We start from the raw sequence: 144,179 nt of genomic DNA on the forward strand, positions 1-144,179 counted from the left end.
CAATTGTGTCCCTTTGAGCCACCTCTCCTTCATCCTCAGATCCCATCCAGGATCACCCTTGGCATTTAATTGTCATTATCTATTTAAACTGTCTTTTTTTTTTTTTTCACTTGTGGAAACATATATACAGCCTAAATCTTCCCATTCCAGCCCCTCCCTAGCATTCCATTACTGGGATTAATCACATTTAGAATGTTACCACCATCCATTACTAGAAATTTCCCTTTAGCCCAAGCAGAAACCCTACACACATTTCTTAACCCCCCATTGCCCCTCCCCCCACTTCTCATAACCCATATTCTACTTTTCATTTCTATGGTCATATTCTCTGATACTTTCTTTGTGTTTACCGTGGGGCTTAAATCTAACCTCTTAAATCTATAACAATCTTGTTTTTCTTTGATACCAACTTAACTTCAATAGGACATGTAAACCATGTTCCTATACTCCTCCATTCTTCCACCTTTATGTAGTTCTTGTCAAAAATTACATATTTTACATTGAGTCCAAAGCCACTGATTTGTCATTACAGTTTACGTATTTTAGATCCTGTAGGAAGTAAATAGTGGAGTTACAAATAAAAATACAGTAATATTGGTATTTATATTTACCATGTGATCTTTACTGGAAATCTTTATTTCTTCATGTGGTTTCAGTCAATTGTTTGGTGTCCCTTCCTTTCAGCCTGCACAATTCCCTTTAGCCTTTCTCATAGGACTAATCTACTGGTGATGAAGTCCCTCAGCTTTTGATTATCCGGGAATGTTTTCATCTCCCTCTCATTTTTAACCTCCACTTGTTTGTGAATTTTCTAAGTTTCTGATGGTTGTTGACTTCTATTTTTATTCCATTGTGGTCAGGGAATGTGCTTTGAATAAATTCAGTTTTTTTTTCAATTTATTGAGGCTTGTTTTTTGTCCCAGCCTGAGGTCTATTCTGGAGAAAGATCCGTGATCACTACAGAAGAATGTGTGTCCTGGTGATTTGGGATGTAATGTTCTACATATGTCTGTTAAATTTCACTATATCTCTCTCTCCTTTCTTTGTTTCTCTGTCGGTAGGGCTCCCTTTAGTATCTGAAGTAGGGAAGGTCCTTTGTTAGCAAAATCTCTCAGCATTTGTTTGTCTGTGAAAAATTTAAGCTGTCCCTCAAATTTGAAGGAAAGTTTTGCTGGATAAAGTATTCTTGGTTGGAAATTTTTCTCTCTCAGAATTTTAAATATGTCATGCCACTGCCTTCTCATCTCCATGGTGGCCACTGAGTAGTCACTACTTAGTCTTATGTTGTTTCCTTTGTATGTGGTGAATAGCTTTTCTCTTGCTGCTTTCAGAACTTGCTCCTTCTCTTCAGTATTTGACAACCTGATCAGAATATATCTTGGAGTGGGTTTATTTGGATGTATTCTATTTGGAGTTTGCTGGGCATTTATGCTTTGTGTATTTGTATTGTGTAGAAGGTTTGGAAAGTTTTCCCCAACAATTTCTTTGAATACTCTTTCTAGACCTTTAACCTTCTCTTCCCCTTCTGGGATTCCAATGAGTCTTAAATTTGGACATTTTATTTTATCTATCATATCCCTGGGATCCATTTCAATTTTTTCAAATTTTTCCCCATTGTTTCTTTTGTTCTTTCATTTTCTGTTCTGTGGTCCTCAAGGACACTGAGTCTTTGTTCAACTTGCTCTAATCTTGTATTATGAGCATCCAGAGTCTTTTTAATTTGGCCAACAGTTTCTTTTATTTCCATAAGATCTTCTATTTTTTTATTTACTCTTGCAATTTCTTCTTTATGCTCTTCTAGGGTCTTCTTTATGTCCTTTATATCCTGTGCCATGCTCTTCTTCATGTCCTTTATATCCTGTGCCATGCTCTGGTTGTTTGTAGTTCTTTGATTCATTGCACCAAATACTGTGTCTCTTCTGATATTTTGATTTGGGTATTTGGGTTTGGGTTCTCCATATTGTCTGGTTTTATCATATGCTTTAAGATTTTCTTTTCTTTTTGGTCTCTTGGCATTTGCTTTACTTATAGGATTCTTTCAGGATGTAAAGAATACCGATCTCTGGTTTGTCAGATCTACAGCTTGGTGGTGTACACTTTCTCTAACTAACCACCAGATGGCATCTGTGAGTCACCTATTCTCCTCAAGTCAGTTCTCCCCAACTTTGTCTTTGTGGTGTGTGGGGATCTGATTCTTGTGGGGTTCAACTGGTGCACTAAGTTTAGGTGTGTTGTTGGTGCTGTCTGCCCTGAATGTGGGGCGTGTGTCTGGGTGGTTAGGGAGACAGGGCAGCTTTAATAGTCAAACCTCCCAAGGTTTTTAGCATAGGGTCCCTGGGATTTCGGAGAGGGTCTCCCTTCTCAGCCGTGCTCTTCCAGGACCTCTGCTGGGGGAAGGTTGTGCCATGTCACAAGTTCACGCCAGCCTCCAGGGAAGCCCTGGGCTGCTGGGCCTTGCAGGGGTGTTCCCAGCCTGCTTTAAAGATGGTTGAATGGGGGATGTTAATTTCCCCCTTTTTGCACAGCTCCGCCTTCCCAGCTCTGGAACAATTAGCTGTGGGTGCACTATAGTCTGCTGACCATGACGAACATTGTGGCACATGCGTGGTGCTTCAGGAATCACTCCCTGTCACACTGGGACCCTTGGTCCGGCTCTGGGCTATAGCTCTGGCCTGGATAGGAACGTCTCCAGCTTGCCAGGAAGATGGCTGCAAGGGGCGCGGTTTCTTTCTCTTTTTGGGTCCTCTCTGCTCCCCTGACCCCAGGTCAATCAGCAGCTGGCTATCCTCCACACCAGACACCAAGACTTGACCCAGCCCACTCCTGCCATGCTTCACTGTGCGGTTCTCACCGCCGTAACCACAGCCACTCCTGGTTTTTTTGTTTTTTTTTTTTTAAAGAACTATTCCATCTCCAAACACCAACCCATGGTTTCCTCACACCACAGCACAGCTGCAGGACTTTCAGCTGGCTCACTCACTTGTTTCATAATGCAGACTCGCAGTTTCACCAAATGTATGGTCCCTGTTGATTTAGCAGAGCTTGTCTGGCTGGTGCTATGCTGGAAGTGGTGTTCTGGGTCACTTTCTGGCTTTTATCTAGTATTTTTCATGGAGGTGTTTTCTGCCTTGTCTCACCTAGCCGCCATCTTAGGTTCCTCCTCCAGATTGGCTTTTATAAAGGGGATTTATTATGTTACAAATTTACAGTTCTAAGGCCATGAAACTGTCCAAGCTAAGGCATCAACAAGAGGATACCTTCACTGAAGAAAAGCTGATGGCGTCCAGAACGCCTCTGTCAGCTGGGAAGGATCTGCTGGTCCTTTGCTCCCAGGTTCTGTTTTCAAAATGGCTTTCTCCAAAATGTCTCTGGGCTTCTGTCTTTCTTAGGTTCTCTCTCTCAGTCCTGTGTATCCTTGATTGTTCTCCCAGGGTGCTTCTTTCTAAGCATCTGGGAGTTCTTAATTTCTCTGGGGCAAACAATGGGCTTCATCCCTTACTTAGCATCTTCAAACATCTTTCTGTCTGCATCTACAAACATCTGGCATCTGCATCAGCCCCTGAGCTCTCTTAAGGACTCCAGAAAACTAATCAAGACCCCAATGAGTGGGCGGATCACACCCCCATGGAAATAATCTAATCAAAAGGTCTCACCCACAGTTGGATGGGTTATATCTCCATGGAAACAACCTAATCAAAAAATCTCACCCATAATAAGTCTGCATCCACTGGATTGGATTAAAAGAGCATGGCTTTTGTGGAGGACACAATAGATTCAAACCAGACAAACAGTAATAAAAAATTATATATAATTAAGTGGCAAATGTCAGTAGATTCACTTTACAGGAAATTTTTCCTCTTTCCTTTTGCCTTTTACAACTCTATCCTTAAGCCTTCCCTCTCTCTTACTTCCTTACTGTGTAGATTGTTTTATCATCTAGCAAAATTCATCAGCTGCTCTCAGATTTTGTGTCCAAAGTCTAAGAGATAATCCAGGTTTGAGGAGTCTATAAAAGAATGGATTCTTTTTGGTAGTCTGGGAGAAGAGGGGAGACATTTGTAAAGGTTAATACAATCACACCAATAAATTATATCCTGTATAATTAACAATTGCAGTAAGAACTATGAAAGAAAAAAACATGTTGCTTTAAGAGACAATATAGATGAGGGAAAGAAATCAGAGAATCCTCTGTGTAAGCTACATTTGAGCTCAGCTGAAACCTGAAGTTTAATTTAATTTCTGTCTTCAAGATCTTCATCATTCAGTTGGAACAACAGACCAGTAAACAAGGTAATTCAATATGCTATGAATTGGCTAAGAAAATGATCCTCAATATTTTATATTCAGCTTGTCACATTTTTGTTCAGAGAGCCTCTTTTTAATAGAACAATACCTAACATACTGTTCACAAAGTCCTAGGCAGGCTATATGAATTTGCTGATAATGAAATACTTTTACCTGTAGCAACCTAAAGTAGGGACACAAGGACAGTTCAGAGGTTTGTGAAGCTCCCTGGCAAGCCATTTCCAAACCTTTTGTTCCCACAGTGACAGTGATTGTAACACCAGGTCAGTCTGTGGAAATTCTCTGCCTTGTGCAATCTCAGATTAAAAGATGCCAACTTGTCCCACTGACAAAGGCATATGGTGTTAAACTGTGATCTAAATCCTGGACAGAGTTCACAATTTCCAAAGCCACTTAATTCTCCCACCTGGAAGAGAAATTACATATTGTTGCCCACTTAAAATTCAGAATAGTAACTAACACTCAGAATATCTGAAAAAGTAGAAATGCTACCTCCAATAATTTTTGTTACCTCTAATAATTATTGCTATTTCTTGTTCCTCCCCACCTCCACCAAAACTTTTTCTCTCCTTCAGTGTTCAAGGTAGGCAGGTTGTAAATGCATCATTTAAACCATACAATGTGACAATTCTAAAATTAAGACTATTAGCTATTGATCCTTTCTTTCCTATTTTGTTGCTTTTGGAGAGCTGTAGCAATGAAAATAGAAATAGTCACTGATAAGAATTCTCCTTAAAGATATATTAGCAAGTATAACCTACTAAATAGACACAAATGAATATAAAAATGCAAAGACATGAGTGGAAAAGTATAGATCTCTAATGCAATGTTTACCTCGAAGCCTCAACATTGCAGGTAATTTTGAAAATATTTACTTGGATGCACAGAAGGATTGGGGGCTAGCTTAATAACTTCTTAATGCTGCTTGCATTCTCTACCATGTCTTGTTTTATATGGCTGAAAACTGGTCACTGACAATTAGAATGGTAATTAGCTAGTATGGACCATTTCTGGAGTAATGTTTGACAGAGCCATCCCCTAGACCAGTGTGCATATAAATTAAATAAGGACTAAAATCACTTCCTGGAGACACTAAATATATGACAGAAAAGATAGAATGAATGAAAGAGTAAAAACTTTTTTTAAAAAGCCTGAAATCGGTATATCTTCAGGACTTACACTGTGATAGTTTTCTTTGTCTCAAAGCACTTTATAAGCAAGAACCAGTGTAATGTTTCTTTGAAGAAAGTAATGTTTATTATCCCCATTTATTACAAATTCTCTCCAGGAAGTGTTTCCAGTTTCCAAAAGTCTTTGTTCATCTTCTACCAAGTGCAAATGACCAAGTGCAATCAGAAATGGGAAAAGAAATATAACTAATGACCCTGCAGAAATTAAGGAGATAATCAGAAGATACTATGAACAACTATATGCTAATAAACTAGACAACTTAGATGAAATGGACAACTTCCTAGAAAAGCATAAACAACCAACATTAACTCAAGAAGAAATAGATGACCTCAACAAACCAATCACAAGTAAAGAGATTGAGTCAGTCATCAAAAAGCTCCCAAAAAGGAAAAGCCCAGGACCAGATGGTTTCACATGTGAATTCTACCAAGCATTCAAGAACGAATTAGTACCAATCCTGCTCAATCTCTTCAAAAAAATTGAAGAAGAGGGAAAGCTACCTAACTCTTTCTATGAAGCCATTATCACCCTAATACCAAAACCAGGCAAAGATACTACAAAAAAAGAAAATTATAGACCAATTTCTTTAATGAATATAGATGCAAAAATCCTCAACAAAATACTCGCAAATCGAATCCAGCAGCACATTAAAAGAATTATACACCACGACCAGGTGGGATTTATTCCAGGTATGCAAGGCTGGTTCAACAAAAGAAAATCAATTAATGTAATACACCACATCAATAAATCAAAGCAGAAGAACCACATGATCATCTCAATCGATGCAGAAAAGGCATTTGACAAAATTCAACATCCTTTCCTGATGAAAACACTTCAAAGGATAGGAATAGAAGGCAACTTTTTTAATATGATAAAGGCAATGTATGAAAAACCCACAGCTAACATCACACTCAATGGGGAGAGACTGAAAGCTTTTCCTCTAAGATCAGGAACAAGACAGGGATGCCCACTATCACCATTGTTATTCAACATTGTGCTGGAAGTTCTAGCTAGAGCAATTAGGCAAGAAAAAGAAATAAGAGGCATCCAAATTGGACAGGAAGAAGTAAAACTTTGACTATTTGAAAATGACATGATTCTATATGTAGGAAATCCAGAAAAATCTACAGCAAAGCTACTAGAACTAGTCAATGAATACAGCACAGTAGCAGGCTACAAGATCAACATGCAAAAATCTGTACTGTTCCTATACACAAGTAATGTGCAACAAGAGGAGGAAATCAAGAAAAAAATCCCATTTACAATAGCAACCAAAAGAATCAAGTATTTAGGAATAAACTTAACCAAGGACACAAAAGACCTTTACATAGAAAACTATAAGAAACTGCCAAAAGAAATTGAACAAGACCTGAAAAAATGGAAGAACATACAATGTTCATGGATTGGAAGACTAAATATAGTTAAGATAACAATTTTACCTAAACTGATTTACAGATTCAATGCAATACCAATTCAAATCCCAAAAACTTACTTTACAGAAATAGAAAAACCAAAAACTAAATTTATTTGGATCGGTAAAGTGCCCCGAATAGCCAAAAATATCTTGAGAAAGAGGAATGAAGTGGGAGGTCTCACACTACCTGACTTTGAAGCATATTACAAAGCTACAGTGCGCAAAACAGCATGGTACTGGCATAAGGACAGATATACTGATCAATGGAATCGAACTGAGTGTTCAGAAGTAGACCCTTGCATCTACGGACAACTGATCTTTGATAAGGCAGTGAAGCCGAAGCAACTGGGAAAGAGCAGCCTGTTCAATAAATGGTGTTTGGAGAACTGGATATCCATTTCCAAAAGAATGAAAGAGGATGTCCGTCTCACACCTTACACAAAAATTAACTCAAAGTGGATCAAAGACCTAAGCATTAGCACCAAGACCATAAAACTCTTAGAAGAAAATGTAGGGCAATATCTTAAAGATCTTGCGATAGGAGGTGGTTTCTTAGACCTCACACCCAAGGCACGAGCAACCAAAGAACAAATAGACAAATGCGATCTCCTCAAAATTAAACACTTTTGTACATCAAAGGACTTTGTCAGAAAAGTAAAAAGGCAACCTACACAATGGGAGATGATATTTGGAAACCACATAACAGATAAGGGTTTAATATCCCGAATATATAAAGGAATCCTGCATCTCAATAACAGAAAGACAAACAATCCAATTAAAAAATGGGCAAAAGACATGAACAGACATTTTTCTGAAGAAGAAATACAAATGGCTCAAAAGCATATGTAAAAATGCTCAACTTCACTGGCTATTAAGGAAATGCAAATCAAAACCACAATGAGATATCATCTCACACCTACCAGAATGGCCATTATCCAAAAAACAGAAAATGACAAGTGCTGGAGAGGATGTGGAGAAAGAGGCACACTTATTCATTGTTGGTGGGAATGTAGAATGGTGCAACCACTCTGGAAGACAGTATGGAGGTTCCTCAGGAAGCTAAATATAGATCTGCCATATGATGCAGCTATTCCATTGCTAGGTATATACTCAGAGGAACTGAAACTTAAGACACAAACAGACATTTGTAAACCGATGTTTATTGCAGCATTATTCACAATTGCCAAGAGATGGAAACAGCCCAAATGGCCATCAAAGGACGAGTGGATAAACAAACTGTGGTATATACACATGATGGAATATTATGCAGCTGTAAGACAGAACAAAGACATGGATCATGTAATAATGTGGGTGAACCTTGAGGACATTATGTTGAGTGAAGTTAGCCAGAAACAAAAGGACAGATTCTGTATGGTCTCACTAATATGAACAGACATTAATGAACAAACTTTGGGAGTTAAAAGCTGACAACACAGGCGACCAGGAGGTAGAAAGCAGGCAGAGATCAGCCATTTGATGCTGAAGGACTACAGAATGTTTAGGATTCATTGCATAGATCCAGAAATAGATAGCATAATACTGTGTGATGGTAGCACGGTATTGTAAGTACACTGAACAAAGATGTCTGTGAGTAAAACTGAAAGAGGTGGGATAGGAGAATGTATGACACCAGAGGTAAAGATAGATGATAAAGACTGGGACTGTATAATGTGGCAAAAACTGGAGTGGCCAATGACTGTTACTAAATATACAAATATAAAAATGTTTTTGCATGTGGGAAAGCAAATGAATGTCAACCATGTAGAAATTTGAAAAGGGGATGGTATTCAGGAAAAAACATAAACCAAACTGGAGTCTATGGTCAACAGTAACATTGTAATACACCTCCATTAAATGTAACAAAGGCAATATGCCAATCCTAAATGTATATGAGAGGGGGATATAGGGGAAGAACATGGGATCCTTGGTAGTGGTGTTATTTGCTGTCCTTACTAGTATATTGTATTATATAACATGTTATTTTTCTGTTTATCATTTTTTTCTTATTGCTAAAAAAAAACAAACAATTTTTCTTGTAGTGATCAGTATGTTCAAGTGCTGATTGTGGTGATAAATGTACAATTTTATGATGATACCATGAACAACTGATTGTACACTGTGGATAAATGTATGGTATGTGAATATAACTGTATAAAATTGTAGGAAAATATATATATAGGAGTAAAAGTGTTGGAGAAAAGATGGTGAGAGGGATGATGCCTCACCAATATGGACTAACTACAATGTGTAAACTCAGAACTGAATCTTGGAACATAGCCTAATGTGGACATAATAATTGTAACAGTCCCTAGATTGTAAGCTCTTACAGCAGTTAACTCTATCCCTGAATTGTAAGGCCTATCTCTAAACTTTGAGATGCTGATCTCCCAGCGTATAACCTGATTGGTCTCTGGAACAATGCATATCTCTGAGACACCTGAAACTCAGAGCTAGAGCTCAGCAGATATGAATGTCAGTATTAGTGCATACAGCCACTGTCAAAAAAAAAAAAAAAAAAAAAAAAAGCTGAAAAGAGCCCAGACTTCAATTAGTGATATGAATGAAGCAGGTCTGTTTAAGACCAGGGCAAGCCAGGCCAAAGGGTAAAGATTGAAACTGATTGTGCTTTAAAACTTCAACTACCATATGAGACCAAGGGAATAGATATCTATTTGGTACAGGATCTAAATTTTCTAAATGGTACAACTCTACAGTCGATTTGTTCAAACACCACAATTGCATGGAACTTTGAATAGGAAGTGAGATATGGTAGGTTAGTATAGGCTGAAGTGAAATAGTGACACATCCCAGAGTAATTTGGGCAGATAATAAAAAGTATATTTACAGCCTCCCCCTCCCCAGCCCCGAGGATCTGGGGGAAGGTGCGGATGTGTTGGACATCCTCACCTGGACTGGTGTTGATGTTGTCACAAACATTGGGACTGGAGGTTTGATGTGCTGAGCCCTCGAGCATGGGACTTGCCCTTATGAAGCTCATTACCACAAAGGAGAGTCTAAACTTGCATGTAATTGTGCCTAAGAGTCTCCCCCTGAGTACCTCTTTGTTGCTCAGATGTGACCCTCTCTCTCTAACTGAGCCATCTCGACATGTGAACTCGCTGCCCTCCCCCCTACATGGGACCCGACTCCCAGGGGTGTAAGTCTCCCTGGCAACACAGAGTATGACTCCCGGGGATGAATGTGGACCTGGCATCGTGGAACTGAGAGTATCTTCTTGACCAAAAGGGGGATGCAAAATGAGACGAAATAGTTTCAGTGGCTGAGAGATTCCAAATGGAGTCGAGAGGTCACTCTGGAGGACATTCTTATGCACTATATAGATAACACCTCTTAGGCTTTAATGTATTGGAATAGCTAGAAGTAAATACCTGAAACTACCAAACTCCAACCCAGCAGTCTGGACTCCTGAAGACAATTATAGAATAATGTAGATTACAAGGGATGACAGTGTGATTGTGAAGACCTTGTGGATCACACCCGCTTTATCTAGTGTATGGATGAGTAGAAAAATGGGGAAAAAACTAAAGGACAAATGGGGTGGGATGGGGGGATGATTTGGGTGTTCTTTTTTTCACTTTTATTTTTTATTCTTGTTCTGGTTCTTTCTGATGTAAGGAAAATGTTCAGATTTAGATTGTGGTGATGAACGCATAACTATGTTATCATACTGTGGACAGTGGATTGCATACCATGGATGATTGTATGGTGTGTGAATGTATTTCAATAAAACTGAATTTAATAAAAAAAAAAAAGCCTGAAATCGGTATATCTTCAGGACTTACAGTGTGATAGTTTTCTTTGTCTCAAAGCACTTTATAAGCAAGAGCCAGTGTAATGTTTCTTTGAAGAGAGTAATGTTTATTATCCCCATTTATTACAAATTCTCTCCAGGAAGTGTTTCCAGTTTCCAAGTCTTTGTTCTTCTTCTACCAAGTGCAAATGATCAGAGTTTTCTCTACAGTATTGCCACCAGACAAAAAAAAAAAGAATTTCGCTCTAGGGAAATTAACTTTAGAGATAAAAAGCTGAGGCAAACAATGCTGAATGATATTACCATTCATTGTTATGGTTACTATTATGTTAATAATTATAATTAAAGCTGCCATTATTTGGAATTAACAATGTGCCAGGTCATATGCTAAGAATGTTATCTACATTACCTTATTTCATTTCTCATAGAGGTCTCCAAATTTGATGTTATTGCTCCCATTTTACAAACGAAGGAAAAATTTTAAGAAATGAATGATTTAATCACAAAGCTAGTAAATAATAAAGTAAGGACATAGAACCACTCTGCTTTAGTTTGCCAGGGCTTCTATGACAAATACCACACATTGGTTGGCTTGCACAACACAAAGTTATTGGCTCACAGTTTTGGAAGCTTGAAGTCCAAAATCAAGGTGGTAGTAATGCCATGTTTTCTCCAAAATCTGTAGCATTCTGGTGGTGGTTTTCCAGGAATCTTTTGTCACATGCAGATCTATGTCTTCCTGTCTCCACTTCTGGTTCCTACTTTCATGTTCAATGTCCTTTACTCATAAGGACTTCAGCCCTATTGGATTAGGACCCACATTCATTCAGTTTGACCTCACCTTAACAAATAACATCTTCAAAGTTCCTACATAGAAATGGGCTCACACCTATAGGACAGTGGGTTAGGACTTGAACATGTCTTTGTGGGAGACATGATTCAATCTATCACACACTCTATTATAATGCCTCTTAAATAATATATGCCACTTATTCAGCAAATGCTATGTGTCAGTCACTTCTAGTTTGCTAATTCTGTCATTATGCAAAATACCAGAAATGGATTGGCTTTTATAAAGGGGATTTATTTGGTTACAAAGTTACAGTCTTAAGGCCATAAAAGTGTCCAAGCTAAGGCATCAACAATAGGGTACCTTCACTGAAGAACATTGATGGCGTCTAGAAAACCTCTGTTAGCTGGGAAGGCATGTGGCTGGCGTCTGCTTGCTCCCAGGTTGCATTTCAAAATGGCATTCTCCAAAACGTCTCTCTAAGCTGCAGCACTCTTTCTGTCTGTGAATACTTTTATTCAATTAAGACCCACCCAAAATGGGTGGGGTAACACCTCCATGGAAATTATCCAATCAAAGGTCTCAGCCACAGTTGATGAAGTCACATCTCCATGGAAACACTCAACCAAAGGATTCCAAGCTAATCAACACTAACATGTCTGCCCCCACAAGATTGCATCAAAGAACATGGCGTTTGGGGGGACGTAAAACATCCAAACTGGCCCAGTTACTCTATTGTATCTTTTAATACTGGTCACACAAAATATGTTTTTATAACCCCATTTTATAGCTGTGGCAATTGAGATTAAGATGGTCGGTGATTTGCCAAAGTTCTCACAGCAAGAAAGCAAAATGGCAGAATCTTGATTTGAATTGAGGTCTACATATCCCCAAAGCTTCTGCCATTTCTTCTATGCCACAGTGTCTCTGAAAGTTGCAGAGGAGCCTATATTTTAAGTTCATGGGACTTGGATTTTAACAGCCCTCCTCATCAAAAATTCTCATTCATCCATCAGTCATTAGCACATTTAATTTTATCCTCAATCCTTTAAATATAATTATTTGTTCCCTGTGATCATTGCAAATAGCCCTAGTATACAATTACCTATGTTTTGGACTGTTTTAATCTATTAAAATGTCTCAAAATGCCCTGGGACTTAAGTTCTCACTTTTAACTATCACATCATTAACAATTATTAATGTGAGAACCAGAGTGGGCATTTCAACATAAACAGCCCCAGTGATTGTAAAATTACCAGAGCAACAGCTCATAGATTCCAGCTACCAGAGCAGACACAGGCTCTGCTAAGAATAGCTCTGATCGTGGCCAAAGAGAATCCCTGGAGAGTTTTCTTATTTGATATGTGACAGGGCAGTTTTAATACACTGCATTTTTAAGCATTAACTTATTTCTCTCTTTCATGTTCCAAATTTAATTTCTGGTATTAATTTAAAATCATCATAAACTATTTATAACTTATCAGTAAAATGTACATTTACAGAAAGTCAATTCTACGTCATAGAACTATTCTTTGGTTTTGTTTTAGAAGGAGGAAAATGAGTCCAGAACATCAATATAAAAGGCTGTTAAATATGTGCATGCAGCCCCCTCCCCATCCCTGAGTCCCAAAATGGAGTGATTTTTCATTTTCCCCTGGTTTGTTTATTGTGTAGTAGACTCAAATTTGAACTAACTTTTCATTGAGATTTATTGGCTTTAACATAGATTCTCTGCCTAGTGGTCAGGGTCCCTTCTTATTGGAACTTGATGTGAGTCACTTCCCCTCATGCCCAGCAGTCAATCTCTTTCTTGGATAAAGTTATATGAAGTAGTAAAATTTCAAACCTGAACTCAGTAATTAACTAGTTGTGAAATGGTTTTCTGATCATTTTTGTTAAGCCTGAAATTGACAGACAAGTGTGCATTGTTCTTCCAGAGGCTTGCAATAAGCTAAAAAAAATAGTCTTATGTGCATTTCGCCAACACAACTAAATCTTGTGTAGCTGCTCTCAATGCTAAAGTCCAGTACTACTTTTGAATCACAGAACTTTGGTTTTTAAATTCAAAAATGAATTAAGATTGGAGGCAAAATCATAAGGAGCAGAGTACAATGTAGCTCAAAACCTAAAATACAAAAAAAAAAAATTTTTTTTAGCTAGAGATAAGGATGTAAAAATTTTGGTAGACTACCTGTTTGGATGTTTTCAGTGGGATAGAATAAGGAATATGTTATTTTGTTATATAAGGAAAACTTTTGAGAGTCATATGGGCCAATCATTGAGCCAGGAGATGGAGACATTTGTGATGAACATGGCAAAAACTATTTCTAGCCCTGATGGAGCATGTTAAGGAAGGTAGACATTAATAAACAACAACAAAATAAATCTTTAAATATGACTGAGACAATTGCAAGAAAAATGCAGGGAACCATGAAAAGATATAATGGGAGAACCTGATCTAGTGAGGTGGGGGAGATGGGGTTGGCTTCCCTGAGAAAGTCATAACGTGAAGACAGTGGGGTAGGCAGCCAGATAAAAAGGCATTGGAGAGGAGGCGGGGCAAGATGGTGGACTGGTGAGCTGTATGTTTTAGTTACTCCTCCAGGAAAGTAGGTAGAAAGCCAGGAACTGCGTGGACTGGACACCACAGAGCAATCTGACTTTGGGCATACTTCAAACAACACTCAAGAAAAGGTGGAACTGCTGAGATCAGCGAAATCTGTAAATTTTTGCGGCCAGGGGACCCGCGCCCCTCCCTGCCAGGCTCAGTCCCGGGGGAGGAGGGGCTGTCAGCTCCGGGAAGGAGAAGGGAGAACTGCAGTGGCAGCCCTTATCAGAAACTCATTCTACTGATCCAAACTCCAACCATAGATAGACTGAGACCAGACACCAGAGAATCTGAGAGCAGCCAGCCCAGGAGACAGGAGACAGGCATAGAAAAAAAACAACACAAAAAACTCCAAAATAAAAGTGGAGGATTCTTGGAGTTCTGGTGAACATAGAAAGGGGAAGGGCAGAGCTCAGGCCCTGAGGCGCATATGCAAATCCCGAAGAAAAGCTGATCTCTCTGCCCTGTGGACCTTTCCTTAATGGCCCTGGTTGCTTTGTCTTTTAGCATTTCAATAACCCATTAGATCTCTGAGGAGGGACCTTTTTTTTTTTTTTTTTTTTTTTTTAATCCTTTTCTCTTTTTCTAAAACAATTACTCTAAGAAGCCCAATACAGAAAGCCTCAAAGACTTGCTATTTGGGCAGGTCAAGTCAAGAGCAGAACTAGGAGAGCTCTGAGACAAAACGCAATAATCCAGTGGCTGAGAAAATTCACTAAACACCACAACTTCCCAAGAAAAGGGGGGTGTCCGCTCACAGCCATCATCCTGGTGGACAGGAAACACTCCTGCCCATCGCCAGCCCCATAGCCCAGAACTGCCCCAGACAACCCAGTGTGACGGAAGTGCTTCAAATAACAGGCACACACCACAAAACTGGGCGTGGACATTAGCCTTCCCTGCAACCTCAGCTGATTGTCCCAGAGTTGGGAAGGTAGAGCAGTGTGAATTAACAAAGCCCCATTCAGCCATCATTTCAGCAGACTGGGAGCCTCCCTACACAGCCCAGCAGCCCAGAACTGCCCTGGGGGGACGGCACTCACCTGTGACATAGCACAGTCATCCCTCAACAGAGGACCCGGGGTGCACGGCCTGGAAGAGGGGCCCACTTGAAAGTCTCAGGAGCCATACGCCAATACCAAGGACTTGTGGGTCAGTGGCAGAGACAAACTGTGGCAGGGCTGAACTGAAGGATTAGACTATTGCAGCAGCTTTAAAAATCTAGGATCACCAGGGAGATTTGATTGTTAAAGCCACCCCCCCTCCCTGACTGCCCAGAAACACGCCCCATATACAGGGCAGGCAACACCAACTACACACGCAAGCTTGGTACACCAATTGGACCCCACAAGACTCACTCCCCCACTCACCAAAAAGGCTAAGCAGGGGAGAACTGGCTTGTGGAGAACAGGTGGCTCGTGGATACCACCTGCTGGTTAGTTAGAGAAAGTGTACTCCACGAAGGTGTAGATCTGATAAATTAGAGATAAGGACTTCAATTGGTCTACAAATCCTAAAAGAACCCTATCAATTTCAGCAAATGCCACGAGGCCAAAAACAACAGAAAATTATAAAACATATGAAAAAACCAGATGATATGGATAACCCAAGCCCAAGCACCCAAATCAAAAGACCAGAAGAGACCCAGCACCTAGAGCAGGTACTCAAAGAACTAAAGATGAACAATGAGACCATAGTACGGGAGACAAAGGAAATCAAGAAGACCCTAGAAGAGCATAAAGAAGACATTGCAAGACTAAATAAAAAAATGGATGATCTTATGGAAATTAAAGAAACTGTTGACCAAATTAAAAAGATTCTGGACACTCATAGTACAAGACTAGAGGAAGTTGAACAGCGAATCAGTGACCTGGAAGATGACAGAATGGAAAATGAAAGCATAAAAGAAAGAATGGGGAAAAAAAATTGAAAAAATCGAAATGGACCTCAGAGATATGATAGATAATATGAAACGTCCGAATATAAGACTCATTGGTGTCCCAGAAGGGGAAGAAAAGGGTAAAGGTCTAGGAAGAGTATTCAAAGAAATTGTTGGGGAAAACTTCCCAAATCTTCTAAACAACATAAATACACAAAGCATAAATGCTCAGCAAACTCCAAATAGAATAAATCCAAATAAACCCACTCCGAGACATATACTGATCACACTGTCAAACACAGAAGAGAAGGAGCAAGATCTGAAAGCAGCAAGAGAAAAGCAATTCACCACATACAAAGGAAACAGCATAAGACTAAATAGTGACTACTCAGCAGCCACCATGGAGGTGAGAAGGCAGTGGCACGATATATTTAAAATTCTGAGTGAGAAAAATTTCCAGCCAAGAATACTTTATCCAGCAAAGCTCTCCTTCAAATTTGAGGGAGAGCTTAAATTTTTCACAGACAAAGAAATGCTGAGAGAATTTGCTAACAAGAGACCTGCCCTACTGGAGATACTAAAGGGAGCCCTACACACAGAGAAACAAAGAAAGGACAGAGAGACTTGGAGAAAGGTTCAGTACTAAAGAGATTCAGTATGGGTACAATAAAGGATATTAATAGAGAGAGGGAAAAATATGACAAACATAAACCAAAGGATAAGATGGCTGATTCAAGAAATGCCTTTACGGTTATAACGTTGAATGTAAATGGATTAAACCCCCCAATTAAAAGATATAGATTCGCAGAATGGATCAAAAAAAATGAACCATCAATATGTTGCATACAAGAGACTCATCTTAGACACAGGGACACAAAGAAACTGAAAGTGAAAGGATGGAAAAAAATATTTCATGCAAGCTACAGCCAAAAGAAAGCAGGTGTAGCAATATTAATCTCAGATAAAATAGACTTCAAATGCAGGGATGTTTTGAGAGACAAAGAAGGCCACTACATACTAATAAAAGGGGCAATTCAACAAGAAGAAATAACAATCGTAAATGTCTATGCACCCAATCAAGGTGCCACAAAATACATGAGAGAAACACTGGCAAAACTAAAGGAAGCAATTGATGTTTCCACGATAATTGTGGGAGACTTCAACACATCACTCTCTCCTATAGATAGATCAACCAGACAGAAGACCAATAAGGAAATCGAAAACCTAAACAATCTGATACATGAATTAGATTTAACAGACATATACAGGACATTACATCCCAAATCACCAGGATACACATACTTTTCTAGTGCTCACGGAACTTTCTCCAGAATAGATCGTATGCTGGGACATAAAACAAGCCTCAACAAATTTAAAAAGATTGAAATTATTCAAAGCACATTCTCTGACCACAAGAATACAATTAGAAGTCAATAACCATCAGAGACTTAGAAAATTCACAAATACCTGGAGGTTAAACAACACACTCCTAAACAATCAGTGGGTTAAAGAAGAAATAGCAAGAGAAATTGCTAAATATAGAGAGACAAATGAAAATGAGAACACAACATACCAAAACCTATGGGATGCAGGAAAAGCAGTGCTAAGGGGGAAATTTATAGCATTAAACGCATATATTAAAAAGGAAGAAAGAGCCAAAATCAAAGAACTACTGGATCAACTGAAGAAGCTAGAAAATGAACAGCAAACCAATCCTAAACCAAGTAGAAGAAAAGAAATAACAAGGATTAAAGCAGAAATAAATGACATAGAGAACAAAAAAACAATAGAGAGGATAAATATCACCAAAAGTTGGTTCTTTGAGAAGATCAACAAGATTGACAAGCCCCTAGCTAGACTGACAAAATCAAAAAGAGAGAAGACCCATATAAACAAAATAATGAATGAAAAAGGTGACATAACTGCAGATCCTGAAGAAATTTAAAAAATTATAAGAGGACAATATGAACAACTGTATGGCAACAAACCGGATAATGTAGAAGAAATGGACAATTTCCTGGAAACATATGAACAACCTAGACTGAGCAGAGAAGAAACAGAAGACCTTAACCAACCCATCACAAGCAAAGAGATCCAATCAGTCATCAAAAATCTTCCCACAAATAAATGCCCAGGGCCAGATGGCTTCACAGGGGAATTCTACCAAACTTTCCAGAAAGAAGTGACACCAATCTTACTCAAACTCTTTCAAAACATTGAAGGAAATGGAACACTACCTAACTCATTTTATGAAGCTAACATCAATCTAATACCAAAACCAAGCAAAGATGCTACAAAAAAGGAAAACTACCGGCCAATCTCCCTAATGAATATAGATGCAAAAATCCTCAACAAAATACTTGCAAATCAAATCCAAAGACACATTAAAAAAATCATACACCATGACCAAGTGGGGTTCATTCCAGGCATGCAAGGATGGTTCAACATAAGAAAATCAATCAGTGTATTACAACACATTAACAAGTCAAAAGGGAAAAATCAATTGATCATCTCAGTAGATGCTGAAAAAGCATTTGACAAAATCCAACATCCCTTTTTGATAAAAACACTTCTAAAGGTAGGAATTGAAGGAAACTTCCTCAACATGATAAAGAGCATATATGAAAAACCCACAGCCAGCATAGTACTCAATGGTGAGAGACTGAAAGCCTTCCCTCTAAGGTCAGGAACAAGACAAGGATGCCCACTGTCACCAATGTTATTCAACATTGTGCTGGAAGTGCTAGCCAGGGCAATCCGGCAAGACAAAGAAATAAAAGGCATCCAAATTGGAAAAGAAGAAGTAAAACTGTCATTGTTTGCAGATGATATGATCTTATATCTAGAAAACCCTGAGAAATCGACGATACAGCTACTAGAGCTAATAAACAAATTTAGCAAAGTAGCGGGATACAAGATTAATGCACATAAGTCAGTAATGTTTCTATATGCTAGAAATGAACAAACTGAAGAGACACTCAAGAAAAAGATACCATTTTCAATAGCAACTAAAAAAATCAAGTACCTAGGAATAAACTTAACCAAAGATGTAAAAGACCTATACAAAGAAAAGTACATAACTCTACTAAAAGAAATAGAAGGGGACCTTAAAAGATGGAAAAATATTCAATGTTCATGGATAGGAAGACTAAATGTCATTAAGATGTCAATTCTACCCAAACTCATCTACAGATTCAATGCAATCCCAATCAAAATTCCAACAACCTACTTTGCAGACTTGGAAAAGCTAGTTATCAAATTTATTTGGAAAGGGAAGATGCCTTGAATTGCTAAAGACACTCTAAAAAAGAAAAACGAAGTGGGAGGACTTACACTCCCTGACTTTGAAGCTTATTATAAAGCCACAGTTGCCAAAACAGCATGGTACTGGCACAAAGATAGACATATAGATCAATGGAATCGAATTGAGAATCCAGAGATAGACCCTCAGATCTTTGGCTGACTGATCTTTGATAAGGCCCCCAAAGTCACTGAACTGAGTCATAATGGTCTTTTCAACAAATGGGTCTGGGAGAGTTGGATATCCATATCCAAAAGAATGAAAGAGGACCCCTACCTCACCCCCTACACAAAAATTAACTCAAAATGGACCAAAGATCTCAATAGAAAAGAAAGTACCATAAAACTCCTAGAAGAAAATGTAGGAAAACATCTTCAAGACCTTGTATTAGGCGGCCACTTCCTAGACTTTACACCCAAAGCACAAGCAACAAAAGAAAAAATAGATAAATGGGAACTTCTCAAGCTTAGAAGTTTCTGCACCTCAAAGGAATTTCTCAAAAAGGTAAAGAGGCAGCCAACTCAATGGGGAAAAAAATTTTGGAAACCATGTATCTGACAAAAGACTGATATCTTGCATATATAAAGAAATCCTACAACTCAATGACAATAGTACAGTCGGCCAAATTATAAAATGGGCAAAAGATATGAAAAGACAGTTCTCTGAAGAGGAAATACAAATGGCCAAGAAACACATGAAAAAATGTTCAGCTTCACTAGCTATTAGAGAGATGCAAATTAAGACCACAATGAGATACCATCTAACACCGGTTAGAATGGCTGCCATTAAACAAACAGGAAACTACAAATGCTGGAGGGGATGTGGAGAAATTGGAACTCTTATTCACTGTTGGTGGGACTGTATAATGGTTCAGCCACTCTGGAAGTCAGTCTGGCAGTTCCTTAGAAAACTAGATATAGAGTTACCATTCGATCCAGCGATTGCACTTCTCAGTATATACCCGGAAGATCGGAAAGCAGTGACACGAACAGATATCTGCACGCCAATGTTCATAGCAGCATTATTCACAATTGCCAAGAGATGGAAACAACCCAAATGTCCTTCAACAGATGAGTGGATAAATAAAATGTGATATATACACATGATGGAATACTACACGGCAGTAAGAAGGAACGATGTCGTGAAACATATGACAATATGAATGAACCTTGAAGACATAATGCTGAGCGAAATAAGCCAGGCACAAAAAGAGAAATATTATATGGTACCACTAATGTGAACTTTGAAAAATGTAAAACAAATGGCTTATAATGTAGAATGTAGGGGAACTAGCAATAGACAGCAATTAAGGAAGGGGGAACAATAATCCAAGAAGAACAGATAAGCTATTTAACATTCTGGGGATGACCAGGAATGACTATGGTCTGTTGATTTCTGATGGATATAGTAGGAACAAGTTCACAGAAATGTTGCTATATTATGTAACTTTCTTGGGGTAAAGTAAGAACATGTTGGAAGTTAAGCAGTTATCTTAGGTTAGTTGTCTTTTTCTTACTCCCTTGTTATGGTCTCTTTGAAATGTTCTTTTATTGTATGTTTGTTTTCTTTTTAACTTTTTTTTTCATACAGTTGATTTAAAAAAGAAGGAAAAGTTAAAAAAAAAAAAAGAAAAACAAGGAAAAAAAAAAATGTAGTGCCCCCTTGAGGAGCCTGTGGAGAATGCAGGGGTATTCGTCTACCCCACCTCCATGGATGCTAACATGACCACAGACATAGGGGACTGGTGGTTTGATGGGTTGAGCCCTCTACCATAGGTTTTACCCTTGGGAAGACGGTTGCTGTAAAGGAGAGGCTAGGCCTCCCTATGGTTGTGCCTAAGAGCCTCCTCCCGAATGTCTTTTTGTTGCTCAGATGTGGCCCTCTCTCTCTAGCTAAGCCAACTTGAAAGGTGAAATCACTGCCCTCCCCCCTACATGGGATCAGACACCCAGGGGAGTGAATCTCCCTGGCAACGTGGAATATGACTCCCGGGGAGGAATGTAGACCTGGCATCGTGGGACAGAGAACATCTTCTTGACCAAAAGGGGGATGTGAAAGGAAATGAAATAAGCTTCAGTGGCAGAGAGATTCCAAAAGGAGCCAAGAGGTCACTCTGGTGGGCACTCTTACGCACAGTTTAGACAACCCTTTTTAGGTTCTAAAGAATTGGGGTAGCTGGTGGTGGATACCTGAAACTATCAAACTACAACCCAGAACCCATGAATCTCAAAGACAATTGTATAAAAATGTAGCTTATGAGGGGTGACAATGGGATTGGGAAAGCCATAAGGACCACACTCCACTTTGTCTAGTTTATGGATGGATGAGTAGAAAAATAGGGGAAGGAAACAAACAGACAAAGGTACCCAGTGTTCTTTTTTACTTCAATTGCTCTTTTTCACTCTAATTATTATTCTTGTTATCTTTGTGTGTGTGCTAATGAAGGTGTCAGGGATTGATTTAGGTGATGAATGTACAACTATGTAATGGTACTGTAAACAATCGAAAGTACGATTTGTTTTGTATGACTGTGTGGTATGTGAATATATTTCAATAAAATGAAGATTTAAAAAAAAAGTATTAAAAAAAAAAAAAGGCATTGGAAGGGAGGGAGTATATTCTCCAGTGATTTGTGATATGCTGGCAAAGGAATGATCTAAATTGCATTCCCTTATCTGGGACCTATTTTGGATGAAAAGTGAAAATACATATTCAAAAATCATGAGCATGGAAAAACAAACAACTATTCTCTTAATTTCACCAGCACATCTTACCACTGGTCACTTATTTTAATTAAAAATATTAAGCAGTTCAATCTTTATTATTTGTGTCACAGAGGCTAATTTATCTAGGAAGATTTTGGTTAAATCATGAAACTGTCTTCTTCTACCTCAGATGGGCACAGTTCATTTCCTCACCCACATTGTTCTTACCATCTTTCCATCACATGGAGTCCAACTCCCTGGGATGATTGCTAAATCATCCCTGTGGTGATCATAATAATCCAATGCAAAAGAGCCTTCTTTTCCTCTCACATGTGAACTTTTTGCTGCCCACTCACAATAAAGAGCATAAAACCCAAAAAGGAACAAGTTGCCTTTGTGAAATAGGTCATTCCTATCACATTTCATGTTCCAGGGCAATTAATTGAGTTGGAGTTTTCCAACGTAAATATATATTTTATTAACTGGAAAAAGAACTTTGATAATGATACTTGGGCTCCAACATGGACTAAGGATTTTATGTTCCTGTCAGTGAAAGAAATAAAAATGATAAAAAATATAAACATCGCAAACATTCTTTTGGCTTGTAATAGGAACTCAAATAATGATGAATTATTTGGGATTATTTCAATCTGCACATTCAATATTTATTTGTATATTCATCTTAATAAGCATGTGAGAAAGAGCGGAAAATGCAGATGACTTGTTGCTAAATGCCTCCACTTGTTGCCTAACTAGGAGCATTAATAGCAAATTTTATTTTCTTTCTGGTACTGTGGAGAATTCATGGTTCTTGACTCAATGATATTTTATTGTCTTTATTTAAAATTGGTATAAAGTAGATACATAGAAAATTATATCTCTATAATTTTTAAATGACAAAAAAGATGGAGGCACATTATTTTATAGATGTTCAGTCCACTGAGAATTACCAAATCATTGAAAATGGCTTTTATCATTTCCCTCTAGATCATCCCCCAGTCTCCAATAAAAAGCACTACTCTTTCTCATGTTTCCCTGAAATTCCATTCAAGGTTACAAACTTCAATTTAAGGAGCTTGATCACATTTACGTGTTTTGCTTCTCTCCCACAGTATTTTGCCCGTCAAGGCCCTAGCACTAATCAACTCCTTAAAACAATTCAAAAAGACACTTTATGCAAGATTTATAGAACTCATCAAGGTACTCAAAGATCAAGAACCAGGAAGATACCCTTGGTATAGCAATCCTTTGGCAAACTTATGGCAGCTGATTGTAATTCAGATTTAATAGAATTAAAAGACTTTGGCTGTTTCTTTAATCTTGAAATGAATCAAACATCACTGAAGATTGATCATTTTTCATATGGAATCATTTACAGTTATTCATATTTCACATGTATTGTTTTCCCTGGAACTAGAATGAGATAAGTGAAAATGCCACAACAAACATTTTCATTTGTGATATTTCCAGTCTGGTTGGCAGAAGGAAGTAAAGACATCACAGGAAAATCTATTCTTATGAGATTTCCAGCACAGTTTTGCATCCTCCAAAAAACCTGGAAAAACATTCAAACTGGAGCCTCTGAACCTCTGCCATTCATCCATCACTAAAGGACTGTGTCCTCTGTCACTTTTGTACACATTTGATTGTTTAACAGGAAGATGGATATTACACAAGAATCATTCCAACAAAAAAAAAATTGGATAAAAAAATTTCCGTACAGCTCCAGGCCAATTTTATCAACTCAAGTTAAAAGGTTTTGAAACTCAGGAAGAGCATGTTTTAGAATGCAAAACACAGTAAGACGATGGCTTTTATCCATTGCTGAAAATAATCGCTGCTGCCCCTAACAATAGTTCAAGTAACTTATACTCAAGTTTTCCAACAATCAAGTTTAGGATGAGACTTAAAAATCAAAAGTTGAGGGAACACAAATGGAGTATTGGGCGGCTGCAAGAAAAAAATGAAGTTGTGAGGTATGCAACTAGGTAAATGGTTCTTGAGGACCGTATGTTGCATGAAATAGCCAGAATTGAAAAGACAGACATTATAACACCTCACTAATATGGACTAACTATAATGTGCAAACTCTGAGACTTGAAACTGAGAGCACAGGTTATCAGGTCATCAGTGGTTCCTAGATTGTAAGCTCTTACAGCAGTTACATCTATTCATGAGTTGTAATGGTTATTTCTAGATTCTGAGATGCTGGGCTCTTGTGTATAACCTTGTCAGTCCCTGGAACTTTAGGTGTTTGTGTGACACCTGGGACTCAGAGCTAGAGTTCAGTAGCTTTGAATGTCAACATTACCCCATATAGCAAATGTTAAAGAAGCTGAAAAAGAGGTCAGACTTCAATTAGAGATGTGAATGAGATGGCTTTGGTTGGGACTAAGGCAAATCAGACTAAAAGGTAAAGGATGATACTGACTATGTTTTAAAACTTCAACTTCTGTGTGAGACCAAAGGTAGAGATGTGTATTTGGTGGAATATCTTTATTTTCTGTAGCATAATATATAATTTAACTTATATGGTCAGTTTATTCAAACACCATAATTACACGGAAACTTGAATAGGGAATGAGATCTGGTTGGTTTGTACAAGTTAGTGTGAAGCCCCAATAAATCCCAGAGTAATTTTGACAGAGGGTTAAAAAGTATTTGAGAAGCCCCCTTGAGGGACTGGAGAAAAATATGGAAATATTAAATTTACCCACCTGGGGAAATCCTTATATTCTCACAAATATTGGAGACTACCAATTTAGTAGGCTGAGCCCTTGATCTTGGGGCTTGCCCTTATGAAGCTTGTTACTGCAAAGGAGAGGCTAAGCCTACCTATAATTGTTGCTCAGGTATGGCCTCTCTCTCTAAGCCCACTCGGCAGGTAAACTCACTGCCCTCTCCCCAATGTGGGACATGACTCCCAGGGGTATAAATCTCCCTGGCAACATGGGACATGACTCCCAGGGATGAGTCTGGATCCAGCATCACGTGATTGAGAATGCCTCCTTGACCAAAAGGGGGAAGAGAAATGAAACAAAGTAGTTTCAGAGACTGAGAGATTTCAAATGGAGTCAAGAGGTCATTCTGGAGGTTATTCTTATGCTTTATATAGATATTCCTTTTTAGTTTTTAGTGTATTAGAATAGCTAGAAGGAAATGCCTAAAACTGTTGAACTGCAACCCAGTAGCCTTGATTTTTGAAGACAACTATATAACTATGTAGCTTATATGTCATGACTGCGTGATTGTGAAAACCTTGTGACTCACACTCCCTTTATCCAATATATGGACAGATGAGTAGAGAAATGCAGACAAAAAAGTAAATGAATAATAAGGAGTGTGCCAGTTCAATGTATTATGTCCCCCAAAATGCCATTATCTTTGATGCAATCTTGTGTGGGCAGACATATTAGTGTTGATGAGATTTTGGAATCCTTTGGGTGTTTCCATGGAGATTGCCCCACCCAACTCTGGGTGATGACTCTGATTGGATAATTTCCATGGAGGTATTGCCCCACCCATTAAATTGCTGGAGCACTATATAAGCTCAGACAGAAGGAGCAAACTTGCTATAGCCAAGAGGGACACTTTGAAGAAAGCACAGATGCTGAGAGAGGAACCGCAGTTTACAGAGACATTTTGGAGATGGCCTTTGAAAGCAGACTTTTTCTTCGGAGAAGCTAAGAGAGGACAAATGCCCCAAGAGCAACTGAGAGTGACATTATGGAGAGAGGTGAAGCCTAGAGAAGAATGTCCAGGGAGAAAGCTGTTTTGAAACCAGAACTTTGGAGCAGACACCAGTCACATACCTTCCCAGCTAACAGAGGTTTTCCAGACACCATTGGCCATCCTCCAGTGAAGGTACCCGATTGCTGATGTGTTACCTTGGACACTTTATGGCCTTAAGACTGCAACTGTGTAACCAAATAAATCCCCTTTTATAAAAGCCAATCCATTTCTGGTGTTTTGCATCCCAGGAGCATTAGCAAACTAGAACAAGGGGGATTGGAGATGGGTTGCTTTGCATGTTCTTTTTTACCTTTGTTTTTATTCTTATCATATTCTTAATTTTTATTTTTATTACTTTTTTGGAGTAATGAAAATGTTAAAAAAATTGATTGAGGTGATGAATGCACAACTATATGATGATACTGTGAACTGATTGTACACTTCGGATGATAGTAATGTACGTGACTATATCTCAATAAAATTTCAAGAAAAAGAAAAGTAAAGGGATAGAGAAAGATGCACCATGAAACACTAATAAAAGAAAGGTGAAGCAGCTATATAATTTCAAAACAGAAGCTGAGGGAAGACAAAAGTGTGCTTTTACAAATTTTATATCTTCTTTCTAATGTAAACTAACATAATGATTACATCTGTATTTAAGGACCTTGCACTGAATTAGCCTGCAACAACTGAACAAATCTTACCTCCAGCTCATAGTCAAAATGAAGCCAAAGCTACAGTTATACCAAAGCTACGATGGGCTTTTTGTCCTAGAATCAGTCATAGTAGCAGTGATTGAATTGGGAGAACCGTAATGCATATATCCATTTATTCATCCAGCATACATTTACTGAGTGCCTGCTTTGTGCCAGGCATTGTGCTATAGCCTTAAAATTTGCAAATCTTTACAAAGTTTTTATTCATATCATCTTGTTATCCAAGAAATGCTAGCTACTATTAAATATCTCCACTGACACCATCCAACTCCAAACTATCATATCGTTCCTGAAACTAATCTATTTCCACTTGTTACTCTTTACACTCCGTTTTCTACAAATTGACCACAGTTATATTTTTTTCAATGTAAATCAGATCACATTATTCCCTGTTGAAAATATTCTAAATCAGTGGTTCTCTACTGTAGGCAATTTTGATCTCCAGGGACATCCCGGCCATGTCTGGAGACATTTTTGCTCATCATTACTGAGAGTGTGGGGGTGATGCACCTGGCAATTAATGAGTAGAGACTAAGGATGCTGCTGAATTATCCTACAATGCACAGGACAGTCCTCGACAATGAAAAATTATCTGGTATAAAATATTAATAGTGCTGCTATTGAGAAACTTTGCTCTAAATCCAAATGCCTTACCCTGATTTGAAGCTCACTGACTTTGGGCCCTCTCTCTTTAGCCTGATCTCTGACCACTCTCTGCATTGCTTATTATGCTCCAGCCATGCTGGCTGCACTTTGTATTCCCTGAACAGAACAAGCCAGTCTGTGTCTCAGGACTCTTCAGCTTACGAATCCTTGCTTCATCTCCTAGGAATGCTCTTCTACTGCAATCTTTGCATTTCCACCTCCTCAAGGTTAGATCTCTAGTCACAGGTCACCTCCTCAGAGAGAGCTTCTGTGACCGCCTCATGTGAAGTAAAAGCATCCATCTCACCCTAGGGAATCTCCATTGCATCACTGTTTTGTTTCCATCTATGTGCTTGACTCTGAATTTACCTTCCTCATTTATGTTGTGTGTGTTCCCCTAAGAATGCAAGCTCCATGCAGACAGACCAGCCAGTCTCAGTCACTATTTAATTTGCTAGACCTGGAACTCCATCAAGCTCACTCTTCACCTGCTGCTGGCCCCAGTTATAAAGTCAAAACACAGGGAAAAGATGGTGCAAAAAGTGAAATTGCAAAGCTTTAAAAAAATAAAAGGAGCATGGGTGCAAATAGACCATTCGAAACAGAGACTTACAGAAAGTAGTAGGAGGAAATTTTAGTGCCTGTTACATGCAGGGCACTGTTCTAGCACTGTCCTAAGCGTTCAAAGACGATTAATTGATTTAATCCTTATGCACACACTACTATGTTAGTACTGTTATTATCTTCACTTTACACAAGGAATGGCAGCACAGAGAGGTTAAGTAACTCGCTCAAGATCACATACGGTTGAGTGTAGCCCTGGGATTTAATTACAGGCACTTGGCCTTCACAGCCTTACTCTCTGAGCAACTATACCTTGTGTAAGGCAGGAAACTGTCTAGTTAGTAACACAAAAATGCAGTGAGTCCTCTTTCTCTTTTTTCCTCCTTTATTTTTTCATATTATTTCATGTTTTCTTTGAAGTTACTGAAGCTATGGGAATAAAGAAGAAAGAAAGAACTGGCAAAAATAGTTGGCTTAAAGGAAAGAGTGGATTCAAAGATTTGGTTACAGAAAGTTGCACTAGTTTATGGCCTATATCAGTTCATGCTTAAAATATACATGAAAGGACAACTTCCAACAAATATGAAAAATACTGAATGATGCAAACAATGATGCCTATGCTTTGGCAGTAACTTCTTTTGAAAGTGCTTTATGATGAGATTCTAATGGGGCATCACTAAATAATCCTTTTTAATAGGATAAAAATAGATCTACTTTATGCTTATTGCCTTTGAAGAAAAGAGTACAACAAAGAGTCTACACCATATTTTGAAAAGAGACTATAAATCCACCACCAGCACAGTGGCAAATGAATAAATTGAGTATCTTCCTTTTTCCAAACTTTTAAAACAAAGAAATAGTATTAGGATGTCCCTTTTCCAAAGCTCCAACATGCTATATTTAAAGCAGGTGGGTTTATTTGTCAGAATTCTTCACATCCTCCCTTCATATTAACAGGAAGCAGGGCTCAAAATCTCTGATCCCTGTAATATTATTATGGCTAGAGGAGAAAACCCGGGGTAATAGTTCCTCTCCTGTGATTGTCGGGCCACATATTTTATCTTGCAAACGTTGGCAGTGACCAGTCACAGATAATGTGTATTGAACTTACATTAATGATGAGTAGACACTGCTTCCTCCTTACACAAACAGCTCCACAATTACTGAAGGGATTTGTTCCCAGAAGCCCGATGTTACCTAACCTTTGCTATTTTAGCCTTGCAGTTCCCTTAACCCCCTCCTACCAACATCCCCAAATCTGAGAACAATGTTTTATCTCTAAGATGAACTATCCAACCACCAACCCTCTCAAAAAGTGGTTGGGCAGTTCATTTTTAGTTTGTTGATGTGTTTGTGCATGTAATAATCAGTATTAATTTTTGAACTATTGAGTAAACTCATCTCAGCTCATCCTCCATCCCTTCAAACTGAGGTTACCCCTGGAATCCAGTAAATAATAGCTCCAAAGAGATACCAGACAGAGGAGACAGTTAGCAAGCACTATCTCACTGCTAAATGAAATGCTTGCAATTCACTACTCCTGTTGTTTTTCAGTTAGGTACCTTATAAGTGTTACAAATGCCACTTTTGCAAGTAGAGTACTACTGAAGCTGGAAAGCTTATAAAAATTTTTAAATAGTTAATATATAAAATGGCTCTTATGCTATAGAGGTAGTTATAGAAGACTCTACTCTGTCACAAACTTTTATCCAGAGGTTTCTATGCCAAGATATAAATACATGTTAGTATATGCATTAAATGGTAGTATATGTATACACATACACACACATATATATGCAAAACAAATACATATAGTCTCATGATTTACTTTTTCAGCACTGTGATGTTGATGAAATTAGCCTAATATTTTTAAATATTAAACTAAAATATTTTCATTACTGTTAATCTCTATTTCCAGGGAAGAGTGGAACCCAACCTCAAATAAAGATGCTAACTTCAAGCCTTAATTAGCTCTTTTATTTTCTTCAAAAATACTACTTTTACAAAGTTAGCCAGGCTTATGGACTCAGATAATAATCTCTGCCAGACATGAGAAAGCCTTCTAGAAAGGGAAGAAAACAAGAGTAAGAGAGGCAAAGGGGAAGAAAGTCAAAAGCAGTGACCTTGTTTGCCCGTTCCCAGCCACAGCACGGGAAAGTGTAGTCGAAGGACCCAAACACACCTCTTGGAAAACCAGAGGTGAACAGCCCATTCTTGGCTTCTCCAGAGGCAGCCTAGGGAGGCCGGCACCTGTCTGAGGAGCCCAGCACCCGCACAGCGCCACGTTACAATGGATCCTGAGCAGCAGAATGAAAGTGGCCCCTTCGGATGCCTGGGCAACCAATTCCAAATTCCCAAAAGCTCTGAAAACCAAAAGTGCTTTTTTATAATTCATTGAAGGCAAAATTTGACCTAAACTGGCGTTAAACTATCTAAAATTTTAATTTATCCCACTTACCGTGATGCATTTGATTATACTGTGTTGGCTCTGGATAAGGTAAATTCAGTGCATTTTATTGCCTTTCTAAAATCTACAAAAAATATTTAAATTTCATAATATACCAAGCCCCACTGGTATCAGGTAAGTGACGATGGAATTGTACTTAAAATTGGGCATGATTTGACAGGCTTTTCTTCTATAGTATCTGATGCATTCCTGAGAAAACTTCCATCCTGTGAAATTGCTCACTAAAAATAATAGGATTATGGCAGGGAAACAGACTATGCAAGTTTGTGAACAGAAGACAAACAAAACTAAGCATTGTTACTCTGGTGATTAATTTCATGTGTTCCTTGGCTAGCTTATAGTGTCCAATTGTTTGGTCAGGCAAGAACTGGCATGATTGCTATTGTGAGGGTATTTCATAGATGGATTAGCATCTATAGTCAGTTGATTGCTTCTACAGCTGGTTGCATCTAGAATCAACAAAGGAGATGGCCTTCAGCAATGAGGGGAGTCTCCTCACCCAATCAGTTAGAGATCTTAAAACAGAACTGAGGATTTCAGCAACGAGAAGGAATTTCTGCCTCTTTTTCAGCCAGCTAGCTTCTCCTGGGGAAAACAACTTCATCTTCATTGGAGTTCCCAATTTGCAGCCTGCCCCACAGAATGTGGATATGCCAGATTTCAGAATCACCTTTTTTGAAGTTTCGAGCTTGCACCCTGCTCAACGGAATTCAGAATTGCCCATCTCCACTGTTGCATGAGCCAATTCCTATAATAAATCTGTTAATATATATATAAATTTCCTGTCAGTACTGTTTCTCTGGAGAACCCTGACTAATACAGTTACCTTGTGAAATAACTAACAAAAATAACAAATAACAATAAAGTTAAATAATTATGCATTCAGCATGGCCTCAGGCTGCCTCAGGGATATGAAAAATGCACAAAACCTGTAGAGTGGGGATGCTGGCTTGTAGTCCCTGAAGCATGAAACCTGCCTTGAGCTCAGAGCCCTGCAAGACTAGGGATGCCTCATCTCTGAGGAGTCTGGAGTATAAGCACTCATTTTTAATTTTCACAAAATAGAGCTGGAAGGGTTCTTATCTATGAAGCAGCCAAGCTCAGGGATTTTCCTTTTCTGCTGAAGATTATAATTCCATTTCCATTGTTCTGGCAATTCTTGCATAGGTAAACTGCATATGAACCAACACAACTTTCCCTGTAATCTGGCATTATTCTGTTATCTATAAAAATCACATATGTGGTAGTAGAACAGACTCAACCATGGTCAAGATCACAGACTTTGGAGTCAGGCTGACTGAGATTGAGTCCCAGCTGAACACTATAAAGGACAAAGAAGTTATAAAACCTGCACATGATCCTGACATCCAGGAGCTTACAGCCCAGTCAGAATCAAGAGTCTGATACTGTGCTCCAACTAGCCTGATGGCAACTGACATCCATGAAGAATGAATGAGAACATCTCTTTAACACTTGACAGGAAAAGTGAAGTTTTAGGTAGACTTAAAAGAATCAGCAAATCATCATTTTCAATCCCTTTATGAATTTGTTGTGGCATAAAGGAAAGAACCCTGGTTATGCATTTAATCAGTGTCTCCTCCTTAGACGAACCATTTAACTTCACTGATTCTTTATTAGCAAAACCATCTAACAACATTTTGTGGTGAATATTATATATCAAATGAAATAACAGATATGAGAGTGCATTGAGTAAAGGGCGTCTCAAATGCAACCTCAAGGCTGACATTTATTGAGTGTGCTCTCAAGCCAAGTACTTGTCAAAGCATTTTAAATTTATATTTCATTTAATGGTCCATTATATATGTACAAATACAAATCTGCATTTTACAGATGAAAAGCTGAGGGAGAAGGAGGTTAAGAAGTTAAATAAATTGGCCAAACTCAAACAGTAAATGGTAAAATCCAGATTGCAGCTCAGGACGAGTATTGTGTTAAGAGGCTAGACTCTTCACAGTTATATAGTGGTGGTAGTAGATACTACATTCACTTGGAAATAGCAAAGCTCCATTTTAAAAAATATTCTCTAATTCAAACTGTTTTTATTTTTCAAAAGTCTTTCTCCTTTAAAGATGTTAATGTTTTCTAATCTGTGCACCATTAATTTCTGCAGCAACCATTCTTTCCTGGATTGCTGTACTTGCCTTAAGTAAATCAAAAATTAAATATAACTTTGTCAAAATCCTGAAAGCCAAATGAGAGATGCTAAATGTAGGCAGCCCATGACTTCCATGCTTCATATTTTGTACAGTGTACCCTTTTGTACGTAAAAGTTGAAACTGTAACCCACCTTACATACTAGAAGTGGCTCTTTCCAAACTACCTGCTAAAGGATGGCACCAAGGTACCAAGTGACAGTGGCTGCAGGTCCATTAGCTCTGGCAGGAGGAGGATGTGCATGGGGACCCAGCAAAACTGAGGACAAACACTCCCCAGATCTTTATGTCTTCCTCACAATGCTTTGTCAACCTGAAGGGACTGTTCCAGTCTTCTAGGCTGCCAAAATGCAATATACCAGAAATGGGCTGGTTTTTAACAATGGGAATTTATTAGTTTACAGGCTAACAGTTCTGAGGCCATGAAATTCTCTAAATCAAGGCATCACCAGGACAATACCTTCTTCCCAAAGACAAGCTGTAGATGATCTTGCACTCGTCTGACAGATGGCCAGGCACATGGCGGTGTCTGCCAGTCTCTCCCTTCCCTTCCGGGTTTCGTTGCTTCCAGCTTCTGGCTTCAGTGGCTTCATCTCTGTTTCTGTGGCTTTCTCTCTCAGATTCTGTGCCTTTTTCTCTGAGCTTCTGTCTTTCTTCTCAATTTCATCCTCTTATAAAGGACTTCGTAAGAGGATTAAGACCCACCCTGAATGAGGTGGGTCACATTTCAACTTAAAATCCTACTCACTAAAAGATCCTACTTACAATGGGTCCACACATATGGGAATGGATTAGCTTTAAGAACTTTTCTGGGGTCCATAAAGCCTCCAAACCATCAGAAGGACCTCCTGAAAATTTGCATCTACCCCTCCCTTGGTTAGGGATCTTCAGTGTAGACATCCTCTCTGTCATCAATCTCATCATATGGAGCATAACCTTCTGTTTATTATCTGTCACATTGGAAGGTGAATTTCTTGGGAGCAAGGGCTATGCATTAGTTGCCTTTGCATCCCCAGCACCAGCACAGTGCCTGGCATGAAGTATACACTGGACTGTTGAATACATGAACATATATTATCTGCAATTAAAATATTTATTTTAATATTTATAGTATTTCCTTATGCTATATGATCATTAATCACTTATAGTAATAATAATAACCAAATAGCAGCATGAGTAAACTGAGCATTTTCATAGATCAATAATCTTGAAAGGACATGGAAGATCATTCAATACAGATGAAGCCTAGAGATGTTAGGTGATTTACTCAATAGTAAGAAGTCTAGATAGATCTCAAAATTTCCCACCCAGCATTTCATTTTCCCACTACATCCTAAAAAACAAAGTTTGTAAGTCATTTTGACTAAAGAAGAGCTTTGAAATAAAGTCAGATTAAAGAATTTATTATCACTAGAAATGTTCAGAACTCAGAAGTAGACATATATTATTATGCTTGGTGGACAAATGCAAGGGGAAATCTGGTATAAGAAAGAAGTTTGGGAAATGTAGAAAAGAGTCACACATTTGTGGGAAGCCCTATATATATGACCCTTCACCTCCATTTTAGTTTTCTTGGCTGCTCAAGCAAATACCATGCAATGGGTTGGCTTAAACTATAGGAATTAATTAGCTCATGGTTTTGAGGCTAAAAGATAGTCCAAATCAAGGTATTATCAAGGTGATGCTTACTTCCCAAAGACTGACATTCTGGAGCTGGTTGTCAGTGATCCTTGGTCCTGGGCTCCTCTGTCACATGTCAGTATACATGGCGGCCTCACCTGGCCTCTCCCTTCTCTTCCAAGTTCTGTTGAATTTCAGTTTCTTGCTTCTGTGGCTTTCACTCTGTCTCAATTTCTTTCTGCTTATAAAGGACTCCATTAATAGGATTAAGATCCATGCTGGGCCACACCTTAACTGAAATAACCTCATCAAAAGGTCCCATTTACAATGGGTTTACACACACAGGAACGGATGAAGTTTAAGGACATGTTTTTTTCTAGGGTACATACAGCTCCAAAGCACTACAATCTCTCTTCATACATTTCAGGGCATCAATGTGATCTAGAAGCATTACAGAAAAGAAAGAGTAGTGCTTCCTAAACTTGCATGTGGTACAGTATGCATACATGATAATGGTTGTTTGGCCAACATTGAGGTAAATGACATGTCATCTCAGGCCCAATGCAACTGTCCTAGGGGCTCCAGCTGTCCCAGATCCCACCTTGAGGGCTAAGACCAACAATATCTCACATACCTGTAACCCATTCTTTCCAATTTGTATATTCCGGAGTAGAGAGAAATAGAGCTTTTTATAGCTGAGGCTTGAATTCAAAATCCAAGAAAACAAAGGGAAACTTCTGGATAATAACATATTTTTAAAAACTGGCTGCTTAAACCCTCATGAAAGTAAAGTAATCCCACCTCTCATCTGTCATTTATACACACTGCTAACCAAAACTTTCATTCAAACTCATGAGCTGTTTCCTTATCATTGTAGCACTAAATCTTTCACCTCATAAAATAGGCTGTATTCTTCATGAGATTTTTTGGTCACACAGAAGAGTTTCTGAACAAGGACATTCCTGGATCAGGCTTAACCCACAGGTAACAATGAGTGATGAATTTCCTTGGCATGAATATCACATATCCCATTGCAAGCTTTTTATTTTGCAAGCTGTCCATGTTGCAGTGTGAAAATTTCTATTAGATTCCCCAGAGTCAAGAGGCAGGTAGATTTTAGCAGCCCTGAACACAAGGCAGCCAACAGAAATATGGATTCAACTACAGGAAATAATAGACAGTCACCACTGTAAACTATTTTATGCCTGGAGCCAACCCACAAAACAAATGCAATAATGGAGATTCTAAGTTAGAGCTGGAAATTACTACCTAGGTCAGGCTGTTCCCTGGGGCCTGGCTAGGATTACTTTGGGTGCATTCTGGAACACCACAGCTGGTCTAAGTTTTCATTGTCTCATATAATGAACTTTCACTATTTCCTTTAATAATCCTTTCCTCTGCCTCCACTGTCCCCCCTCCCACCCCACCTTGTATAGTCAGTCTGAATTTATTCTTTCCCAATTTCAGTTTTTTCATTCCTTCCCATACCTATTTCAGACAAAGTTTTTAAAAATCCCCATATCCCTGCAGAATTATATATATTTTTTTTCTTATTTAGTTCTTAACTTTCTGCAGAGCTCTTGCTTCTTTAATAAACTGGTCACTTTTCTCCGAAACTCTGCCAACTTGTCAAATTTCCTCAAGTAATTCTGAGACCTGAAATAGATATATTGTAATAGAAAGAACAGTTGATTGGTCAGGGTGCTGGAGTATAAAACCTGGTCCCTGGTTCATTAATTCACATATTTAATAAAGGAAAGAAATTACTTTGGTGCTATATGTCTTGGTTTTCCTATCCATAAAATCTAAAATAATACTTTTTTGGCTTCTACCTGCCTTCTGAAACACTGGATTTCCCCTCAAATAAAAATAATCCTTATAAATCTTGTTTGGGGGGGATTCAAATTAATTTCTTGTTTGTCGCATAGAATTACACATTTCATAACAAATGAAGCATATGGTACAGTTAGTAGCATATTTTCACCCTTACATAGTCTTTTAACCCCACTACCCCACATTCCCCTGCACCACCTTAGAGAGTTTATCAATAGCAGGAATTGCTCTGAAACATTTGTTTGAGCTATTAATATGAAACAAATCCACTTATTTGCAGAAAGAAAAGGTAGAAGTACTTAAAAACATGTTACTGACCCACCTTAACCAAGGAAATGATACTCCTTCCTATTGTGGTTTCAGTTTGAGTTCCACTTTATTGTAGCCAGTTATGGAAAAATAATCTAATACCTTTTAATGCATAAGTAATCCTTCCTTTCTAGTGTTAGTAGAATGAAGTGTCTACTAAAAGTTGCAGTTACTGAGGAATGAAACATTATGTAGTAAATGTGACAGAATGTCACATCTCATACACACACAAAAAATCTATTTTATATCCCCATTCTCCAGACATATTAAACAGGAAAAAAAAGTTTTATTTTTAATGAGAGATTATTCCCTTGGTAGAATCAAATGCCCTTGTAAATGTTTGCTGTTTTTAGAGAAGATGTGTTAGTGTGAGTCCTCTAAGAGGAAAAAACCAAGATGGCATTAGATATATATGGTGGGTAGACCCTAAAATGGTCCCCAATGGTCCCTGCTTCCTGGTATTCATGCCTTGTATAATCCCCTCCCCATGTGGGCCAGCCAAGTGGCTTGCTTTTAACCAACAGAATATGGCAAAGGTAATGGGATATCAATATGTTATTAATCTACAAAATATTGTGACTTCTGTCTTGCTAGCAGACTCTCTCTTACTGGTTTTGATGAAACAAGTCATCATGGTGGAAAGGTCCAAGTGGCAAAGAACTAAGGGAAACCTCTAGCTAACAGCCAGCAAGGACTGAGGCCCTCAACAACCACAAGAAAGTGGATCCAGTATATCCTTCTGCATTCAAGGCTCAGATGAGAATCAAGCACTGACCGATACCTTGATTTCAGCCTTGTGAGGGACCCTGAAACAGAGGACACAGCTAAGCCATGCCCATATTTCTGAGCCACAGTATTTGTGAGATAATAAATGTGTGTTAAGACTCTAAATCCTGGGATAATATCTTATACAGCAATAGATAACTAATACAAAGTGCAAGAAATGTATTGGGGAAGGTAGCAGGAAAAGGCAGAAAGAGTCTTGAAACTGTGATACAGGTGTGACACCTGCCAGAGGAGAGACAGAAGAAAGGAGAATGGGGCAGGAACAGTCTTGGACTTCATTGTGGTGCTGGGTAAAGCCATTTGGTGGAAGAGTTCCACATATTGCCAGAATGACCCTGCCTTGGTACCCTCACCATGCGCGGTCACTGGTTATTAGCAGTCTGAAGGAATTATGGTCTTGGCATGAATGTGATAGTGAATCCAAAGGGGCAGCAGCTAGAGCCCCACAGCAGGAGCTCTGAGTAGTGCATTTCCATGTTACAGAAGAGAAGCAAATTGACATTAAAATATTGGAAAGAAAAGAGAATATATAGTGTTTTTAAAAAAAATTATATCACTTAAGATCCTCTCATATCTTATTCCACTTTCTACACAAGCAAGAGTTGTGTTGCCCAGGGTGGACAAAGAAATTCTGCTTCAGACAAGGGATAGATAAGACTACCAACACTCGTCTCTACATCACCCTTACTGATATCTTGCCCTTTGAGTCGAAGACACTGGCATTCTGGCTTAGAAACATCTTATGCTACTGGGTGTGGAATATGGGCTTATTTATTTGAGAAAATCTTTGTTTTTTGTTTTTTGTTTTTTTTTTTTTAAGAAAAAAATGAGACTAAAGGAATAGAAAGCAAAACTTGTGTGAAGGAACAATAAGACAAAAAAGGAGTGTGCCGGTTTGAATGTATTATGTCCCCCAGAAAAAGCCATGTTCTTTGATGCGATCTTGTGGGGCAGACGTTTTAGTGCTGCTTAGATTGGAATCCTTTGAGTGTTTCCATGGAGATGTGACCCACCAACTGTAGATGATAACTCTGATGAAATCATTTCCATGGAGGTGTGTCCCCACCCATTCAGGGTGGGCCTTGATTACTGAAGCAGTATATAAGCTCAGACAGAAGGAGCGAGCTTGCTACAACCAAGAGGGACACTGAAGAAAGCACAGGAGCTGCAGATGAGAGACAGTTTGAAGACAGCCGTTGAAAGCAGACTCTTGCTCCGGAGAAGCTAAGGGAGGACAAATACCCCAAGTGCAACTAAGAGTGACATTTTTGAGGAACAGCAGTGTAGAGAGGAACATCCTGGGAGAAAGCCATTTTGAAACCAGAGCTTTGGAGCAGATGCCAGCCACGTACTTTCCCAGCTAACAGAGGTTTTCCAGACACCACTGGCCATCCTCCAGTGAAGGTACCTGATTGCTGATGTGTTACCTTGGATGCTTTATGGTCTTAAGACTGTAACTGTGTAACCAAATAAATCCCCTTTTATAAAAGCCAATCCATCTCTGGTGTTTTGCATTCCAGCAGCATTAGCAAACTAGAACAAGGAGGCAAAGGAAAAATACCAACATGTCTTTTATGTCTTTCAATAATTATTGAACGTATTTCCACAAAGACAGGACTGTCTTCTATTTCATGACAGGACAAAAATAAATTATGTTTGGAAGGGAGCCAAATCACTTCCAAATTAAGTTTTCAATTAATTTGGAAGTGATTACATGGGAAGAACAGAATCCAAATTTTTTTAAAAACTGACCCAGTTCACAATCAAAGTTTTAGACCCATTGCACCAGACTTCCCAGAATATTGACTAAAGGGCCAGGAATTTCAAAGTGGAAAGGTGGGCATGGATTTATTATATGAGACCAAAGAACTTGCCAGCTGTGTTCCTTAGGAAGGACTAAAAGACTTTGCTGAATCAATAAGGAATACACTGTCAGTAGCATTGAGAATCTCAAGGGAGGCTATTCTCTGTCGGTCTGGAATGATGGTTAGAGATACTACCACAGGGACCAAACTCCCTAGTGTCAAGTGTCGATATGGATGACAGGATTTCAAAATAGCAAAGGTGAGGAGACAGCACTTAATAAGTTAGAGACAAGGTAGATATATTAATTACTGTAATGGGCAAAAGCCAGAGTGACAATCAAGGTCCCTTGACTCATGGGAATCTTGGCAATGACTAATAGACCAATCCTGTTCCTAGGGGCAAGAAAGATGAGAATCAGTGAATGTGCTGTTCAACTTATGTAAACAGGAAAAGGTCAAGAGCTGGTGAGCAGAAAGCTTACGACCACCTCACTGGAAAATCATAATTTCTTGCTCAAGAATGGTTCTGAGCAGTTCTCTGATCCAGAGCCAGTCAACTGAAAGGAAGCCAGGTTCCCTTGAGAAAGGACCCTGCAGGGCATAATCATGCCGCAGAGTAACTACACAGGAAAAAAGAGAATACCCAGATCACTTTAGAGTTATTAGATATAGTATCAGAGCTAACACTGATGCCAGGGGATGCAAAATGCCCAATGGCCCCACTCTTAAGGTGAGAGTGTAATTGGTTTAAAGAAACTGTGGATTCACTCTTGGTGATCTGCCCAGTCCCTGAGTGCATAATCAGAATGTGTATATTTAGCAACAGGCAGAACTCTCACACTGGTTCCCTGACTGGTGGAATAATAGCCACCAGGGTGGAAGGAACCAAGTGAAGCCCCTGATACTATCCCCAATAGACAATATAGTAAGTCAAAAGCTATACCACATTTTGTTTGAAATTACAGATATTACTGCAACCCTAAGAGTCTGAATAGATGCAGGGATGTTGTGCTCTCTCATGTTCCCATTCAAATAACCAGTGTAGCCCTTCTAAGAGAGAGACAGAGAGAGAGAGACAGAGACAGAGACAAAGAGAGAGAGAGAGAGAGAGAGGATGGATCATTGTAGACCATCAGAGGATGAAAGGCAAGGATATCTGAGGTGTGTTTCATACCACCCAGCAGAATTAAGCCCCACCACAGAAGTAATCTACTAATTAAGTATCCTGTATTGTGGTTTCTCTACCTTCCTGCCTCACTTCCATACTCCTTTACATGTGCCTCCTGGAATCACTTCCCAAAAGACCTAATTGCACTCAAAATGCAGTATCTACTTCTTAAATAGCCTTACCTAAGATAGACTTAGATCTGGAAACTAGTGGAGGACCTCAGCCTTATTGCAACAGCTATTATCAACTTTTTACTAACCAGTTCTCTTTATTTTTTTTACTTTATTATAAAAGTTCATCAACACCCTAGTAAAGTTCCATCTAGTTTGTCCCACTGGAACACCATAATTCTTGTAGATAAAGACTCCCTGATGGTTACTTGCTTCAAGCAGTTAAGTGCCACCATATGGCTTCTGTCACTTTGAAATCCCATAGTTCATTGGGGAGCCAAGATCCATGGAAGCATCTCTCATCATCAGCCACAGACTCTAAAGGATAACAGTCCTTAAATTTTCAAAGAAATTTGTTCCTCCCAAAACATTCTTTATTGCCTCAGTAAAATAAAATGTCCTCTGGGCACTGCCAAGGGATATAACCAGTCGGTAAAGTCTCAGGTTTTATAAAGCAAATCTACTCCAACATATCACTTCTTTAAGCCTTCCTCAAGGTCATTCCAAGAAGTTTCTAACATCTTTAAGGTGAAAGGAACCTGCCCAAGAAACTCATAAGACCATTCCCAGATCGTCTTGCCAGAACATTGAATCTGAGTCATGGGTGAACACCCCTATGTCAAAAATTTCTCCCCTCTCCAGCCTTGTATTCTGCCCTCACCATATCACCCTCAAAATGCATTCCCACATGCATCCCTTTGATTCATACTCATTAGGCAAGCCATGCAACTGCTTCAGCATGTAAACTATTTCTTCAGAGAGGAAGGATGTTATTTCCCCACTCAGGCTGCCATGGGAACTGACCCTGGTTTTCAGCCTGGAGGTACTGAGGATCAGCAGAGGCAACTTTTGAGGAGAACTTCATCTACTCTAGCAAGGGCAGAGAGCTGCTTGAGCCAGAATAACACTCAAAAGAATCTGTATGTATAGGATTCCCAAGTTCCTCTGTGCAGATGTTTTCATCCCAGATCTCAGTGTCCCACTATTTTTCTTTCAGAGCTCTGACTTTAACATAGAAGATCCATCACTGTGCTTTCAGTTAGATCCTGGACCTAATTTTCAGCACAATCTACCCTGTAGCTATACAAGATGAGACTCTCCTGAACTGCCAAAGAGGCCCTTTGGCTTTCACAGTATGCCTTGAGTTAGCTTTTGGCTACATTCAGCCTATTATTTTCTTTTATCAAGACTTCAAATGTGGTTAACAGAAACCTGTTCATTCCATAATCCTTATAATCACCATTCAAGTGCCTTAGCCACAACACATCCAAAAGCCTTAAGTTCCTTATTCCAATTAATCTTAGATGAAGGCCTTGGTAATTGTAATGCCACTCTATGCCAATGGTTATAGTCTTCCCTAATGCCATCATGGGTACTTGCCAGCTGCAAAATCCCAATCTGAGGGTCTTCTTTTTAAGGCCACTCCTCATACCAACTTTTTTAGCCTGATTTCCCCAGAAAGCGGAGACTGAGGCAAGCTCATGTGCTACCACTTCATTAGGGAATGCAGCCTCAGGGAGCAGGAGTGAGAGACAAATGGAGTGAGGCACAATTTGTGTAACTGCTTGGTCCTGGGGGGCCAACCTTCAAGAAGTCTCATTGACTTTTGTCTCAGGACAGTCCATCTAGGGTGAGAAAGGAGGAATAATTTGTCTACCTACTCCCATCTCCCATTGGTTAAAGTTCAACCCGCAGGGCATTAACTACCCATACTGCCATATTGTGCATACATGACCGCTGAACAGAGTTCAGCAGTGTTCCACACCTTTTTGCCAACAGAGAAACTAAAGTTGGTGTATACATAAAACAGATTCCAGATGCATTAAAGAGTTTAATATGCAAAAACTATAAAATAATTAGAAGAAAATATTAGACCATCTTTTTGTACTCTTAAAGCAGGGCAGGGTCTTCTAAAATAACAAATGTCATAAAGGAAATGAGACAGATTTAACTATGTAAAACCTTAAAGTTTTGCTTAAAGGGACCATAAGCAAAGTTGAAAGGCAATAGACTAAGAGAAAATAATTGCAAGACAGATAACAAAGACTTAACAACCCCTAATTTTCAAAGCTCCACCAGAGCAATAAAAAAGACCAATCAATTTTGAAATAGACAAGTGCCCTGAACAGGAACTAAAATTTCTAAAATGATAGATGTATCGTTAAAGCAATTAAAAATTCTACCAATGTATCTTTCAGCAGAGAGATACTTTGATGTAGAAAATGATTTAAAATTTTTCAAAATATTATCAGCAAGACAAAAAAAATTGAGATCTGTTTTTTAGAAAAAAGTAAAAGCAGTAAAGTTTAATATTTTGTTATGTATATTAAAATTTTAAACATGAAAATATTAATGTTAAAATGTGAAATGAACAATAAATATCTATAGCAGTCTTTTAGGTACTTTTCACCCACTGAGAGACAAAAAATTAATACTTGTCCAAATTTACATATTTTTAAATATACAAATCAAAAAAATGTCTGATTTAGTTTTAATGAAAAATGTTTTGTGATTAATAAATGCAGTAATAAATATTTAATAATTAAATAATAAATAAATGCACTACTAACAAATGCAGTAATAAAAATTTAAGGAAAGGAGCTCAAAGATGACAGAAGATTCTTTGCATTTCAATGTGTCAGATATTCTTTAGCAAAGGAAAAGGCACAGTAATAGAGACAGAAACAGAGGGACTCCCTTCCCTAAGATCATCCTTCAGAATTTGGGATCTTTAGGATGCTGCTATGAAGGTTTAAAATGTCAGAAACTCTATTCCAATTCTCATATAACATGTTCCTAGAAAATAACACATTTTTATCTTTTTTCTTATCTGATTTCCCTATAAAAGCAGTTTTCTTAATATAAAAATATTAAGAGGGTTTCAGGAAAAGTCTGTTCAAAAGAGCTGATCAAAAGGCTCAGAGACATTTATAGTTATGAGCATAAGTCATTTTACTATGCCAAACCCCAATGAAACAATTTAAATCATTAGAGGGGAAAAAATCCAAGCATGCTAATGTTTCCAGTTTCTTGGGAAATGTCATTCTAGTTACTAAAGCACTATAATTTTTTAAAGGATACTTACAAAAAAGCCCGAGCTTGAAATGTGTGTGTGTTGTGGGCCTCTGTAATTTTCAACCAGCTTTGTCTTGTCTTTTTACCCTATAAAATTTTGAACACAATTATGATCCTTCCCAAATTCAAAATAATTTTAGACAATCTTATAAATAATCTTACTAGGTGTGTGCTGGCTGTTTCTAAGAATTAACTTTAAGAAAAGAAATATTTAAGCAGGGGTCTGGAAAAGGAGTGAGAGACATGGCAGCAAGAGGAACAATCAATTATGCTTCCCTCAACCAATCTTTATCATGTGTATTCTATGATCCCGTGTGTGACACAGAAAATATAGGTTCAACCTTTTCTTCCCCACAGACCTGACATTCTCACTGATGAGACAATCTTACCACATTCATTTTGTTATTAAATAAATAATTACTAAATACTTACTATACTCCTAGTATTATGCTACTTGCAGGAGATTTTATGATGATAAGATCACAAGGTCCTATTAATCTGGAACTTAAATTTTAGAGGGTAGTCAGACCAAATAAACAAGTAAGCAGAAAAAAATAAAATGACAGCAACAGCATATATTTCAGATATTTCAATAAGGTAATCTCTCTTAGTACAGGTACTAACAGATAATAAACACTTGAACTTATTAGCTTCCAGTTTTCTTTTAAAATGTTTCTCGTTAATATTATGTGGTGTGCAAGCCCCCTTGCAGTCAAGCTAAAATGAAACATGCTTATTGAAAGTCTACAAAACCTGTCACAAGGAAAGAGGGAATGTGCATTCATACTTATAGACAGGGCTTCCCTGAAAGGACACTGTTCTAGTTTGCTAATGCTGCTGGAATGCGAAACACCAGAGACGGGTTGGCTTTTATAAAAGGGGGTTTATTTGGTTACACAGTTACAGTCTTAAGGCCATAAAGTGTCCAAGGTAACACATCAGCAATTGGGTACCTTCCCTGGAGGATGGCCAATGGTGTCCGGAAAACCTCTGTTAGCTGGGAATGCACATGGCTGGCATCTGCTCCAAAGCTCTGGTTTCAAAATGGCTTTCTCTCAGGACATTCCTCTCTAGGCTGCAGTTCCTCAAAAATGTCACTCTTAGTTGCTCTTGGGGCATTTTTCCTCTCTTGGCTTCTCCAGAGCAAAAGTCTACTTTCAATGGCCGTCTTCAAACTGTCTCTCATCTGCAGCTACTCTCTCAGCTTCTGTGCATTCTTCAAAGTGTCCCTCTTAGCTGTAGCTCATCTTCAGAATGTCACTCTCAGCTGCACTGAGTTCCTTCTGTTTGTCAGCTCATTTAAATGGCTCCAGTGATGTAATTTAGACCCACCCTGAATGGGTGGGGTAACACTCCCAAAGAAATTATCCAATCAGAGTCATCACCCATGGTTGAGTGGGGTGTATCTCCATGGAAACACTCAAAGAATTACAATCTAATCAACACTGATATGTCTGCCCACACAAGATTACATCAAAGATAACAGTGTTTTGGGGGACATAATACATTCAAACCAGCACAGATACTTCGAGGGCTTTTCCATCTGCTTTGTTCTAGTATCGTCAGATATCACCAACACCCTCCACGATGCTTTACAAGCAGTTGATACATAATGAAAGTTGGTTGAATTGAATTATACTACACTTACTTGAAGACAAGGCTCAATTAGGTTAGGTTCCGTGAAGTGGAAAGGGTAGTAACTCTTCTGATTGGTTAAAGAGTAAAAAGAAGTTTTGAATTAGGCTTATTTGCTGATGGAATGATCCAACAGAAAGAGAGAGATTGATGATGCAGAAGAAATGGAGGATAGCCAAAGGATTAAACAAACAGTGTCAGGAAATACAGAATTGCTGATCTTTCAGTCAATCCATCAGCCTTGGCATCCTTCTTGCCTCATCTGCCCCATCCAGTGTCCTCATATGCATATTCCTATATGCCATGTAACTGTGTCTCCCCAAGGTCACAGAATGACCTGAACAAAACTCAGTCAATTCAGTTCTTCTCCTATAATTTCAGAATTCAGATGCTGATATGACTGAGCCAGTTAGCTATGGGGAGCTGAGTTAAAATGTCACAGAGGACCAGAGCCAAAGCTAGCACCAACATCAGCAAAAACACCTTGCAACCTGGAATTATGAAGGAAGAGAATCCACGAACAAATTTGTCCATACAGTGGAACATGGAGTAGATTTGCAGAGAGAGGTAGAGATGAAAAACTGTAATGTGAGAGAGGGAAAGAAAAAAGCTGCCTGGATCCTTAATGTTTTCCCAGTTTAGCTTCTGTTCTCATAAGACCTGATTATGATACATTGTTAAGACATCTTCATATTTTCACAAAAATCTCTTATTTTAGCATGACAAAAAGGTGAGCAGTTTCTGTTACTTGTAAAATAAGAATCCTGACTCCTGACCAGAAAATAACTAAATGGTAAACTGTTTATTTCAGACACTAAGTGCTCCAGAACAGCACCACACAATAGGAGTAAAATGCAAGCCATCTATATAATTTTAAATTATATAGTAATAATATTTTTAAAAACTAAGAAGAAATAGGTGGAATGAATTAGAAAGTATTTTATTTAAGCCAACAGATCCAAAATATCATCACTTCAACATGCAATCAATATTTGCATGTAAAAAAATATATTTAATGAGATGTTTTGCTTTCTTTTTTGTACTAAGTCTTCAAAATCCATTGTGTATTTACCATGCAGCATATCACAATTTGAACACACCATATTTCAAAAGCTCAGTAACCATATGCGGTTAGTGGCTGCTATATTGGGCAGCACAGTTCTAGAAAAGGGAGAGATCAATGGGTATAGAATAAAAGGAACTCAGAGAGTGGGGGGCTTTGGTTGTCTTTGTGGAAGCAGTGTGGGGAGATGCAGAAAGAGCATGTTAGTGAGAGAGATGACAAGAGGGAAGAGATGGAGGCTAGAATTAGGATAGACTAGTGAGAATAGTGAGGCTACCCCCAATACCTTCCAAATCCTTAACCATTATTCAGAAAAAAAAAAGCAATTCTGGATAAATTTTGAAATGTGTAGATATGCGTCTTTTTCTGAAGTGAATCTCAATTCTAAACGGGGATTAATATTCCAGTCAGAGCATTTAGAGCCTCTCAAAACCTGTCATTTTGCTATGTTTGTGGGGCTTTCATGACCTTTCCAGTTCAAAGACCAGTGATCTCTTCCAAGGAATTAATCAAGAACCCTCGGGAAAAGAGAACAGAGTTATTCCCAATGCTACCATCTTCCTGGAAAAAGCAGCTGTGTCTAGGTCTCAAAATCAGAAGCTCCTCCAACTGGGACCTACTCCCTCAACAGATTCCTTCCTGTGAATCCTCTGAAAATTTCTGAAGACCTGAATTTGTTTTGTGGAAACTGGTGGGTTTTCTGAACTAGCACTCTTAAGGCCATAGTTCCTCACCTTTAGTTTTTCAGGAAATAGAGTCTATGATGGAGCGAGAGATACATAGGAAAACTGTAGCATCTGGAGAAGGTTTGTGCTGCCCAGACCTGAAGGAAAGAACTGTGAGTGCATCTCAGTATACCAGTGGCCAAGCAAGCTCAGATTTCCACTGGATGGTGAGTACATTAAGGGAAGGAATGTGTCTTAGCTGTCTTATCCTCCCAACATCTGATTTACTGCCTTCACTATTTTATTAAATGATCAGTAAAAGTGGAATGAATGAATTGATGAATGAATGCAACTCTTCCCCCAAAAGAACATAAGCTGAAAGCTAGTATCGCATTGGGGATGATTGTGAGATAGAAGCACACATCTGCAACAATTCACTCTTCTTATCAGGCTTTATTATCTATCACCTAGGGCACTAGAGAAATTTCGGAGGCCTGGAACTCCCTTACTTCCTTCCAGATTGAGGTGGGTGGGCAGATAACTCTGGCACTCAGCACCTCTTCTGCCTGCCAGATGGAATCCAGCATCCACTTAGGCATGAAAATCTGGGCTCATGCTTGCCCTGTCTCCTTTCCTCCAGCAACCCCAAATCATTCTTTCGGTTGTTAGTTTTGAATATTGGTCCTCCAAGATCAGGCATCTAAGGATTCTTCAAATTAAAGTAATTCAATGCAGCTTTACATTCTGCCCAAATCATACACTCTGCTCTATTTAACTTTTCCACTACTGGTTCATTGCCATGTCTGTTGTTACATCGTTGTAGTGCTCCTTTGTCATCATGGTTGTACTCTCAAAAAACGCAATGAGAGTGACTAAGAAAATCATGGTCTCAGAGAGTTTATTTATTTATGTATTTTTTTTTTTGCATCATGCATTACTCCCCAGAAGCCTGATTAAGAAAGAGTGATACAGTAGCCTAAAGAAGCTGTACACCTCTTTGTAGGTGGCTGACTTCAAGCAGATGAAGAGATTGGGACCCAGAAAACAAAATACTGCATTTAATTGTCAGCACTTTCTCCATTCCTAGGAAAGAAGCTGGACCAAAGCCCAAAGTCCAGTGACTTTCCATGCCTTAAAGCCCAAATGATTTGCCCCACTCCACACATGAACTCAAAATAAACAATCTGTAAAACCTTAATTCAAAAGCTGCAAAATAAATAAGATGTTGCTATCTAGTATGCTAAGAACAGTCATTTTATTTAGTGTGGGTTTTTTTGTTTGTTTGACTTGGGTTTTTTTTTTTTTTTTTTTTTTTTGGTCTTTTGAAACAAACCTACCACATGTTTTATAGACTCTGTTCCCAGCTTTACTCTCAGTTCCTGGTGTGGTAGTGATTTGGGTGTTTCTAGCACTGTTGCTGAAATGAAGACTGCTGCCCTGTTCTGTTTCTTCCTTTGTACTGACTAAGAGGCATGCTGACCACTACTTATAAGCTCTTTGATCTTTTTTATTTTCAAACATATGGTCAAGAATTTGCCAGCGCCCAGAATGGCAAGCTGAAAGTCTAGTAGACTCAATTCCTTGCGATAAACTGCTTTACTCTGAGAAAAAGTCAGTGCTGTACAAACAAGAGCTGGTGCACATTAAACACCCACGTAGACTGGGAGAGAATGTGCTAGTTTACTAAGTGTTACATAGGTTCACCGCCTCTCCATAAACGTAAAGAAGCCTCTGTTTGATTCATATTCTATAAGAGAATTGAAGTTCCAAGTAGTGCCAAATACCGGAGAATCTAAAAGCTACATTGTTTTAAGGAAATGTATTTCACTAGGAATAATGTGTTTATTTTAACCTGCTCTTGTCTCTTATTTTACTTGTCTCTTGCTTTTTCAAAAGAAATTAAGTCCACTCACTCCCCTCCCCTCCACCTTACATTTCAATGAGACCAATTTCTTAATGGTATTTAATGACCATAATATGTACTTTGGTGGAAAAAAAAAGATCACCAATCACTTTTATTGAGCAAAACTATTGTGCATTGAATTTTCAATATGACTTTCTCTCAAGCCCTGTAGTGCTAATTTAATAAATCTCTGGCTCTCTATCATCCAAGCTTAAAATGAGGCTCAGAGTACAGATGTCCAAAGCAGCTCTGAAAATAGTTCTACCCCTTGGGCAACAGTAGGGGATTCTGTGCTGGTTGAAGAACGGTAATAGGCGAGGCACGGAGACTCGGACACACAGCAGGGTGGCTAGCAGGACTGAATCTGAATCTGACACTGTCGTTTACTGAGCTGGTAAGTCACTTCTACTCCTTTGCATCTCATTTGTTCATCTGTAAAATAGAGGTAACAGTAGTACCTTTGTCATGAGAGTTTTGTGAGAATCAATAAGAACCTGGAGAAATATGTGATTAATTGTACAATGGAATTTGAATATTATTCAAATATTGAATGAATCTAATAGACAAAGAGCCAAGGGGATGGTGCATGTTTGCAAATGAATTTTCCATCTTTGGTTTGGAGTGACTCTTTATCAATCGCCTATCCTTGGTTCCAGGAAGAGATTTTTGGTCTTGTAGGTTAGGAATAAGTTTTCTTCTACTTGTACAAACACGAAAGTAGAGAACTTTGACCTTACAACTTATTTCTACAGCATAAGCCTCAGATTTACTTTTTTTTTTTTTTTTTTTTTATCATCATTTTATTGAGATATATTCACATACCACGCAGTCATACAAAACAAATTGTACTTTCGATTGTTTACAGTACCATTACATAGTTGTACATTCATCACCTAAATCAATCCCTGACACCTTCATTAGCACACACACAAAAATAACAAGAATAATAATTAGAGTGAAAAAGAGCAATTGAAGTAAAAAAGAACACTGGGTACCTTTGTCTGTTTGTTTCCTTCCCCTACTTTTCTACACATCGATCCATAAACTAGACAAAGTGGAGTTTGGTCCTTATGGCATTCCCAATCCCACTGTCACCCCTCATAAGCTACATTTTTATACAACTGTCTTCGAGATTCATGGGTTCTGGGTTGTAGATTAATAGTTTCAGGTATCCACCACCAGCTACCCCAATTCTTTAGAACCTAAAAAAGGTTGTCTAAAGTGTGCGTCAGAGTGCCCACCAGAGTGATCTCTCGGCTCGTTTTGGAATCTCTCTGCCACTGAAGCTTATTTCATTTCCTTTCACATCCCCCTTTTGGTCAAGAAGATGTTCTCCATCCCACGATGCCGGGTCTACATTCCTCCCCGGGAGTCATATTCCACGTTGCCAGGGAGATTCACTTCCCTGGGTGTCTGATCCCACGTAGGGGGGAGGGCAGTGATTTCACCTTTCAAGTTGGCTTAGCCAGAGAGAGAGGGCCACACTCAGATTTACTTTTGATTGCCCTCGTGGTCACTACAGTCCAGCTGATTATGTGCCCAGCACTATGCAAAGCCTTTAACCTGCATTGTCTCACCTCCATGGTCCTCAACCTCCTCCACCATCTCTGCCACCACTGCCACCACTGTCTCCCCAGGCATCTGAAATTCTCCCTGGTCCAAATGTCTTCATCACTCCTCTATATTGCAATATAGTCCCTCCATGCCCCTGCCCTTCATCTCCCCATGTCTAGAAACATCCTAGAAAGCAGAAAAGGAATCTTCCACCCAAGGCTTTGTCCTCTTCAGTCTTTATTTTTTCCTAGCCCCCAAGGTCCAGATCACTATCCCCCAACCCAGGTGATATTTATATGTTCTCCAGCATTTTATATTTGTCTCTTCATCCTTCTCAAAGATCTAGGGATAGCCACAGAGTTAAAAATCTCTCAATCTTTTATTCCTCCTCTGAAAGGGGTCTGTATTCAAAAGTGTAACAATTACCTAAACATCCAAACAGTACATGAGTTTACAGTTGAAAGGAGATTGGTAGCTAGACTATTGAAGAGTTGTATTTGGGAGAGTAGGATGGGGTGATTTGGAGAATTGAAGGGATGTTTATTTGCCAAGCTTTGCTAGAGGCCCTAATTTCAAGCTTAAACTTTTCTTGCAATACTGTTCCAAACAAATAAGCTCCATATTTTGGTTACTCATTCTTGTAAAAAAAAAAAAATCAGGAGTGGTGAGGAGCAGAATTTCATCTCTCCCCTAGAGCAGCTGGCAATTACCCAAGAACTATATGAAACAGTGTTTTCGGGGTCTCCAGTAACCAGTCACACATTGGACGCAAGTTTGGAATGGAGGAAAAGCTGAGATCGCAGCAAACATTGTAAGCTCCCCGGACCAGGGGTCTGGCGCCCCTCCCCACCCAGACCTCACAGACTCTTGCTGCCGGCTCCCTGAAAGGGGGGGAAAAAAAAAAACCAAAAAACAGCAATCTGCTGAGGGTAAGAAGGGAGGCTCAACCCAGCCTCAACTGCAGAATTAATTAACAAATTAATTAACTAATTTTGGGAGCTGGGGTGCTAAAGAAGGGCTGGGCTCCGAGAAAAGTGGGGGCACGTAAAAGCGGGCACCCATTCCCAGACTCCAAAAAAGCCATTTTTTCCCCCTACATTTTGTCCCTTCTGTCTTCTCACTGATCCCTCATCTTTTTTCATTTCAATAGCCCCCAGCAGGGGTGGAACTGAAGCTGTTGGAGAGTAATTATCAGACAATAGCCCAAAGTATATCTTTAAATGCTCTATTCTGACACTGACAAAACTTCCAGGCTGGGGAAAGACTTTTAAAAGAGACTCTTTTTTTTTTTTTTTTTTTTTTTTCTTTTTTCCTTTTCTTGTTTTTCTTTTCTTTTTTTTTTTTTTTTTTAATCTAAAAGTAATATATGTGGTTATTTTCTATCGGAAAGCCCAGGTTGAGGGACTAGGCTGGGCTTGGGGGAGACAGAGTACCCACAGTGTCTTTGAATTCCATATTCACTACTGAAGGCCTCCACCCCCGTCTTTAATTGGCAACTCAGGCTAACCAAGGGATCTACCTGGAGAGGCCCCAAAGAGGAGAGGGGAGAAGGGAATAGTGCCCGTGAGAGACAACTGGAGTTCTGAGGATTGGGAGAGTGGAGGGAGGTCCAGCTCAACTGGCAGTCCTCCTTCTGGGAACTCAGACCCCAGGGGCTGGAATTCAGATTCCAGCTTCAGTCAGCCACGCCCCTGACAGGATCAGAGTCACCAGGAGAACTAAAGTCTCCACACCTCCTTACACTGGTGAGGGAGCTGCGGGCTGGCCAGCGCCACCTGCTGGACAGGAGAGGAAAAGCACCAATTCTAAAGACCTCATAGGAGGGTCTCATTCTCAGGAAAACTCCATAGCCTCCCAATGAGACCTGGGCCTCACTAGACTGGGAAAATCTGACTAGGGTCGACCATATCTGAGGAGACCCACTCACAAAAAGGTTACATAGAGGCAGAGCAAGAAACAGAAAAAAACAAGAGGGGAAAAATTCTGATCAACTAAATAGAACCTAAGTTAGAGGTCTAGAAAAAGTTGAACTGAATAACAGAGGCCAGAGAACAAAGCCAACCAGCAATAAAGCCACTAGGTAAAAGATAGAAAACAAGCTCCAAAATAAACTAATCAAGGAAATCAGATGCCTAGACAACTTAAGATAACAAGCCATACCACGAAACACAAAAACATGGACCAGCCAAAGGAACAAACTAATAGCTCAGCTGAGACACAGGAGTGGAGGCAACTAATGCTAAATAAATTTAATGAAATGAAGGAAGATATAGCAAAAGAGCTGAAGGATATAAAGAAGACACTGGATGACCATAAAGAAGAATTCATAAACTTAAAAGAACAAATGGCAGAACTCATGGGAATGAAGGCCACAATGGAGGAGATGAAAAACACAATGGAAGGACACAACATTAGATTTGAACAGGCAGAAGAAAGGATCAGTGAACTGGAAGACAGGTCATTCGAATTCATACACACAAAAGAACAGATGGTGAAAAAAATGGAAAAATATGAGCAGGGTCTTAGGGAGCTGAGTGACAACATGAAACGCACAAATATACGTGTTATGGGTATCCCAGAAGGAGAAGAGAGGGGAAAAGGGGCAGAAAGAGTAATAGAAGACATATTCACTGAAAATTTCCCAACTCTTATAAAAGACAGAAAATTAGAGATTCAAGAAGTACAACATACCCCAAATAGAATAGATCCCAATAGACCTACTCCAAGACAATTACTGGTCAGATTGTCCAATGTCAAAGACAAAGAGAGGATTCTGAAAGCAGCAAGAGAAAAGCAATCCATCACATACAAGGGAAGGTCAATAAGACTATGTACAGACATCTCTGCAGAAACCATGGAGGCAAGAAGACAGTGGCATGATATATTTAAGATACTGAAAGAGAAAAACTGCCAACCAAGAATTCTATATCCAGCAAAACTTTCCTTCAAAAATGAAGGAGAGATTAAAACATTTTAAGACAAACAGACACTGAGAGAGTTTGTGAATAAGAGACCGGCACTACAAGAAATACTAAAGGGAGTGCTGCAGGCTGATAGGAAAAGACAGGAGAGAGAGAGTTGGAGAAGAGTGCAGAAATGAAGATTATCAGGAAAGGTAAAAGGAGAGGAAAAAATAAGATATGACATATAAATTCCAAAAAGCAAAATGGTAGTAGAAAGTACTGCCCTTACAGTAATAACACTAAATGTAAATGGATTAAACTCCCCAATAAAAAGACACAGACTGGCAGAATGGATTAAAAAACAGGACCCATCTATATGCTGTCTACAAGAAACTCACTTTAGACACAAGGACAAACATAGACTGAAAGTGAAAGGATGGAAAAAGCTATTTCATGCAAACAACAACCAGAAAAAGGCGGGAGTAGCTATATTAATATCAGACTAGTTAGATTTCAAAAGCGAAACAATTAAAAGAGACAAAGAAGGACACTATATATTAATAAAAGGGTCAATTCATCAAGAAAACATAACAGAAATAAATATTCATGCATCAAGCCAGAATGCCCCAAAATTCATGAGGCAAACACTGCGATCACTGAAAGGAGAAATAGATACCTCTACAATAATAGTTGGAGACTTCAATACACCACTCTCATCAATGGATAGAACATCTAGACAGAGGATCACTAAAGAAACAGAGATGTTGAATTGTATGATAAATGAACTAGACTTGACAGACATTTATAGAACACTACATCCAACAACAGCAGGATACACTTTTTTCTCAAGTGCTCATGGAACATTCTCTAGGATAGACCACATGTTGGGTCACAAAGCAAGTCTCAACAAATTTAAAAATATTGATATTATACAAAACACTTTCTCAGACCACAATGGAATGAAGTTGGAAATAAATAAAAGGCAGAAGGTCATAAAATTCACAAACATATGGAGGCTAAACAATACCCTCTTAGAAACCCAGTGGGTAAAGGAAGAAATTACAAGAGAAATTAGTAAATACCTCGAGGCAAATGACAATGAAAACACAACTTATCAAAATTTATGGGATGCAGCAAAGGTGGTGCTGAGAGGGAAATTTGTTGCCCTAAATGCCTATATTGAAAGAGAAGAGAGAGCAAAAATTGAAGAGTTAACTGCTCACCTGGAAGAATTAGAGAAAGAACAGCAAACTAACCCCAAAGCAAGCAGAAGGCAAGAAATAACAAAGATTAGAGCAGAAATAAATGCAATTGAGAACAGGAAAACAATAGAGAGAATCAACAAAACCAGAAGTTGATTCTTTGAGAAAATCAATAAAATCGATGGATCACTGGCTAGGTTAACAAAAAAAAAGAGAGAGCAGGTGCAAATAAATGCAATCAGAAATGGGGAAGGAAATATAACTACCGACCCTGCAGAAATTAAGGAGATAATGAGAAGATACTATGAGCAACTATATGCTAATAAACTAGACAACTTAGATGAAATGGACAACTTCCTAGAAAAGCATAAACAACCAACATTAACTCAAGAAGAAATAGATGACCTCAACAAAACAATCACAAGTAAAGAGATTGAGTCAGTCATCAAAAAGCTCCCAAAAAGGAAAAGCCCAGGACCAGATGGTTTCACATGTGAATTCTACCAAGCATTCAAGAATGAATTAGTACCAATCCTGCTCAAACTCTTCAAAAAAATTGAAGAAGAGGGAAAGCTACCTAACTCTTTCTATGAAGCCAACATCACCCTAATACCAAAACCAGACAAAGATACTACAAAAAAAGAAAATTATAGACCAATTTCTTTAATGAATATAGATGCAAAAATCCTCAACAAAATACTCGCAAATCGAATCCAGCAGCACATTAAAAGAATTATACACCACGACCAGGTGGGATTTATTCCAGGTAAGCAAGGCTGGTTCAACACAAGAAAATAAATTAATGTAATACACCACATCAATAAATCAAAGCAGAAGAACCACATGATCATCTCGATCGATGCAGAAAAGGCATTTGACAAAATTCAACATCCTTTCCTGATGAAAACACTTCACAGGAGAGGAATAGAAGGGAACTTTTTCAATATGATAAAGGCAATATATGAAAAACCCACAGCTAACATCACACTCAATGGGGAGAGACTGAAAGCTTTTCCTCTAAGATCAGGAACAGGTTAGGGATGCCCACTATCACCATTGTTATTCAACATTGTGCTGGAAGTTCTAGCTAGAGCAATTAGGCAAGAAAAAGAAATAAAAGGCATCCAAATTGGACAGGAAGAAGTAAAACTTTCACTATTTGCAGATGACATGATTCTATATGTTGGAAATCCAGAAAAATCTACAGCAAAGCTACTAGAACTAGTCAATGAATACAGCAAAGTAGCAGGCAACAAGATCAACACGCAAAAATCTGTAGTGTTCCTATACACAAGTAATGTGCAACAAGAGGAGGAAATCAAGAAAAAAATCCCATTTACGATAGCAACCCAAAGAATCAAGTATTTAGGAATAAACTTAACCAAGGACACAAAAGACCTTTACATAGAAAACTATAAGAAACTGCTAAAAGAAATTGAACAAGACCTGAAAAAACATGGAAGAACATACCATGTTCATGGATTGGAAGACTAAATATAGTTAAGATGACAATTTTACCTAAACTGATATACAGATTTAATGCAACACCAATTCAAATCCCAAAAACTTACTTTACAGAAATAGAAAAACCAATAACTAAATTTATTTGGAAGGTTAAGTTGCCCCGAATAGCCAAAAATATCTTGAGAAAGAGGAATGAAGTGGGAGGTCTCACACTACCTGACTTTGAAGGATATTACAAAGCTACAGTGCTCAAAACAGCATGGTACTGGCATAAGGACAGATATAATGATCAATGGAATCGAATTGAGTGTTCAGAAGTAGACCCTTGCATCTACGGACAACTGATCTTTGATAAGACAGTGAAGCCGAAGCAACTGGGAAAGAGCAGCCTGTTCAATAAATGGTGTTTGGAGAACTGGATATCCATTTCCAAAAGAATGAAAGGATGTCCATCTCACACCTTATACAAAAATTAACTCAAAGTGGATCAAAGACCTAAGCATTAGCACCAAGACCATAAAACTCTTAGAAGAAAATGTAGGGCAATATCTTAAAGATCTTGCGATAGGAGGTGGTTTCTTAGACCTCACACCCAAGGCACGAGCAACCAAAGAACAAATGGACAAATGGGATCTCCTCAAAATTAAACACTTTTGTACATCAAAGGACTTTGTCAGAAAAATAAAAAGGCAACACACACAATGGGAGATGATATTTGGAAACCACATATCAGATAAGGGTTTAATATCCCGAATATATAAAGGAATCCTGCATCTCAGTAACAGAAAGACAAACAATCCAATTAAAAAATGGGCAAAAGACATGAACAGACATTTTTGTGAAGAAGAAATACAAATGGCTCAAAAGCATATGAAAAAATGCTCAACTTCACTGGCTATTATGGAAATGCAAATCAAAACCACAATGAGATATCATCTCACACCTACCAGAATGGCCATTATCCAAAAAACAGAAAATGACAAGTGCTGGAGAGGATGTGGAGAAAGAGGCACACTTATTCATTGTTGGTGGGAATGTAGAAAGATGCAACCACTCTGTAAGACAGTATGGAGGTTCCTCAGGAAGCTAAATATAGATTTGCCATATGACCCAGCTATTCCATTGCTGGGTATATACTCAGAGGAACTGAAACTTAAGACACAAACAGACATTTGTAAACTGATGTTTATTGCAGCATTATTCACAATTGCCAAGAGATGGAAACAGCCCAAATGTCCATCAAAGGACGAGTGGATAAACAAACTGTGGTATATACACATGATGGAATATTATGCAGCTGTAAGACAGAACGAAGACATGGATCATGTAATAATGTGGATGAACCTTGAGGACATTATGTTGAGTGAAGTTAGCCAGAAACAAAAGGACAGATTCTGTATGGTCTCACTAATATGAACAGACATTAATGAACAAACTTTGGGAGTTAAAAGCTGTCAACACAGGCGACCAGGAGATAGAAAGAGGGCAGAGATCAGCCATTTGATGCTGAAGGACTACAGAATGTTTAGGATTGATTGCATAGATCCAGAAATAGATAGCATAATACTGTGTGATGGTAGCACAGTATTGTAAGTACACTGAACAAAGATGTCTGTGAGTAAAGCTGAAAGAGGTGGGATAGGAGAATGTATGACACCAGAGGTAAAGATAGATGATAAAGACTGGGACTGTATAACTGGCAAAAACTGGAGTGGCCAATGACTGTTACTAAATATACAAATATAAAAATGTTTTTGCATGTGGGAAAACAAATGAATGTCAACCATGTAGAAATTTGAAAAGGGGATGGTATTCAGGAAAAACCATAATCAAAGCAAACTGGAGTCTATGGTCAACAGTAGCATTATAATATACCTCCATTAAATGTAACAAAGGCAATATGCCAATGCTAAATGTATATGAGAGGGGGATATAGGGGAGGAATATGGGATTCTTGGTAGTGTTGTTGTTTGCTGTCCTTACTAGTATATTGTATTGTATGACATGTTATTTTTCTTTTTATCATTTTTTTCTTATTGCTAAAAAAAAAAAACAATTTTTCTTGTAGTAATCAGTATGTACAAGTGCTGATTGTGGTGATAAATGTACAACTTTATGATGATACCATGAACAACTGATTGTACACTGTGGATAAATGTATGGTATGTGAATATAACTATAAAATTGTAGGAAAATATATATATAGGAGTAAATATATATATAAGAGTAAAAGTGTTGGAGGAAAGATGGTGAGAGGGATGATGCCTCACCAATATGGACTAACTACAATGTGTAAACTCAGAATTGAATCTTAGAACATAGCCTAACGTGGACATAATAATTGTAATAGTCCCTAGATTGTAAGCTCTTACAGCAGTTAACTCTATCCCTGAATTGTAAGGCCTGTCTCTAAACTTTGAGATGCTGATCCCCTAGCGTATAACCTGATTGGTCTCTGGAACAATGCATATCTCTGAGACACCTGAAACTCAGAGCTAGAGCTCGGCAGATAGGAATGTCAGTATTAGTGCATACAGCCACTGTCAAAAAAAAAAAAAAAAAAAGCTGAAAAAGAGCCCAGACTTCAATTAGTGATATGAATGAAGCAGGTCTGTTTAAGACCAGGGCAAGCCAGGCCAAAGGGTAAAGGTTGAAACTGATTGTGTTTTAAAACTTCAACTTCCATATGAGACCAAGGGAATAGATACCTATTTGGTACAGGATCTAAATTTTCTAAACGGTACAACTCTACAGTCGATTTGTTCAAACACCACAATTGCATGGAACTTTGAATAGGAAGTGAGATACGGTAGGTTAGTATATGCTGGAGTGAAATAGTGACACATCCCAGAGTAATTTGGGCAGATAATAAAAAATATATTTACAGCCTCCCCCTCCCAAGCCCCGAGGATCTGGGGGAAGGTGCGGATGTGTTGGACATCCTCACCTGGACTGGTGTTGATATTGTCACAAACATTGGGACTGGCGGTTTGATGTGCTGAGCCCTCGAGCATGGGACTTGCCCCTATGAAGCTCATTACCACAAAGGAGAGTCTAAACTTGCATGTAATTGTGCCTAAGAGTCTCCCCCTGAGTACCTCTTTGTTGCTCAGATGTGGCCCTCTCTCTCTCTAACTGAGCCATCTCAACAGGTGAACTCGCTGCCCTCCCCTCTACGTGGGACCCGACTCCCAGGGGTGTAAATCTCCCTGGCAATGCAGAATATGACTCCCGGGGATGAATGTAGACCCGGCATCGTGGGACTGAGAGTATCTTCTTGACCAAAAGGGGGATGCAAAATGAGACGAAATAGTTTCAGTGGCTGAGAGATTTCAAACGGAGTCAAGAGGTCACTCTGGTGGACATTCTTATGCACTATATAGATAACACCTCTTAGGTTTTAATGTATTGGAATAGCTGGAAGTAAATACCTGAAACTACCAAACTCCAACCCAGCAGTCTGGACTCCTGAAGACAATTATAGAATATTGTAGATTACAAGGGGTGACAGTGTGATTGTGAAGACCTTGTGGCTCACACCCCCTTTATCTAGTGTATGGATGAGTGGAGGAATGGGGAAAAAACTGAAAGACAAATGGGGTGGGATGGGGGGATGATTTGGGTGTTCTTTTTTTCACTTTAATTTTTTATTCTTATTCTGGTTCTTTCTGATGTAAGGAAAATGTTCAGAGATAGATTGTGGTGATGAGCGCATAACTATGTTATCATACTATGGACAGTGGATTGTATACCATGGATGATTGTATGGTGTGTGAATGTATTTCAATAAAACTGAATTTAATTAAAAAAAAATCATTCTGTTTATCTTTCTAAGATGGTGTGTGAAGTAACATGTTGACATTTTCCTGTACACTGAAATCTCCAAATTAAAGATGGCATTACTCAAGCAGCTTCTACACGTAGGCAACGCCTAGCTCTCTGGGTCCCTTGCTCCATTTTCCCCAATGCTAAGACCACTACAGAAGATACCAGAACATATAAGGAAGATAATTTTACTCTGGTTGGTAAGACTCTGTCTCAACCTTTTGAAATCCCGATTTGGCGTCTAGAAAAATCCCGAGACTGAATTCCTTCATTTGAGATTAACGACACACACACACACACACACACACACACACACACACACAAAGGAAGAATTTACCTGAAGGAGCTTGGAATGATTGGAAAAGTATTCAAGGAGATTAACAACACAGCCTCTTCAGTTCATCACCAAGTATGTGTTGTATTGCTGAGTTTTACAGCAAGTATGAAAGCTGATTGTCATTGGCTTTTTCTCCTGTCAGAGACAGCTTTCCACACCCTGAGCACCCAGCAACATTAAGTCCATTCACCTCTACATCTCACTCAACAACTTCAATGAGAAGACTGATGGGGGGTATACTTTAGCTTTCCACAAAAAACCTGCATGCGATTCTCTCTAATTCTCTCTCTCTCCTCCCCACTCATCCCCCTCCCCTCCCCCTCCTCTCCCTCTCCCCCTCCCCTTCTCCCTCTTTCCCTCTCTCTACGTCTCTCCCTCTCTCCTTCCCTCCCTCTCCTGAGCCTCAGATGATTTCAGTCCTTGGTATTGAACTACATCGACTCTCTCACCTGGATACATGAGTGTTTTTGTTGTATTCTCATTGCACTGTAAGAACAGTAATAAATGTCAGTTGCTAGGCAGATAGGGAAAGAAAAGATTTACAAAGCAGATTTTAAGAACATTCTTGGTTTCTGAAATCACCATGCTGGAATAGCATATTTAGCAGATGGTGATAATCTTTTCATTAGAGCTAACCTTTCACTGCTCTTCAGTTTTCTCCATAAGTACAGCAACTTGATCTATGTCCAAACGTTCTCTTTTTCTTAGAATAATTCTTGCAGGGAAGGCAGTGTAGTGCCTAATTTGAATTTATGTCAAGTAAATACTTTCTACTGTTGTAATATAGATGTCAGAGGGAAGCAAAAATGAAGCAAAGCCATCAGCTCAAATCTGGTGACCTGTCATCATGTTCATCTTATTTGGATCCTTCAGATTTCAAGGCAGTTGTGAAGAAGACTTGGGCTGTAGTGTTGTCTCCCCAAGATGAATTGAGTGGTCACTTTAAAGTCATTACTCAACTCTCTGTAATTGACTTTTCTTTGCAGATAAGATATAGTGCAGAAAAGTCCAAGTTACTGAATGAGGTTATTCAATTTTAGTGAGGCAAGATTTTATTCTTAATCTTGTAAAATGTCATGCTTAGGTTAAAGAAGCAGATATACATTACCTTTTCAAATATCAATTTTATATTTCAGACATGGTTTATATAATTACAGACTCCAATTTTCAGTTAAAGCATTTTAGGGAATAGATGTGTTACTCAAGGCAATAGATCCTCAAAAAAGAGCTCAAACAAGGAGTTCTTGGTTCTTCCGACTCATTTCAGTACAGTAGAGCAAACTGGGTCGAGAGTTGGGTCGCTGAGGAGGTGGGCAAGCAAGGGTGTGCCATTTCTTAGAAACCTAGAGAGACTATGCTACTTAAAGAATTCTTGATGTTTTCTTTTCTTGGAGTTTAAGCTTTAGATTAATGATTTTCAATTTAATTTTCAGAAGAAATTTATGTTGAACCCCCAATATAGGAAATAGATAACAGCAATATTTTGTGGGTATATAATTGTGTCAATGTACTTGTAATAAATAGAATGAAATTGAAAGTAAATTTATCACTTGAAAGTAGATTCCACACAATTCTAGTTTGAATGTTCAATGCAATTTATTTGATTGCTTAATCACAAGCTGCGATACGTCCAATGCACAATAAGCAGGTCAGGCCACACAACACATTTAAAAATGGAGCCCAAGAGCCACTGGACTGCAGGACGACACCTTTAAGAGCAGGCTCAGGAGCCAGGTTCTTCAGGCATCTAGCGGAGGAGCCAAAGCTGACAGCAGGCTGCTTTCCTTGCAACACAGCACAGGCACTGAAGCTGGGAGTCCCAGAGACCAGGTGTCAGTCTGCCTTAACCTGATGCTCTCCAAAGTGGCATCTACACTGGGTTTACATATGAAGAGCCCATCTGACTGACAGCATGTCAGTCCATATAATTTCTTCACACAAATGTCACTTATTGCAAAACAGGTTTTTCTCAGTTTGTTTATATTCTGTCTGTGGTCAACATGTTTACAATATTTGGGGAATTTTCTCAGTTTGTTTGCATTCTAATTGTGTTCAACATGTTCACAATGTTAATGTCATTTCAATAACAGTAATTAATATCATTAATATCTTTTCAATACACAATTGTTTTTGAAAATTTTAATTTTTAGTTTTAAGCTTAATTTTTATGACTTATGTATTACAAAGGTAATCAGCATCAGTGAAACCACACATAAATGTGGTACTGATTTCCAACATGCTAAAATTGGGTATATAACACATTAAGTGTGCATATTGTTTGATTTTTTTTTTTTTTTTTTACAATTTTTTAAAGTTAAAACTCTGTTTGGTAATGACATTCAAATCAAGTTTTTGTGAAATCACTAAAGTCACTTTAAAAGTAGTCTAATTTTGGGGTAAAATTCCCACAAGAGAGATTGAAAGGTGAGACACAATGGCATGTTCTCTCCTTCTGTTGACCAGAAGTACAAATGTCTCTTGCACAACAACAAATTTTTTTATTAGAAAATAAATATTGAGTAAAATTATTCTCGTTATAAAAGGATACTTATATCACAAGAAAACCATAGGACACCTTTGGGTTACATTTTTAAGTGTGTTTCTTTATGACTTTTGAACCCACCAGAGGGGTTCATTTTGATCAGAAATTAAAGCTAACCTGAAATTATAAGACAAAAGTAACATCAGTTAGAAACACTAAAATATTACTGTTACAGGATTTTCCTAAGAGGAGGTGCACAATTAATTGCTTTTCTTGGATTGCTTTTGTTTGCTAGATTGTGAAAGTGACACTTTGTGGAATGTCTTTGACCCACTGGTGAAATGTACTCGTGAAATGCAGCAAGCTCATGTCCAAAAGGAAAAGGGCATCACCTAAGGATCAGCACCTGCTAGTTTCCAAAGTACTGTTCACAATTTCCATTTGCAATATGACCTCCCAGGAAAAGAGGTCTTTATTTTTAATGCAAACAAACCAGACTTGGTTCACAGGCCTGGTCAACACCTGTGTTTCTGCTTTCATGCACTGTTTTAGATCTTCAGTGTGAAGACAGGTCTGTGTTGTGTTTGAGAGAGTCAAAGCAATCTTTCCACGGACTTTGGTCTCTTCTGAGTTTCATTCAAATACCCAGTCTTGTTCACCTGGAGAAATTATGTGCCATATCAAAATGGAAGCCAAATGATGTTTTCATGCCCACATTTTTGCTTTTGATGATAAATATTTTTAAACCACAAGTTCCTGTTAAATACTTTGATGTGATTCATAAATAAAACATAATCTAAAAGCATGAAATTGGAAATATCTACAACGGAATCACATGTTTAAATTTAGCATAAACGGATCCCTCACACACACTCCTATTTGCCTTTAGAGAATAATGTTTTTAGTTTTCTAAATAAGTCTTCTGCAAGGTTGTGAGATGTTCTCACATATGTTGTTAAGTGCCCAGAGAAAGAAAAGAAATAAGCTTCAGAACTACTTTCATATTTCTGGTTTTGAAGTTCCCAGCTGCCTCTGAGAGGAGAAGCCGACACCGGGCTAGGGTCAGGCTGGGGTCTCTGTCACCGTGACTGCAAAGAGAGCTCAGTCATTGGCACAACCACTTGAGAAGTAGGAACTAACAAGATTGAGCCTGAGTTGAAGGATTCTAATTTTTGAGAAGTGGGAAGGGGAGATGCAACCAAGTTCTACTTTGATGCTGGGGGAGAAGCTCCGTTCAGTACATGCTGCTCTCACCCCTATAATTGCTACTTTATCACCATTGCTAATCCATCACCACTATTTTAGTTTGCTAAAGCTGATGAAATGCAATATACCAGAAATGGGTTGGCTTTTACAATGGGAATTTATTAACTTATAAATTTACAGTTCTGAGGCCGTGAAGAATGTCCAAATTAAGACACCAACAGGATATCTTCTCCCTGAAGACTGGCTACCTGTGATCCTCAACTTTTTCATATCTGAGTGCAACCCCCTTTGTCTACAATCAGCTTACTTTATGCAATAAAGTATATCTCATCTGGCAGTAACTGCAGCAGGAGTAACTTTTCTCACTTGTTTCAGACAAATATGGTGATTTTTTAAACTTAAAGACACCCAAATCAAATTTCTTTAATCTGAAATCTCTTTTCTTAATATACTAGTTAGAGTACTCACCCATGGATATGACTTTCACGTCTTTATATTTGGAAGCAACACTCAGATATACAAAGAATTATATCAAATGGAGAGGCAGACCATGAAAGCCACCATTCTAAGAAAATATTTCCTCAATTATGATCCATAAAATATGAATAGCATTTCTCAAAAAGAATGGTTTTAGGTCAAATAAATTGGGAAAATGCGAAATACTCTTTTCCCCTTTAATGAGTTACAGAGTACATAAAAACTTTGAAGGTTCTGAGAAGTCCTACAACAAAGAAACTATTAAATTTTTTGTAAGCCAATGTTTCCCAAATTTGTTTGAACAAAGAACCTCCTGAACATAGGAAAATGATGTTTAAAAGCAATCTAATTCAGAAAATTTGTAAAATATTTCTCATCGAAATTTCTTGATTGATTATTTCCCTAATCTTTCCCAAATATTTATGGCATTTCCCTAGTTCCTCTGTAGTAAAGAAAAGCAATATGGTCTTGGAAATTAAGTACAAACTGAAGAATATGAAGCCCTGAAGTCTACTCCTGGTTCTGCTAGCAACTTGTTCTTCTTTTCTCAGACTCAATTTTTCTATTTGTAGCTGTCTGTCACCAGTAAGATTATTTTGTAACTATTGTTGTCAAACATATTGCAAATATAAAATTCCATACAAGGGATAAATCAAAATAGGCAAGTCCATGATCAGGATTACCTAATTTATTCTTTTCCATTTATAGGGATATTTAAAAAAGAAGAAGAAGAACTCTTCCTAGTAAGATAGTCTGTGCATTTTGAAAGCAAATATTTCTGATGTTAGTACTATTCCTTGCAGTTCCAAGATTCTGCAAGGATCCATTTACACACATACACACAAACCCACAGAGACACACGCTTATGCACACACAGGTAGAGAAGTGAGTTAAAATGAAGGGATTCTGTTTTGAAAGCTTTCAAATCCTTTACATTGAGTATATGAGCTAATTAGCCTATAAGTACAGGGAGTTCATTACTATCTTAAAAGTATCTGCAAAATATTTACTTCACATTAGATACAATTGTAAATACTACTTAGCTACCAAAAACTATCAAGTTTTGAAATTTTATTGGTTTGCTAAGGCCCAGATCATATCTAGGACTTACCCATACAAAGCATGTTCCATTCATCACTGTAATTGAAAGTAGACAAATGGAAAAAAAAAGAGAGAGAGAGAGAGAAGACTGGGTCATGTAAACATTTGAATCACAATTGTGCCAAAAAGTAATCAAAGTTTTCATACTCCAAGTGAAAACACATAACTGCAAGTGTGATATTTATCCAAAAAAATGCTTAAAAAAAATCGAAAATGATCCCTATACTAGATCTGAATACAAATCAGATTAAAAGAACTGCAGGGCTCAAAAAATTAAATATTGAATTACCATATGGTCCGGCAATTCCATTTCTTTGTATATGCCTGAAAGAATTGAAAGCAGGGACTTGAACAGATATTTGCACACCAACGTTCATAGTGTCAGTCACAATCGTCTAAGGTAGAAACAACCAAGTGTCTATCAACAGATGAATGGTTAAACAAAATGTAGTGTGTAGAGAAAATGGAAAATTAATCAACATTAAGAAGGAATGAAGTTCTAATACATGCTAAAACATCAATAAACCTTGAAAGCATCATGTTGAATGAGATAAGCCAGACACAAAAGGACAAATATTCTATGATTCAACTTATATGAAATATTTAAAATAAGCAAATTTGGAGACAGAAAGCAGATTAAAAGTTACCAGGCAGCAGGGGGAGCAGAGAATGGGGATTCATTGTTTAAAGGGTACAGAGCTTCTCTTTGGGGTGATGAAAAAACTTGGGGAATGGATGTGGTGGTGGTAACACGACCTTGCAAACATAATGAATACCACCAAACTATACACTTAAAAATGGTTCAAATGGGAAATTTTGTGTTATAAATATGTTACCATAATGATTTTTTAAAAAGGAACTTAGAGGAGTGATAAGTGTTTTTGATGGTCTCTTCATCACCATCTTTCCTGTGTGAAAGTGGAAAGTAGAAGAAAGTAAGCTGAAGCAGAACAGGAAAAATTGGTCCCAGAGAACTTTTTATCCCCATTCCACTGGAAATATAATTATAGAATGCCTTTAAAAGAAGCAACACACTTTCATATCTCCTTCTTTTATAGCATCCATTATATATGTAATGACATTTTTAGTGTCTGAATGGCCCGATAGACTATAAATTCCTTGTGTGCATGACTGGGTCTGTTTGGAGGACAGCTCCCACCTTCATCCCTCAGCACAGGGCCTGGAATGGAGTAGATGCTGAATAGTTTGGTTTATTTATTTTAATGATGGGATGGCAACCAGGAGTCAAACATTTTAGAGAAAGGGTTTTCTTTTTTGACTAAGAAAGATGACAAAAGTTAAATGCACACACCAAAAAAAAATACAAAGAAAAAAAATTCTTACCCTATGACCATAACACCAATGTTACTTTTTGATAATCAATAAGTATTTGATTTTAAGTGGGCTAAAATCTAAAATTGATGTTATCTGCAGAAAATGGCCAACAGCTGCAAAAGACTAACCATCAGAGCAGAAATGCTAGTAATATTACAAGAATAAGAACTTTCTTATCTTGAGGCTAATCTAAACATGCATAACTTCCTTTGGCAGCTAGAAATCTGCCCCACCACCACCAAAAAAAAAAAAAAAAACCACAAAATTGGATGTCAGGCTAACAATAAGATTTGGCAAGTTACTGGATTTCAGCTAGGCTGAACCACTGTTCTCAAGAAGGAAATTTCAAATGAATGTTATGTTTTAATACAGCAATTCAGTAATTAGGCAGAGGAAACAAGCATAAAGGAGGAGAAAGGAATATGATGGACCAAATCTTAAAAACAGACGTAGAAGTAAAAACCAGTCGTTGTTTCAGCATGTTCGTAGCCAGCAATATTGCAGGGGTCTCTTTCAAGAAATCGACACACTCCTGTTCATTGCCCAGGTACTGCAGCAAGAAGAAATACTAACAAACAACTTCAGAGATTCAAAAATGTACTCTGTTTGCTTTCTTTCATATATAACAGAAAGGGAAACCTCTTCAGGAAGAAAAATACATGTGAAAAACCTGAGTTCAAGATTCTGTGGGATTTTTACATGTTTGCTTACTTTTAAGAAAGTTACTTTAGTGTGTCAAAAGTCTAACGCTAAAAAATATGAAGAGGAAATATGTTTCAACACATTTCCAAAATGCATACATGTTTTATGTATATTTATTTATCAAGTACATACGTGTGTTACCAGTCATACATTAAATAATATGTTAGTAAATCTTAATTTATTTTTTGACTTTTTAACATAAATATAAATATAAATGCTAATGCTTTTTGCCTGCTCTCCAGTAGATTATCCCAAAGCTTTGTGCAGCCCTGTTAGTGGACCTCTGCTCTCGGAGTTCTAAAATTGATAAGTAAATGTTCAAGGTCAGAAATTACATCAGGTTACAGAAGCATTGAGAGAGGAAAAGGACATTAAAAGAACAAGTTGACTTGCACTCCAGGGAACATAATCAGAAACTCATTCTCGCATTTTTAATTAACAGTGAAAAAAAAGTCATTTAATAAATACAACTAGATTTTCAGTAATAAAAAATGGATTTTTTGAGATAGATACATAAATGAGTGGAGATTATATAGATATTATACAGATATAGATGATATAGATACAAACATATATAACATATAAAATTCATTTCTTTTTAAATATTAAATTCCAAACAAATCTTTAAAAAATACTTTTTGTGACAGTTTGACTAATAATGTAGACACTGTTTGCATGGAGAATAGGCTGGATATACCTATGTGTAACCAGAGGTGGAGAAATATGAAATGGGAAAGGGAATGATGGTGATATATGACAAAAAGAAAAATAAGGGGAATGTACATGAATAGCATATGCAGAAACAGATACTATTAGGATATCCATTTTGAAAGAAAATAATATTAAATGAAAAGAACCTATTTTATATGTATATGAACAAGGATATTCACATGGCAAGTATACATTTTCATTTCTGCCTAAATCCCCATTATGCTCAACTCTTTACTGTTTGCCTTCAACTGCCTGAGTGTGATAATGAATCTACCAAAAGAAATTTCCAGTGACAGGAAAAGATAGATTTACAATCTTCCCTGGAGAGCCCAAGTATAAATTCAGTTTTTCTTAACCTCCAAGCTACAGGTGCTTTCAATTTTTACAAATACATTTTCGTATGTCTTGTCTACCATTAGCTGTTATAAATAAATTTTGGTTATTTCATTTTTCGTAAAACGCCTACATTAAAATCTCATTTCAACCATTAAGCCTTAGAACAAAAGGAACTCTATTCCAGTTGCTACTAGTTTCCTCACCAGCATACTGTTTTATTCATCAAGTCCTTCCTATGGTGTTCAAGTTCTATTTCTAACAAGTTCAGGATTTTCTTCCCATTTCAGATACTTTTTACCCTGTGACTTCTCCCTTTTTCCCAAGTATCCTTCCATATAAGCAATACTGACTGATTTTTCAACAAAATTTTTACCCTCACTTGACCAAAAAAGTAAAAAAAAAAAATCATTTCAGTTGTTGCCACCTGTTGAACATTTTTGATTTCCACAATATCCTCTCAATAAAATGCTGACCAGAATTAACATTAATTCTGAATGGGTTCTCACCGGCTCCTTATTTAATGCTGGAAAAACTTACTGCTGATGTACTATTTCTTTTGATATTTATACATTATAAGACCTTGCATTTTACTGCTGCCAAATCGAATGCAGATGTTTTCAATGTAGAAGCCACAATCTACTCAGGTCTCTTTCCTGATCAGTATTCTTCATGGGCTTTCATTTCAAACTGTGGATCCCAGGGGTCTCTGGCCTTGTCTTCTTTCTCTACAGAAACTACCTTTCCCTCTCACGACATGAAACACCATGGTGATTACAAAATGGTTCCCCTTATACCATCATAACCTATTCTTTTGCATTTGTTATCATTCAAATCACCATGCATCATCTACACATTTATAATATATCATGCAGACATTGTCAGGATGGGTGTAACATTACTTCTTGAACACTTACTTAACTTCCTCTCTTCCCACCAGTTTTCAACGTTCACCATATTTTTCCCATCTGTAGGTGAAACATTGATTTGTTTTGCCCTATCTTCTATCCTAAATTAGACCTAAACATGAACCACATCCTCAAACTTCTCAGCTACAAAAATTTCAGAAAATCTGTATTCACCAGTCTAGTGAGTTGACCGGCCAAGGGTGAAATATAACACAATAATAGTAGAAAATTTCTATTAACACACTAGAGTGTGTTGAATAGTGACTCCAAGATATGCCCACACCCCAGAATATATGAATGTGACTATATTTGGAAAAAAGGATCTTTGCAGAGTAATTAAGTTAAAAATTTCAAGATGACATCATCCTGGATTATCTGGATGGTCCCTAAATCCAATGACAAGTATCCTTATCCAAGACAGAAAAGGTGAAGACACAGAGAAGAAGAACATGGAAAGATAGAGTCAGAGAATGGACGTATGCACTTGCAAGCCAAACAATGACTGAAAGCACAATAAGGTGAAAGAGGCAAGGAAGGATTCTTCCCTTGATTCTACGGAGGGAACAGGGTCCTGCCACCATCGTGATTTCAGACTTCTGGCCTCCAGCTCTGTGACAGAATAAATTCCTGTTGTTTTAAGCCACCCAGTTTGTGGGAATTTGTTATAGAGGCCCCAGGACACTAATACACCAAACATAAATAAACAGCTTATTTAGGAGAGAAGTACTCAAGTCAGGCCCCTTGAATGCAAATACATACTAGGTTCACAAGATTTAAGTCACTTAACTGTTCCATCATCCAATCTACGTTGAGCTTTCTGTTTGTCAAGCCCTGTGCCAATGACTGGGAATTCATAGGTAAGCAGAAAAAGAAAAAAAAAAAAATTCTTGCCTGAACAGAGCAGACATGGTTAGTGTTTCAGTCCAAAAGTAAACCAAAGGCAACTTTAATTTCCAAAGGAAAAAAAAAATCTTGGAAGTGTTTTTTAACTGGTTGGGAGTGCTTAATTAAGTGTAAAATAATTAGTAGCATGTGGAATAAGTTTGGTCTTCCAAACATGCAGCTTCAAAAATGAAGTGAAAAAAGCATTTGGACAAATACACTTTGGACATTACTCAGTCAGTTAAAGTCCAGGAAAATGGTTGGAAGTACATAATGAACTATTAAATGACAATGGTGATAAAAATGAGTACTCTGTCATTTAGGTAAGTTTTTGTTTTTTTGTCTTTTGTTTTTTGTTTTCTGAAGAGCTCAAAATGCTCACATATGTTGTGTCTACTGTTTCTTCATCATAGGCTGAACAAATTTGGGAAATCTATGAGGTGGAACAAAGCTTGGAGATTCTCTGCTTAACCACGCCACGTGTATTAACAACAATAATAACTATCATTTATTAAGTGTTTATTACTCTCCAAGCACTTTGGTGTTTCACACACAGGATCTTAAACTTGATGTATCAAACACAGGATCTTACTTGATCTATAAAACAATCCTATGAGGAAGGTACCATTTACCCCACTGACTTTGAAGTCAGCTATTCACCTGCATTCCTAAAAAGCTCATGCCTCTTCTCAGATAAATGGCACAGATTTGGAAGTTTTTATAATCATTGTCTCTCTTATTGTCCTTCAATTTCTCCTCCTAGTCTTCCTCTCTTACTGTTCACCTTTTAAATGACCATCACAGTCTTAGAAATATGATCCAAAATGATTATGGATTTATGAAAAAGTCTCCATCATTAATTAGGTAAAGCTAAGGATGGAGATAGCTCTAGGCTTGAGGAGATGTTTTCCTAACAGCTTGGGAATGACTGCCCTCATTGACCTCTGATGTTGCATTCAAACATCTCAGCACAGTCGTTCCCACATGCTCAGATTCTCTCCCTCCCTCCCTCTCCCCATGCCCCATCACTTCTCTTCTGTTTTACCTTGCCTATGGCCCTGGGCAGCAGCAATGCTGCAGGGATTCTAAGGCAGATAGCACAGAACTTGCAGATCATCTACAGCATGGTCCAAGATAAAAACCTAAGACAAACAGGCTTTCAAATAAAGCATGAGGGAATCTGCTGTTCCATAGGTGTATCACAAAATGTGTTCATGCAACTACTTGTTTTAGAATCTTCTACCATGCTCTTAAAAATGCAGTATCGGGAGGCGGGGCAAGATGGCGGATTGGTGACCTGTATGTTTTAGTTACTCCTCCAGGAAAGTAGGTAGAAAGCCAGGAACTGCGTGGACTGGACACTGCAGAGCAATTTGACTTTGGGCATACTTCATACAACACTCATGAACACATCAAACTGCCGAGATCAGTGAAATCTGTAAGTTTTTGCAACCAGGGGACCCACACCCATCCCTGCTAGGCTCAGTTCCGTGGGAGGAGAGGCCGTCAGCGCTGGGAAGGAGAAGGGAGAACTGCAGTGGCAGCTCTTATTGGAAACTCATTCTACTGATCCAAACTCCAACCACAGATGGACTGAGACCAGACACCAGAGAATCTGAGAGCAGCCAGCCCAGCAGAAAGGAGACAGGCATAGCAAAAAACAGCAAGAAAAACTCCAAAATAAAAGCAGAGGAGTTTTGGAGTTCTGGTGAACACAGAAAGAGGAAGGGCAGAGCTCAGGGCCTGAGGCTCATATGAAAAGCCCAAAGGAAAACTGATCTCTCTGCCCCCTGGATCTTTCCTTAGTGGCCCTAATTGCTTTGTCTCTTAGCATTTCAATAACCCATCAGATCTGCAAGGAGGGCTTTTTTTTTTTTAACTTTTTTTTTTCTGTTTCTAAAACAATTACTCTAAGAAGCCCAATACAGAAAGCCTCAAAGACTTGCAATTTGGCAGGTCAAGACAAGAGCAGAACTAAGAGCTCTGAGACAAAAGGCAAAATCCAGTGGCTGAGAAAATCCACTAAACACCACAACTTCCCAAGAAAACAGGGGTGTCCGCTCACAGCCATCATCCTGGTGGACAGGAAACACTCCTGCCTGTTGCCAGCCCCATAGCCCAGAGCTGCCCCAGACAACCCAGTGTCTTGGAAGTGCTTCAAATAACATGCACACACCACAAAACTGGGCGTGGACATTAGCCTTCCCTGCAACCTCAGCTGATTGTCCCAGAGTTGGGAAGGTAGAGCAGTGGGAATTCACAAAGCCCCATTCAGCCATCATTTCAGCAGACTGAGAGCCTCCCTACACAGCCCAGCAGCCCAGAACCTCCCTGGGGGGACGGCACTCACCTGTGACATAGCACAGTCATCCCTCAACAGAGGACTAGGGGGTGCATGGCCTGGAAGAGGGACTCACTCGTAAGTCTCAGGAGCCATACACCAATACCAAGGACTTGTGGGTCAGTGGCAGAGACAAACTGTGGCAGGACTGAACTGAAGGATTAGACTATTGCAGCAGCTTTAAAACTCCAGGGACACCAGGGAGATTTGACTGTTAGAGCCACCCCTCCCCCTGACCGCCCAGACACACACCCCATATACAGGGCGGGCAACACCAACTACACACGCAAGCTTGGTACACCAATTGGACCCCACAAGACTCACTCCCCGACTCACCACAAAGGCAAAGCAGGGAAGAACTGGCTTGTGGAGAACAGGTGGCTCGTGGACACCACCTGCTGGTTAGTTAGAGAAAGTGTATTCCACGAAGCTGTAGATCTGATAAATTAGAGATAAGGACTTCAATTGGTCTACACATCCTAAAAGAACCCTATCAAGTTCAGCAAATGCCAAGAGGCCAAAAAACAACAGAAAATTATAAAGCACATGAAAAAAACAGACGATATGGATAACCCAAGCCCAAGCAACCAAATCAAAAGAGCAGAAGAGACACAGTCCCTAGAACAACTAATCAAAGAACAAAAGATGAACAATGAGACCATACTACGGGATACAAAGGATATCAAGAAGACCCTAGAAGAGCATAAAGAAGACATTGCAAGACTAAATAAAAAAAAATAGATGATCTTATAGAAATTAAAGAAACTGTTGACAAAATTAAAAAGATTCTGGATACTCAGAGTACAAGACTAGAGGAAGTTGAACAATGAATCAGTGACCTGGAAGATGACAGAACGGAAAATGAAAGCACAAAAGAAAGAATGGGGAAAAAATTCAAAAAAATCGAAATGGACATCAGGGATATGATAGATAATATAAAACATCCAAATATAGGACGTATTGGTGTTCCAGAAGAGGAAGAAAAGGGTAAAGGTCTAGGAAGAGTATTCAAAGAAATTGTTGGGGAAAACTTCCCAAATCTTCTAAACACCATAAATACACAAATCATAAATTCCCAGCGAACTCCAAATAGAATAAATCCAAATAAACCCACTCCAAGACATATTCTGATCACACTGTCAAACATGGAAGAGAAGGAGCAAGTTCTGAAAGCAGCAAGAGAAAAGCAATTCACCACATACAAAGGAAACAGCATAAGACTAAGTACTCAGCAGCCACCATAGAGGCGAGAAGGCAGTGGCACGACATATTTAAAATTCTGAGTGAGAAAAATTTCCAACCAAGAATACTTTATCCAGCAAAGCTCTCCTTCACATTTGAGGGAGAGCTTAAATTTTTCACAGACAAACAAATGCTGAGAGAATTTCCTAACAAAAGACCTGCCCTACTGGAGATACTAAAGGGAGCCCTACAGACAGAGAAACAAACACAGGAGAGAGAGACTTGGAGAAAGGTTCAGTACTAAAGAGATTCAGTATGGGTACATTAAAGGATATTAATAGAGAGAGGGGGAAAATATATATGACAAACATAAACCAAAGGATAAGACAGGTGATTCAAGAAATGCCTTCTCGGTTAAAACGTTGAATGTAAATGGATTAAACTCCCCAATTAAAAGATGTAGATTCACAGAATGGATTTAAAAAAATGAACCATCAATATGTTACATAGAGACTCAGACACAGGGACACAAAGAAATTGAAAGTGAAAGGATGGAAAAAAATATTTCATGCAAGCTACAGCCAAAAGAAAGCAGATGTAGCAATATTAATCTCAGATAAAATAGACTTTAAATGCAGGGATGTTTTGAGAGACAAAGAAGGCGACTACATACTAATAAAAGGGGCAATTCGACAAGAAGAAATAACAATCATAAATGTGTATGCACCCAATCAAGGTGCCACAAAATACATGAGAGAAACACTGGCAAAAGTAAAGGAAGCAATTGATGTTTCCACAATAATTGTGGGAGACTTCAACACATCACTCTCTCCTATAGATGGATCAACCAGACAGAAGACCAATAAGGAAATTGAAAACCTAAACAATCTGATAAATGAATTAGATTTAACAGACATATATAGAACATTACATCCCAAATCATCAGGATATACATACTTCTCTACTGCTCATGGAACTTTCTCCAGAATAGATCATATGCTGGGGCATAAAACAAGCCTCAATAAATTTAAAAAGATTGAAATTATTCAAAGCACATTCTCTGACCACAATGGAATACAATTAGAAGTCAATAACCACCAGACACTTTGAAAATTCACAAATACCTGGAGGTTAAACAACACACTCCTAAACAATCAGTGGGTTAAAGAAGAAATAGCAAGAGAAATTGCTGAATATATAGAGACGAATGAAAATGAGAATACAACGTACCAAAACCTATGGGATGCAGCAAAAGCTATACTGAGGGGGAAATTTATAGCACTAAATGCATATATTAAAAAGGAAGAAAGAGCCAAAATCAAAGAACTGATGGATCAACTGAAGAAGCTAGAAAATGAACAGCAAACCAATCCTAAACCAAGTAGAAGAAAAGAATAACAAGGATTAAAGCAGAAATAAATGACATAGAGAACAAAAAACCAACAGAGAGGATAAATATCACCAAAAGTTGGTTCTTTGAGAAGATCAACAAGATTGACAAGCCCCTAGCTAGACTGACAAAATCAAAAAGAGAGTAGACACATATAAACAAAATAATGAATGAAAAAGATGACATAACTGCAGATCCCGAAGAAATTAAAAAAATTATAAGAGGATACTATAAACAACTGTATGGCAACAAACTGGATAACGTAGAGGAAATGGAAAATTTCCTGGAAGCATATGAACAACCTAGACTGACCAGAGAAGAAATAGAAGACCTCAACCAACCCATCACAAGCAAAGAGATCCAATCAGTCATCAAAAAGCTTCCCACAAATAAATGCCCAGGGCCAGATGGCTTCACAGGGGAATTCTACCAAACTTTTCAGAAAGAACTGACACCAATCTTACTCAAACTCTTTCAAAACATTGAAGAAAATGGAACATTACCTAATTCATTTTATGAAGCTAACATCAATCTAATACCAAAACCAGGCAAAGATGCTACAAAAAAGGAAAACTACTGGCCAATCTCCCTAATGAATATACATGCAAAAATCCTCAACAAAATACTTGCAAATCAAATCCAAAGACACATTAAAAAATCATACACCATGACCAAGTGGGGTTCATTCCAGGCATGCAAGGATGGTTCAACATAAGAAAATCAATCAATGTATTACAACACCTTAACAATTTGAAAGGGAAAAATCAAATGATCATCTCAATAGATGCTGAAAAAGCATTTGACAAAATCCAACATCCCTTTTTGATAAAAACACTTCAAAAGGTAGGAATTGAAGGAAACTTCCTCAATATGATAAAGAGCATATATGAAAAACCTGCAGCCAGCATAGTACTCAATGGTGAGAGACTGAAAGCCTTCCCTCTAAGATCAGGAACAAGACAAGGATGCCCGCTATCACCACTCTTATTCAACATTGTGCTGGAAGTGCTAGCCAGGGCAATCCGGCAAGACAAAGAAATAAAAGGCATCCAAATTGGAAAAGAAGAAGTAAAACTGTAATTGTTTGCAGATGATATGATCTTATATCTGGAAAACCCTGAGAGATCGACGATACAGCTACTAGAGCTAATAAACAAGTTTAGCAAAGTAGTGGGATACAAGATTAATGCACATAAGTCAGTAATGTTTCTATATACTAGAAATGAACAAACTGAAGAGACGCTCAAGAAAAAGATACCATTTTCAATAGCAACTAAAAAAATCAAGTACCTAGGAATAAACTTAACCAAAGATGTAAAAGACCTATACAAAGAGAACTACATAACTCTACTAAAAGAAATAGAAGCGGACCTTAAAAGATGGAAAAATATTCCATGTTCATGGATAGGAAGGCTAAATGTCATTAAGATGTCAATTCTACCCAAACTCATCTACAGATTCAATGCAATCCCAATCAAAATTCCAACAACCTACTTTGCAGACTTGGAAAAGCTAGTTATCAAATTTATTTGGAAAGGGAAGATGCCTCGAATTGCTAAAGACACTCTAAAAAAGAAAAACGAAGTGGGAGGACTTACACTCCCTGACTTTGAAGCTTATTATAAAGCCACAGTTGTCAAAACAGCATGGTACTGGCACAAAGACAGACATATAGATCAATGGAATCGAATTGAGAATTCGGAGATAGATCCCCAGATCTATGGCCGACTGATCTTTGATAAGGCCCCCAAAGTCACTGAACTGGGTCATAATGGTCTTTTCAACAAATGTGGCTGGGAGAGTTGGATATCCATATCCAAAAGAATGAAAGAGGACCCCTACCTCACCCCCTACACAAAAATTAACTCAAAATGGACCAAAGATCTCAGTAGAAAATAAAGTACCATAAAACTCCTAGAAGATAATGTAGGAAAACATCTTCAAGACCTTGTATTAGGTGGCCACTTCCTAGACTTTACACCCAAAGCACAAGCAACAAAAGAAAAAATAGATAAATGGGAACTCCTCAAGCTTAGAAGTTTCTGCACCTCAAAGGAATTTCTCAAAAAGGTAAAGAGGCAGCCAACTCAATGGGAAAAAAATTTTGGAAACCATGTATCTGACAGAAGACTGATATCTTGCATACATAAAGAAATCCTGCAACTCAATGACAATAGTACAGACAGCCCAATTATGAAATGGGAAAAAGATACGAAAAGACAGTTCTCTGAAGAGGAAATACAAATGGCCAAGAAACACATGAAAAAATGTTCAGCTTCACTAGCTATTAGAGAGATGCAAATTAAGACCACAATGAGATACCATCTCACACCAATTAGAATGGCTACCATTAAACAAACAGGAAACTACAAATGTTGGAGGGAATGTGGAGAAATTGGAACTCTTATTCATTGTTGGTGGGACTGTATAATGGTTCAGCCACTCTGGAAGTCAGTCTGGCAGTTCCTTAGAAAACTAGATATAGAGTTACCGTTCGATCCAGCGATTGCACTTCTCGGTATATACCCGGAAGATCGGAAAGCAGTGACACGAACAGATATCTGCACACTAATGTTCATAGCAGCATTATTCACAATTGCCAAGAGATGGAAACAACCCAAATGTCCTTCAACAGATGAGTGGATAAATAAAATGTGGTATATACACATGATGGAATACTACACGGCAGTAAGAAGGAACGATGTCGTGAAACATATGACAACATGGATGAACCTTGAAGACATAATGCTGGGCGAAATAAGCCAGGCACAAAAAGAGAAATATTATATGCTACCACTAATGTGAACTTTGAAAAATGTAAAACAAATGGTTTATAATGTAGAATGTAGGGGAACTAGCAATAGAGAGCAATTAAGGAAGGGGGAACAATAATCCAAGAAGAACAGATAAGCTATCATGGGCAAATTTAATGCTCTGGGAATGCCCAGGAATGACTATGGTCTGTTAATTTCTGATTGGTATAGTAGGAACAAGTTCACAGAAATGTTGCTATATTAGGTAACTTTCTTGGGGTAGAGTAGGAACATGTTGGAAGTAAAGTAGTTATCTTAGGTTAGTTGTCTTTTTCTTACTCCCTTGTTATGGTCTCTTTGAAATTTTCTTTTATTGTATTTTTTTAATTATTTTTGTTTTTTTTTTATTTTTCATACAGTTGATTTAAAAAAAAAAAAAGTTAAAAAAACAAGGAAAAAAATATGTAGAGCCCCCTTGAGGAGCCTGTGGAGAATGCAGGGGTATTAGCCTACCCCACCTCGATGGTTGCTAACATGACCACAGACATAGGGGACTGGTGGTTTGATGGGTTGAGCCCTCTACTACAGGATTTACCATTGGGAAGACTGTTGCTGCAAAGGAGAGGCTAGGCCTCCCTATAATTGTGCTTGAGAGCCTCCTCCCGAATGCCTCTTTGTTGCTCAGATGTGGGCCCTCTCTCTCTACCTAAGCCAACTTGAAAGGTGAAATCCCTGCCCTCCCCCCACGTGGGATCTGACACCCAAGGGAGTGAATCTCCCTGGCAACGTGGAATATGACTCCCGGGGAGGAATATAGACCCGGCATTGTGGGATGGAGAACACCTTCTTGACCAAAAGGGGGATGTGAAAGGAAATGAAATAAGCTTCAGTGGCAGAGAGATTCCAAAAGGAGCCGAGAGGTCACTTACACACAATATATAGACAACCCTTTTTAGATTCTAATGAATTGGGGTGGCTGGTGGTAGATACCTGAAACTATCAAACTACAACCCAGAACCCATGAATCTTGAAGACAATTGTATAAAAATGTAGCTTATGAGGGGTGACAATGGGATTGGGAAAGCCATAAGGTTCACACTCCCCTTTGTCTAGTTTATGGATGGATGAGTAGAAAAATAGGGGAAGGAAACAAACAAACAAAGAAACAGACAAAGGTACCCAGTGTTCTTTTTTACTTCAATTGCTCTTTTTCACTTTAATTATTATTCTTGTTATTTTTGTGTGTGTGCTAATGAAGGTGTCAGGGATTGATTTAAGTGATGAATGTACAACTATGTAATGGTACTGTGAACAATCGAATGTACAATTTGTTTTGTATGACTGCATGGTATGTGAATATATCTCAATAAAATGAAGATTAAAAAAAATGCAGTATCTCAGACTCTACCTCAACCTATGTGTGCTCTCATCAGTTGTAACAAATGTTCCACCACAATGCAAGGCATTGGTGGTGGGATGGTCTATGGAATCCTGTATTTTATGCATGACTGCTCTGTAAACCCATAGTTTCTCTAATTTAAAAAAAAAAAAAAAAAAGATTCCTGTTGGTTCTAATGTGTCCCAAATAGTGAAAACCACACTGAGGAAATTCCAAGAAGAGACTACTGAGTGCATTTAGGCTGGAATAGGTATACAGTGTTTATATGGAGGGCAGGAAAAAAGACAGAATGAACTCAAGAGATGAGCACTACACCATATGAAACCTCATGTATACCATGGAAAGAACATTAGATCTGGTCCAAAGACCAGTTCTGTGCTCAGTTCTACCATTCATTCATTCAAAATATATTTATTAACTGCCTACCATGCAGCAAACACTGAACTGGGCCCTGGGATACAACAGTAAGCAAAGTCTCTGACATCAAGCTTGTCAGGAAAGAGACAATAACAAATAAACATATATGATTCAGTTGGTGCTAAGTTCTATGAAGAAAATTAGAGTGGGGAAAAGAGTGATAGTTTTTTAGATACGGTGTTCAGATCTGAGAAGTAAAATAAATAAGGGAGTGAACCATGTAGTTATCAAAAGGGAGAGCAACCAGGCTGATAGAACAAATGAAAAGACTTTAAGGAAAAGAGTATGTTTGTTGTACACGAGGAGAAGGAAGCAAATGTAGCTGAAACAATGTGAGTGAGCATATTACAGTGGGTCTTACTCTCTTCATCCCATAAGTTTTATTTTCTCAGTATGTATTTATAGCTCAAAAATAGTTTCCTATGTTTTGACCCATAGCAGGGATAGCTTGTGAAGTTCTGATTTAATTTTCTAAATACAAGGGTGACCCGAAAAATGTCCTTTTCTTAGACCAAGTAATCAGTGAGCTGTGGCTGCTCCTGCTGCCAGGGCTTTACATTCTTTGCCCTGACATTTCTACCTGAGTAGACACACAGAAAGGTTCACTGTGTCTAAAAAGCTACTACACCTAGAAACTTATTCTCTTGATATGTAGGGAGAGCCCTGGAGTTCCATTCTCTAGCCATGAACATATCAGCATAGATTTGTTTATAAGATAAGAGTCAACAACCTGAATACCTACCCAGGCACAGAGTGGTTTGGGGGTAGAGGAGGGGGTAAGGAGGATGAGTTACAATAAAATTTTGTTTCCATAGGGAAAAGAGGGAGAAGAAGAAGAAAGACAGACAGATGTCTGCAGCAGGCGGAACTCATCACGGGATTCTCAGCAATTAAAATCCTGGGCAGCTCAAGTTTGCACACAAAAGGCTCTTTATGATGGAATCCCTGGAGTGGACCACAAGGATAGATACAAAGAAGAGTAAGAAAGGGGGAGAATTTCAAAATTAAATTTCTCTCCCTTCACATTTTCAGGACTAATCGATGAATCACTTCTTCTGCTAAGCACTAAGTAAATCCCGTTTCCAATGTTAATCTGCTTTAGTGAATCTTTCTTACCCATCACCCAGCCTACATCTTCCACGACTCTTCTGTCTTACACACCTTTTCTATGGAGGCTCAGCAATATGCTTAATTTCTAGCCACACAGAGGCTCATTGCCCAGCATCAGAACACTTTAAAAAGCCAGAAGGTATATGTAATTCTTTCCAGTTTATTTGTTTATATTTGTTTATATTTGAACAATTGTTCTTTATTTGGGTCAAAGAAAAAACTTTCAGTAAGAAAGTTGAATGGAGCTGAACTTCTTGGTTTGAAAATGAAGACAACCAAAACAGGAAAAGAAAATGTCTTATGAATAGATCTCTCTATGTATAGTACAAATTGAAAAAAATAAAAAAAAAAAAAATGAATAATAACAGCAAAGAACAATTAAAAAAATGACCTAATCTCTCTAGGCATGGTACAGAATCCATTCAGGTATTAAGATACATCAAGTAAAGATATTCTCTGCTATGAGTTACATCAATTCAGAATTTGGTCTATCAGTAAGCACAATTTTAGAACCAATATCAATAAGCATTTTAGCTGCCCTTTTCTTTGTGTTATCTCAAAATGACGTCACTACTAGACCCTAATCAGTGAAAACCAGTTATTTGAAGCTGTGGAATATTTCTCAAAGCACATTATAAACATTCAGTCTTCTATCTACTTGTAAACATACTTAGAAATATAACATAGAAAACATATTTTAATAATTGTACAGCATTTTATCCTTCTAATATTGACTTGTGCCGAGTTCAGTCCTTCGCCCTCTTCTCTTTTATTTTACATCCATTTCTCTGTATGATTTCATCCATTTTCATAGCTGGAACTACTGTCAAATTGTTGATTAATGGCAGACCTATTTTCATGCAAACTCACATGCTTCAGACTTACTCGACATCGACAAATATTCCATGGGAGTAAAGAACCAGGAAAAAGAATGAACTAACATTCGTTGAGCACATACAAAGTCCAAACACCTCAGACTTAACCCATTTTGCCCCCAAACCTGTCCCTGCTTTTACATACATTTCATGCCTGATACCAGAAACGGAAGAGTCAGTCCAGATTTACTCTCACTTGGCCACACATGCAACTCTTCACAAGACATTTTAGGTTGTGTCTCACAAACATTATTGAATATGATCTTTTTTTCTATGTCTTTAATGCCATAGTTCAGGCCTTTATTGTTTTTCACATGGATTCTAGCAGCTACCTCTCAACTTTTCTGCCTACCTAGTCTTGGCCCCAAATGCAAACATAATCATGTCCTTCTCCTGCTTAAAATCTTCTAATGTCTATCCATTATCCTCACAATAAAGCCCACTAGGGGCCTTTCACAGCTTATACCATCAATACTAACCCACGCACATTTCCCAAGTGTGCAGCACTCATTCTACTCTGCTTTTGAACATGTGTTTTTTCAATGCCTCCAGAAAACCCTCCCTGGCTTCTCCTCCTCCCAGCCTTTTCAGGTGCCCCTTCCCCGTGCCAGGAGAGCTCTACAATAACATTTCGCATGCTTCATTCTTTTCCTCCAGCATGTCTTTTCTGCCCTTTCATTGTGAACTCCTCAAAATCAGAGACTACGTCTTTCACCTCCATATGTCCCAACATCTAGTACAGAACCTGGAACAAAATAGGCTCTCAGAAGACTTTGGTTGAACAAAAATGTAAATATGCCCAAAGTTCCTTTACCATCTGTACCAAGGCTGTGATGTAGGAAGCTATGACATGTTTGAGAGACAGTGAGGTTCACAGGGCAAAGTATTGAATGCTATGCAAGTACCATGTGTTCCTAATTCAAGTTCCACCAGCCACTTGTTTACATTCCCTCATCTCTCACACAAGCATCTATTAAAAGACAAACCCAGTTAAACAGAAGAGATGAGTTTTACATAAAATCAAAGGGTGCCTTTGTGACTAGAATGACAAGAGGCTTTTAAAAAAATAGTCAAATCTTTGAAGGCCATCATATAGAAGTCAGTGACAAAACTAGAAGAAAGATGTGTGAGTGTATTATTCTCTAGGCCACACTGCCTCCTTGTGGGAGGTTTTCTAGGCACGGCTGTGCCTAAAGAAAAGCAAACCCAATTTTACACAATTGTAAAGTGTCTATAGCAAGATTTTGTCAGTTTATACAAGAAGTTCACTCCTCAATTCAACAGTTATGAATGGTACCAGCGGCATGATTTGTTTTCTGAAAGACTGATGGCTATTTTTATGGATTTAGAAAACAAACATTTTTGATATTTTAAACATACGTAGTCCTGGGAATGACTTTTGTAAATTTCAGGATTAAGAAATGAAACAACCACAGTCCAATTGTTTTATTTTTAATACTTTGAATAATTATACTTCAAAGGTCTTATTTTTATTTAGTAAGAAATATATGATTTTTATTTATTTATGAGAAATTATTTATTTGTGAGAAATATAGGAGCCTAGTATCAATGTCCCTAAAAATCAGAAATTGCAAAAAAAAATCTTCCATTTGCTATATACCAAATACAATATTTTTAATGTAATTTATTTAATATTTAATTATAATTATCAAAAATCAATATAATCACTGAAATTAATGATTGCTTCCTGCCCATATATTCCTGATGGAGTAGAGCTTAATAAACCTGAAAAACATCAGATGCATTTCTGAAAGTTGAAACAGTACAACCAGTTTAAGTGACACCTCAAAGATTATTCCTTACCACCTGTAAAAAAAGTAATTCATGGAATGCTACTCTTTAAAGGGAAAAAAATCTAATATTTTAGGCACCATATTCATTGTCCATAATTTGGGGATTTATTTCTTTAAACTGGTCCCAAGTTTCTAACAGTATATAGGAATTATTCAAAAGCAAAAAAAAAAAAAATAGTTTTATTCTTCCACCTCTACAAAAGGCTTTGAACAATTCCAGAAAAGAAATAGCTGCATGTGATCTACCTAAATGCAAGTATCTGAAGGCTCTGCTTATGAATTTCCAGAATCTCAGAAGTTTTCAAATTCATTACTTGTCTATTTCCTGACCCATCCTCTTTGAAGTGGTTCTGGAATCCATTCTACTATTTGAAATGCCTGGTTGTGGGAAAACAGTTGCTATTTCCTGGATGTTCCTCTTCCTGGGTCTCCTCTTCTTTCTGTGAAGCTGCTTTCTTTCTTTTGACCTTGAACTACTGTGCCTCGCTCTGAAGCCACGTAGGCATTTAAGGGCCAGTGTGCTCTAGTCCATACATATGGCCCTTGTAAGGTGCCTTTACTGCTTTATCTTAATGGGAAGGGGACATTTTGACGATATTGACTCAGCTGAATCTACATTTCTCTTTTCTCCAAAGGTCAAGCTGTTTTATATACTGCACACACACAGACACAAGCTGGGAATAACATTGTATTTTTAATGATGGGCAAGGAAGTACACATGCCATCCATATGACCAGCATATGAGTTCTGCATTTCTGTATTATTAAATACACCTGAGATTAATAAAGATGATAGTGGACATAATGTTTTCTTCTGAGCAATCAGAGACATGGATTTGAGGCATCATAAGAGAAAGGGCTAGCCTGAGGCAAAGAACAGGGGGCAAAGGTAAGGCTCGGCAAGGGAATCAGCCTGGCACTCTCTCAAAAACAGAAGCTGACGCCTCGAGATCACAAATTTAGGTCAAAGGAGGGAAAGTAGATAGCTGGCACCAGGAGATGAGGAATAGGAAGTAAAACAAGAACGTTTTCCATTTTCTTTCCCTATCCAACCTAGCTTAAAAGGTACAGTGGAAAGAAGACTCTTCTGAGACAGAAAACCTGGACTTAATCCTGGATTCATCACTAATTTTCCAGGTAACGTTGTCCAGCTCAACCTCCCTACAATTGAGTTTCCTTACATGTAAAGTGAAGGTGGTGGGTTAGACAATTCCAATGACAGTTTTGGCTCTAAAATTTCTAAAAAAAATCTGAAGCACAGATGGAGAAGGCAATTTAGGGATAATTCGGGGGGAATGAGTTGGTGATAATTTGAAGTCCCTGTTCTCACTTTTTTATCAGTTACTGAACACAGCATACACTCTTGAAGAAAAGTCCACATACCCCTGAGATGATACTTTACTTTTCTTCATTAACGATGGAGCAAAGGGCTGGGGAAGGAAAGAGAAATACACAGAGACGAGAGAACAAGCCCAGGATAGAAACAATGTGTTGTGAGAAAGAAGGAAAGGAGTCAATGGAAAGAGAGAGAACTAAATATAACAGCTCCTCTGGAGTTGTGCAGTTTGGGCAGACTCTTGATGGGAGGAAGCCATCATTTGGACAACAAAGGGAAAGAGGAGGAGACCCAGGAGGAGGGAAAAGCATGTATTAAGACTGAGGCTTGGAGGCATAGAAGTAGGGATTATCATGGTGTGTGCAGGTAGCAATAAGCAATTTGATCCTTATAAACACCTGGTTTAATAAGCTGGAGAGGAATGTGTGCTGTGCTAAGGAATGCTGACTTTATCCTGTGGCTGATAGGATTTGCTGGAGGGTTTTAAGTAGGACAGGAGAGTGGATAAACACATAGACTCTGAAATCAGACTGTTTAGATCAAATCCTGGCACTGTGACTTGCCTTTTGGGTGATTTGAGGAAGATCGTTTTCCATCCTGGGCCTCAGTTTCCTCATCTGCTGAGTGGGAATAATAATAGCACCCATCTAATAGGTTTCATGTGAAAATTAAATCAGTTAGTACAAGCAAAGTGCTTAGACCAGTGCCTGGCAGAGAGGAAGCACAGAGGAAAAGTTAGCTGTTGCTACCACAATCAGATTTTCAATTTAGCAAGGTGGCTCTATGGGATATTTCTTAAAGTTTTGTGCATAATTAATCTGGAGCATTGGGATGAAAGTATGAGGCAAGTGTTAGACTATGTTTGAAAATTTTTTTCTACCCCTGTATGAATTAAGGAAAGTCACAATGACCTGTAGAGGACTCAGAAAGTAAATATGTTTGTGGCTGAAATGTACAATGGATCAGAGATTATTTATAATGGTCAACATGACCTAGCCAGAAAAATGGTTTTTATATCATCCATCACTAAAGTTATCTCCCTAAATCACTTTAATTACTTGGAATGAAAATACCAATCCCCTAATTCCTCTGCATGTAGATGCTAAAGTAAATAAGATGTACTAGGTTGAATTACATACCCCAGTAAAAAAAAAAAAAAAGTTCTTAATCTTAATCCTATTCCTTTGGATGTGGATCCATTATAAACACGGCCTCTTGAAGATGTTATTTTTAGCTAAGGTGTAGCCAACTAAATCGGGTTGGGCTTTAATCCATATTACTGGAAGCCCTTGTAAGAAGAATGAAATTCAGACATGGTGAGAGAAATCCACAGGATAAGCCAGATGCTTAGACTCAGCAGAACCTGGAAAGGAAAGGAGAGGACATCCCCGTGTGCATTGCCAGGTGACAGAAACACCAAGAACCCAAGGATCGGCCAGCAGCCAGCCCCAGAACACCACCATCTTCAGGGAGAAAGCATCACCCTGCTAATACCTTGATATTGGACTTCTCCTAGCCACAAAGCTATTAGCCAACAAATTCCTGTTGTTTAAGCCAACCCATTGTTTGGCATATGTTTAAGCGGCTGAGAAACCAAGTAGGTCCATTAAGAAGCTAGTGAGGCTCTAGGCTGGAACCAGGGTTGAAGAACAATTTGTGATAACTGAACCCCAGTCAGATATGGGACTCCTGTGAAGGGTGGTGCTGCCAACTGCTGGAGTGTCACTCTAATACCCAACCCCACTCCTCTGGCTCTCCCCAGCCGGGAAGTATGGAGAACTGTGCAGAGGAGTCTTGGACTGGAGGCAGACTTTAAACTCATCCTTGCTGAGAACCATCCGGTAGGGGAGAATGCATATACCCTCAAAGACCCTTAACCTGGAATCACAGGTAAAGAATGGGAGTGCTAGAGGAAGATGATGATTAATATTAATTCAAGGTTTTGCCTTCTGAGGCTTGCTGAATCCAACAAATAGGTCTCTTTTCCATCTTTAAATGCCTGGGGGAAAGAACACCAAATTTGGTCAAATCATGCAGGAGAAATAGGAAGACTGAAATAAGCTGTTTCAATTAGTCAAGTTTCTCAGGAACCACTCTGGTGGTACTGAGGGGAACAGATCTGATAGAAGGTATATTGAAGGCTGAAAGACCAGTTAACGAACAGTCACTATAGCCCAGACAAGAGATAATAAGGGTTTGCACAGTGTCAATGGAAAGGCAAGTTCAAGAGATAAAAAGAAATAAGAAGTGTTTGGTGAGAGGCAGTGTTTGGTGAGAGGCAGTATGGTATAGTAGTTACACTTGTGTACTCTGGGATCATACTGAACATATTCCATATCCCAACTCTGCCACATACCAGCTATATGAGCTTGGACAAATTATATCGTTTTCTGTTCTTTAGTTTCCTCATCTGCAAAATGGGTATAATAAAGAGCAGGGCAGGACTAGGGGAAAGCGCATGCATTTGCATAACTCTGAGAGTGAGTGCCTCCTTAAAATTTTGAGTCCTGGGTGCTTCACTTGCCTCAATCTAGCCCGAGTCCTGACAAAGAATACCTACTTCATAAGGTAATTAAAAAAGAGTTAAGTAAGTTAATATACGCAAAGGGTTTCAGGGCACTGTTTATATGCATGAGAGCATATAATAAACACTGCATAATTAGTTGACATTTTTATTGATTAGATTTGAAGGGTGAAGAAGAGAAAATAAAATTCTAGATGAACTCCCCATGTTTCTGGCTTAAGCTGTTGTCATTCACCAAGACAGAAATACAGGAGAAAACCAGGCAAGAGAAAGGGGGTGAAATTGACAGCTGGATTTGAGGTACCTGTGGAGCATCTGGATGCAGATATTCAGTAGCAGTTAGCTAGAGAGGACCGGTGCCTAGAAGTGATGATTAGAGATACACTCTTAAAGAGAGTGAAAGATTTATTTGGAAGTGGACTACACCACCAAGGAAGCGAAACTGGGCAGTTACTTTGGTTCTTGGGTAAAAGGTTCCTTCTAACTTCTTACCAAAATACCCATGAAGACATAGAAAGAGACAAAACCTCTCAAAACCTTAAAGTGAGTCCAATACTCAACCTTTTCCAGAATCTGAGAAGTATATCCACTTAAAAACAGGCAGAACACACACAATGGACTAACCTCCATTTGCTTGCTCTTCTATAAGTCAATAGGGTCTCTTCATCTTTTCCCCCATTGTACAAATCAGAAAATTGGAAAGCCAACTTTGCATGCTACTCTTTAAAGTCACCCAAACTGCTGATCTTTTACCACCTCCCTCAACAGCTCAGTCTTCTATCATCTAATGAAAAAAAACAACTTCCAGGAATCCACTGAGACAAAAAATGTGTGTGCGCGCGTGCGTGTGTGTGTGTGTGTGTGAATTTAAAAGAGTGAAGGGTATAATGCAGTGAGTGGTGCATTGCCTTCTGGGAATCATATAAAGTCTTAGTTGCAGTGCATGCTGAGATCTGTAGATTTTTTCCCCCAAGTCCTACTTACTTTCAGAGTACTTGAGCTTAGGAAGGAAAAGAAGAGACCCTTTCAGCATAACCAAGAGAAGTCAACCAAAGCCTTTAAAGTCCCGTTAACTGGGCTAGCTATGCACATCGACTTGTCTTCAGCATACTGGATGGGGCAGAGAATACGACTAAGGGCAACCAACACACCTTATTTTTTGAAACACTTTGTCTTCTGGGAAACCAGAAAGCAGAAAAATTATGGAGCCTCTAAGGGAAAAAAAACTGCAGTCAATGGGAAATGCAGCTTTCTAATGAAGGCACAGTGAAAACATACTGCAGGAAGCTGTATCTTCAGCAGAACTTAAGGAGACATTGTGACTATTAGACAGGAGGAGAAAGTAAATAAAGAATTGAGATTGAGAGACAACAAAATGAGATAAAGTATATGTGAAATAAGGAAGGATTAAAAGAAATTAAAATTCAATAATATGATTTATATTCTTATAGGAAGCAGTAACATATTACGGAAATAGTGAAAAATCCAATCAGTACTGTAAAGGACAAATTTGAAATGCTCTACCGGAGTTTAGATTTTTAAAAAGACAAAGGGCTGATGATAACAGAGAAAATTATATTTACAGGGAAAGAAATGAAGATATAAAGTAAAAAAATTTAGCATCCTAAAAAAATAGCATAACAGGATCCAACACAATAATTAAAGGCATAATTGAAGAAAACTTTTTCAAATTGAAAATCTAGTATCTGAGTTCTCATATTGAGATCCTCATTATGTTCTGGTAAAATCAATAAAAGACCACCTACAGCTCAAGTTATTTGGCAAAATATTTGAATTGCAAGGAAAGAGAAAAGTTCTACAAGTACAGAGAGGAAATTTTTTCAAATTACTAAGCATTAGACTTACCAAATGAAATACCAAATGCCAAAAAAAAAAAGATCACCAGCAGCCAGCCCCAGAAAGCCACAGTCTTTGGGGAGAAAGCATTCCCTTCCTGATGCCTGATTTTGAATTTCTCCTAAGTCTCAAAACCATGAGCCAATAAATTACTATTGTTTAAGCCAACCCATCGTATAGTATTTGTTTTAGCAGCTGGAAAACAAAGGCACAGCACTTTCTAATAATGAAGAAAATATTTAAATGAGTGGACATTGTACTGAGAATAAATGAAACCTTTTTACTTACCCTCCCAAAATGAAGCGCTTCATAGTGCAGCATAATGATTATTTCCATTGCAAAGGAACTGAGTAATGATTTTCTGTAACATTAAAACCTGTATTGATCAGGCAAAAATCACTGGGATTTTTTTCATCAGGAAAGATTAACAGAACTCCTACTGCAGACATGAACTGTTTCCAAGCATTTCTTCATGCCATCTTCCTTCCATAACAGTAAGGAAACATGAAAAAAAAAAAAAAAAATACTAGTAGTAGCTATCTCTGGGGGATAAGAATTCGGTATTTTTCAGATTTTCTACAGTGACCCTCATATATACAAAAAAAGGTTTTAAAAATAGCCTAAAATTTTTATATAAACCATTTAATTATATATCTTAAAATATGTATATCAAATAGACGGCTATGGTGATAACATTTATCTCTGGCTCATAGGACAATTTTCTTTTACTTTTCCGAACTTTCAAAATTATCTGTAATAAAATTATAAGTGTTACATAATCCTACTATAAGATGTATACCTACCTGTACACCATAATAATTGCTTTTTATGGAGAAAATATTTCTCATTTAAAAGCTGAAGGAAAGGTCAATAATATAAAATGATGTGAACTCATAAAAAAGGGTCCATCTTAAGCATTTTTAAGAACTATGGGTGACTTTACTTGGAGTCTTTAGTGTGGATGATGGCTAGTAGTATGCTGAGAAAGTCATGGAAGGAGAAGAAGTAATGACAAAATTGAAGAGGTCAAATATACAAAGATTGAGAGGCTTCTATTGCATCTGACAAGACAAAAGCTGTTTCAGTGTATGGTGGAAACAGAACTCCAGTGTAATAGTTTGAAGAGTGAAAAGAGAAAGGGGAGTTAAGGACCTTGAAAAGCATCATTGGGGTTGTGTGCTTAAGGCAGCCGTCATGGAACAAAAGGAACAGTTCTCGACCAAAACATCTAAAGCCTCTGCAACTTTCATTCTCCACTTCCCCTCCAATATAATCCGCAGTATCTTTTGGAAATCCGTGTGGTTCCAATGAATCTTACTCCCTTTCTCTAAGGAGTGGATCACATGACCCTCAACTGAACCCATCAAGGTGTTGTAGTCCCCTGACCTGGCGATTGGTTCACTGATGGGTGTGTGGCCCACACTGGTCCAAACGCAGAGATGATCAAGGTTTTTGCCAGGAATTCCCAGACACGGCTGCCCATGCTGACTCTTATTATTACTCTGGGAACCATGATTCACGTGATTTCCATGAGAATGGAACTGGAGCGGTGCAATACAGTTCTCTCATGCTTGGGAAAATGTGCTGTGAGGATGTGAGCCCATCTGAGACATGAATAAAGACAGTATGAGGACAAAGCCAACATGTGAACCAAGATGACTGACTTGAGCACAAAGCTGAGTGAATCACAGAAGCCCAGCTAGAGCGCAGGCCAAACTTCACCTGCAGCCTGTGGACTTTTTCGGAAACATGAGGCAATAAGTCCCTTTTGTTTCTTAACCCAGTTAGAGTTGATTTGTCTACTATACACAACCAAAATCTTCCTTATGATCCAACACCCTAGTTTCTTGTTGGCCCTATGGCAAACACTCTATAAAAAGGTTTGTGTTAAGTCTTTTTAAAAACAAGCAGAGGAAGCCACCTACACTCTCCAGAAGGAGAAAGATGAAATTTAATAGGACATTCCAGAAACTTACCCATGCCTGGGCCAAGAAGGAGAACAAGGCAGGGCCTCGAAGCCTGCATTTTCATAAAGTCAGATGTGCGTGGGCAGGTACACTGTGGTTTTTCTTCTGCTTCTCTTCAACTACACAGTCCCCTGAGAGATTTCCAGGTGTGGGTGCCCTTAACTCCTGTTTTCTGTGTTCCCACCAGAGTAACCTCATGATCATTTCTCACTTAACTTATTTCTTAGCTAACTATTAATAAACTTTCCATTTGCTCCTGGATGCATATTATTTCTGTGTATTACTTTACCCAGTCTAAGAGTATGGAAATTCCTCTAGGTTAATCATGGAAACAGACTTCCAGTTCAGGTTTCTTTCCATTATGCCGTGATTGTCTTTTCCACTGAACAAAATTTACTGAACATGCTCAATTTGAAGAATTAAAAAGAAAGGAAAATGCATGTTAAACCAGAAGGAATTTAAGAAAAAAGGCAACCCTCAAACCCGACAAATAAGACTCTCTCTCTGCCACATTCTGGAGGACATTAGCTTAAATCCTCTCTACTCAACTTTTGTCTTTAATCCTACTTTGGCTAATGTGATGTTCTCCCCTCATGTGAAAGTTATTAAATGCAAACACGGTAAAACCAACCCATATTTTCTTCTTCCTAATGCTTCCCAATAGTCCAATTTGCAGACATACAAGGCCATGTTCAACATGAAGTACAGCATAATGATTCTGTCCCCTCTGAGAAGGCAAAATTACTTCAAAGAAGTTGCTGCCTAAAGAGGGAAAAACTTTAGCTTGATTTGTAGCTGAATAGTCATTTGTATATACACATACCCCTCCAAAACACACACAAACACATGCACACACATACATGCATATACACATCAACTAAATACTGAACATCCAAGAATTTTAATCTGGATCCAGGAAAATGACCCCCTAAAGACACAGTGGATAAAAGAAGAAAAGGGAAAATAATGTACCAGACAGGTATTAATATCCAGAGGAAATTCCACTACTAAATCTGTTCCATCATTATAAACTGAAGAGATTATATTTTCTTGTCTTCAGAAACAAAATTACCAGCTGGGCCACTAAGTAGTCTACTGGCTATAAGGTAGATCTCAGAAGATTGACCTAAAGATACAAAAACACACAATGAAGAATTTTTAAATTGCTATTGTTGAAAAGACACAAAAATGATTAAATCATTCTTCCTTGCTTCTATATCAATTTCTAGATTGCAAATAACCCTTAGAGTATTATAACTTTTTATTTGTATCATATTACACACAGCATTTTAATCATATATTTAGCTATTTGACTACTGGTGTCCATTTTGCAAAAGGTTCTCTCCTATAGGACCTGGGTGCTATATGATAAATAAGGTCTATTTCATTTAGGGTGTGATGTCAGACCTCACTACTCTGAATTTTATAGAATAAATCAATTTGATACTAGCAATAAAATACGATATAGTATACTCACACTTGTTTGATTTACAAATGTATCTCTGGGTTAAGACCAAACTATTTAAAATGTTGTTTTAAAATGTCATCTACTCATACTTATGATAACCCAGGGACTCATTAACTTTTATAATACCAAGAGCCAAGGAGAATTTATGAATTAATACTTTAGAAAAATAGGCTTTTGATTAAGTTGTCCAAAGTAAAGTCCTCATTATCCATTAGAAGATGTAACATTAGATGCTGGTAAATGACTTTTTTCCAGAATCCAGAATATTCATTACATGTGAGCTATGCCTTTAAGAAAATGTATGATATTATGTGACTCCAACATGAAATTCTACTGATTTGTACAAAAGATATTTTCTATCCTTTGACTCCAGAGAACACATTTGAAACTTTTTAAATAAATAACTCATAGTTTCTAAAATAAGAAATAATTTGTTATTTATGGGAAGAAACCAGTTTTACTGCAAGTATCTGGGGGAGTTGGGATCATCCACACTCATGCACTGTCAGTTCAATCTCCTAACATTAACTCTTAGAGTCAATCACTGAACATTTCTTATTTCATTCTATTGGCAATCTAAGGGAATCAGAATTTTCTATACTACATTTTATAACATACAATTTGGTCTTCTTAATTGATGACCCTAAAATCCATATCTGCTTATTTCAACTGGCAGTGACAAACTTTACTGATTCTGTCCAGAGAACCCTGGGTGCATCATCAGAGAGATAAAAGGGAAGGTTGAGACTTTGTGAAAACTATAAGCCAAAGAACTATGCTGGTGTTTGTTGACTTATTTGACTTTGCTATGGCATAGCCTAGAGACCACCAGTTCCACAGAAAAGAGAATCAATATCAAATTGTGCCTTGTCCCCATGGAGATTTTTTAGTAGGAAAGCTAAAATGTGAAGAGTTTTTTCTTCCTGTCCAGCTGGAGAAGCAAAAGAAGCAACTGAATCAAGAAGAACAGGCCTAATATATATATATAAAACACTGATATATTTTATACAGAGATATATATCGGTTTAGTCTACAGCTGCTTAAACAGTAGAAGAGGATACTAAAATACGTAAGAATCCATATTGCAATTTTACTAAAAATCTCTAAGGAACCGAGACCTCACTTCACTATACTTCTTGAAACATGTATAATGAGAATTCCAGTATTAGCATACTTGTCATGACTTTCCAAATTAACTTTCTTCCCCAACTGCTGACCTTCAAAATACGTATAAATGTCATTTCTACACCAGACACATCATTTAGCTTGCTGTTTCAGGATTAGAATTTTATTTTATGTAAAGAGATTCAAGTGCACAGGTTTGGAATTATGTATGTTCAAGATCATTCATTGCAGCAAAAGAGTGGATACACCACAAATATCCATCCGTGGGGATTAACAACGGTAAACCCTCACAATGCAATACTACTATGTGACTATAAAAAAGAACTAGGAAGATGTCTACATATTATCATGGGAAACACTCCAAGTATATCATTTAGTAAAAGCAAATAAGGTAAAAAGTAATGTATTAGTGAGATATATACATACACACACACACAATTTATATATGTATTTAAATATATGTTTTATACACTTACATATATGATATATACCAAACATATAAATAAAACCACATATTTGTTAAACAATTGTGTGTGTTGATTTCTGTCATATGCCTTTTTGTCATCCATGGAAATGGTCATATGGTTCTTTTGTCTTTGATTTATACAGTGAATTACATCAATAAATTTTCAAAAGTTGAAAATGGTTACATTGCTGGGATAAACTCCCCTTTGTTGAGGTCTGTTATTTTTGCTGTATTCAACTGCTAAGGCAATATAATATTGCTGCTTATGGAACCCACATCTCTCCATCTCCTCTTCCATGCCCAGCACCCTTTTTAAGGAGAGTCCGAGGAAAGCCCCCCTATCACAGAGTTCCTCTCAGAGGACATCTTTTCCTCACCTCCCTCCAGAACCCCAGGATCCCCTCAGCCGGCTCTAACTTTTTTAAGCCAGGCCTGGAAAGTTAGTATCTTGCAGGCTCCTCTACTTCCACATTGCTGCAAACTTCCCCTGGACCAACGAAGTACAGAGCTGGCCACCTGCTCATTGCAAAGGGAAAACTGAGAAGAAGAAAATAAATAAAATAATTAAAATATTTTAAAAAGCCTGTTGTCATACTAATCTTTTACTTAATATGCTGTTATAGATATTCCTAAGAGAGACTCATCTATAGTTTCCTTTTATGTGACATCTTTGTATAGTTTTTGTAGCACTGTTACAATACCTTAAAAAAATTAGAAGCATACCTCGTCTTTCTGGATTCAGAATAATTTAAATAGAATTGGAATTATAGATTCCTTGAAGGTATGGTAAAAGGTACTTGCAAAACCATCTGCACTAGGGGAAGTTGATTTTTGCAAAGTTCTCAATTTATTCCGGGATAAATGTTCTATTTAGCTCTTCTACCTCTTTCTGAACAATATTAGTAAGTTATATTTTCCTAGATATGAATTCATTTCTTCTATATTTTCAAGTATTTCTGAACAAGTTCAAATAAGTTATTATCTTAATATTCTTTTAATTTCCTCTTTATCTAGAGTTATTACCCACTCCTGTTTTTAATTTTGTGGATTTGGGCAAAAGATCACTTTTAAACAAAGCAAAACAATCCTGTAAAATAGGATTTATAGTTAAAAAAAAAGAAAATTCACAAACAGATCTTAAAGAGAAGAACCAAATTCTAGGTATCCTGATAAAGCCTTATAAATTTACAAATGGCATCATGATGCTTTTTCATTTGCATGTCAATTTTAATTCAAATTGTCCTGAGTCCCTCCTAAGGAAGATATGTCAGTTATTCACTTAGAATAAGTCACCGTTTAATAAATATAAAATGCTATCCATCACCTACTGAGGAAAACTTTCCAGTTTTTTTATCTTTGTTTTTTTTTATGTTTTTTCTCTCTCTCTCTCTCTCTCTCTCTCTCTCTCTCACTCTCATTGTAAAGGTGATTTTGCAATAACATTTCTGAATTCTCTCATCAATTAGTACTTCACTATAGAATAATGGATTTTATTTATTGCATTCATTGCCAAGTTATATAAATAATAGGTTTGCTCAAGCACTTTAATTCTTGGTTTAATCCAGAGATTCTAAACCCATGGCTAAATTTTAGAATCAACTGGGGAATTTTAAAACTCTTGCTCCCCAGGCAATGACTTGCACCAATAAAATTAGAATCTCTGGGGTTGAAACCCAAGTATCTGTGTTTTTTTGAAGCTCCTGAATGTGCCGTCAAGGTTGAGAGCACTGATGTAGGCTCATTTGATGTATGAGTCATCAATAGTGAGGAAGTTCAAGCAACTGAAGGGCATGTGTCCAATTTATTTATCAAACAGAAAAATTACTAATCTTCCATTGAGTCCTTTCATTGAGTTAGGTGGCAGTCAAAAATTCCAGAATATTTTTTATAAGATCAATCTGCTGTCAAGCTCTCCAAGTGTAAGAGGTAAGCAAGTGAATTTTCCATTTTCCTCTACGGAACATAAAATAACCCTTTAACAGGCTATAGTTTAGTTGAAGAGAAATAGGGCTGATCATAGTAAAGTTATAGAATCTGAATAGGACTCCCAGCCTTTCCCGTTTCTTGCCCTTCTCCAAAGGAATTCAGATGCCATGTTCCCATATTCCTACCTGCCCCAGCCCCATTTCCTAAGATGATCCTCTGTAAGGGAACAGGAAGAATTCTGATTTGTTTGTTTGTTTTCACTTTGTATCCACTCACACCAGTGTTTTACCTAGACTGCACATTAAGCCTTTGTTTTTAAGCCTGTAATTAGGCGCCTTCCTTCCCAGCCAGCGCATTCACCTGTGGAATCCGGGTGGGGGGGAAGATATATTGTGATAGTGAGATGCAGTTTGTGCCTCAAAGTCTGAAGTAAAGGCTCTTCTGGTGGTTTGGGGAAATGCCTGGAGAAGTGAGGGCTGAAGTGATGGTCTGAGCTCTCTCTAGGTTGAGCAGGTCTGGTTGCAGTTAGCTACTTCCCAACAGTCCTGTATCAGCTGGGGATGAAGAGCGTGGAAGACCATGGGCCTCACTTTTAATCTACCCAAGAACCCTCCCCTAATGGCAGTCAGGTCACTCCACGGGAGCCCAGGGATAAAGACTGAGAACTACTAACCATGGGAAAACATCCACTCAAGATCATGACTGAGAGGGGCAGAGGTGGCTCGGGAACCTTCCTGGTTGGAGAATTAGGTGACATCTAGGGTTAAGGATTTACTGTGGACTGACTGCTTGCCATGGATATCACGTTCAATCTCTCCCACAGCACTGAATGGCAAATATTATTCTAATTTTGAATAGGTGACTGACCTTCAGAAAGGTTAAGTGACTCACGCAAGGTTACCCAGCAAATGGTGAAATCAAGTTTCAGACACAAGCTACCTAATGCCCAGCTGACATTTCAACTGCAGTACACAATACAGCTTCCCAAGATCTGAGATCTCTCCCTTTTGTACATAAAGTATGTGAGTGTCTTGAGTGTGTATGTGTGTGTGTGTGACAGAGATGGAGAAACAGATACAGAGACAAACTAAGTCTAAGTCATATTACTTACATATGAAGGAGAACAAGTTGATAATGATGATGAAAGTGGAAAACTCACAAAGTGAAAGAAAAATCCAAATGAGACTCTTCCCCAGTGTAATATCTTTCAGCATCATTTATATGGAAGCGGTTTAGTTTTCTGCTTATCATGGCTCTAATCACTCCAGCAATTAAGGATTTATGTACATAGATTCTTGATTAACTTATTTGCAAATATTACTTCATTGAAACAGTTAAAATTTTGTTTAAAAACACTTTGGACTCCTGGATCTTAGGCTTGTGTAGTTTTGTGTACATGTCTAAAATTTTAGAAGTAACAATAAATTTCAAATTTCCATCATAAGTGTCTAAATAGTGGCCACGATAGATGTTAAAAAAAATTGATATATGACAAATAAGTTACACCTCACTCCTTTGCATTCACTTCAACCATATAATGGAGTCAGGGGACTTAGAAGAAAGATGGAGAATGCAGTGCACTTATTTCCATTTTTTAAAAATGGAATAATAACAATTATAAATTAAAGAAAAGCAATGGAAATTTAAAAATTCTTCATATTGCAAATGGTGAGGAAAGGGGTGATTACTGGTTATTGAATTTATGGTTCCATGCAAACTTAAACTTGATCTTTTTTTATCCTGGAGCATGCAATTGCTCTCTGATCTCCTAAACTTATCAATGGGATTTTTCTTTTAATGCAAAGCTAATTCTCTTTAGATTTGTATATTCCATTCTAAATATTAAAACCATAAAGCCCAGAAACACAGACTGTGGCCTGGAATACCCTTGTGATGGAGTACCAATAAGTGATGATATGATTTACTTTGAACAGTAATGCATCATATGCATTGGATTTCTTTCCTTACACTTTATAAACTTGTTCACCAGGCATGGGCTATAAAATATGACTGTATATCTGTGGAGAAAAGAAATAAATAGAAAAGCATGATCTATCCAAAATAGTTTAGGAAAAAATATGTGAGCACATTATATTCTTGACAAGGCTATTATGACACAGCTGTGCATTGATGCAGCTGTTTTCATGCAAGGGATTTTTAAGCATTGTCCCCTCCTTCCAAAAAAAAAAAAACCATTAAACTTTCAGCTGCTTCTATTAACAAGTAATGTGTGAAACAGACATACTCTTCCCGTTTTCAAATCTCTCCACAGCCTTGAGCCTCACTCTGTTGTAGATCCCCACCCCCTAGGGTAGCAGACAGGGATTAAGTGGGAGACTGGAATGAGATGGGGTCAGGGATGGGTTGAGGATGAGGGATGGGGTGAGGTTAGGCATCATCTGGCAGACAAACTATATGTGAGCAGAAGTTATATGTTTACCACACTTACTCATCTCAGAGAGAGCCATCCATCACCCTCAGCAAAATGCCTGCTCATTCTCTGAGAATTCACTTATATCTTAAACCAACTGTTAAATTTGCAATGGCCTATGCCTTCATATTCATGAATAGAGAGAATAGTCTGCATAAAGAAAATGATACTTCATCTGTTTTATATTTGAAAATCTAGAAAACTAGATTGTGGATAACTCTGAGTTTGGAAGTTTCCTAATTGTGCAAACTCAATTTGATTGTGTGTATATTAAAGACAGAGACAAGGGAAAGCTATTTGAGCAATAATAGGATTCCTACACAGAAAATGTTCAATCTGTTTTCTAACAATTCTCTGAATTCTCAATGATTTTTTCCTATTCACAAAAGTAATGTATAATTAAAGAATTTCCAGGATTAGATAAAATAAAAAATGAATGGGAAGGTGTAACTGAGAAGTTAAGATTTAAGGGATGATTATGATTACTGAATCAGGATATAAATGTTCCTTTTTACTTTCATATATATTAGAGAAGACAGAGGGAAATACATAAAATCTCTGAATTGTAATTCAGCTACCTTGATCTCTGATAATGATTGTACAGCCTTTATCTTGTGCCCTTGTGATTGTAAAACCTTGTGCCTAACCTTCACTTTACCCATTTATCCAGTTTTTCAACTTTAGAGTCTTACGATCACTAAAGACAGTCCCTAATGTTTATTAATGAAGGATCTTGGGTCAACACAGAACTAACCCACCACAAATGCAAAGTTATCTTGATAACTGAAGCTGGATCTAACCAAAATGGGCCCACCTGACATGTGCAGTAGCTTAGACTTTAACCTATAAGTGACCTATACCTCATTATAATACTAAAAAACAATGTCCATCATGATATTAAGGCCACTATTTTCTTACATAGGTTCTGTGACTAAGCATGTAATCAATCCACCCATGCTTAATGATTAGATCACCTCTAATTACATCATCTAGGGCCACTGTGCTCATAATCCTAAAACCTGCCCATCTTTTAACACTATAAAACTATCAAAATTACTGAAGTTCAAAGAGACACATGTTGAGCCAATAGGCCATCTGATCTCCTGCTTCGTGCCTAGCAATAAACTCTTTCCCCCTTTGAAACCCCAGTGTTTCAGGAATAGGTCATTTGAATGCATTGGACAAAGAATCCACTACCTTGGTCCAGTAACAATTGGATCAAGGATGGTTAGGGAGATGTGTAACAAGTGATTTAACCTTTTAAGAGGGAAATTTTATCTCCACATGTCAAAGGAGATGAGTTCAAACAACCATTTGAAAACTGCTATTTTGGAGAGGTTGCATCAACAGGTCCTACTTGGAGAAACACCAACATATGGTCACACGTAAGATCCTCTTCCCCAAATTAGTGAAGACATATCTTTCTCTTATATACTGTCTTTTGCATTTTCATTCAATTACTTTCATTGAAGTCTCAAGTGGAGTTAATCAATAAATTATGACCTAGTGCCAAGAAAAGCTCTGTTGATTGACTTTACCTATATATAAGTTGTCTACTATGTTATAAAATGAACTACCTATTCAGTTAATTAGTACTAGTTTGTTCAGTAGTACTAATTAAACAAATCATCCTAATCTGGTTAGTTGCTTGATTGAAAACACTGATAGTTGGCTCCCAGCTATCATTTAGAACAGGAAATCTATTCTTCAGCTACTGTGGAAACCAACATGTATATCCTCTATTCAGTGTGGAAACTATTTCTCTGAATGAAGGATTTGGTGCTTTTATCTTGAAGAAGTTTTTTGTGTATCATCTGGTTTCAGCTTCTTTCTGGGCTTCATGCCCCAGTGAATGTGTATGTATGTGCTTGTGCATGGGCAAAGCAAATACAACAACTAGCCCAAACGTATCAGTGCAGATTCATATATGTAAGAATATACATCCACTTTATTTCAAAGTAAAGCTGTTATAACATTATTAAAGAGCAAACACGCAAGGATAGGAAGAAATTGAAACTGAAGAGAAAATTTACAAGGTTATATGATCAGGATTGAGCTCAGAAAGTTCATGTAACAGATCTAAAGTAAACACTGTAGAACTCACAAAAATGCAAATTAAAAAATCAAAAGGGTGGTTCATCTGTGTAAAATTAATACAAAGCAGAATCATCTCACTTGGAACTGCTTATTACATAAACATATTACTTTATCAAAAATTTTTGAGCCCTTACTAAATTTCAGGCACTGTTCTAGTCATTAGGAAAACAGTGGTGCACAAGGACCCTGCCCTCAAGTAGCCTGTATTCTAACGGGGTAGACAGACAAAATGGATAAACAAATAATGACATAGTTTCATATCATGATAATTGCTATAAAGAGAAATAAAGGCAAGGGAGGGAATTCATTATGACTGTAGTGGGGGAAAAAGTGACGATATTTGGGCAGAGACCCAAATAAAATGAGTTAGCCATGTGGATATATGAGGAAAGAGTGTGTTAGAAAGAAAAGCAAATACAAAGGATTACGGTAGGTGTGGTAGGTTCAAGAATCAGCAGGACCAGAACGGTTGGAGTACAGTGGGAGATGGAAAGAGAGGAAAGTAATGAGATTGGAGAATTAACAAGAACTCTATTATGTGCTCTCAAGAAGAAGAGGAAGGAGAGGGTCAATGATTCAAGAGAGGGTGGCTTTATGGCAGCCAAAAGAAAACATTTCCAGAAGGAAAAAAGTGATAAATTGTGTCAAATGAAGCTGAGAGATCTAATAAAATGAGGACTGAGAATTAGCCATAGGATTTGGCAAGCTGGAGTCCTTTCAGTGGAGGGGTGGAGCACTTTCCAAGAGTTTTTCTTTAATAGAAAGCAGAGAAATGAAGTATTGGCCTCAGGGGATCATGGGAAAAAGGGAGGTGCTTTTCTAAGATGTAATAAATGGTCAGTGCAAGTTCAACAACAATAATAAAGACAAATCTTGCACTGTTTATACTGCTGCATTAGTGTGCAAATATCATATACACAAACACACACACATACACTCAAACTTCCAAACACTGACTCGTTTAGTGATGCTAGGTCAAATCATTAATTTCTGTCAATATTTTTCTTTACTCTATATCCTAATCAGTGGGGGTTATTTGCTTCCCAAGGTGCTAGATACGTTAGTCACAAAAATTATTATAGAAATTCTCAAAAATACCATCTTGAGGAACAATTCAAAATTAAGTTAAAATTATAATCTCATTCAAGTTGAATATTATTTTTCTCTTTTATAACTTGATATTGTATCAGAGGTTGATCAATGCTAATATTATTTTACTTTGAGGACTATTTTGGAGGATACATACATACATACATACATACAGGTTTGAAGAACGTTGGCAGAATATATAAATAAGCACATACATAAAGACAACAGGCTTTGTGGCAAGAGTGCAGGCATGACCAGTTACTAGCATGTTGTCTTGGGCTTTCTGAGCCTCAGTTTCCTCATTTGTAAAGTGGAAGTAATAATAAGCAGCTCACTGGGATACCATAAAAAGCAAATGTAAAAAAAATGTTGTAAAGAGCCTGGCATATGTACAACATGCTCAATAAATGGTAGCATTGATTCTCGTTTTTTATTCAATTAGGTATATCTTGATTAATATCACTATAATGTTTTGCCTTCCCTCAAAATTCTTTCATTACATAGAAACACAATGATGTATATTAAGGCATTCAATCCTTAGGAATTGCTTTCCCATAGATAGCTGGGGCTGACAGAACATATACTGGGAAGTGACCATTCCTTCAAAAAGAAGGCAGAATCACTCTGGAAGACACTTTGGTAGTTTTTCACAAAGTTAAGCATAGGCTTGCCCATTCAACCTAGCAGTCATGCTCCCTGGAATTTACCCAAATAAACTGAAAACTCATATCCACACAAAACCCTGTACATGACTTTTTTTAAGCAGCTTTACTCATAATTGCCAGAAACGGAAAGCAGTCAAGATGTTCTTCAGTTGCTGAGTGGATAAACACTGTGGCATAGCCATACAATGGAATATTACTTACTGATAAAAAGAAATAAGCTCTAAAGCCACAGAAAGACATGGAGGAAACTTAAAAGTGTATTGATAAATGAAAGAAACCAGTCTGAAAAGGCTGCATATGTATGATCTCTGTTTTGGAAAAGGCAAAACTATAGAGATAGTAAAAGTATCAATGATTGCCAGGGAAGGGGAATGGGGAAGAGGGATGAGCAGGTGAAGCACAGGACATTTTTGGAGCAGTGAAACTATTCTGTATAATACTGTAATGGTGGATACGTAATATACATTTTCAAAACCCAAAGAACTAGCAACTAAAGAGTCAGTAACAATTAGATGCAATACGTGATCCTGGACAGGATCAGATAATGCAGGAGAAATAGCTCAAAAGGATATTGTTGAAACTTATGAAAAATTGGAATGTAGACTGCATGCTTTACATCAATGTTAAATTTCTTGTATTCGATAACTGCACTTAAAGTGGTAACATAAGCGGATGTCCAAATACATGGATGTATTATGTGTTCAAGGAACATGGTACATGCAGTCTACTCTCAAATGTTCAGAAAATAGACTAATAAATAGATGATAGATAGTGATAGATAAGAGACCGATTAGACAGACAGGTACAGCAAATGTGGCAAAATGTTGAAATTGGTGGATCTGGGTACGTGGGGGGCAGGCATGTTAGAGTTCTCTTTATGGGGTTTGTATTATCTTTGCAACTGTCCTGTAAGCTTGAAACTATTTCAAAATAAAAAGTTTTTTAAAAACCATAGGACTGTACAACACAAAGGGTGAACCCTAATGTAAACTATAGACTTTAGTTAATAACAATATATCAGTATTGTTTCATTTAATAGTAACAAACGTACCATACTAATGGGAAACTTTGGGGCAGGGAAAGGAGTATATGAGAACTTTCTGTACTTCCTGTATAATTTTTCTGTAAACCTAAGTAGTCTATAAAAATAAAAAGAAAGCAGAAAAGGAATATGCACTTTATTCTTTCTACCAAAATGAAAATCTCTTTGGGGAATGATTGTATAGAAAATGTATCCCGGTAAAAGTCTCAAAAGATTCTAGAGCAGTGGTTGTTAAGCTGAGATTCCCAAAGCCAATGTGTCACAAAGGCCACAATCAAAACAGTTCCGCCTTCTCCGAGTGTCCACTGGGCTCGATATTAGATTTCTTTTGAAGAAAGGGCTTGCAAGTTAAAAGAAAATTTAAGTTTCTTACCCTAGTAGAGACTACAGTGATTCTGTCACTTATCACTCACTCTAGTCCTTTTCCCTAAAATGCTATGAGTCAAGAAATACGATTCAAACGATCACTAAAACTTGACAAAAATTAAATTATAAACACAAGTTAGAAGTGAGGTTTAAAACTAAATGAATGGCACTGAGGAGAAAGTTTACAGATATCTAAACTGTTCATTCATGAAACACCACATCAGCAAAAACACACGTAAAAATTTGCTTTGCCTTATATCTTGTACACTGTCCCATAAAGTAATAGGACTCTCTCCTCTTCAATATTCCCCAATGTAATGGTGAGTTGAAAAATTAACTCTAAATTTCCTCTTCTCAGATGCTTATAACTCATCAGACCCTTGAGGGAGAAATCCTCACACACACTCAGGGTGAGGACCATGTGATCCCCATCTTCTTTTATGGAAATCGCACTTAAGCCCCACAAAAGGCTTTAGCCATCTAGGTACCCACATTTCCACAGCCAAAGCTGTTGCTTTTAATTTCCTCTGGGTCTTTTCCCTTCCATTAAAACTGCTGTAAGATATTTATGGTGCATGTTCATGAGCAAGAAATTCTGTGGCACTTCCCTTTCCTCCTCCCGTTGTGTCTGTACATAGTACAGTAGTTTCTTCACTCTAATAATCTTCTCCTTGGTACACAGAATGCATGCTCGTTAGTTAATGTATAATAGGCATAATTCTACTCGTCCCGGGGGCCTATGAACACGTGCAATTTATTGTGTCCATAATTTTTCCAATATGAGACCCTTTTAATTTCAAAACGATTCATGGGGTCCAATTAAGTGTAATTACCCTTTTGGTATCTGATTGTTGAGAAAATACGTAATGCAAGAAGACTTAGAGATTTTGTAGCACTATCAATGAACCTACACTTTCTTAATTACAAGAGTAATTACAACAGACAACTGACAACAGTACAAGTATGTGTAAAATACAACACACCTTCAATCTACAGTCAAGGCATAGCACAATGTGGATCCCTGGGCTCTTTGTGCTAAATCTGAGCCCTCCAGAAATCCTCCCACTACCTGTTGGAAACTACTGATAAAGGAGAAAGTACGTGGTCTCTAGAATCAGAAAAATCTGTTTTAATCGTGTCTGCCTCTTACCAGCTACATGAACTTAACCTATCTGATCCTTGGTTTCTTTATCTGATCATTCTAATTTTAGAGCAAAGTCTGGTATTATTAAAATATATATAACCCTTGATATGTAATAATACTAATGGCTAATATTTGTTGCATGCTTATTGTGTGCTATGCACTAGGCTAAATACTCTATGCCACTTGCATATGAACATTTTCAGAAAAAAACTGGTACACAACAGTCCCATGAAGTATATTGTAGTCATCAAGAGAACAATCACTGGAGTCCAAGTGCCCAGTCTCAAATCTAGGTTCTGGTTCCAATAACTACTAGTGGTGTGACCAGGAACAAGCTGTTTAGCTTTTCCAATATTATCTTCCTCGTCTGTAAAAGGGGAAAATAACAGTACTTGATAACATTTAGCAAGTGCTTAAAATAGTGCTTAAAAATACAGTAAGAGTATATAAATATTAGACATTATTATTATCATTTTCTAAGTTAGGCAACTGAGTTCAATACATTAACCAGCCCAAGGTCACATAGTTGAGAAAAGGCAGCACTGGGACTCTAATCCAGACTTATCGCCCTATTGCACATTTTATAGGTGGTGGCTTCTTTCAGGCAGATACTTGCTCCTACTTCCACTACTCCTCTTTACATTCAAATTTCTTGAGTAATCACAAGGGACAGGCAGTTCAATCTACACAGTTATAGTGGCACCATCACAGGCTAATTTGCACAGCACCAGGAGAATAAACTCTTTTGTTTCCCATGGGAAGGCATTCCAAGTAACAGGGCAGACCACTAGAACAAGTGAGGCGATGTAGATGTGTAAAACCTTGATTTGTTCATATTAGTTGTAACCCACCAGTGGGTGAAACAAGGAATAAACATAGTACCCAGGAGCGATTGATCATAAATCCTTTAACACACAACCCAAACTTAACCCCTACAATCTCACATCATCCTTCAGTTGCACAAACTCCACTGAGCCACCTTTGCCAAATTTTCCTCTAGATGGAGTTAACCAAATCAGGTTTTTGCATCTTTCCTAATTAATTCCTTTGTTTGCATGTGAATTCTTTCTTCATCCTATGATTAACATAAGGAGAGTGTCATCTTACCAAACCAACACAGAGTAGTGCAGACACAGCTCAGTCTTTGCAAAAACCTGGATTCAACTTGGTTGAATATCAAACATCCACTCGCCCCATCCTTAGGGTACAAGTACACAAAAACAGGGCAGCCCCTTCTCTCATTGACCTAACTTATTGCTAAAAGCAATTTCCCTCAAATTCTTCAGCCCAATACAGTTTATTATTAGTTCAATGTGAAATTAAAATTAAGAATCAGTTCTCAGTATCTTTCATAAGATCTTCCACTATGTCCAAACATGATTTCCATTTTAACACACCCTAGTTTTATTAACTAGCCTTGATACCTATCTCTTCTCTAGTAAATGTCATCCACTTGTCATCACTATATAGGATTTTCTATTTGAACTTGACCTCAGAAATACCTGAAAAATTCCAAGGCAGAAATTGCAGCAGGCCCAGCAAACTAGGAGCACAATGAAGTTCTCAGTGTCAAGGAACTCTTTGTACATTTGTTCATACAGATAATAATAATAATCTTTGATAAGAAGATCCCAAAGGCCTTCACAGTCAGCTTGCTTTCTGCATACTTTAGGAGTTATTTAAACTTTTTTGAGGAGTTCCTTTTCAAAAATCATTAAAAGATTAAAATTTGAGGGTTGTCTTGAGTTTACACCTTCTTCCCCAGGGAACCATCATTTTTTGAGCAATAGTTTCCTCCTGTGTGAATGGAGTCCTTGCTTTCTGATCCATACCACTTAACAAAATTGTACCTCCACTTAACAAAATTGTCACTTAAGTACAAACAGAGTGGATGAGCACTCCCTTAGCAAACAGCAAATGGACACTGAACTGGAAGCTAGGTCTCCATTGTCAATACAGTCTTTTAAAAATTATAATTAAAAATTCCGTTAGAAACACACAAAGCCACCTTTGCCAAGTTGAAAAGTACAAAACTGGTACAAAGAGATTTTCAAAGTTTTGAAAGTTTATTATGAACAATAGGATTTTTTTTTAACTATTTTTAAAAAATAACTTTTGGCACTGCCCCTTGAAACAAGTTGAAAGGCAAAGTGAATGAAAAATGTGAAGCCTGTAACGGGGGTGCTCAGTCAGCCAGTTCCTTGCCCAAATAGTCCCAGAATCATAATTCTGTTACGTTACTCTTGCCTTTCATGTCTGAAGAATTTTCCTTTGATTAACTTCCTTACTGTGGGGGGGCTCCTTCAGAATCCTGAAGGCGAGCTTGGAATTTGAGACAGCTAGTGACAGGGCAGTTTCCCATGACCAGGCCTTCAGAATGAGGTGGAAAATTCAGCCCATTTTGGGGCTCTTTTCTCAAGGACTCCCAGTACCCAACAATCCAGAAAATGGCCTAAGAAGCAACTAAGGGCTCCATTTGGAGGAGATAACCTAGTCAAGGTTATTTTCTTCTCCCAACACACACTCAAAACAGTTGTGTATCTTGAATTTCTTTTAAACTCCCTGATCGAATCTCTGAACTTCCTGCTTGCATACACAATGACTAAATTTACTAAATTTACCACTAATTCAACCAAATGGTTGACAATTAAAGTCAATCACTATTATTGAGTGCATAATATTATTTTGCTAGTTCTCTGTAGTCACAGTGGAGTCCAAGGGACCAATGAGCCTTACATGGGCTTTTGTAAGGAAGTTGAAGGAAGTAACTTTTGTTTAATATTGTAAGGAATCAGGTTTCCAGGCAGCTCACTTTGTAAACACACTTTGTAAGTCAATCAGTTGGCCTGCCGTCCTCACTGATTACCTTTCTTGAAGGTTAGGGAGATAAAATGCAAGGTTGGAGAATTTATTTCAAGACCTATGCCAGACATCGCTCTGCTAAAAGGAAAAGCAAACAAGTATGGTGGCTTAAAGGAAGCTGGTGATTGTGAGGAAATGGCTTCCTTGCATGTCCTTTCACCAGCTATCCTAGTCTACCAAGTAATGACAACAATCATATATTGAGCACCAGACTAAATGCTTCCCATTTATTATCCCATTTAAATCTCAATACACCCCCAGGAGGTAGAAAATTTCCCCTCCCTTTTGTACATGAGAAACAACATGGAAACCAAGACTTAGAGAGGATAAGCAACTTGCCCAAGTTTGCACAGTTAGTACATTCCAAAGGTGAGATTCAGGCCCAGTTGTTTCTGGATCCAAAGCCATGTCTAATGACAATTAGGTCTAAAATAAGGAGCAAAAAATCTAATAAACCCTTACAACATTATACTTCACTTCTATAATTTCTCATTTTAATATTCCACCATGAAAAAAGAGATGTTAGTCAGGAAATAGCATTTTGTAAATATTCAAAGTACTCAAAATAAAGCAGATTAGCATCAATGAGCCATGAGTTTGAGTCCTAATTTGACTGGCAAAAGCTTGTAGCTCCTGATCTCTCTACCAAAAAATCTTCAAGGATGTTTCCAATTTTAAGGAAGAGACACCATTCCAAGTGGTTGAGTTTCAAAGACAATGGGAAATCATCTATTTCCTTTAGAAAAAAAAAAAAATTCTTCCTCCTCACTGATGCCTAAAGTTTCTTTAATCCTTAATTAAGGGCAATACATCTGGAAACCAGGGAACACTCTAAACTCATTCATACTAAGATGTGAATGACAGAGCTGAAAACAGGTTTTTGAGGTAGAAGAGAGAACTAGGGCTCTAGAACAATGGTTCTTGAACTTGAGTGCATCAGAACCACCTAGAGGGTTTGTTAAAACTTGCATTCCTGGGTCCTACCTTCATTTCTAATTCTCTGCATCTGACATGGGGCCAGAGAATTTGCATTTCAAAAAGTTCCTAGCTGCTGCTCCTGCTGCTGGTCCTGGGACCACCCTTTAAGAACCATTGTTCTAGAACAACTGAGGCAAACTGAAGCAGAGTTTGTGCTTCTAAAGGTGCCAAAAGCCAGATATGCCTACAACCCTTTCAAATTCCACACAAATTTGCATGAGTCTTGTTGTGGTCTAAATCTGTGAAGAAGATAGCTCAAGGTAATCTTGGGGCTCAGTCTGTTTTTTGCTGGAAGCCCCTTTTTCTGCCTCCCAAGCTTTCTCCCTCCCACTACTGTTGCTGATCGGGACACATTTCTTCCCTGGGTCTATTTCAGTTGCCATGACTTTGCATGTGTCAACGAGAGGCAAGGATTGTTTCACTCCATTCTCCATTTGCCAGCAATTCCAGGTACAAAATCTCCTAACAGTTCATGTAGAAAGGGGGGGATGGGGGAGGAAAAAGGGATGGGTAAATCCCGCAAAGGAGACTGAACACTATTGCAGAAGACCTCTGAAATTGGAGAGGAGAATGAGTTCAGAACAAACTTTGAATGAGTTTCACTCTTTATTCCATTTCCTGTCTTGCTTGAACTGTCATCCTCTAATAATTGCAAAGTTTAACTTGAACACTGATGTCCCAGGGGGCATCAAACAATTGTTTGCACATCATCTGAGCACTGCAGACCTTCATTCTTTCTTGCTCTGGAATTCAACTTTTAGGAAAGCTCTTGGTGGAATGACGACCACAAGAAAATTCAATGAAGCCTGCCCCTAGACTTCTTGTACAGAAGGCCTAATTCTTGGTTAACATAATGGATTCCTGGAAAACCTGGATATCAGCTGCCTAGAATTTTCCTTTGGAGATTGATAATTTAATTGGAATTAATAAAATGGAAGCAAAGTTACATATGTACTTACCTACTATTTTTATTTCCTGAAATAACTATCTTTTTCATCGTTCTGGTCTCTCTTGTCCCATATTCCTCTAAAGTTCTTCACTCTGATACCAAATATTAGACAGCAAGTTATGCTTTTGATACCCGAAGCAAGAGCAAAATCAAACATGATTTAAGAATGCCCCTGTAAAAGCAGACAACTTCATTCACTCAGTCAAGAAGTTTATTCATTGCCAGTTATGTGCTGGCATCACTAGAGAGCAAGTCTGGCCCAGTCACTGCTTCAGGATGCTCTCATTCTAGTGAAGGAGCCAGATAATCCAAAAGCAAAATACCAAACAAGGAAATACTGATTATAATATGTGCTATAAGGAAAATAAAATGGGACATAGGAGAGGCTGGGGTGGGAAAGGAGGAAAGGGATGAGGGCTGCTTTCTTTAATCTAATACCCCGGGAAAGACTCACTGAAAAAGTGGCATTTGAGCCAGCTCTTAGTGGAAGAGAAGAAGACAACTCTGCTGAGAGATGAGGAAAGAAGATGTCTATGGCCCTGAAATGAGAATGACTTAGAGTGGTACATTAACAGAAAAAAAGGAGGCCAATACGGTAAAGAATGAGGTGTTAACAAATGAGTTTGAAGAAATAAGCCAGCTTCTGAGGGAAATGGTGTGCAGTTCAGATTTTATTCTAAAAACAATGAGAAGTTGCAAAGGCCTAAGCTTAATGATTTACATCCTTAAAATGTTACTGGCCATAATGTGGAAAATGGATTATGCAGGGGCAAGAGGGGACTCATCAGAAACTATTGCTGTTGTCAGGCAAGAAAGGATGCTGTTTTGGATTAAGGCAAACATGGAAAGAAAAGGAAAGCAATGGAACATGTTCTGGAGATCAAATTGTTCAAAAAATAATGAAGTCTTTCTCATCTTCTCCCACCAGGCACTAATGTTTTTACCCCAGTTGCTCTTAAAGAGAATAAAGAAAATATCTTTGCACAACCACTTCTTCCCTCTAGAATGGCTACTATTAAAAAGAAAATAAGTGTTAGAGAGAATGTGGAGAAATAGAAACATTTGTTCATTGTTGGTGGGAATGTAAAATGGTGCAGTAGCAGTTCCTCAGAAGGTTAAGTACAGAATTACCGTATGACCCTGCAATCCACTTCTAGGTTTACACCCAAAATAACCAAAAGCAGGGACTCAAACAGGTATTTTCACACTGATATTCATAGTGGCATTATTCACAGCCAAAAGATGGAAGTAATTCAAGTGTCCATCAACCAATGAATGGATAAATAAAATTTGGCATATGCATACAATGGAATATTATTCAGCCATAAAAAGGAAAAAAGTTTTGACATGCTACAACATGGATGAACTTTGAAGTCATCATGTTGAGTGAAATAAGGCAGACAGAAAAGGACAACTATTGTATGATCTCACTGGATATGAAATAATTAGAAGATGCAAAATCATAGAGTCAGAAACTAGAATACAAGTTACCAGAGGCCAGGGTGGGGGTAAGGAATGGGAAATTAACACTTAATGAGTACAGAGTTTCTGTTTGGGATATTGAGAAAGTTTTGGTGATAGGTGGTGGGTGATGGTAAAATAATATTGTGAATGTAAGTACCATTGAATTATATATTTGAATGTGGTTAAAAGGGAAAATTTTAGGTTATATATATGTTACTAGAATAAAAATTTTTTAAAACCATAGAGCTGTACAACACAAACAGTGAATCCTTATGTGAACTATGGACTATAGTTAATAGTATCATTAAAATAATATTGTTTCATCAATCATATCAAAGGTACCACACTAATGCAAAGTGTTAATCATGGGGAAAACTGTGTGTGTGAGGAGGAGTATAGTAGAACTCTTGTACTTTCTGTATGATTTTTCTGTAAATCCACAATTTCTGTAACTTAAAAAAAAGTAGAAAAAAATATAGAAAAAAAAAAAATACAACTTTGCACAGACCTCGACAGCTATATCCACTTTCTACCACCCTAATAATCCACTCTGCAACCTCAGGTTAATATTTCTCTAAAAATTAGATGGAGGGGGGAGCAGGGAGAAGTGTATGCTCTCCCTGTTTAATAATTAAACATTCTCTGCAAAGACCATGTGATGTTTCTTCACTGATCTCGCAATGGAATCCAAAAAAATCAATACAAAATTGAACCACTAAGCAAATACTTCAGGTAACTTCTCTTCGTTACTTGCACAGTAGATCACCACTAAAGAGCAGTGAAACTTGAGGGTCATAGATGGCCAGACAGAGACAAGCAAAGGACCTACTCCCCAAGTGTAAGAGAGTCACAGTAGAACTTAAGCCTCATAAGCAAAGAAACTGATCTTCAGTAAATAACTGTCACTACAGGTTTAGGGTCTATAGCACACAGACACATAAATGCAGACTTTTAAACCACTGTAAGATTTCTGATACATTTCCACAGTGGCCCTTGTGAAATTAGTGGAAATTTAACTCCACAGAATGAGAGCCGTTGTCAGTGCTCCAAGCTCTTCTTTAGACCCCTCTGTCTCTTGGACCTCAGGACTCAACAGGAGCAGCTAAATTGACTTTTAAATAGTAATTTGAAAAATACTACTTCCTCATCTCAAAACACTTCATGCTTCACCACGAGTTAAAGGGAGATAGGAGATGGCTCATTTAGCCGAGAATGAAAAAGAATTAAAATTCAGAAGCTTGGCTTTCTCTGGGCATGAGTGTGTTTTTGGTTGTGCTGTGTTTACTCTTGAAAAAATGTGCATCCCGTTTTTATTCTCAAAGGGCTTTAAATGCTTATTAAAAAATGTTCTTTGAAATCAAATAGCTCTTTAAAGGCTGTACTTTGATGATTTGATTGTAAGTGAATGAAAATCATATGGATTAAGTCACACATGGCTTTAAAGAATTACAGGCAAAAGTGTCTAACAAGGCACACTGAGAGTGTACCAAATTTACAGGCTTGGAAAAAAAGGTCACAAGAGTGGGGAAAACATGCTAACTTTATTCTAATTGGAATGCTAACAAATGTAAATAACTTTATGTTAAGCATTTGATCATTGCCATTAGGTATCCCCTTTTATCATATCTGCCAAAGGTCTAATATAGTTCAGTTTATAAAAGTGTTCTAGTTAAAACTAACTGCTCAAATGCACAATTATAGAAGAGAAATTCCATTCTGAAATAGGGGTTGCAGTGAGGAAAATAGTATATTGCCATCTGACCATGACTGAGATTCAGTTCCTAAGACTGCTATTCTATTATTATTTATGAATTATCCATTTAGTAAAGAAAATTTTTAGCTCTTAGCTAGCATTTTTCCCTCCACTCAGAACCCACTCCAAACCCCATCCTAGAGCAATGCTTTTCTGTGCTTATTGCATAGCGAAAGGATGAGGAAGGCACAGTTGAGATTGAAAGGGAGGATCTACTTGGCTTTGTGTTTCAAAAACCATGAATTTAGGAGTACTAAGAGGGAAAGAAAAATGTTTTCGGATTAAGGGCTTGAAAAGGAAAGGTTTCTGGGATGCAGAGAATGGAGTGGAAAAGATGTAAATAGTTGGGAGAATGTCCAGGCTGAGAAGCTGGACCTTAAAAGAACACAGAACTGAAATGCAGGACCCATTGTGAAAGCACGTGGGCTCCACTTGAATGATGCTGAACCTGCTTCTGCCCCATAAGCACATCATCATTTATTCCTATATTGCAGTTATAGCCCTTTTGTTTGTTCTTAATATTACTGATTTATTCCTTCAGCTTATTTTTCACAGTCAGTCTTCCCAGCAACTTGTCTATTTTATTCAAGTTTTCAATGTACCAGAATTTGGTCCTGAGGATCATCTCTTTTGGGTTTTGTTTGTTTATTTGCTTGCTTGCTTACTTTTTGTTTTTTTATTAGTTCCTTTCTCCTACTATTTTAGCATTTCTTCTGTGTTTTCCTAGCTTTGCAAGTTGAATGTTAAATATTTTTAGGTTAATCTTTTAAAGAAATTCATCTTCAGCTATACATCTCCCTCTGAGTGCTGCTGTAGCTGCATCTCACAAATTTTGATATGTAGTAGTTTACTGTAATTTAGTAATAAATATTTCATAGTTTCAATTTTTGTTCCCTCTTTAACTCATAGTTTCTTTATAACTGTGTTTTCTGGATTCTGAATGTATAAAAATTGTTTAAATATATTTTTATTTTTCATTTATAATTTAAGGGTATTTTGTCCAGAGAATATGGTCTCTATGAGATCAATTAGCTGGGCAATTTTTATATATTCTTTGTGTGTTTTGGAGGAAAAAAACATATGTTCCCTATTTTCTATGGGTATCTAAATGTTCTCTAAATACAACTTGTTAATTGTATCATTAAAAATGTTTATATATCATTCCAGTTTGCTAAGCTGCTGGAATGCCAATTCCCGAAATGGATTGCCTTTTATAAAGAGGGTTTACTAGGTCACAAATTTACAGTTCTAAGGCCATAAAAGTGTCCAAAGTAAGGCATCAACAAGAGGATACCTCCACTGAGGAAAGGCCAATGACATCTGAAACACCTCTGTCAGCAGGAAAGACACGTGGCTCCCATCTGCTGGTCCTTTGCTTCCAGGTTACATTGCTTTCAGCTTCTGATTCCAGTGGCTTTCTCTCTAAGAGTCTGTGGGGTCTCACTTAGCTTCTCCAGGGCAAACTATGTATTTCATCTCTTAGCTTCTGTCCTGATTCTGGGTTCAATGGCTGTCTCCAATGTCTCTGGGTGTTTCCTCTCTAAGCATCTCTCTAAGCTCTCTTCAAAATGTCTCTGTCTTTTCTCCTCTCACAGAGGATGCCAGAGAACTAATTAAGACCCACCCTGAATGGGTGGACTCATATCTTTCATGGAAATAATCTAATCAAAAGGTCCCACCCACAATTAGGTGGGTCACATCTCCATGGAAGCAACCTAATCAAAAAATCCCACCCACAAAAAGTCTGCACCCACAAGCATGGATTAAAAGAACATAGTCTTTCCTGGGGCACATAAATTAACTAATTTTTGCCTTATTGATCTATTATTTTTCGTATCTCCCCATCCCCTAAAGGTAAGCAGTTTTATTAGTTTCCTGCTTAACTTTACTATATTTCTTTTTGCACACATAAGGAGATACACTTATGTTTTCTTCTTTTCCCCTTTTCTTACACAAAAGATAGCATGCTATACATGCCATTTTGTGCTTTGATCTTTTCACTGAACAATATATCCTAAAAAATTACACGTGGATTAATGGAGATCATCCTTATCATTTTTAACAACTACAAAGTATTTTATTATGTAAGCATACCATAGTTTAGTGAACCAATCTCCAATGTACAGGCAGGAAGGTTGCTTGAAATGTCTTGCAATTACAAATAATGCTTCAATGAATAGCTTTGCACATACAGATTTTCATATTTTTGGAGGTGTATCTTTAGGATAAATTCCTAGAAGTTGGGTTGTTCGGTCAAAGAGTTATGGAGTTTGTTAAATACTGGCAAATTCTCTCCATAAAGGATGTGCCATTTTTGCATTCCTATCGCCATGGAGCAGAGGGGCTGTTTCTTCCCAGGCTTACCAAGAGAATGTGTTTTAAGCTTTTTATTTTTTAGCAACCTGGAAGTTTAAAAATGATATCTCAAAGTAGTTTTTCTGTATACAATTTTATTGAGATACAGTCACAGTCATCCAAAGTGTACAATCAGTTTTTCACAGTATTATCACATAGTTCTGCATTCATCACCACGATCAATTTTTTGAACATTTTCATTACCCAAAAATATAAGAATAAAAAGAAAAAGAAAAGAAAAAAAGAACACCCAAAACATCTCATACTCCTTTTTCCCCCTTATTATTCATATACTTTTTGTCACTCTTTTTTCTACTCATTTGTCCATACACTGGATAAAGGGAGTGTGAGCCACAAGATTTTCACAATCACACAGTCACCCATATAAGCTATATAGTTATATGATCATCTCCAAGAATCAAGGATACTGGATTGCAGTTTAACAGTTTCAGGTATTTCCTTCCAGCTATTCTAGTACACTAAAAACTAAAAAGGGATATCTATATAATGCATAAGAATCACCTCCAGGATGACCTCTCAACCCCGTTTGAGATCTCTCAGCAACTGAAACTTCATTTTGTTTAATTTCTCTTCTCCATTTTGGTCAGGAAGGCTTTCTCAATCCCACAAAGCCAGGTCCAGGCTCATCCCCACGGGTCATGTCCCATGTTGCCAGGGAGATTTACACCCCTGTGGGTAATGTCCCATGTAAGGGGGAGGGCAGTGAGTTTACCTGCTGAATGGACTTAGAGAGAGACAGCCCACATCTGAGCAACAAAAAAGGTTCTCTGGTGGTGACTCTTAGGCATAATTATAAGTAGGCCTAGCCTCTCCTTTGCAGCAACAAGCTTCATAAGAGCAAGCCCCAAGATCAAAGACAGCTTACTACAATGGTAGTCCCCAGTGCTTGCAAAAATATCAGGAATTCCCCAGGTGGGGAAGCTTAATGTTTCCACATTTTTCCTCAGGCCTTTAAGGAGGCTTTGCAAATACTTTTAATTCTCTGCCCAAATTACTCTGGGATGTATTGGGGTTCCACATTAACCTGTACAATCAACCAGATCTCGCCCCCTATTCAAGGTTCCAAGTAATTATGGTGTTTGAATAAACTGGCCATACAAGTTAAATTATATAGCATGCTACAGAAAGTATAGATTTTGCACCAAATAAACATCTCTTCCTTTGGTCTCACACAGAAGTTGAGGTTTTAAAACATAGTCAGTATCATCCTTTTCCCTTTAGTCTGGTTTTCTTTAGTTCTAATCAAGTCCACTTGGTTCATATCTCTAATTGAAGTCTAATCTCCTTTTCCACTTTTTTAGCATTTGCTTCATAGGATAATGTTGACATTCATAGCTGCCAAACTCATTCTGAGTCTCAGGTGTCACACAGATCCCTGAAGTTACAGGGACCAACCAGGTTATACACAAACAGCCAGCATCTCAGAATTTAGAGATAACTGTTACAATTCATGAATACATGTGACTGCTGTAAGAGCATACAATCTAGGAACCTTTACCATAAGCCTTCCCCTGATAATCTATGCTGTCAGATTCAATTCTCAGAGTTTGCACATTATAGTTAGTCCATATTAATGAGGCATTATAATGTTTGTCGTTTTGATTCTGGTTTATTTCATTCAACATACTGTCCACAAGGTCCATTCACATAGGTGCATAACTCACAACTTCATTTCCTCTTGTCACCACTCTATATTCCATTGTATGTATAAACCACAGTTCACCATTCCATTTATAAGTTGAGGTACCACCTCCATCCATTATGAATCATGAATATGGCTGCCATAAACACCAGTGTATAATGTCCACTCATGTTCTGACTCTCAGTTCTTCCAAGTATATACCCAATAATGGGGTTGCAGGACCATATGGCAACCCCATAGTTAGCTTCCCGTGGAACCACAGCACTGCCTTCCAGCTGTGCTGTACCATTCTACTTCCCTAACAACAGGGAATAGGTACATCCCTCTCTCCACATTTTCTCCAGCACTTATATACCTCTGTTTATTTTTTTAACAGTTTTATTCACACACAATAGAACACACCCTAAGTAAACAATCAATGATTGCCAGTATAATCACATAATTATACATTCACCACCACAATCTATGTGACAACATTTCCATCTCTTCCCCAAAGAAAGGAAAAGGAGGAAAAAAAACAAAGAATAAAAATACAAAAAGATAGAAGAAAAATAAAAACAAAATACAATAAAAATGTCAGACAACATCACCCACACCAAGAATCCCGTATCATTCCCTTATATCCCCCTCTTATAAGACATTTAGCTTTGGTATATTGACTTTGTTACAATTAATGGAAGCATCTTTCAATGTTACTGTTAACTATAAACTCCAGTTTGCATTTATTGTATTTTCCCCTATACTATCCAATTTTCAACATCTTGCAATGTTGACATTCATTTGTTCTCCCTCATTTAAAAACATTCTCATATTTGTACATTTAATCATCATCATTGACCACTCTAGGTTTCACTAAGTTATACAAGCCCAGTCTTGATTTTCTATCTTTTCTTATGGTGTCATACATGCCCCTAGCCTGCCTCTTTCAACTATACTCACACTCATCTTTGTTCAGAGTACTTACAATATTGGGCTACCATCACACAGTATTATGCTGTCCATTTCTGGATCTATACAATCAATCCTATTGAAGCTTCTGTACTCCTTCAGCATGAAATGCCCAATCTCTAACCTCTTTCTATCTCCTGATAACCTGTGTTCTCAACTCTCAAATTTCACTCATCACTTAGTCCATATTAGTGAGACCATACAGTATCTGTCCTTTTGTTTTGGGCTAATTTCACTCAATGTAATGTTTACTGTCTACCATTTTGTCTTTTGGATTTTATATGTCACATCTTGTTTTATTTTTATTTTTTCCTCTACCTTCATTTCTACACTCTTCTCCAAACCTCTCTCTCCTGCCTTTTCCTATCTGCCTGTAGTGCTCCTTTAGTATTTCTTGTATACCAGGTATCTTGTTCACAAACTCTCTCGGTGTCTGTTTGTCTGAAAATATTTTAAACTCTCCCTCATTTTTGAAGGACAGCTATGCCGGATATAGAATTCTTTGTTGGCAGTTTTTCTCTTTCAGTATCGTAAATATATCATACCATCACCTTCTTGCCTCCATGGTTTTACTGAGAATCTGCACATAGTCTTATCAGGCTTCTTTTGTATGTGATGGATCACTTCTCTCTTGCTGCTTTCAGAATTCTCTTTGCCTTTGACATTTGATAATCTGATTATTAATTGTCTTGAAGTTGGTCTACTCAGATACATTCTGTTTGGGGTATGCTGCACTTCTTGGATCTGTAATTGTATGTCTTTCATAAGAGATGGGAAATTTTCAGTGATTATTTCCTCCATTATTCTTTCTGCCCCCTTTCCCTTCTTTTCTCCTTTTGGGACACCCATGACTTGTATATTCATGTGCTTCATGTTGTCATTCATTTCCCTGAGACTCTGCTCATATTTTTCTATTCTTTTTCCTATCTGTTCTTTGGTGTGTAGGATTTCAGATGCCTTGTCCTCCAATTCATGAATTCTTTCTTCTACTTCTTCAAATCTGTTGTTGTATGTCTTCATTGTGTTTTCTATCCCTTCTATTGTGCCTTTCATTTTCATAAGTTCTGCCACTTGTTTTTTCAAACTTTAGAGTTCTTCCTTACGCTTGCACAATGTCTTCTTTATATCCTTCAGCTCTTTTGCCATATCTTTGCTCAACTCATTGATTTGATTTTTGAATTGATTTAGGAGATTTGTTTGATTAGTAATTAGTTGTTTCAATTCCTATATCTCAGTTGAAGTGTAAGTTTGTTCCTTTGACTGGGCCGTATCTTCATTTTCCCTAGTGTGATTTGTAATTTTTTGTTGTCTAGGCATTTAGTTTCCTTGATTACCCCAATCAGATTTTCCCAGAACACATGGGTCCAGTCTCAGGAGAAGGCTGTACTCAGTATCAGATTTCCAGTTCTATGCTGCGATCTCAGCCATTCCACCCATTCCTTACTGGTGTACAATATTTTCCAGTCACAGATGTCCCCCCATCAGTTGTTCCAGACTATTTTCTAGTTTTTTCTGTCTATTTACTAGTTGCTCTAGGGGACGAACTAAATTCTGCACCTCCCTATACTACCGTCTTGCTCAGCCTCCTCTCAGAGTAGTTTTGATTTGCATTTTTCTAACTCTGAGTAAATTTGAGCATATTTTCATGTTTGAGGTCCATTTTTATGAAATTTTTGTTAATTGTCAGTTCAAGTCTTTGCCACCTTTTCAGTTAAATGTTTGGGCTTTTTCTCAATTGTTGATAGTTTTTTATATATTAAGGATATTAACAATTTATATGTGATAAATATTGCAAACATGTATTACATTTTGTTATTTATCCTTTGACTTTGCTACTGGTGTGTTGCCATTAAAAAGTTTTTAATATAGTAAAATTTATCAGTCTTTTCTTTCATTGTATCAGGATTTAAGTCATAATTGGAAAGTCTTCCCTTATATGCTGATCATTAAAGAACTCATCAAGGGTTTCTTCTAGTTTCATTTTTTACATTTATATTGCTGAACCATTTGAAGTTCATTCTTATGCATTGTCTGAGGCATAGATCTAACTTTATTTTTTTTTCAAATGGCTATCCAGTTGCCCCAGTAAAATGCATTTGAAAGTCTATCTTTGCCCCTGCAATTTCAGATACTATCTATACCCTATAATAAATATCCATCTGTATTTGGGTCTATTTTGAACTTGTTATTCTATTTCATTAGTCTCAGTGTTCTTACCCAAATACCACATGGTTTTAATTATGATTATCTTATCTATATAAAACCTTTATATAGAGAGCCATTGTAGTGCTCCCCTCCCCCAGGTTTCTTGCTTTTCAGTATTTTCTTATGTGTTTATTTTTCTATATGAACTTTGGTATTAACTTAACTACCTCTAGGGAAAAAGCTGATTGGTATGCTTGTTGGAATCACCAATGTGTAAATTAACTTAAAGAGAATGATATTGAGATGCCTTTTCTAGGAAAAAGAAAGATCTTTTCACTTGTCTTTTTAGTAGTTTATGATTGTCTTCATACAGGTTTTGCATATTCCTCAAGTTATTCCTAAACATTTTTTTTGCTATTGTAAATGGGGTCTTCCTCTTCCATTATAACTCCTAAATTGTTATTATTTGTATACATGAAATGTATTTATTTTAGCCTGTTGATTTTATATCCTGCTACCTAGTTAAATTCTATTAACACTTCAATTCATTTTAATGTTGATTTTCTCAGGAATTTTAAGTATCATATCTATAAGCAGATATTCCTTCTTTTCTAATTCTTATGTCTCCAATTGTTTTCCTTTGTATAATTATTTTGATTTATACTTCCAGCATAATGTGAAATAATACTGAAGATGGTGGACTCCCTTCCTATTTTCATGGCCTTTGTGGGAATGCTGATTTTAGGATTGAAGTATATGTCATTTATGTTACAGAAGTATCCATCTATGTATATTTTCTTGAGTGTTTTTATTAAAGTGGTATTTTGTCAAAGGCTTTTTTTCAGGATTTATGGGAATATTCATATGGTTTTTTCCTCCTTAGGTATCCTAATATAGTTTATCCTACTAATAGATTTTCTAATCTTGGATCATCCTTGCCTTCCTGATATAAATCATGCTTGGTCATGTTATATTGTTTTCTTAATGTGGCAATGGAGTCTATTCACAAATATTTTGCTAAGGATTTTTGCATCAATATTCATAAGTGATACGGTGTGTGATCTTTATCAGATTTAGGTATCAATGTTATATTCACTTCATTAAAATAACCTGGATGTTTTCCTTCATTTTCTTTATTTTCTATACTCTAAAGCAACTTATGTAGCATTGGGTTTATCTGACCTCTAAGTTTTGGTTCATTTTCCCAGTGAAAACTTCTGGGCTTTGTACTTTTGTGTGTGTTAGTTCATTAATAACTTTCTCTGTCTCTCCTATGGATATCAGTCTGTTTAAACTTTCCATTTCTACAGGCATCAATTTTGGTAAATTTTATTTGCCTAGGACATTTTCCATTTCACTTAGCTTTTAAAGTTTATTTACATAGAGATGTGCAAATTAGCCTTTTATGATAATAGATTTCCTCTGTACTAATAATTTTCCCCTTGTCATTTCTTATTTTCTATATCTGTACTTAACTGTTTTTCTTCATTATCTTGGTTATTGGATTTTTTTTAAATTTTGTTGACCCAGCAGGTCCAGGGTCCCCTGCCTGAGCAAGGACTTCTATACCCATAGTGAGTGCCTACTTGGAAAAACCAAGAGGCTGCATTCAAGATGGGTGAGTGCCCAGCCTGGAACACCACTGAGCTCCTGATGGCATGGAGGGAAGTAGCCTTCCACACCCTGGGCACCCTCCAAAGTACTAGGCTCAGGGGATAACCCTTCACATACCCACAGCTGAGAGCTTCCATGCCAGGGACTGGTGGTTTGAGCAGGCAGACAATCACAGAAGGGGATGATTTTCCATGTCCAGTGTAGCCATCTTGTAGTTGCTTGGGAGACGGCCTTTTGTGGCATCAGGGCCGGTACTTTGATGTTGGCTGGGAGATACCTTTTTACAGCCCAGCAGCTGGGACATTCCTTGGAGGAATTCAGGATTTGGTGGGCTTGGGTTGGCATACACTTTTCCTCCACAGAGGCCCATGGTGCATGCAGCGTAGAGACAAGGGTGCCACACGGAAGTGCCAGGAGTCCTCCCCCAATCCCAGAGACTCATGAGCACATGGCAGAGAGGGTCAGTCAGCCATTTGAGCTGAGAGGTGAGACATGAGGTCTGAAGCCCCAGAGTGCTCCTCTGCAGACCCAGGAACAGCTGGGACCACTGGGTCCTGGAGCAGGCTCCCTGTCAAACTGCACAGGGCATGGCCCCCCACCCATGGAACTGACAGTCCCCATTGCACACGGAAAATTGGTACACTGATTAGACCCTCATAAGCTTTGGATTCCCACTCAGTACATAAACAAAGTTGAGAAGTGACTTAAGGGTAAAAAGTTGCTCAGGAGCACCATCTGATGGTAGGTGGAAAGTGCACTCCACCAAGTTGTAGCTTTGTCAAATTATAGATAGATGCTTAAATAATCCTTCATACTCTAAAAGAACTCTATCAAGATAAGCCAAAAACAACAGGAAATTACAAAGCATATGAAGAAAATTACAAAGCATATGAAGATAACCAAATGTCCAAATGAAAAACCCAGAAGAGGCAAAGAACCTGGAGCAATTAATCAAAGAAGTACTCACAAACATTAACATTATGGCTCAGGATTAAAGGACAGGAAGAAGACCCTAGAAGAGCATTAAAGAAGAATTTGCAAGAGTAAATAAAAAAATAGTGAATCTTATGGAAATAAGAGATACTGTTGATCAAATTAAAATTATCTTGAGACACGTAACACTAGATTTGAAGAGGTAGAGGACTGAATTAGTGAACTCAAAGATAGGATCAATTGCTTAAAATATTCTAAAAAGGAAAAATGAAGTGGGAGGACTTACACTGCCTGACTTTGAAGCTTACTATAAAGCCACAGTAGTCAAAACGGCATGGTATTGGTACAAAGATAGACATATTGATCAATGGAATCAAATTGAGAATTCAAAAATGGTTGACTGATTTTTAATAAGGCCCTAAAATCCACTGAATTGGGTTCTAACAGCCTCTTCAAGAATGAAAGTTGACCCTTACCTCACACTCTATACAAAAATTATTTCAGCATGGATCAAAGATCTCAATATAACAGACTGTACCATAAAGCTCCTAGAAGATAATGTAGGGAGGCAACCTCAAGACCCAGTATTACGAGGTCACTTCTTAAACCTTACACCTAAAGCACAAGCAATAAAGAAAAAATAGATAAATTGGAACTCCTCAGAATTAAAAGCTTCTGTACCTCAAAGGAATTTGTCTAAAAAGTAAAGAGAACACCAACTCAATGGGAGAAAATATTTGGAAACCCGCTATCTTATAAGAGACTGATATATATATATATATTATATATATATAAAGAAATCTTACAACTCAACAGCAGTAGTACAAATAGCCCAATTATAAAATGGGCAAAAGATATGAAAAGACGTTTCTCTGAAGAGGAAATACAAATGGCTAAACACAAATGAATGAAAAAATGTTCATCTTCACTATTAGGGAAATGCAAATCAAGACCACAATAAGGTATCATCTCACACCAATTAGAATACCTGCCATTAAACAAACAGGAAACTGTAAATGTTGGGGAGGAGCTGAAGAAATTGGAACTCTTATTCATTGCTGGTGGGACTGCATAATGGCTCAGCCTCTCTGGAAGACAGTTTGTCAGTTCCTTAGAATACTAGGTATTGAGCTACCCTATGATCCAACAATTTCACTTCTCAATATTTACCTAAAGGACCTGAAAGCAGTGACATGAACAGATACTTGCACACTGATGTTCATAGCAGCATTGTTCAAAATTGCCAAGAGATGGAAACAACCTAAATGTCCTATATCAGATGAGTGGATAAACAAAATGTGGTACATACATATGATGGAAAACTACACAGCAATGAGAAGGAATGAGGTCATGAAGCATATGACAACATGGGTGAACCTTGAAGACATAATGTTGAGTGAAATAAGTCAGATACAAAAGGAGAGACATTATATGTTACTACTAATGTGAACTCGGTGAAAAATGTAAAACAAATGTCTTATATTGTAGAATATAGGGAACCTAGAGACAGACAGCAGCTAGTGAAGGGGGGATGATAGTCTAATAGGAACAGATAAGATATTGAGGGTAATTTTAATGATATGGGGATGCTCAGGAATGACTGCGGTTTGTTAATTTTCTTGAGCATATTGGAAACAATGACGTTATTTTAGGATATTTGTTTTTCCTATTCCTATGTTTTGTTTTGTTTAGAAATGTCATTTTTATTTTTTGATAAATAAAGTTAATAAAAAGAAAAAAGAAAAAGAAAACAATAAAATTTTGTTGATTTTTTTCAGGGAATCAGTATTTTCATTTATTAATTTGACATGCTGTCTTTCGGTTCTCTGCCTCACGAAGTTTTGCTAAGAATTTATTATATCCTTTCCTTGTGATTTCTTTTTGTTTACTTTGTTGTTATGTTTCTAGATTTTTGAATTGGGATTAAATTTGTTTATTGTTAATCTTTCATTTTTATTGATATACAGTCTTGAGACTATGACTTTTTTCCTCTGATAACAGCTTTAAATATGTCTCACAGATGTGGATTATGTAGTGTTTTATTTTCATTATTTTCCAGAAATTCTGTAAATTCTGTTTGTATTTTCCCTTTCACCCAGGATTTGTGTACTAGAAAGTTTTGATATCCACATGGAAGAGTGTCCTTGTTCTTTTACATTCTTTTCACTGTCTAGTTTTACTGCATTTTGGTCAGGAAATGTTGTTTCTTCTATTTCTATTTTATGGAATTTACTGTTGTTTTCTTTATGACCTAATATATGATTTATTCTTGTGAATGTTACATGTGAGCTTGAAAAACGGTACATTTTCTATCATCTCGGTGTTGTGTTTGACATACATATCCAAAAATTTGTCTTATTCATATATTCTTTAGCTTTTCAATGAAAATTCAAATTAAGTATAACTGGAGTCCCTGAAAAATTTAAATGAAACAAAACAAAGAAATAGAGCTAATATTTAAAACTTTAATAAAAGAAAACCTTATGGAGATGAGATAAAATGTAAATCTAAATATTGCAAGGGCCATAATGAACCTGGGAAAATTGGCTTGAAACAATAAACTCTAGGACTTTTTCTAGTAAAATTATTAGACTCTAAAGAAAAATTAATCCGTAGGTCCAAATTACTTACACAGGTAAGAAAGTTAAATTGGCATCAGATTTACCAAAAATCATGGTAATAGTTGAGCAGCATTTTCCTGTTCTTATTAATTGAATTTTTTATTCTAACTTTTTAATAGCTCCAAATGCTTGTTTGATGTGATTAAATTCAGTGTGGAATGCTGTATCACAATTTTCTTTTTCTTATTGGTTGATTCTTTGGGGAGTATTTTCATCATTTGAAATATTTTGCTTCGCATTCTCTGTTTTCTTTTAACAGTACCTTTGTGTGTACTTAGCCTGATAGTTCCTGTTAGGCCTTAGCATTTGTAGCTCAAGATCACCCTCTTCTGTCAGTACAGAGAAGTGCAGCTTCTTTAATGGATGCTATCATTAGTGGTTGGGGGGGATTTTTCTTTTCTTTCCTATGTGATTCTTAATGCCCCCCATCCACCCTTCTTTCTTTTCCATTTTTCTCTTTGCCTCCTTTCTCACAAGAAGCAATGCTTTTATATGGCTGCTGCCTTCGGATTCAGTCGCATTCAAGTCCCCACCCCTTTAACGGGTGCTGTGAACTAAGTCCCAGACCTTAGGTTCAAAATTTTAGTCCTCAGTGTTGGACTTTTGCTTTTTGGTGGGAGATTTTTATCTGTGTTTCATCTCTGACCTCCATGCCCCCCTCTCCCACCCTGGGCATCCATTGGCTTGCAGTAGCAGTGGGAACTCTAACAATAACTCTGTTTGAATTGGTGTTTATTTCTCTAGTTGTAGATAATTTGAAGTTTCCTAGTCATGTTGGAGGCATGTGTTAAGTGTGGCTCCTCTGTGCTCCTTTCTGATTTTATGGTTTGGGGAAGAATTTGTGGAGAGATCTGAACTGGGGTGTCCATCACTCTCCTAGAGCCAATCAAAGCTCTCCATTGTTCCTTTAAATATTTCCTTCCCCCTACTTTTACTCTTCTCTCCTTTTGGAACTCATGCTTATTAGACTCTCTGATTCTGCCTTCCATGTCTCTTAATATTTTATTTAGATGTACATATTTTTCATTTATATTTTTTCATTTTTATTTTCCATCTCTTTGTCTCTCTGCTGTGTAATTTCCTCAGATAAATATTATAATCCATTAGTTCTCTGTTCAGCTGTTTCTAATCTAGTATTTAACTTGGAGGGTTTTTTTCCAAATTATTCTAATTTTTATTTCTAGAATACTTTCCAAATCTACTTGCTATTTATTCATACTTTCTCTTTCCTTATGGATTTGAATATTTTAGTCACACTAAAGTTTTTCGTGTTTCAAAATAATCTCTAATTCTCCAAGTGCAGATTGCATCTTTTGCTTTGCCTGCTTACTCTCTCATGGTATTTTATTTCCTTCTGTGCTTATGATCTTGGACTATGCACTCATTTTTAGGATAGAGTCCTTATGTGTGAATCCCATACACTCTGAGCTAGGAAGTGTCCCTACAGGACAGATTCACATTTACTTTTACTGGCACCTTAGATATCTGGAAAGTTTTTATATTAATTTCATATTTTCCAATCACCATACCACACAGGTAGTATGAATTCTATTCCCACAAATATTTTAAGCACAATCCGTGGAGGATTTTTTAACCCATCTACTTAGGCATATAGCAAACTTTATCATACCCTGAAGATGTAGTTCACTAGTTCCTACTTCATGAAAGAGCTGAGTTTTGTATTGAAGTTGTATAGGGCTAGAGAGGATCCCAAGCAGACGGGAAATTTCCCCAAGTTTGTTTTATGGTAAAGTTATAATAGGAAATATGTCTCAACATAATAAAAATTTTAATATATGTGACGGGAGCAATAATACATTTTATGTAAGGAAAGATGGAAAATCTAGACAAACAATGTTGCAAAATATTGTTGTTGTCATTGTTGTTGTTGAACCAGGGTCTCATTTCATAGTTCCATTGGTGGCTTCAGTTAGGGATATTGGTCCTGGAACCATGTTGATATATATTGAAGGTATTGGTCTCATCTCCCAGGACCACCATTGTACTGCCTTAAGCAGTGCAGGTGGCCAAATCTAGATAAAATGCAGAAATCACACATCCTTTCTATTCCTGTGTGCTCTTGCTTAGTTATCTGCACTTCTCCTGGCTGTAAACTGCTCCTTCCTAGCAACAACATACCATGATTTCACTGGCCATTCTTATTCATGAATACCAGCTGCTTAACAGTGCCTGAAGGTATCAGAAGAAATATGTATAGCTGTTTTTACCATATGGTTTGTTAAGAGCTGATTAAGCCCTTTCATGTATAGTTGGGGTTGGCCATGCAAAATGTGCACAAAGCAAAGTCCAGCAAAGAGAAATAAGGATCAAGGCTTCTACAAAAGAAGACTTCTTTTCTTTTGGTCACTTTGACTTATGGTATTTCTCATTCAGAATACCCAAAATATCTCAGGTAGTGCAGCTACTGTGAATTTCTAAACTGTGTTCCAAAGAGTATTCTACATTACAAGCATTGACACCAATGGGGAACAGAGACAGTAACTCTTTTGCTAACTATGAAATCTCTTGACACAAAGCTGTTTCAGGTTGACAGTTATTCACATTATAGTTCTTTATTGGAGATGTGTATTCAACAATAAGGTTTTATCAGAGATGTTTCTATTACCTGCAATTTATTCAATTTTTCAGCAAATATTAAGTGCCTATTCTGGTTCCAGGCACTGTGTTATATGCTGAGGACACAAGGGGGAACAAATCAGATGAGGTCCCTACCTGCACAGAACTTACACTCTAGGGGAAAACAAATGCAGAATATGTAATCTGAGGCATACTGAATGTGCTGTAGAAGAGAAAAGGGCATGGAGAACAGGTGGGACTTAACTAGAATGGAGCCAGAGAAGACAATATCCTGGAGGAAGTGATATGTAAACTGGGACTAAAGGAAACAGAAGCCTTGAAGTTAGGGAGAAGAAGAGTGGGAAGAAGAATTTTACTGGAAGAGAAAACATGAACATGGGTAAAAGCCCCAACTGGTGAAGGCTATGTGAGTTCAATAAGATGAGAAATGTTTCACATGGCTGGAGCCAAGTGTGCAGGAGACAGTGAGACACGAGTCTGGAAAGGTGGATGCTGTTTCAGTTATGAAAGGATTTTTTTACTTATACTGAGGGGAATGGGAAGCAGTCGAAGCAGAGGAGTGACTTGCTTAGATACACGTTTTCAAAAGGTCACTCTGGGGGTAGTTGGGTAATTACTGATAGGGAGGCAGAGTGGATGAGGAGTTGGTGGCCTGGATGAGATGGTGGCTGTGAGGAGGGAGAAGGTGTGACCCCCTGAGGCATGGGAGTGACAAACTGCATTTCAGTTCCCAGGTGCCTGTTTCTCAGTTCTGTCAAACATGCTGGTTCCAGTTTGCTAAAGCTGCTGAAATGCAATGTACCAGATACGGATTGGCTTTTATAAAGGGGATTTATTAGGTTACAAATTTACAGTTCTAAGGCCATAAAAGTGTCCAAACTAAGGCATCAACAAGAAGGTACCTTCACTGAGGAAAGGCCGATGGCATCTGGGGTTCCTCTGTCACATGGGGAGGCACATGGCCGGAGTCTGCTGGGCCTCTACCGGGGTTGCTTCTGGTACCTGCTGCTTTCTCCAAAATGTCTCTGGGCTTCTGTCTTAGCTTCTCTCTCTCTCAGCTCCTGTGTGTCCATGCTTTTTTCTCCCAGGGCATTTCTCTCTAAGCATCTGGAGGTCCTCTGTCATCTTCTCTAGGGCAAACTCTGGGTTTCATCTCTTAGCTTCTCTCCTGGTTCTGTTTTCAGCAGCTGTCTCCAAAATTACTCTGGGTGTTTTCTCTCTAAGCATCTCAGTCTGTGTCACTCTCTTAAGGACTCCAAAACACTAATTAAGACCCACCTTGAATGGGTGGGGTCACATCTCCATGGAAATAATCTAATCAAAAGGTCCCACCCTTGATTGGTGGGTCACATCTCCATGTAAACAACCTAATCAAAAGAGCCCACCCATAATAGGTCTGCCCCCACAAGAGTGGAATAAAAGAACATAGTCTCTTATGGGGTACATAACAGATTCAAACCAGCACAATGCCCAACCACAAAACCACACATGGCTCTTCTCACTGTGCTAAGAAGGCACTGACAGTTATCAGAGCCATGGCTGCCGGTAATTAAGAGAGCCAGGCTAAATGGAACTGAAGCAGATTGATTCAGAGTCTAAAGGAATGGGTTTCTGTGACTTACCATGGGATCAGAATAGAGGTGAGAGCAGGGGAGAGGAAAGGAGTAGATAGAACAGAGTCAGCTTGCCACCAACCACCCCTTAATCTGTCCCTCTCAACAGTGATGAGAAGAACTCTCCTTTGATCATCATGCACCAAGGAAGCCCTACACAGCCAGATTTCCTTCTGCAAGACAGATCTTAAAGCCTTGCTGAATTTGGTTACCTAAGAAACATCTCTACCATGAAGAGCTAAGAAACAAAGAAGAGAAAACCAAAGCACAAGAAGGTCCTCTGGGAGGCCTTTTGACAGTGTGGCAGCTGGATATGTAAGCAACCCAAGACTACAATGAAGGTCTTACATTTGATGGAATCACTAACCTTCCGGATGACTCAGAGACCTAGACCCAGGTCATCACACGGTCCTGAGCATTCTTGATGAATGCTGAATGGCAAGACAAAATTATTAACAGCAGTCCTGGAATGCAGTCAGTCCTCAAGGATGGAAGTAACGTTCACCTCAATGTAATTCTCTTGGACAAGACAGGTGGAAGCTGGCTGACAACAGGATATCCATGCAGATGTTTTAAAGTAGAAACAAGGTGACGTAAGAAATGTTTTGAAATGAATGTTGAAATGTTAAAATGAAACACAAATCAAATGAGCAAATTTATCTGTAGAGCCACTTGAAAAAAATCCAAAGATACACCAAACTTATGCACTGCTTTTAAAAATCAGCACTTTTTTGTAAACATGGAATTATTCATTATTTTTAAAGTGAGGATCAGCCTGATGCTAAATATTTCAGGAGAAACAGGTTAATAAAAATACAAGCCCAACCACTGAAGCACCATTAACAGAACAAAAAATTAAAACAATCGTTACATATTCAGAGGTGGAAACAGCACTTACACGCATGCTATGTGGAAAGAATTTTTAGCCAGAACTTGGTGTTCTCAATCATCTTAGAACCATGAAAATGAACTCAGCAAACAGTACGTGTTCTCCTCTTGAAGTTGAGTCTTGAGCTTAAATAAAATCACTGTTTCCCCTCATATCCGGGGCCCCACTTCAATTTAGAGATCAAGGAAAGCCCCATTAAAGCACACAATTCTTTGCTCTTGTCATTTCTTGGCTTCAAGATAGGTAATTGAAATGATTTGTCAAAGAGAGAGGGAAAAGCAGAGGCATTTGCCTTAACATTTTCTATTGGTCACACTTAGAAGAATTTGCCACTCTACAGAGTAGCTGTGCAGGATTAAATTTTTTTTTACTTCCTTCCCACTCAGACATAGAGTGTAGACCACCTCCCGTTGAATCTGGGCAGACTCCATGCTGTGCTGAGCAACAGATTATAGAAGAAGTAATGCTGGGCTGGTTTCCAGGCCTGAAGAACCTAACAGCTCTGCCTTCCTGTCTCTTCAAACCCTCCGTCCAGGGGAAGCCAGACACCGTGTAAGAAGTTCAACTTCCTGATACTGCCATGATGCTGTGAGGAAGCGCAAGTAGTCACGGGGAAGGCTCCACGAAGAGAGAGACACCTGGGCAGCCCAGACGCCCGACATGTTTGAGGAAGCCATCTTGAACATCAGTTCAGTTGAGCCTTCAGATGACTCCAGCCCCACCTAACACCTGACTGCAACCACGGGAGGGGCCCCAGGTGGAACACCCAGGTGAGTACAGTCAACCCACGGAATCCTGAGAGATCATAATAAATTGTTGTTTTAAGCTGTCATGGATTGAGTTGTTTCTCACAAAAAGATATGTTCAAGTCCTAATTCCCGGTCCTATGAATGTGACCTTATTTGGAAATTGGGCCTTTGAAGATGTGATTAGTTAGATAAGACAGAACTAAATTAAGGCGGGTCTTAATCCAATATGACTGGTATCCTTGTAAGAGAGGAACTCTGGACACGGAGAGAGCAATATAGGGAGCACCATGTGACAACTGGGACAGAGATTGAAGCCTGAGTATTGCCAGCAAATCAACAGTAAATAGAAAGAGGCAGAAGGCTTCTCCCCTACCGATTTCAGAGTTCTAGCCTCCAGAACTGTGAGAAAATAAATTTCTGTTGTTTTAAGCCACCCCATTTGTGGTATATTGTTACAGAAGCCCTAAGAAACTAAGGCAAAGTCACTAAGTTTGGGGTGGTTTGTCACAGTAATAGATCACAGAATAGTAAGCATTTTGCCAAAATCTCAGTGCAACTTTCAGGAGCTAAATTCTATAGATTTGTGCTGTGAAATGCAGTAGTCACAAGCCATATGTGGCTGTTTATAGTTGAGTGAATTAAAATTAAATAAAATTTAAAATTCAGTTTCTCAGTCACACTAGCCACATTTCAATTGCTCAACAGCCATTCATGGCTAGGGGCTCACCATGTAGGGAAAAGCAGATTATAGAACATTTCCATTGTCACAGAAAGTTCTAGCAGACAGCACTACCACAGGCCAACGCAGAGCTGTGGCCATGCTTCTCTGTAGAAGGGTGAGGCTGAGAGGAAACATTTTGACAATGCATTCTGTCTGCTTAAACACTAAACTAATTCACAGCAGGACCGTAAGGCCCATATCTAACTATATTGAAGAAAGATGAAAACCTAGGTTCAAATTTGAAACTAGATTGATACAACTTGTCCAGATTTAATTTTTCTAAGCATGCATCTTTAAAAAGAAAACCTTTTTTGTTAATCACATTCCTCCAACAGTAATTGTTCTCATTTTGTCACCAAAGATTCTTGGAGGAAAAACCACCTCTAGCTCAGTCTTGCAAAGCCGAGGCAAGCCGGCTGCTGCAATTGAATAGAACATTATGCAGAATTCATAAAGGCTTTCGCCTGACAGAGAATCATTAAGATAAATCAACTGGGAAAAAACAAAAAACAAAAAATGAGGATCTGGTACCTTGGCAAGGATCCACAAAAAATGTTGCTTTTCATTATGAGATTCCCTTTGTTCCTTGTGGAAAATTCTGAATCTACACGGATGTATATGGATACATCTACATGGGAAAGCTACAGGAAGAGAATAGACAGGCATGCAAATCAGTTACGCATATGCATGTGTATGACTTTAGAAAGAGGATACTTAAGATGTCATCTTTTGAAATGTTATTGGGGAAATTTGATGGGTTTTTTTCTTTTTTTTTTAGGTAAAGATCAAGCTATACATTTTCAAAAGTGATGACTTTCTAATGACATTTAACATGAAAGTTAAGTTTAACTCAAGTGTGAGACAAAGAATTTATGACACATGAGAATATAAGATACAAGGTATTTCATTTTATCTTGTGTGGGTGCAAAAGGAATTCTTGCCACTTCCCCCTCACTTTTTTTTCCCCTCAAGAATGTTGTTTATCTTCATTTACCAATAAGTATCAACCACCAAAGATCTCTGAGGGCCACATATTTAAACTTTATTTTTGGCTAAGGGAAGGGTGCACTTACAGCTACATTTATAGATATCCTAGGACAAAAATATTGTCTCTGGGACAGTTCAGAGGCCTGTTTGGCAATGAGACTACCAGGACTAAAATCAGAGAGGCTTGTCTTATCTTTTTAATATAAGCACCTAAAAAGGTATAATCATCCATAATTTCTGATAAGCCATTTTCAATTTCCTGCAATAATTTCAATTTCCTGCAATAATTTCAATTTCCTGCAATAATTTTATATTTGCTATGTCGCCCTGGGAACAGGGGAAAAAGACAAGGCTGAACTCCCATCACAAAATCACAAATAGTTACAAAATCAATTAAACAAACACATTGAAATGTCATGGGGATCTAATCTTTAAGGATCTTTTTCTCTTCTGTTTCCATGCAGAGAAATAGTTCCTGCATCTAATGGCATACCAGATAACAGCGAGCCATGCTCCAGTTACTTTAGGAAATGAGCTGCATGAAATGATCTTACGTATAAGTTATAAAGGCTTTTTTATGGTTCTAGTTGAACACACAAATACCTTACTCATACATTCAAATTTCTCTCTTTTTTTTAATTCTTGCCTACATTGAAATTACAAGAGGTATATATGATTGCCAAAGGAATTGCCCTGCAACTTTAAGAATATTTTTTAAATACTTTTGAGCTTAAACCAGGCATGGAAAATTTCTACCCAAAAGATTAAATTTGGAGAAAGTTACTAGCAGATGCTGACTAGAGTTATAATGAATACCACATTGCAGACACCATTATATGAGTCATTACTAAAAATGTTGCTTTGTATATACACTAAACTATATATATACTGTATGCTACAAATTTATTGAGATCAGATCTAAGCTTTATCTTGAAAATGTCCGCCAATGTTTGCAAAGCATTTTAACCTTAACAAAAGAAAGATACTATCCTTCCCCATAAAAGTTATTCAATACAAATTTGTTGCATTGAATTATGTTTGGATTTCATTATTTTAGATTCTATGATGACCCCTTTGGCATTGGAATTAATGCAATCTTTTCTAATCACAAAGAAAATCTCTGCTTTCTTATTTAGTGCCAGCAAGATACTAGAGATGAGAGTGGACATATTTACATTGAAACCAATACTGTAATTTAATAAAATATTTGTGTTGGTAAGTACATGTTGGTGTTAACAAATAATGCTAAGCTACCAAACAGACCCAAACACCCACCTACATTCAGAGAATTTAGCCCTCTACTTTGTGCATTTATCTCTGAGTTGAAACTGCAACTTCCCTTCCCCTAGCTTCCATAAGGGTAGGAGGGCATGGGGGTGGGGGAGAAGGCCTGGGTAGTGAAGAGTGACACTGGTCATCAAAAAGCATCTCACACAGTTGGTGTTAGGCATACTGAGAAAGAGCCACTTGCACCTAAGGTAGAGACCCTTTTAATATAATATAGACACAGGAAGGTGTTAAAACGTTCCATAGCATAATCACATGTAAGTGCCATGAACACAGATATTTGTCCGTTTATTCATTGCTATATCCTCAGCAACTTTAGCAATGACTAGCACATAATTGATGCTTCATGAATATTGATTGAATTGTTCCATGAATGATTAAATAATGCCATGGTTATCATTTCACAAGGAACAGGGTGAAAGTTATTTTAACAGGAGGCATTTCCTTTGCCTCTTGTGCTCTCTGATTAATGACCATCCTGGAGGTGTGTGCTTGGTCCTTCTGTAACTAGTGAAGAAAGAGCAACAGCTCCAGCTGGTGGGAAAGCTGAACTGGAATCAGAGGCCAAAGTCACAAGGAGGACTACCCCTGAGAGCACTGGGCATGCCCTCTCGCCAGAGTCCTCCAGGAGCACCGCCAGAGCCTGCAGGGATTACAGCCTCATTGCAACGAGAAAGAACGTTCATCCCAGGGAACATGGGGCTTTTCAGAAGGGACTTAAAGGATTTGGGAGTGTGTTAAGTGATTTTGAGGAGGAGTTAAGGAAGTGGACTTTGCTCAGTTTTGGATGCTGTCAAGAAACATAGTTTGGTTTGGCGAATGTTTATTCTACGGAGAAAATGGGACGAACGGAGTAGAGGCTCAAGCTGCACTGGTAAAGAGGCAGCAGTCTCTCATGTAGCCAGGATAGAAGGATATCTGGTCATTTTACAGTTTGGAAAATGTTCCTGTACCCAGACAAGATGACAGAGTGGCCTTGTTTCTGTCTTGATCCATCACAGTCACAGGGCTTTGTCTGATGGTATTCTGTGAAATTGTTTACGTTCCACCTGGGAACGCCACGGCTTAGCCTAAGAGCTAGGTCAGCCCCTAGCAGCCCCGAGGCCTGGCTGGTGGGGCCCGGCTCCCAGACGTCTGAGGCTGCTTTCTCTTTCTAATACAGATGGAAGCCCATATAACATTTATCCAAGAATTCTAAAGTTAAAAATCAACCTGTTAGATGAACTATGTTTTATCCTCCTACCTTGACAAATACATTCATCACAACATAAATGAAAAGGTTGTGTAAAGTGATGGTTTTTATACAACTAAAAAGTTGGCAAAATACGTTAAAAGACTGAATGTAATTATTATTCTGCATGTCTGGGTGTACTAGAGATTAACCAGTGATGTTTGTGTGACCAATAAAATAAAGACCTGTATTATTAATAAATTACTATGTATTTATCTCATAAAATTATCTTGTCTTCATTTCAGCAAAATCACTGATGTTGTTTTAGTGAAGATTTTTCACATAATTGGTGTTCCACTGACACTAATGATCTAATGGATTAAAAATAAGATGTAATGATATTCAATGCACATAAAATTTGGATATATTTTATCCAAAACTTTGAAATAAAAGATAATTAAAATTAAAATTATTTTTATATATTTTCATAAACAACTATTTTCTTCTAACGCATTCAAAATTATTATGGAAATAAAAAGGCAAAACAAATTATTATTACTGAATATCAAAATTTGAAATAAAAATTACATAAAGAAAGTTAAAATTTTATTTAATATTTTAATATAAGTATATCCTTAATTATATTTACAGAAATAAAACTAGTTGCAATTCTAACATTTGATGTGTATCTAGTTGCCAATGAACAGAATTGCTATCACTCTTCACCAATATTACTATAAACTTATATAATAGAAACTTACATAAACTTCAAGTGATATGAATTGTAATATTGAAAAATGTTCCTCGGCAGCCACATACAAACTGTTGCAAATACTATGCTAATTACATAGGTATCTCTGGATCCACAAATTAAAACATGAAGAGAAGAAAATGGACTCTAAGCACTACTATACTAGGAAATTGCTTTTCTCATGCACAAAGCTATTGTTTTTATGATATCTGAGAGGAAGGACTGACAAGTCAGTCAATTTGTCTTTTCTCTTACCTAAGCATTTTTGCCACTCAAATCCTTCCTTGCCATTAAAGCCACTTCCGTCTCTGTGAGCAGCAACACAACCCATGTGTCCCTTGTGGAGAGAGGACAGAGATGTGGAGGAGCATTTCACTGGAGCCTGAAGAATGTTAACATGAGGACAGATATTTACTGTTATCAGTCACACTCTGACTGCACTGAGCTCCAGAACTCAAGGGACAGAGGAGCCAGTGGACTCTTTAACATACGTACTCTGTGTCTGGATTTGTGATGAACAGGGTCCTCCAAAGCATGGAGCTCATCCTTCCTGAATTTTCCTCTTCTCTTTCAGAGTCAGCCAAATCTGGTCAGAGGAAAGCTTCCATGGGCACCAAGGCAAAACTGGAGCCACTGGAGTTTGCAAAACCCTCTAGGAATGGGAGAGGTTTCCCAGAGAAAAGAAATATAGCAAGAGCTAGAGACCAGAAATATGGAAAAAGGAGGCTACAGGGAGATATGAGAAGTGGGGGAAGGATTTTAAGAGAGAGAGACAGAGAGCATGAACATATGGGTTGCTGTTCTTTTGAATGGTATAGACTTAGTTCCCACTTCATTAAACTTCTCTTATTTAGGTATAGCTGACTATTTAGTAAAATAATTTGTTATATCTTCCTTACAGTCCATTGGGAGCTGGATATGGGGAAGACTAACAAATCAGAAGTTCTTGGGATAAGGAAGGTAATTTTCCCTTTATTCTGGAGAAGCTCTAATGGAGACTGTCAGTCACTGCTGGGGACAGTGGGGCATTGCTCCTATCTGTGTATTACCAGACAGTGTTTCCACTAGTTAGTAGCAGTAGCAGCAAAGTGACCATAGACACAAACTAAATCACCTGTGAGTTTCCCCAGTGCTACCTACCCCCACCGCCACCTACTGACAATTAGCTGGGAACTCCACGTGAAACAGAAACAAGGGATGGGGATGCTTCCCAATCCAGATGTGGTGGTTTGAAGCCATATGTACCCAGGAAAAAACATGTTCTTAAATCAAATCCATTGCTATGGGTGTGGACCCCATTGTAAGTAGGACACTTTGATGAAGTTACTTCAGTTAAGATGTGACTCACCTCATTCAGGATGGGGTCTTAATCCTCTTACTGGAGTCCTTTATAAACAGAATGAAATTCAGACACAGAGAAGAAGCCAAGGAAGCAAGAAGCTGAAAGCAACAAAACCCAGAAGAGGAGGGAGAGAGCAGCAGATATCACCATGTGCCTTGCCATGTGGCAGAGGAGTCAAGAATCGCTGGAAGAAAGCATCACCTTGACAATGCCTTGATTTGGACATTTTCCCAGCCTCAAAACTGTAGGCTAATAAATTCCCATTGTTTAAGCTAACCCATTTCGTGGTATTTGCTTTGAGCAGCCTAAGAAACTGAGACACCAGGTTATTCTTGAAAGTAAGTAAAGCTCATTTCTCTTATAACTCTGTAATACCAACTTTACACAACTCAGAAATTTGTTTCCCCACCCCTATCCCATTCCTCCCAAATGTGCAAAATGTTACATTAGCAGCCCCATTCCTAGGGACCACATATTTGATTTGGGGAGCCAGACTTATACTGGAGATACAGCTCCATCTACTGTAGACAAAATAAGATTCCAATTTCATCAAACATGATTGGCCCAAAGACCTCCATTCCCCCACCCCCCACACCCAGATCTCTGTGATCTACTTTTACTTATTTTTGAAAGAGTTAGGAAACAGGTCTGCTCAACTGCTGAATTTGCAAAGATAAATATGACAAGTCTTCAGCCCTAAGGAGTCCAGCAGAAGCCATTAATAAATGTCATTCCCTTTACATTAAAATTATCTGCTCTTAAAAACCAAAGTCTTTTAAATCTCCATCCTTTAACAAAGCATCACTCTCTGTTGTAATATGAACAAAAATTGCATAAAGAGGAAGGGAAAACTATTTTCAATTATCTTCATGTTAAGTTAATGACTTGTGAAGTTTTGTGGAATTTATTCCTACCTAATGGTATTTTATACTCTCTGATTACTAGGCGTTTGTTGATTCTTGTCAGTGACTTTCTGCTATGAACACATGGATGCAAACCTCAGAGATAACGATAGCTCCCAATTTTGAGCCCTTATTTATGCCAAGAAGTCTATTGAGGATTTTATAGATTTTTTTTCAATTAATTCTGTCATTTAGCCCTTACCACAACCCTCTGAAACAGGCATACCAAACCTCCTCCTTTTTTTTCTCCCCCCAACTGTTCTCTTTTATTAGGTGAAGAAAAGGAAGCTTAGAAGCTCAGTAACTTGCACAATGTCACATAGCTAGTGAGTGGTGGAGCTGGGATTTAAAACCAGGTCTGTTTGAAGTTTGCATGCTAATACCAGTTGCACAGAGGTTTGCTCTCAAGATGTGCTACTACTACCTAGTGGATAAGTTAGAGGACTCTGGAGATGATAGAGAACAGAAATAGAGAAGAAACCAACTCCATTTTGAAATGCACCTGCATATTTGCAATATAAAATGACTATTCCTACAGACCACCCAATGGTTGTAAACACTCAAATGCCTAAGTTTAATTATTAATAAATATTCAATTAAAATAGTCTTATACAGTCATACCCTGCACAGCAGCTCCCTGGCTAATGTTTTATGGTGGATCATCTTTTGGTTTTTAATACTCAACCTTCATAGAAAATCTATTACTTATGTTTATAAATAATACACATAATTACTGCTTTAGTTCCATTATAGGAAAGTGGTGGGGAGGGAGGTATATCATACATCATAAAATTCCCTATTTAAACTAATGGATAATGAGCTCCAAAAATATCTGAGTTTCATAAATGAGTTACTGATGTTAAGCAGGTCATGTGCAATTTTACTTAAATAACTCAAGTGGCAAGGAGGGCTTACTGGGGATCACCTTCACTTAAAAAATTACAAACCAAGTATCCATTTTGCTTCTTACACTCTGGAAATCAGCAAATTTTAATTGCTTCCTCATTTGGGGACTCATTTCCATTGGAATCATGAGGGCCAATGGATAAACAAAGTTAGAAGACTGCTTGTTGTTCCTCTCTGTATCAGCCAACACAGCGGTGGCGATAAGGCCTTTTAGGGTCAAGAAGTCCTTTAAAATGTCACCAAAACTGCTAGGGGATGTTGTAGATGCCATAAGGAACATAGATTGCACAGATGCACTGGCTGCCACAACCCAGTAGCCTAGAGGAGCAACTTCCAAAGTTGAACACTCAGTTACTGAGTGCTCAACATGTGTTGAAACTGTATTAACTGTTTGAACACAGGTAATAGAAAGAAAATCTTGCTTCCTCTTCCTTTAGAGTCAAAAATGGACATGCAAATGTGGACATGCACAAAGACAGCTTTTCAGAAGATGATGAAGTGCCCAATGTAGACTCAGCAAGTCCTTCTTTATCTCACTACAAATGGCATATTCACAAGTCACCACTGAAATGTGCTCAAAGTGACTGGGTCCTTGCTTGGTGACATTTCTAACTTAGACTTTGATGCTGCCAAACATATGCAAAATCTTTCCTCATAGATGAAGAGAGAATGACAATAGAAGTGCTGCTATTTATTAAAATCCATCATGTCTCCATTCACAGATGTGTGTGTTCAAGAAAGATCTATTTTTAAATGTATCAGTACATAAAGATGGATCTGTTTAGGGCATTTGGAAGATAAGGAAGGCATCTGCTTGAACATCTCTGCACTTTATAGATGTAAAAATTCTGTGTTTATCTGTTTTTAAATCAAACATAAGATTGAATAAATTTTATCAATATTCTTATCTTACTTTATCTCTGTTCACTGGGGGAAAAAAAGATAATAACTGATGTCCAAGCTTGTAACCTAACCAAAGTAAATCTATACTTGTCATGTCAGCACATGAAGATATCTAAATGTAGGAACACACATTCCATGGTAATTAGGGACTGACAATTTACTCCCTGAAAGAAACTTACATTTTTCTTTCTCCATGGAGAAAAAAAAAGGAAGTCTTCAGAGATACGCAAGCAAACACACACACACACACACAAACACAGCCCTGTGTGATCTTGTATTTTGAAAATAAGGAGCAAATATTTGAAACGTAGATTATCTTCCATATCTTATATAACAATTGTTTTCCATACTTAATACTTGCCATATAGAAACTGTAACACACGCACAAAACACATATCTCCCTTCTCACGCAGACATTCATATTTGTGGTGTCTGAACCAAAGAAGACACTCAAACTTTAATTTCCTTTCTCTCTTTATATAAAGTCCCAAATGCAAAAATCTTTTCAGGTACTGTAATGTGATGAGGGCGGACCACAGCTCATCATTGCTGCCAGGATTTGGAGACTTTATTGCAATGTAAATGAATGACTCACAGCTACATGCAACAATATAACTGAATCTTACAAGCATAAAATCAAACATTTCGAATCCAGACAAAAGAATACTTGCCATATGACTACATTTATATGAAATTTTAAAAGCAGGCAAAACTAAAGTAGTATTTAGGGATGTATGCTTCAATGAAAAAAACTATAAATAAAAGCAAGAAAGTGATTTCCAAAGAAAACAAGATTGTAATTGACTTAGTGAGGAAAGGAAGAAGTAAAGATTGGGTGGCGGCAGGAAGGGCACTTCCACGTAACTGCAGTGTAAGCACACTGGTGTTTGCTTTGTAATGAATAACTGAGAACTGAATTATGCTTGTGGGTGTGTGTACTTTTCTATCTGTGTTTCATTGACAAATATAAACATCGGAAAAATTAGTTTGTGGATTCAATTATATGTCAAGAGACTTTTAAAAAAGGTTAGTACTTTAAAAAAAGTTAGTACTTGCTGTCACAGTAATTCCACACTTAGAAATCTACCCTTTAAACAGTTCCTTTTAAAAGTTTTGTGCCTAATGATATTCACTAAAAAATATTAATACTTTGAAAATGAATACAACATAACATCCAACAAAGAGGAATGGCTTAAAGAAATTATGTTTATAAATGATATAGTCTAATTATAAATATGGTATAATCACAACTATGTTTTTAGAACATAGGGGGAAAACTTTCAAGGACATAAAGTAAAATGTTAACAGTGAGTTTGGGTTATGAGATTATAGCTCATTTATTTTCTTTTTAATACTTTGCCTGATTTCCCCCATTTTTCTTTCATTGGCACTTATTCATTTAAAAAAAAAAAAAACAGACTGTTGCCCAGTTTGTCCCAACCTCTTATACAACTTTGTCTTAACAAGACATTTTTATTTGGTTATGCCACGTATTAGAGTGTCAAAAGCCTTATTTCTTCACCATCTCCTACAAACCCCATGAAGACATATTACCACTTATTCCTTTGTCAACTGAAGAAATTGAGGCACTCTGCGCTTAAGTAACTTGGCTTAAGTCACTCAGAGAGTAGAGGAGTCAGGGTTTGAACCCACACTTTTTTATTATAAATTCTAAAATTCATTAAATTGTACCACATATTTATATAGGGTTACACAAAAAAGATTAGGTACATATAAGAATAGCAGTAATTATATCCTCCTAAGAAATATGTTAGCAATACAATATTGAAATCCAGCGTTACCAGGCTGATATGTTAACCAGTGATTCTCAGCAGGTTACCTATGCCTGTGAGCATCCACTGAAAGCCAAACACACACACTCTCTCTCTCTCTCACACACAAACACACACACACATTCCCCCCCTTGTAATTTCAGGGGGATCATGAAATCTCTGAACGTGTATCCATAAACCCCTGGTTTTAAACCCCTGCCTTCCTGAACATGAATGCATGACAGCAATAGACTAATACTGAGTATCTAAATGGCTGGGAAAATACAGATAAATTATCCTAAGAGGAGCAAGAACAAACATTTTTTCCTCCTCAATTTCAATAAACCTTCACAAAGAAGACAGCAGATATCCCAATTTATTGACCACTGTGACGTTTTCAAAAATGGCAGGACCATCTTTTCTTCTCGCACCTAGAGAAGTGGAAGTCTTACAAATAATCCTTCAAGGCCAGTGTATAAATCCCTGCTGCCCTTCTATCTTGCATATCAAAGAAGCCAAAGTCTTCCTTTGCTGTTACATCTTCCCGGTCATAGTTCTGGACCCAAATGGATGAAAATAGAAATATAGTAAGACAAAGTTGACGAGGCAGCTGCAGGCATGAGACAAGAGATCTTGCTCAGATCCTCCCTGGCAAGTGGATTTGAGATACTTGAAGGAGAGAACAAAGGCGCCCCTCAAAGCCCTGATACGCTCCAAGCTTTGCTTGCCAGGGAACTCCCAGCACAGCACACAAGCCAGGCCATCATTCATTTGTACTTGGCCATATTTGCTCCTCTCAGCTCCTTACTTGAAAGCATATTCATTGGAGTATGACTATAAGCTGCTTTGTGTTGCTCCCCAACCCCCACCCCCATTCTTTTTTCCCCCACAAACCTAAAAAGCTGCCTAAAATGCAGTGATGTTTAAATTTATAAATACAAATATCTAGGATTCCACATGTTACAGAACAAACCGACTACCTTGTTCTATAGCACAGAATTGGGGGGCCAGTCACCATGCTCACACTTGTGCGTTTTCCCTCTGCAGCCATGATCTGTATCTTCATTGTCCACTCCAGTGCCGCATCAGGGGGTGACACAGGCTACAACTGGGAAACATGGGGACACCACAATAAATAAATTCAGAACAAGCATTGATGAGTCTCCTTGCTATGTGCCAGGAACTGGGAGTTAGCTGCTTTCAAATATTTTATCTTCCCAAATCCAAAATCCCTGTGAGGGAGGGTTATTATCATTTTACATGTGAGGAAACTGAGGCTTAGGGAAATAGAGTCTATATTGAAATAATCTTTCTTCCATTATCAACCAAGTTATAGCAATCAAGGGCATTATGAATATAAAGTCAAGATCCTTCAAAAAAAAAATCTTTGCTAACGGATCTCTTCCAGACCCATCTTTTCTCTGCCTTGAGCGCTTAAGCATTATGACAATTGCTTGCATGATAGTCATACCCAAGGTTTCTATACTTCTGTTTTATATAAAAGGGGGAAGGTAAATCAGACTCTTTGTTACTTTCTAGGCTTATCTCAAGAGCAAAGGTGAGTCAGGTGGATGAGGCTAATTAAATAGGATGTTCATTTTGATGCCTTGTTTGCCATGGGCACAGGAAAATTGATTAGGAGTATGAATTCTCAGGTGGCAGGATGAGGAAAGGAATAGTGACTTTGGATACATGATAAATAAGCAAAGCATTTCCAGCTCATAAAATATAAATGCTTAGTACAAGATATGTCTCACCCTCACTTGCTGTATTATTGTGTTTTCTCATATGAATCCTCGTAATTTATCTTCAATCTTTTGGAAAAAAGCTAGCAATTTTTTGAAAGAGACCAGCTAAATAAATGTTCACTAATCTCTTTTAAACTCTTACAGGGAGTAAAAGGCAAACTACATTTCCCAGCCTTCCTTGATGATCAAGTGGAGTCATGTGACAGTTCTGGCCAATGGGATGTAGTTATGAAGTGATACAGGCTATTCTCAGGCCTGGTCATGAAAACCTTGCGTGATCATTGCCACCGTCTCTTCTCTTCCTCTGTGATCAAGGAAGACATATATTGAAAGCAGTAGCAGTGTGAAAAGAAGGAATGATCTACATTCACCTGCAGACTCTGATGGGTGCAGGAAATAAACCTTTATAAGCCACCAAGATTTTGAGATTATACGGTACGGAAGTTAGCATTACTTATCCTGAATTTGTTATAAGAAAATTCAAATCGTACAAGCTTTTAAGACTGGCAAACAAGAAGTAGAAAGAAACGAATTTTGAAACCTTAACAAAGAATTATACAAACCTATCGACCGTTGAGCCCCAGGTCACATCTTGCTTTCAGGCAGAATTCCCAGTGTGACCCTCTGTTACCCAACCCTGGTTCCATACATTTGACTTTTTCTTTTTAAAAGTTGTCAACCCCCTTTTTACGTCTTGGGTTTCATCTTCCATAAAGATTGACCACAGAATAGAATGCAATGTTCCCAGTTTCCCTGGGGCCTTCTTCTGAAGACAAACTCATGGGAGCTTTGTCATATGGTTTTTACTGTGAATCACTGTTTGGAAAAAAGCCAAAGATATCTAAAGTAGTAACCTTGGAGAAATTACAAAGAAATCTTAGCAAAGATTTCATTGTAACCTTTCAGCTCTGTACTCTCTGGCATGCGTTTTTACAGCACCTAGAATCCTGGGTTATTACATTTACTTAGGAGGATAAAGGTTATCAGACAATCACCCTCCTTAGTGATCTCCAAATATTTGACCCATATGCTTCTATTTATGAGTGGTATTTTGA

The sequence above is a fragment of the Choloepus didactylus genome, chromosome 3, assembly GCF_015220235.1.
Source record: "Choloepus didactylus isolate mChoDid1 chromosome 3, mChoDid1.pri, whole genome shotgun sequence".
NCBI classification, from domain to species: Eukaryota; Metazoa; Chordata; class Mammalia; order Pilosa; family Megalonychidae; genus Choloepus; species Choloepus didactylus.